The 144179-nt window shown below is 40.1% G+C and overlaps 1 protein-coding gene and 1 pseudogene across 1 annotated transcript; both read left to right on the top strand.

Annotated features, from left to right (window-relative positions):
* Window positions 1–15172: 15172 nt before the first annotated feature.
* LOC126295534 (5S ribosomal RNA) lies at window positions 15173–15290 on the top strand (annotated as a pseudogene).
* A 38887-nt stretch (window positions 15291–54177) lies between these two features.
* LOC126295193 (uncharacterized) lies at window positions 54178–138007 on the top strand. Its single transcript, XM_049987497.1, has 7 exons — window positions 54178–54261; window positions 60884–60946; window positions 78763–78855; window positions 108807–108899; window positions 122050–122087; window positions 134478–134596; window positions 134730–138007. Exons 2-7 carry the CDS (start codon window positions 60905–60907, stop codon window positions 134735–134737), a joined length of 393 nt encoding a protein of 130 aa, XP_049843454.1. The 5' UTR covers window positions 54178–54261; window positions 60884–60904; the 3' UTR covers window positions 134738–138007.
* The last annotated feature ends 6172 nt before the right edge of the window (window positions 138008–144179 follow it).

The following is a 144179-nucleotide window of genomic DNA, read 5'->3' as shown; positions in this document are numbered from 1 at the left end:
TAACCTACTTTTCTGTTCCCAGAATGAGATTCCCACTCCGTAGCGGAGTGTCCTCCGATGTGAAACTTCCTGGCAGATTAAAGCTGTGTGTCGCACCGAGACTCGAACCCGGTACCTTTGCCTTTCGCGGGCAAGCATTCTACCGCCTGAGCTACCCTAGCACGAGTCACGACCACTCCCCTCACAGCTCTACTTTTCTGTTTTAAAACAGATTCAGCATAGTTCGTGTTTACACTGCACGCAATAGCCGATATTCGCATACTAAACAACCAACTTCAAACACAATGTGCCATTTGTGGAAATGGTCAAACTCAAGTAGTAATGTCTACCAACATGGTCACTTGACTAGAATACAAATGAGGCGCTGAGGTCCATAAGGATCTAAAGCACACCGCTGTCGATCCCACACAATTTTAGAGAAACCAGTGGATACAGCTTCTCGTGAATTTTCATAACTATATACAATTTGGGTCTACAACACAGATAGCCGGCCGGAGTAGCCGAGCGGTTCTAGGCGCTACAGTCTGGAACCGCTAGTCCGCTGCGGTCGCAGGTTCGAATCCTGCATCGGGCATGGGTGTTTGTGATGTCCTTAGGTTAGTTAGGTTTAAGTAGTTCTAAGTTCTAGGGGACTGATGACCACAGCAGTTAATCCCATAGTGCCCAGAACCATTTGAACCATTTTTACAACACAGATAAACCTAACTCACCATAACATCAATATATTTTAGAAGTATGAATAAATACTACTATCTCACAATCGACGGTGATGTGCTTTAGGTCCTAATGATACAAGGAAAACTCTCAGTCGCATCCCTCTCACATTTAATGTTAAGAGGGTCTACTGGACAGCCTGTCAAAAACTGAATACAGATCAAGCATGAAAACAGGAAGAAGGTGTACTGAACCGTGAAAACAAAAGCGAAATAGAAACAGTGACCGATCTAGGCTCAAGAAGTGCAACATCGAGCACTGACGAAGAGCCTTAGCGTCGTGGTTAAGCCGAGACTTTGTTGGACTATCAAAGCGAACGAGCCCGTATTCAAAACTCCATAGTGCTAACTTCTTCGTTTTCAAAAAATTATGAACTGCCCCTCCGGTCATTGGCGTGTCTATTCGTTACATTCATATTTATGTCTGTGTCGTGGGGTAACGTCCGTCTGCAACAGCGAGTTGTGGGGAACAGACCTATAATAAAAGTTAATTATACACAACTACTATTTAGCAGCCGAAAGGAAGTAGCTTTGTCGGCCAGTGTGGCCGAGCGGTTCTAGGCGCTTCAGTCTGGACCGCTACGGTCGCAGGTTCGAATCCTGCCCCGGGCATGGATGTGTGTGATGTCCATGGGTTAGTTGGGTATAAGTAGTTCTAAGTTCTAGGGGACTGATGACCTCAGATGTTAAGTCCCGTAGTGCTCAGAGCCATGTGCATGTAAAGTGTCTTTCGAACGGGAACCGCCAATCTATGATGACAAGACAAGTCAACCGAATCCTCCACCGGAAAACACGTCTGGTTTTTCATACGCGACATTATAGACAGTTCATGTGTCGTATGATAGGAATATGTGAAAATTACCGAACAATCAGTTTAATAAGCCACAGCTGCAAAGTACTAACATGCATTCTTTACAGACGAATGGAAAAACTAGTAGAAACCGACCTCGGGGAAGATCAGTATGGATTCCGTAGAAAAACTGGAACACGTGAGGCAATACTGACCCTACGACTTATCTTAGAAGAAAGATTAAGGAAAGGCAAACCTACGTTTCTAGCATTTGTAGACTTAGAGAAAGCTTTTGACAATGTTGACTGGAATACTCTCTTTCAAATTCTAAAGGTGGCAGGGGTAAAATACAGGGAGCGAAAGGCTATTTACAATTTGTACAGAAACCAGATGGCAGTTATAAGAGTCGAGGGACATGAGAGGGAAGCAGTGGTCGGGAAGGGAGTAAGACAGGGTTGTAGCCTCTCCCCGATGTTATTCAATCTGTATATTGAGCTAGCAGTAAAGGAAACAAAAGAAAAATTCGTAGTAGGTATTAAAATCCACGGAGAAGAAATAAAAACTTTGAGGTTCGCCTATGACATTGTAATTCTGTCAGAGACAGGAAAGGACTTGGAAGAGCAGTTGAATGGAACGGACAGTGTCTTGAAAGGATATAAGATGATTAGATTAGATTAGATGGGTAGATCACATAACTAATGAGGAAGTATTGAATAGGATTGGAGAGAAGAGAAGTTTGTGGCACAACTTGACCAGAAGAAGGGATCGGTTGGTAGGACATGTTCTGAAACATCAAGGGATCACTAATTTGGTATTGGAGGGCAGCGTGGAGGGTAAAAATCGTAGAGGGAGACCAAGAGATGAATACACTAAGCAGATTCAGAAGGATGTAGGTTGCAGTAGGTACTGGGAGATGAAGAGGCTTGCACAGGATAGAGTAGCATGGAGAGCTGCATCAAACCAGTCTCAGGACTGAAACCCCAACAACAACAACAACATGACAGGAATCTCTTACCGACGCACTTAACTTGCACGCCTGATGAGTGAGTGAGTGATACATCTCTAGCTGATTCAGGTGTTAGTATCAATGTAAATGTGATCACTCCGAAAGAAATGATGAATACATAACAGTTTGTCGCACAAGCAGCAACAAATGAACGCAGCAGATTCACAATCACATAGTTTACCCTGTGCTCTATCAAAACATATATTTTTAACGTTTTTGAAGTTGCATTCCATTTTGGAAGTTTTGACTCTTGACTTCTTTTGTTGTTACATAGTTCCCACATGTGTATTTGTTGGTTTCATTTCTGTGAAATGTCTATGTGATATCTCGCCTTCTCTCACTGTTCATCACATTTACTTGCGACAGTAACGTATTCTTATTGCATCACTCAAATTCTATAACTAATGTATAGTTTGACAACTGTCAACACTACAGAAAGAGAACAAACATTTCAATGACCGGAAGTATACGTCACAATTTTGCGGGACGAAAAATTCTCACTAGACAGTTTTGAACACAGCTCGCCTGCTTGCAGTCCAACAACGTGATCACTTAAAAATTGTTCAAATGGCTCTAAGGACCATTTGACTTAACATCTGAGGTCATCAGTCCCCTAGACTTAGAACTACTTAAACCTAACTAACCTAAGGATATCACACACATCCATGCCTGAGGCAGGTTTCGAACCTGCGACCGTAGCAGCTATGTGGTTTCAGACTGAAGCGCCTAGAACCACTCGGTCACAGAGGTCGGCCGCTAACGCTTACCCACGACGCCGTTACATTTTCAGGCTGCACTTTGTTGCATTTTTTTGTTCTTGGACCGTTCACAGTTATATTTCGATCTTTTCTGACAGTTCAGCACACCTTCTTCCAGTTTTCATGCTTGATCTGCTGGATCATCTTACCACTAAATGGTTCAAATGGCTCTGAGCACTATGGGACTTAACATCTATGGTCATCAGTCCCCTAGAACTTAGAACTACTTAAACCTAACTAACCTAAGGACAACACACAACACCCAGTCATCACGAGGCCGAGAAAATCCTTGACCCCGCCGGGAATCGAACCCGGCAACCCGGGCTTACCACTAAATCTGAGAGGGTGGAATGGGGAGTTTTGCGTGTCAGCACCTCAAACGGATTGCTGTATGACAAAATACGTTACTTAGTATACTAAAAGTCATTCAGAAACTCACGAAATAGGTTTACTGACACTACAGCTTTAAGATATACTGACGTCCGATCTAATTTTACTATGGTATACAGGGTGGTCCACTGATCGTCACTGGGCCAAATATCTCATGAAATAAGCGTCGAACGAAAAAACTACAAAGAATGAAACTTGTCTAGCTTGAAGGGGGAATCCAGATGGCGCTATAGTTGGCCCGCTAGATGGCACTGCCATAGGAAAAACGGATAACTGCGGTTTTTTTTTAAAAAAAGGAACACCCATTTTTTATTACATATTCGTGTAATACGTAAAGAAATATGAATGGCCGGCCGCGGTGGCCGTGCGGTTCTGGCGCTGCAGTCAGGAAGCGCGGGACTGCTACGGTCGCAGGTTCGAATCCTGCCTAGTTCTAGGGGACTTATGACCTAAGATGTTGAGTCCCATAGTGCTCAGAGCCATTTGAACCATTTTTTTTGAAATATGAATGTTTTAGTTGGAGCACTTTTTTCGCTTTGTGATAGATGGCGCTGTAATAGTCACAAACGTATAAGTGAACAGGATACAAAGATTTCGGATGTGAAGAAACTGCACGCCAGTAGCGCTAAAAAAACAATTTTTAACGCAACTAGTTTGCTATGTCCTCACATCGGCATTCTTCAAAAAAGTTGCCGAAACTGGTGAACAAAAATCAAAATGACGGGAATAGTTTTTGTGGTGGGCGGAAATGTGTGTGGCTAAATGCTGACGTAATCGGCGCTACCAACAGAAACTGCGACGTACCACGCAATTTTCACGCTACAACTGCTTGGTCGCTGGCGTTTGGGGGGAGGGGGGGGGGGGGGGGGGAAGAAACAGGGAACTTCGCGTGAAGTATTCCACACAGATCCGATATGTGGCGAAACCGAACGACGGACCCATCGGACACCTTTTATTGTGCCACTTACATGCAGTTACCATGGTTAGCAATGTGGTTATCACCAAGCGTGAACGTGAACGTGAATCGCTTTCCTTTCAATTCTTGCCCTAAAGGGGATAAGCAGGCTGCCAGCTTGTTGATGCACATAATATCTAATAATAAATCAATACTTAAATACACAGTTCTAAAACCGGCGTATATTTACAATGTGTGTTCTTCTTTTGGCCGCTGCATCGATACTTTTTCCGTAGATTTCTTGATACCTACTTTCGATGTATCGAGGACCGAGTACGACATTGTTTTAAGTATCGATATACAGAGTGTTACAAAAAGGTACGGCCAAACTTTCAGGAAACATTCCTCACACACAAAGGAAGAAAATATGTTATGTGGACATGTGTGTGGAAACGCTTATTTTCCATGTTAGAGCTCATTTTATTACTTCTCTTCAAATCACATTAATCATGGAATGGAAACACACAGCAACAGAATGTACCAGCGTGACTTCAAACACTTTGTCACAGGAAATGTTCAAAATGTCCTCCGTTAGCGAGGATACATGCATCCACCCTCCGTCTCATGGAATACCTGATGCGCTGATGCAGCCCTGGAGAATGGCGTATTGTATCACAGCCGCCACAATACGAGCACGAAGAGTCTCTATATTTGGTACCGGGGTTGCGTAGACGAGAGCTTTCAAATGCCCCCATAAATGAAAGTCAAGATGGTTGAGGTCAGGAGAGCGTGGAGGCCATGGAATTGGTCCACCTCTACCAATCCATCGGTCACCGAATCTGTTATTGTGAAGCGTACGAACACTTCGACTGAAATGTGCACGAGCTCCATCGTGCATGATCCACATGTTTTGTCGTACTTGTAAAGGCCCATGTTTTAGCAGCACAGGTAGAGTATCCCGTATGAAAACATGATAACGTGCTCCATTGAGCGTAGGTGGAAGAACAAACTAAAATGAGCTCTAACATGGAAATTAAGCGTTTCCGGACACATGTTCACATAACATCTTTTCTTTATTTGTGAGTGAGGAATGTTTCCTGAAAATTTGGCCGTACCTTTTTGTATGGGATTTACGATAGTTTTAAAAATAACAGCCCTACGGCATGACTGCCGGAAATATCCAAGATACAGAAGGGTCTAGAAAAATGGAGACACTCTTTAATAGTTAATTTCTTTGGAACAAAATGACGACTGTGCAGTTCTACGCAGTAGCGTAGTCCATTGTTTTCTCAACGGATGTTGGGGCATAGACTTACTAAATAAAAACTAGACCGCGCATTGGCGCTAGTGTCGCGTCCCCACATTGAACGTGATAGAAGCCGCTGTTTGCATGGAAACAGTGCGTAAACATGGTTCGTTCGTGTGCTGCTTTTAATTGTAACAGTATAATGGAAGCAAAGACGAAGACGGAAACAATGTTACATTTCACACGTCAGTCATTTCTGGTTGTTTGTTACCTTCTATTACTGGTATATAGTATTTTCATGGAGAAATAATTCATCATGAACCTTTGTTTTTGTTTAGGTTTCCCCTTACAAACGATTTTCTAAATTGGAAATGGATAGTTGCTACTCGGAGAGAGAACTTCCAACCGAAAGTGAATGATTATTGAAATTTCAAAGAAAGAGAACTGCATAAAGGTATACCACTATGCTGAATAGACTTCTTGTTCTATTAGACTGTCAGTGCATTAGTTTCATTGCAGTTTCGCATCTTCTCACTTTGAAATCTTACGCATGATGCGTCATTCAGTGTGTGGGCAATAATAGAACTTACAGAGTAAAAAAAAAAAAAACGATATATTTTTTTAAACATTTTCCAGCATTGTGGACTGCTATAAATTGAGATTAAGGGATTAGTCTCAAAGGCTTAAGACTCCACAACATGGATATTTTGCTTTAACATGTATGTAAGTATTTTTTTTTGGCAATGATTGCCTATCCTGTTTACGACGTAGGCCTACTTTTCCACCAGCAACCTGTTTACTTCTTATCTCCGAATATTTCTCGCCATTAACTCTGTCAGTTTTTCAGGAACAGCCAAACATAGCACAACTAGAATGTACATCTCCTTTGATCATCAGCTTCTTTTACTTCTGAATTTCATTTTGAAGTTTTCAAAGTATGTACGGCTATACTCATGCTTTGTGATATGCCAATAGTTAGTTCGTTTCATATTCGGTGTACCATTTGCATGATAAATCGTAGTGATGTGGAACGAGTCATTACATACAGGCATAGATTTTTTTATTTTTGTAAATGTGCCACCATGTTGATTTATTAGTTTTTGTTTGTTTTTGAAATGATAGTGATTGCTACCCACCATCATTTACACATTACAGTAACAGATAGTCTTCTGCGGAATAGGAGGAGTTGGAAAAGAGAAACGTTTCGAGTTTATTGATGTCTGTCAGGCACTTTATATATCAATGGGTAAGTGGTCAAAACATTTCGTTGCAGCATTGTGAACTCCCATTTCTGCTACAGACAACCTTAATGTGGCGTAATGAATGTCAGCTTTCCTTCTGGTACTGCAATTAGGTTCAACATTCTTCCTTCTGAAGAGTGTAGATTATTTACAACAAACTTTATGATGGAATAACTGTGCTGTGAAACGGACAGGGTGCTACTCGTATGCCGAGCAGCAGGCAGGCACGATGAAAAGAGTGTTCACGCGTTTTCAGCCAGAGCCTTTTCCACAGAAGAATCAAAGCACACATGCACATTTGTACAATCATACACACGAAACTCGCACACACACATGACCGCTGCCTGCGGCTGTTCTAGCCACAATCTTTTTCTAAAGATGGAGCGAATGAGAACAGTGAATAGCTATCGGTGGGAAGAACTTAGGGCATGAGATGCTGCTTCAACAACCGGCGCGATTACGTAGCCGTGTGTTGTGCGGGGGCGAAACCATCGTTACTGGTGTGTCGGAGCGTTTGCAACATGGAAGGCAATGAAAAACACAGGAAAGAAGAGAAAGAACGGACGCTGAGAAAAGTAAGGGAAATCTAAAGTCAGGCGGCCGCCGTGGCCGAGCGGTTCTAGGCGCTTCAGTCCGAAACCGCGCTGCTGCTACGGTTGCAGGTTCGAATCCTGCCTCGGGCATTGATGTGTGTGATGTCCTTAGGTTAGTTAGGTTTAAGTAGTTCTAAGTCTAGGGGACTGTGACCTCAGATGTTAAGTCTCATAGTGCTTAGAGCCATTTGAACCATTTTTTTTAAAGTCTAAAGTCAAATGACAGAAATAAACCACTACAAAAAAGTAAACAGTGCAACCATAATTCGTGTATACAAAAGAAAATATTGCTTGAACGGCTCCACTTACGAATGAAATGTGATGCCTTTAAACTTTTGACTACGATCGGATTGATTAGTACAGGATGGCACAGGGAAACGGGAAATTTCGAAATAACGTCATTTCCATGAATAAATTCATAAAACTAGCGATTTATTAACGAAAGTGAATGTATTCAGTATGTCTTTACAATAAAAATGTCCAAAAGTGTCTCTTTACTTTTTAAGGATGACATCGGAAAGATGTGCTCCCGTTCGGCGTTCACACTCTAACAGCCTGTTATGAAAACTCTGGAATGCGCGGTGTAGCAAATCTTGGGGAATGGCAGTGATTTCGTTTTCAATGTTCTCCTTCCGTTCGCGGATTGTTGCAGGTCGTGTACGGTACACCTTGCCTTTAAGATATGCCCACAGGAAGAAGTCGCACACACTAAGACCAGGGGATCTCGCAGGCCGTGCAATGTCACCGTTACGTGAAATAATGCGTCTTCCAAACAACTGACGAACTGCTGTCGTCGATTGTCGAGCAGTGTGTGACGTGGCTTCGTCCTGCTGAAACCATATGTTTTCGACGTTAAGATTAAGCTCGTACAGTCTCGGTGTAAAGAATGTTTGAAGCATTTCAACATGTTGTTGTTGTGGCCTTCAGTCCCGAGACTGGTTTGATGCAGCTCTCCATGCTACTCCATGCTACTGTGCAAGGTTCTTCATCTCCCAGTACCTACTGCAGCCTACATCCTTCTGAGTCTGCTTAGTGTATTCATCTATTGGTCTCCCTCTACGATTTTTACCCTCCACGCTGCCCTCCAATACTAAATTGGTGATACCTTGATGCCTCAGACCATGTGCTACCAACCGATCCCTTTTTCTGGTCAAGTTGTGCCACAAACTTCTCTTCTCCCCAATCCTATTCAATACTTCCTCATTAGTTATGTGATCTACCCATCTAATCTTCAGCATTCTTCTGTAGCACCACATTTCGAAAGCTTCTCTTCTCTGCTTGTCCAAACTATTTATCGTCCATGTTTCACTTCCATACATAGCTACACTCCATACAAATACTTTCAGAAAAGACTTCCTGACACTCATTTCAGCATATCGAGCGGATGTTACTGTCACTGCACTACCATCCTCACCTTCAAAAAAATAAGGGCCGATAACACCATGAGATGATACAGCACACCAGATTGTGACTTTGGCGCTGGTGAAACTCACAAGGATTGTCCTGCGCCCAATAACGAAAATTCTGTTTGTTCACGAATCCGTTCACGTGGAAATGGGCTTCGTCTGATATCCAAAAGTTACCAAAGAAATTCGCGTCCTCGTTGATTTTAGCCAATATCTGGCTACTAAACTCCATACGTGACGCTGGGTCTCGTTCGTGTAAGTGTTGCACAATATAGGGACGGAATTCTAATTCGTGCAGTATTCTTTGTAAGCTTCGTCGCTTAATCCCTAGCGAAGATGCATGCTGTCGAACGGAGCGGCGAGGACTTCTCTCGATTGCAGCACTAGCAGCTCTGGGGTACGTACCGTTGGAATTGCACCTGGAGGTTTCTTTTTCAAGGCAGATCCTGTTTCTTCAAAGTTACTCACCCACGTTGTAATCGCATGCACAGATGGGACACGTCCGTGACGTCCGAGCTGGTAATGCTGTCGAAACGTTCTCAGCGCGGCAGTCGCACTGTCACCACTTTTGTAAAACGCTCTCAGAGCTACTGCACGTTCCGCACCAGTCCACTTCTCCACGATTACTGAATGGCAATGCGTTCACATCAGTTGTGCAAAGTTTCGAACATCTGCCGGCGCTGCAGTTCTGCCAACTGTAACGTCCAAAATTTCCCGCAAGCTGCCACTTTTGACGAAACCACTACGTCTCCTCTCTATCAAAGCACCCAGCTCGGTCGAAACTGGGCATGTGTACGCCAGTGACGTCACGAGGACGTATCACCGCAGTGAACCTAATGTTTTGGGCTACTTAAGATGGCGGACGTGGGCTTCAGGTTTGTGACGTAACGACAACAGCCTTCCTTTTTTCACCTCCATGATTTTCCAGCAGATGACGGTGTTTGGAAATGAAAGATTTTACCTACAACAAGGTGGCCCTCCGCCTTACTATCGCGAAGACGTCGGAGCCTACTTGGATGAAGATCTACCGGGATGATAGGTCGAAGAGGAGCAGTTGAGTACCCACCACAGCATCCAGATCTAACACCTCTTGGCTAGTATCTGTGAGAGATCTTGAAAAATGAAGTTTATCGACAGTAGCCAACCGCACTGAACGAGCTACGAGAAACCATGGAAGCGTCCTGGGCGGCTATTACACAGGTAACACTGACAGCTTTCAACAAGATCAATGTGCAGTCCTTTTATAAAAATTATATTAATTTTTTTTAAAATTTGATTGTCTGCCATCCAGCAAACGTACGCTATTTAATTAACGGACGTATATACAACCACATCGGTTGCACAAAAATTTTTTGTCAGTTGACCACGGTTTCGATTGCACAAGGGCAATCTTCATCAGAATAAAAAGTTACATGGGATACCTAAAAAATAACGACATGGATTGAAATAATATACACTTGATAGGATTACTTCCATAAAATATGTACAGACATAATGTACTGACATGCAATCACACCATGGTTTAACACGTCTCAGCAAAAGTACTCTCGTCAAACAGAAATGTCATAGGAATAAAACGAAAATGTAAAAGATAACACGATTGTCAACCAGACAAAATGCTTAGGACCACAGCAGCTACCGTCAGACTAAACGGCTAACACGCCGAGGCAGTCACGAAGTGGATACGAAAACAGATTCGCACCATCCAGCAGAAAGTCATCGAAATACAGACAACGAAAGAGCTAATGAGGCATTGCAAGGACAATTTAAACATTACTGGTAACAGGAACCGGTGTATGAAAGTTACAAGGTAACGTAAGTCTTTTCTACAAAATAAAACATAGTTAAGGTAATATACATAAAAACCATAAGATTGTAAGGGAAAACGATGTTTAGGAGACTACACTGAGGAGAGTATCGCCATTCCGACAATTTTAGTTAGCGGCTCTGTGCTCTGAAAAAAGTTTTTGTTGCGTAATTGCAACTGTTCATTAAGGATGAGGCCATGCTTCAGAGACAGGCGTTTAAAAATTTCCAGGTCCGGCCCCGGTAGCTGAGTGGTCAGCGTGACAGAATGTCAATCCTAAGGTCCCGGGTTCGATTCCCGTATCGGTCGGGCCGTGGTGGCCGTGCGGTTCTGGCGCTGCAGTCCAGAACCGCGGGACTGCTACGGTCGCAGGTTCGAATCCTGCCTCGGGCATGGGTGTGTGTGATATCCTTAGGTTAGTTAGGTTTAGGTAGTTCTCAGTTCTAGGGGACTGATGACCTCAGAAGTTAAGTCCCATAGTGCTCAGAGCCATTTGAACCGGATCGGTCGGAGATTTTCTCCGCTCAGGGACTGGGTGTTGTGTTGTCTTAATCATCATCATTTCATCCCCAACGACGCGCAAGTCGCCGAAGTGGCGTCAAATAGAAAGACTTGCACCAGGCGAATGGTCTACCCGAAGGGAGGCCCTAGCCACACGACATTTCATTTTCAGTAAAACTGCTCCCATGTCCCAATATATATCTATTCATAGGCGCTCATAGCCAGTAAGAGGAGTCGTGAGCTCTCCTGTGAATGACTTTGCAGTATAACATCGCTATAATCAATTGTAAGTATAAGCTCCTTTTTGAGGTCTAAATGGGAGAGGAGGACATGGATAGATAGTGATGCGCTCTTGCACACTGCATCTAGGTACTCAGATTCTTAACTATTATTACTCCCAGAATTTATGCTTTGGGAGAGAAGTTGATATTTGTGACATTTAGGATTAAATATGTAAGGGATACCCGTTATAATGAGCCCAGAAGACAGTCAGGCCCACTTGGTTTTCGGATTGGCTGAAGTTTAACCGTGTATGCTGTGTGCATTTTGAAAGTGCATACATGTCGATATTTAAATACTCCAAAGCTGTTTGCCCACATCTCGTGGTCTTGCGGTAGCGTTCTCGCTTCCCACGCCCGGGTTCCCGGGTTCGATTCCCGGCGGGCTCAGGGATTTTCTCTCCCTCGTGATGGCTGGGTGTTGTGTGATGTCCTTAGGTTAGTTAGGTTTAAGTAGTTCTAAGTTATAGGGTACTGATGACCATAGATGTTAAGTCCCATAGTGCTCAGAGCCATTTGAACCATTGAACCAAAGCTGTTTTGTAGTTTACCAGTTTTGCACTTACAAGCGGAGGCCACGACGTTTGGAGCGCGGATTTACTGCTAACCTCGTACACTCATAAGTACTCCATTAAGACAACAAAATGTGTAAGCAGTAGCGCGTATTTCTCAAGCGTTATTGAGAGAATCGCAAGATAATTTCAGTTGTCAAATATACACCTGTGCGTTGCCATTTTTACCATGAAGCGGCGGCAGTCGGGTGGTTAGCACTCAAGCCCCGTAAACACTGAATCAAGTCCCATTCGTCTGTTTTTTTTTCAACACTGTCATTTTCTTTACCATTTATTTTACAGTTGATATAATGGGGAAAATACGTGTAATCGGATGAATTTTTATTGAATTTACAATGTAATTTGACAGTCTACTGATTTTTATTATCACACTTAATGTAATATTCATAACTATCGACTAGTAAACGACCAAACGCATAAAGTGATACTGAAGATGTATGCTTGTCAGTGATTTGAGAAATGTCTTATACCTGGAAGGAGCCCGAAAAGACTTGTTACCTACAAATTTTGACCGGCACAGACGGGTTTCGAAAGATGTGCAATTAATAGTCGCTCTCGACATTACGAGTACACGTTGCAGGACGGTATTTTTCGTAAAAACATGGAAAATATAAAGTTAAACGGCACCAGCTGCATTGAATGGATGCTATGTTTCCGCATACGCAAGGTTTTTGGACGTTTTCCGTGGAAAAACAAACCTCGTTAACATTTTTTAAAACCTCTCTTTCAGACGATAATTTGGAAGAAAACCGTGTATAACGCAGTATTTCCTTAAAAATCGGAGCTGATAATTGGTTATGCAGTATCGAATGTATTTTAGTAGCGTCTTACAAGAAGTACTTTCTCGTTCTCTTTCGATTAAATATGAACAGTTTAGAAGGCACGGACAAGCGTACATTTTCAGCATCACTTTATGCGTTTGGTCGTTTACTAGCCGATAGGTATGACTATTATCTTATTTGTGGTAATAAAAATTAGTAGACTGGCAAATGACACTGTAAATTTAATAAAAGTTCATCCGATTACACGTATTTCTCCCGTTATACCAATAGTAACATAAATTGTAAAGAAAATGCATGTGTTGAAAATAAAAAAAAAAAACATGTCGAGCGGAACTCGATCCAGCGATCCAACGGCTTGAACGCCAACCACTTTCCTTAAAAAAAAAATAATAATCTTGTTCAATATTGTTTGTTGAAATTGTTCAGGGTGGACGTCCGTCGACAACCGTTCAGTTTTTTCGTTGATCCGTTCGCTCAGTTTTTTTAATAGAAATGGTAGCTAACGCTCTGACTGAACACTCTGACCTATGGTGCCGGCACCACTCAGCTGCAGCCCCTTCATGGAAAAAATGGCCACGCATATATATATATATATATATATATATATATATATATATATATATATATATATATATATATCAGAAATGTTAGGACTATGGTATGAAGATTAGCATCTCCAAAACGAAACTAATGTCAGTGGGGTAGATGTATAAACGGATTGAGTGCCAAATTGGAGGAACAATGTTAGAACAGGTGGACAGTTTCAAGTACTTAGGATGCATATTCTCACAGGATGGCAACATAGTGAAAGAACTGGAAGCGAGGTGGTGCAAAGCTAAAGCAGTGAGCGCTCAGCTACGATCTACTCTCTTCCGCAAGAAGAAAGTCAGTACCAAGACTGTTATCTGTGCACCGTTCAATCTTTCGACCAACTTTGTTGTATGGGAGCGAAAGCTGGGTGGATTCAGGTTACCTTATCAACAAGGTTGAGGTTACGGATATGAAAGTAGCTAGGATGATTGCAGGTACTAGTAGATGGGGACAATGGCAGGAGGGTGTTCACAATGAGGAAATCAAAGAAAAGCTGGGAATGAACTCTATAGATGTAGCAGTCAGGATGAACAGGCTTAGATGGTGGGGTCATGTTACACGCGTGGGAGAAGCAAGGTTACCCAAGAGACTCATGGGTTCAGCAGTAGAGGGTAGGAGGAGTCGGGGCAGACCAAGGAGAAGGTACCTGGATTCGCTTAAGAAAGATTTTGAAGTAATAGGTTTAACATCAGAAGAGGCACCAATGTTAGCACTGAATAGGGGATCATGGAGGAATTTTATAAGGGGGCTATGCTCCAGACTGAACCCTGAAAGGCATAATAAGTCTTAAATGATGATGATGATGATGATGATGTAGACAATGAAAAAGTGAGGTATACTTTTATTTACTGCCCCTAACACTGTCAGGGCATACAAATTAGCTGAATTTCATGACAGTGCACTATAGAGACCTTAGTGCTCAAATGTGATGCTTATTTGCAGTAGTGATTATAAAATTAATTAAGTGAAGACAGCCTTAGAATAACTACTGAAAAAGTGTCACCTCCATTAGATCGCAGAGGTTGGTCGTAGTTTGAATGATAATGTCTTTCTACTTCTACTGAAAAGTACTCATAAGCTGCCACACAGCACAAATGAAGACATCTTCAGCAGATGAAAAGAAATGTAACACAATGTGCTACTTTAAATGAGCGCCTAAGAGTTGTAGGCCATTATTTGAATTTTGAAGAAGTAAGCTTTTGTCGAGTACGTTTTCTTGTGCAACTGCCTTATTCCATAAATATCCACTTCAGGTTTAGGAATCGTGCATTCCAAGTGACGTGGAAACCGGGAGATTGGCTTTTTAATTCCCTAGAAAGACATTTTGGAGGCAGGGCTCTCTCCGTTGATGTCCTTTTCAGTGGGATGCTGCACGCATACAGTTTAGTAGTTTCATCATTCAGTCAACTCACTGTATTATAGCTTCTTAGTATCGCCCAGTGTTTATTCATATGTAATCTTCGTTTCCTGTGAGCTATACGTTGTTCGTAAGCACTAAAATCTCGAATATTCTGTCATAAAATATAAATTTAACTGTCCATTTTCCATCTTACAAGTAAGTTCTACACTTAATTTCAGTTTTCAAAGATCATGTAATTATTGTGGCAACGGCCTTGCCGCAGTGGATACACCGGTTTCCGTCAGATCACCGAAGTTAAGCGCTGTCGGGCGTGGTTCGCACTTGGATGGGTGACCATCCAGGGCGCCATGCGCTGTTGCCATTTTTCGGGGTTGTCTCAGCCTCGTGATGCCAATTGAGGAGCTACTCGACCGAACAGTAGCGGCTCCGGTCAAAGGAAACCATCATAACGACCAGGAGAGCGGTGTGATGACCACACGCCTCTCCTATCCGCATCCTCAGGTGAGGATGACACGACGGTCGGATGGTCTCGATGGGCCACTTGTGGCCTGAGGACAGAGTGCTTGAATATCATTATGAAGATATTTCTTCAATTTTTACATATTTGTGTTTAGTATCCATTTACAATACAAGACTTCATTCTTTTGATGCTGGCAAGAGCAAACGAAGATTCCAGGTGCCTTGAGGGCAACTGCAAGACTGTTTCAGTACACAAATTCACGGTTCATCTCGTTGGCTCCGTTATAGCGTCATTTAATGTTGTTAACTTGTACCTGTTATGGGACCTGAAATGAACATATCGATATTGTACCTAATGGAACGTTTATTTGTGAAATATCATGTGCTGATTCTTTGAATTCGTGTTTGAAACTAAAGGAAGATATAAAAGTGAAAACTCCAATTGTTTCAACAAATGCTAAAAGATTTCCTAACTACTAACATTCGCTCATCTCCAAGAACCTCTGAATCCTATCATCCGATGTAATAGCCCTGAGGTGGTTAGCCAACACTTTTCGTACAAAATGTGAGGGACAGTTTAAAATCAGAAATTTTGACATTGTCTATGTTAAACTGAGTGAAAGTCCAAATCCATACTAGCTGTTTATTGTGTTTTCACTGCATGACGATCGTTTTCATACCATGAAGGTATACCTTCAGGTCATATCTACATACAGAATGAAACTACATAAGTAAAAGCGCTAATAGCCTGTACAACCTACCAAACAAAGTACACAGTAAAGCGATGTACTCACAAAACTAACAGTTCATATGCCACAAATTCCAAGGTACAGGTGCACATAAAAACATGTCACTTCTCAGTAAAACGCTGGATGAAACAGCAGATGGGCATCCGATCCGAACCATACAAGATCAGCAATACAGTCCAAAAAACAGTCAAAAAACTAACCTGGACAGCACATGACAATCTTTATATGATAGGATGAAACCTTTGAGCACAAAACATTGCAGGATGAACGCAACGTAAGTTAAAACACAGCTTTCAGTGTCGGAAGAGTATAAAAGAGGAGGTATCTGCCATTGTCAAAATCCGAGGGTGGAAACAAAGAATTAAAAGACACTCAATCCTTGAGAGTAGTCAACTGTACGTATGTTTAATGTCCATCGTAGTCACCTCATTCCTGCTGGAACCTTCAAACCTAAAAGCACAGAAACTATCTGGATACTATTACATAACAATAAATCAGAATAGTGAATATAATATTTTTCAAAATACTTCACAGTCAACTTCTCTGAGTGGCAGCCTATACCATTCCTAGTGTTCATTATGGGACGTGCCAGGAAGTTATCCTTGTGGAGCTTTAAAGTAGCCCTGATCCACAGTGCCTCCAGTTTCAAAGGTATCAACAACTTTCATTGATGTTGTTATTGTGATCTTCAGTCCAGACACTAGTTTGATGCAGCTCTCCATGCTACTCTATCCTGTGCAAGCTTCTTTATCTCCTAGTACCTACTGCAACCTACATTCTCCTGAATCTCCTTAGTGTATTAATTTCTTGGTCTCCCTCTACAATTTTTTGCCTCCACGCCGCCCTCCAATACTAAATTGAGTATCCCTTGATGATTCAGAACATGCCCTACCAACTGGTCCCTTCTCCTTGTCAAGTTGTGCCACAAACTCCTCTTCTCCCCTATTCTGTTCAATGACTCCTCATTAGTTACGTGATATATCCATCTAATCTTCAGTATTATTCTGTAGCACCACATTTCGAAAGCTTCTATTCTCTTCTTGTCTAAACTATTTATCAACCACGTTTCACTTCCATACCTGGCTACTCTCTATACAAATAATTACAGAAACGACTTCCTGACACCAAAATCTATACTCGATGTTAACAAATTTCTCTTCTTCAGAAACGCTTTCCTTGCCATTGCCAGTCTACATTTTATATCCTCTCTACTTCGACCATCATCAGTTATTTTGCTCCCCAAATACCAAAACTCCTTTACTACTTTAAGTGTCTTATTTCCTAATCTAATTCCCTCAGCATCAACCGACTTAATTGGACTACATTCCATTATCCTCGTTTTGCTCTTGTTGATGTTCATCTTATATCCTTCTTTCAAAGCACTGTCCGTACCGTTCATCTCCTCTTCCAGGTCCTTTGCTGTCTGTGACAGAATTACAATGTCATCGGCGAACCTCAAAGTTTTTATTTCTTGTCCATAGATTTTAATTCCTAACCGAATTTTCTTTTGTTTTCTTTACTGCTTGCTCAATATACAGATTGAATAACGTTGGATTTAGGCTACAACCCTGTGTCACTCCCTTCCCAGCCACTACTTCCCTTTCATGCCCCTCGACTCTTATAACTGCCATCTAGTTTTTGTACAAATTGTAAATAGCTTTTCGTTCGCGATTTTTGATCCCTGATACCTTCAGAATTTGAAAGAGAATTTGAAAGTTGCAGTCATCATTGTCAAAAGCTTTCTCTAAGTCTACGAATGCTAGAAACGCAGGTTTGCCTATCCTTAATCTGTTTTCTAAGATAAGTCGTAGGGCAGTATTGCCTCATGTGTTCCAACATTTCTACGGAATCCAAAATAATCTTCCCAAGGTCGGCTTCTATCAGTTCTTCCATTCGCCTGTAAAGAGCTCGTGTTAGTATTTTGCAGTCGTGGCTTATTAAACTGATAGTTCGATAATTTTCATATCTGTCAACAGCTGCTTTCTTTGGAATTGGAATTATTATGTTCTCCTTGAAGTCTGAGGGTATTTCGCCTGTTTCGTACATCTTGCTCACCAGGCGGTAGAGTTTTGTCAGGGCTGGCTCTCCCAAGGCTATCAGTAGTTCTAGTGCAATGTTGTGTACTCCCAGGGCCTTGTTTCTACTCAGGTCTTTCAGTGCTCTGTCAAACTCTTCACACAGTTTGATATCTTCTATTTTACCTTCATCTACATCCCCTTCCATTTCGATAATATTGTTCTCAACTACATCGCCCTTCTTTAGACTCTCTATATACTCCTTCCACCTTTCTGCTTTCCCTTTTTTTCTTCTAACTGGGTTTCCATCCGAGCTCTTGATATTCATGCAAGTGGTTCTCTTTTCTCCAATGGTCTCTTTAATTTTTCTGTAGGCAGTATCTATCTTACCTTTAATGATATATTCCCTTACACCCTTACATTTGTCCTCTAGCCATCCTTCTTAGCCATTTGGCACTTCCTGTAGATCTGATTTTTGAGATGTTTGTATTCCCTTTTGCCTGTTTCATTTACTGCATTTTTATATTTTCTCCTTTCATCAGTTAAATTCAGTATATCTCCTGTTACCCAAGGATTTCTACTAGCCCTCGTCGTTTTACCTACTTGATCCTCTGCTACCAACAGGATGGAATACTTCATAGTATAGGAAGTCATACAGCATCCCAAAGCATTTACAACCATTGATGGAGGAAATCATCCGCTAGCAATTAGCCGATGTAATCATTGAACACAATGATATCCCTGAGGTGTGAGCATTGTCATCACACTCAAGTATCATCGAATGGTACCAAAAACTATAGATTCTGTTGTGAGTGTGACTACTTAAATGGAAGGACTGTCCCTGATGCGTATTCCATCCATAAAGTAAGGAAACATTCGACAATTTGGCTCAATGTAGACACCTCTCAACCATAGGTTTGAAGAGTGGCTGCCGCCAACCGAAAGTAGTTCGAAAATTTTGTCCAAAAACAGCCTTTTCGTGGGAAAATTACAAGTATCATAGGATGCCATGCCTGGCTGCATCAAACCAGTCAGAAGACTGATGAAAAAACGTATTCCATTTCACCTGAAGAATGCGCTGGCTAAATTCCATAGACTCTTGGATGGAGTGTTACCTAAACTGAAACCTATAAGGAAGTGTGGTCTTCCTTGAAGAGGTAATTACATTTTCCAAGGATATGGAAGAACGCGAGTCAACTAGAGAAAGTTTTGAAAGACTGCAGGTAGCACATCTGACACTGAGTGCTCATAGGTGAGATTTCACTAGAATTAAAGTAATCTATCTCAGCTATTTAATTAATCAGGAAGGAGCAAAACCTGATCCACAGTTAATATCAGCAGTTCGAGACTTTCTAGCAGTGCAAATTATAAAACACGCACAGTCATTCTTAAGTCTCTGCAATTATTATAGAAATTTTTGACGAATTTGGCACAAACATCCAGGCCCTCGAATCGTTTATTGAGAAAGAAAGGAGTCAAATTCGAATGGTCAATAGAGTGTCAAACTGCATTTGAGAAATTAAAACGTGCATTGATATAACTCCTGTGGTCGGTATTCCTTGACTTTGAGCAAGAGTTCGTCCTGTCACGTGAAGTTGAGTCAAATTGTGGATAACAGGGAACTTCCAGTGGCTTATGTGTCAAGGCAGCAGAACAAGGAGAACGTAACTATTCCTCTACAGAGAAAGAAATACTAGTTGTTATTTATGGCTGTATTTACTTTCAGTGTTATTTATACGGACAAACGTTTAAGATAGTAACGGATCATACTTGCCTTAAGTGACTGTTGACACAATGGGTGAAGCCAAGTGGATTCAGTCATAAAGTGGCGCATATACATGGGAAAAAGCACACAAACGCAGACACACCGAGTATGAATGTTGGAGCTCAGCACGCACTAGATGAAAGTCTGTTACAGTGGTAGAAGGCACAAGCAGCTGATGTAGACTGTCAGGCATTTATGTCGCAGCCATAGTTTGAGGCGCCTGAAGGCTTGTTATGCAGAATAAGTACGAAATGCAGAGCACTCGTGGTGGTCCCCGCATCATTTAGGAATGAAGTATTATATCAAAACTAGACATGATTGTCTTATTTGGGAGTTCCGCCATCGTTCATTAAATAAAATATGGCGTTTCAGTCTTCGATCGCTATTCTTTATTTTCAATCAATTACCGGTTTTGGGCTAGCTGCCCATCTTCAGATCTGTTGGGCAAAGTTAATAATGTAATTAACAAGACAGACCCAGTCAGTGATAGAAGTGTCTTGGTTTCCAAAAGAAATTTTGGAACGTATTAAATGCCAACATACCATATGTTGTAGTTACAGAGTAACTTGTCCGTACAGAACACACAGTTCACTGTCATAAGTAAAGCAAACTTCAATCTGTTAAAACATTATATCGCAGTTTTTAAGAGTAACCTGATTGGTAACAGTAAAATTGCCCTCTACCTATAACAATTGTGCATCTGTTATTATTTCACCATATATATTACTGTCGAATATTCTTTTTAATAAAACAATTTTTAAGGTAATAAAATATGAATACTCTTTTCGAGTGGACCGTGAAACGAAAAATTTACATTAATTTAAAATGTCTATATAAAGAAACACAAAATATAATTAAAATGTAGACATTCTTCCGAAAACGTCCGTTTCCTCTTCTTCGTTTTGATTGGTGATGGGGTGGATTTCCCTACGTCAGAACGTATACAACGCCACGCCGAGTCCTTTTCCGCCTTCCCCAATCCACCACGCCGCCAGTGCGCTGAGGGCCGTTCCGCTGCAGCTGTTTCTTACTGGGGCGTGCTGTTGCAGACAAGAGTAAGCCTAAAATAGGTCTTTAAAAATCTCATAATAATTCCTGTGCATAAAACCACTTTGCTCGTTAAGTAGTAGGCCTGGGGTTTTAATTTGATGTGCGTATATTTCAATCTCTTCGAGCATGTTGAGATAGAGACTTTTTGGAGCTTTATGTAGCACCTCCATTTGTTCATTTATATTACTCACTTCATGTCTACTCTCTTTTACATGTTTTCCAAATGCTATTCGATTACTATGACTTCAATGTTCCCTGTATCGAATTTCAAAATTCCGCCCTGTTTGTCCTATATAATAACTGTCACATTCAGCACATTTAACCTTATATACTCCGCAATTATTGTATTTCATTTGTTTTGTCATCTCTGGTTTATGCCTTAGTCTATGTGCCATTTGCCCTTCGTTCTGAAATGCCACTGCGATGTTTTTTGGAAAGCATTTAGCAATTCTTTCCGACACACGCCCTTTATATGTCAGGGTGACAAACTTCTTCTTAACTTTAATTTTCTTAGAATCGCTACTGATGCCCAAGGATTTGTTTTTGATCTTGTTAAACATACGTGTAACATCTTGTGTCCTGTATCCGCTAGCTGCTGCTACTTGCTTAATAATACCTAGTTCTTTCTGTAACTCATCTTCCTTTAGTGGCAATCTGAGGGCTCTGTTGCACATTGCATGGAAGTACGCTCTTTTGTGCTGTGCCGGGTGGTGCGACGTCGCTACTATGATGTTGTCGGAGCAAGTGTCTTTTCTATAGACGCCGAAAACGTGCCTGCCTCCCTCTTTTCTGATGGTCGAATCTAAATAGTTAATCGCCCCATTGTTTTCCATTTCTAGTGTGAATTGAATTTTTGGATGCTGCTAGTTTAAAACTTTAGTCATTTCCACTACGTCTTATTTTTTCCCTTTGAATAATAAAATAGTGTCGTCAACATACCATCTGTAATAAATTAACTTCTCCTTAATTTCTGGAAAAGAGCTAAAAACTTTGTTCTCAAAGTCATTCATAAAAATTTCAGCTAAAATGCCTGATAGACTGTTCCCCATAGCTAAACCTTCATCTTGAATAAAAACTTTATCGTTAAAGATAAAACTATTAAAAATCAATGTGAACTCTAGCATATCTATGAGTTCGACGATTTCACCCATGCTCATTGACTTATTTTTTATCAGGTTTTCCCTTATAATTTGCAAAGTTTCCGGTATTGGTATATTAGTGTATAGGTTCACGACGTCCAATGAGGCTAGGACTGCATCCTCTGGGATTGCAATGTCCTTCCCTTTGTTCGCGAAACACACACTATTTTTTATGTTGTAAACTTGCTCATATTTGTATGCAGATTTTAACTTACAGTACAAAGCCTTATTCAAGACTTCATTGGCGGCTTCCTTCCCTTTGCAAACAACAGGCATTTGTTTGTTCTGCTTGTGCAATTTTATTTGCGCTCTTGCTTCTGGTGTTCTTGGATTCATCTTTACTAATCTAGCTTTTTCATTTGGAGTGAATAAAAATTGTATTGCTTCCAGCCTTGTCTTTAAATCTATCTGAAACTTCTTTGTTAACTCTTTTTTGACTTCTTTAATTCCATTTTCCTGAAAAACTGCATTGTCTTATCTATATATTTCTTTTCGTAAATGACAACTGAGGTATTGCCCTTATCTGACTTAATCATGATTGCGTTGTTAGAATCCAGTTTTAAGTTAATTTCTTTCACTAACCTCATCTCACTACATTTACCATTATGTAAAGTTTTCTGGCATTCAATTGCCTCTTTAGCTTTGATGGCGATACATGTCTCTTGGAATTTAGTTAACTTGGCGTCCCTACATGCTACCTTAACTTCTGCGATCATTCTCTTGATGTCTCCATCTTGCAAGTTTGTTCGCGGATTATGCTCAAGCCCCTTATCCAAAAGCTTCTGCTCTTCATTAGAAAAGACAATATCTGTTAGGTTAACGGTTCTGTCATAAAACTTATGTACATACTGTATTTTATCTGTTTCTCTCTCTGCCTTTGCTATAGCTCTACACAGATTAGTAATTTTCTTATTGTGTCTTTTTATGATTTCGTCCCTATGTACCCAGATTCTTGCTTCAATCTCATATTCAATTTGTCTAAACTGCAGTGGCGACAATAGGTTACCTAACCTCATATGTAAATCGTACGCAAGCTTATTGAGTTTGTCTTTCTCGATGTACCCTGATTTGATCTCTTGTCTTATCCATGACTGTTCTGCTCTCTTCCTAACTTTTGTGGCTGAGATACTGCTGTTATTTATCTTTACCCTTGTGTACTTCGGTACAACACCTAATTGCAAACAGTTCTTATTGAAATGTATTTTTAAATTAGCTTTCACTATATTAAGCTTAGCTTTAAAAAATGTTTTCACCTCTCCCACAGCCTGACTAGGCACAAGTTTATCAAAACTAGACATGATTGTCTTATTTGGGAGTTCCGCGATCGTTCATTAAATAAAATATGGCGTTTCAGTCTTTGATCACTATTCTTTATTTTCAATCAATTACCGGTTTCGGGCTAGCTGCCCATCTTCAGATCTGTTAGACAAAGTTAAAAATGTAATTAAGAAGAGAGATACAGTCAGTGATAGAAATATCTTAGTTTACAAAAAGAAATTTTGGGACGTGTGTTCTGTATGGACAAGTTACTCTGTAACTACAACATATGGTATGTTGGCATTTAATACGTTCCAAAATTTCTTTTTGTAAACTAAGATATTTCTATCACTGACTGTATCTCTCTTATTAATTAGATTTTTAACTTTGTCTAACAGATCTGAAGATGGGCAGCTAGTCCGAAACCGGTAATTGATTGAAAATAATGAATAGCGATTGAAGACTGAAACGCCATATTTTATAAAGTATTATGACAGACACATGACCATCACCATCGTGGTGGACATATGACATCAGACAGGTGTGAAACTGACAAGTTTCGGTGGACCACCAGAAAGCAAGATGTTGAACGGTATGTGAAAGACAGTGTGGCACTTGCACAAAGAGCAGATCTTTCTTACCAGTGTGTTCCATTGCAAAGTTTGTTGGAAGTGTTAAAACCTTTTGAAATGCTTGGTTTGGATACCTGTGGATCATTTAATAGGACAGGTGCAGGAAATAAATATATTATGACAGTTTCCCTGGTTTGTAGCAATGGTAGTGATTCCAGACCAGTGAACAAGCACATTAGGAAACGGACAGTTACCAATTAGATATGAACATTTGGAATTCCCAAGACTATAATTGAAGATCAGTGTACAATTTTTTTGTCAGATCTGTTGAAGCAGCTCTTTTCCCAGCTTAACATCGGAAAACTGTGCACTAGCTCTTTCCATCCATGACAAATGGACATACTAAGAGAGTTCATCACGTACTTTTATAATTTTGAGTCGTTATGTAAATAATCAGCGTGATAATTGGGACATGTGTCTTCAATACGTCTTCTCGGCGTATAATTCTAAAGCACACACAGGTACAGGTCTTTTGCCACGCGAGGTGGTATGTGGGACGAAGATTCCATCTCCTTTCGAGGTTAGGAAACCCAAATTATCTTCTCATGAGGAATCGGTGAACAAGGTCGTGAAACAGTTGAGAGAGATTTGGCAGAAGACCAAATGAACGAAAAGAAAGGCACTTGAACATAAAGTATGGATAGGGAAACTTACTGACAAATTGCTGCTTTATTGAATGGGGAAACTTACTGACAAATTGCTGCTTTATTGAATGGGCCAGTGGGTTTTAGTGACAAATCCTTACACATCAAAGTGCAGAACGAAGAAGTTTTTAACTATCGTAGTCAGAGCAGATATAACTGGTAAATGTGAAGATTCAGCTTCGAACGAAGACATCTGTTATTCGTGCCACCCGAGTCAAATACCTGAGTGGAGCGATAGATGATTTGCTACAGATTCCGTCATTGTAGGGGGTGCAGAATAAAGCGTCTGTGAGGGCAAAGCAGCAGTACTTTAGAATGATCAGGTTTCGTGTACCATGCTGGATACGCTAAGACTGCATGATAGGTAAAGAGTATTTAATTTCTTTTGTCTCCACTTGTAGTTTTGACTTGTTGTTTCTCAAAAACAATAACTTACCACTACATCAAATTCCAGTTCAATGGCTACAAAACTGCTAAAATGTACGTAGAGATAATTGTTGCTTGCTACTTCATTGTATTGTTACTGATCGTCATTCTTCCTTATTTCTAACATTGCTTTTCAGAGACTTCTTAATACTGTTGTATTTCAGGCTGTTACAGAATGAATGCATTATACAGTTGGACTAAGGTTTCTGCTTTGTTTTTATTTCTTGTTTGTTAGTCATTTGTAGATGAACGTAGGAGAAAATTCGAGGACAATTTTTTCGAGCCGGGCAGGAATGTAGGTATATAACAATTATGTGTGATTTAATGTTGTGTGTAATAATTATGTATTATTGTATTATTTATGGTTGTTAAAAGAAGAGATCCGACTGAAAAATACGTTAAGACTTGTTATAGGTTGTGTGAACATTTTAGAGACTTTGATACATTAAGCCACAATATTCAGGAGCAGCCACTATCGAACAAGGAGGCCGATGACCAGCAGAGTTTGCTCAGCAGCAACCAGTGCTTCGACAGATCAACGACCGAGCAGGTGGATAATGCTTCCAAAGAGAACAACAACCAGCACAGATCGCACATCAGCGATCAAAGCTCCAGGAACTTTCACTATACTGAACTCATGTGTGTGTCATAAGTGCGATGCAGAGGAGGAAGACAGGGCAATGCGCAGCAACATCAGCATGGAGGTAAAACAAGGAAAGCCGGCAGGTGTGTCGACATTGGTCACGTTACTGCCCAACGTCAGAAGCAAGGATCAACGACAAAAGAGTCAGTCGCCGACCTAGAAACTTTGTAACATTGCCAAAAAAAAAAGCTGGCTGTGGTGGTCAAGCGGTTCTAGGCGCGCAGTGCGGAACCGTGCGACTGCTACGGTCGCAGGTTCGAATCCTGCCTCGGGCATGGATGTGTGTGATGTCCTTAGGTTAGTTAGGTTTCAGTAGTTCTAAGTTCTAGGGGACTGATGACCACAGATGTTAAGTCCCATAGTGCTCAGAGCCATTTGAACCATTGGCAAAAACACCAAAAACACGTCATACTTTGCTGCAATGCCTTAGCAGCTACACTGCTCGACAGAGGAACATCTTGGTACCGCACCAACAGGTCAACATAGAAGATGCCATCCCAGATATTACCAGAAAGAAGTTCGCATGGTACTTACCCAGGTGAGGGCGAAGGGACTGCGGCCTCATCAAATGGGTCAACTGTGAACCTAGAGGCTGATGATCGGTGCCAGAAGACGTTGACCCTGTGGGTCGCTGGTTCGATTCTGGGATGGTCAGCAGTCACTGGGATCTGCATGGTACGACCCCCTGCCGCTCTGCTGCCGCTGGGAATTGAGCGAGTTAAAACACGTTGCATAACTCTGTTTTTTTAAGGGTCTTATGTCTCAATAAATGACTGATAGCGGAACCGTCAATGTTTCACTCACACCTCACCTACTGAGCCAAGGCGAGAGCCTATCCACCGTCCAGAAAGTGTCACTTTCCACTCCCGTCGTCCCTGACAAAATAATGACCTTTGCTCTCCTCTGTCACAGACCCTCAATATCTAGTGTCAAAAAACCCCGACCTGTTGCAGTAGTAAGGTCACGTAGTTAAGCATGCATGACCAGTCACTCATAATAAAAGGTGATAATAGTTCACTGTATGTACGAATATAATAGTTGTCAGATGTTCATTACAACTGCTTATGTGTCATGAAGAAAAAAGGCTGGAAGGCACCACAGGCAGAGTATGTTTGTGAGAGATCCATTTGTCTGAAGGAATCAGCGTTTTATCTGAGCACAGAACTGTAAATACCGCAGTCAGCTGTCTAGTACATTCTACTCAAAAGTCGGCATGTAAAGGGACATTGGAAGATGATCTGCCACGGATAGCATACGTCTAGCGTGACAGCCATCTGAGAGAACTAGCAGACACATTATCTGCGCTCAGAAGGAGAGGGCAGTTCTAAACCCCTGCGAATTATGCGTACACAAATTCAGAGACGTGCACCAGATGGCAACAACTTGCACATGCTCAGAAGGGAATACTCTGAGTATTAGTAGTCCTATGCTTTCTGTTTGTTGTTGTTTATGGTCTGCTGTTGTTGACATATGTGGCCAGCAGGTAGAGTGCATTTAAAATTAGTTGTGACCTTAGATATTTGGATAACTGGAGGAGAACGTGACGTCCTTACCCAGTGTCCAGGTAGCACCAATGGCGAGCCAGCTTGCCCTACCACGCCGCCAGCGGTTCGGCTGATAAAGCGTCCCTGTCGCCACACCGTGAATAAACAGTACTACTTCATGTCACGCATTAGGTATGTCAATGTTCTTCAGCTCTCCTTCTACAGCCTTATTTCCTAGCGTTGAAGTTTTCTGTAGTCGTGAGGTGCTGTGAACAAGTGTTTAGTGTTGAAACTCCGTTAATAACAATAATGGAGCATTTCTGAACACGAGACTTGAAGTAAAAGTATCACCAAGAACGCATTCACTGGCTGGGAAGATAAAGTTCTGCTTCAAAACATTCCTCTGAACTCGACAATAGTAATGGATGAAACGCCACACCGCTCTGTTGTGATGCATAAAGCTGCAAACAATGCAATAGAGACGAGTGGATATTTTCCTCTGGTACAAAGAACTGTTGCCTGAGATAAAGCTGAACAAAGCATGTATAAGGCGAAGTTAGTGTAAGTTGTAGTGCTCTACACGCCAAAACCTCACACTATCAGGTCGACGAACTGGCTAATGGTAAAGGGAGTAGTTTAATCAGACATCCTTCTTATTATGCGCATGTAAATCCGACAGAGAATATGGGCTTAAGTGAAAAGTAATGTGCGGCAAAAAGCAACAAGAAATTTATGTTGACTGAGATTGAAATACGGACAAAAGAACCCACTGCAGATTGCACACGACAGGATTTGTTCTTGAGATGTCAGCCATACCGAGAAGATAGTTGAGAAGACACTGATTCATAAATAATTGTGATGAGTTTGTTGCCATGTTTAAATATGCTTCTCTTGTCAAAACACAGCAGAGTTTAGAAATATTCATCGCACTAACGTTCTAATATAGTCCAGTAGCGGCGTAAAAAAAAAAAAAAAAAAAAAAAAAAAAAAAAAAAAAACTCTTTGCTTGCAAAAATTGAGGTAGAACATTATTTATAGTGTGAATGCCTGGATTTCAATCAAGACTAATCCGTTTGCATCATGTAATCATGTGACCTTAACCAATGTGCAGTTCCAAACATGTACGCTTGGGGTCCTCCTGCGTAGGCCTACGACTACATCTCAGGTACATAATGTAATATGGGCTTTAAACCATGCCAGTTGCTGTTGTTACAAGCGATGACTTCAAACGACTACTAGTGGAAGACAGTTTTTGACAATGTTGGTTTTCAATGACGAAGGCACGTTTCGTGTGTCTGGAAATCTGAAACATCATATTGCATGTTTGGCGCACAGTCAATCCACATGAGATTACAGAACAAATGTTCGTTCACCTAACGTTAACGTCTTTTGTGCCATGTCCTCTTCAAAACTATACAGACTACTTTCCTTCCTGGAGAAAACTGTGACTGGTTTCGTGTACCTACACACACTACAGCAATGCCTTATGCCACAAGTACAGCAAGCAAGTTGAGACTTCAGTTTGCAACTAGACGATGCTCTGCCTTACTTTCTTTCAGACATTTATGTTATCTCAATGCCGAACCGCCTCAGTGTGGAAATGCACATGCTTCCCATCGTACCCTCTTCATCAGTAGCCTCCACAATCGTCTGACTTGACTTCATGTGATTTCTTCTTATGGGGTTAAGTCAAAGATCACTGCATTCCTGCTTCAGTTGCCACTTAATTTGGAAGAGTTGAAAGGAAGGACTAATATGGTCGCTGACAATGTAATTGGTAATATACAGACGAACTATCTTGAGCAAATTTAGAAGCACTAGAGAACATAAAATAGAAAATCTAGTTTCCAGTTCAGCAGGGTGAGAAATGCACTGAACTAATCCTGAGACTCACATAAAAACCATGAGAAACCACTTAAAAGAAATGTATTGGGGTTGCATTCTACACAGTGTCAAAAATTTCTCTGTGTTTCTATCTGATAGTAAATACATAGCAGACTATGTGTCTATCTGACACTGAAAAATTTCACATGAGTACTAGTCATGAGCAGCATGACTCTAGTAAATGGTATACCCGAGAACTCGACAACTGTAGGGTACTGCTAATTATTTTGAGCAGCCGAACTAATATGAAGAGACTAACACATTTTTATTCTTCCATTTTTCTATAGTGCATTTGTGGAGAAAGACGTATTGCTCTGAGTGCCCAAGTGAACTAGTTGTGACATGTTTACCACAAGCAGCCAGAGATGTTACACAGCACTATGAATTTCGAGTCAAAAGGTCCCAACATGTCCTTCACTCTTAACGTAAATGTAAACAATGGCATAAATGTGCACTTTTGCTGTACATTTTGAATTTTAACAACTGACAAGCACCAGAAGAGTGCTGTGTAGACATGACAAGTTCCACAAGGCGCATTTTAGCTGTGTATGTTTTTATTTGTTACAAATCTATTTCTAATGATCTTTTTGACAAACCTGTGTGGAACATGCAATCCGATCTCCGCTAAAATGTTAATATCATATGAGTGACAAAAGCACAATGGAACATGATGTAGAACCAGACACGTTTTTCAAGATCTGAAGGTGACAATTTTAGCTGTTGAAACTGGTCAATTAAAAAAGCAGTTTAGATAGTAAACTTACCGCTAGTCTATTTCTTTAAAGTACATAGTGATCGCTGATTCTCATTTCTCATTAGGAGAAACTTCAGAGAAACTATGTGCTAGTTTAAGCATAGGGCTGGTTGCTGAAATATGGGGCGAAATATCACAAAGGTGCCATCAGAAAACAAACTTTCTGAACAAACAAAACAAAACTTTTTTCCCCTTTCTGGATGTGTATTTACGTAGAAATCAGTAACTCGCTGTATTGCCTTTTCAGTGTATGGAAATTTTTGAAAGTGGAGTCTTTTTAATTGACATAAGCAAATTAGAATAAAAACTTATTGATGAACTTTGTCACACACTTTCTTTTACCAGTATAAAGCTTACAGTAGGCGCTCAAATTAACAAGACACATAGACTCAGAGAGGAACAAAGCACAAACTGAGTGTGGTTTTAGCTTCTGGATTCCTTTTTGGATTTTATTCCTAAACTAATTTGTATTAAAAACGTGAAAAGGAACAGTTAAATAATCGTAAAATGCACTTTGGACATTTCTTTAACGGAATTACTCCCTTCCAACATTCTAATGTGTTCTGTTATTGTTAGCCATTTTTTAAAGACGATATTTAAGCTTCATTTGTCTTCTTATTTTTGTCCTGAGGATCGCAGTTCCATGTGACTTTTCAATATAAATGTGTACATCACTTGTAACAATGATTACCAAAGGCCGTATTTTGAATCTACATCTACATCTACATGACTACTCTGCAATTCACATTTAAGTGCTTGGCAGAGGGTTCATCTAACCACAATCATACTATCTCTCTACCATTCCACTCCCTAACAGCACGCGGGAAAAACGAACACCTAAACCTTTGTGTTCGAGCTCTGATTTCTCGTATTTTATTTTAATGATCATTCCTACCTATGTAGGTTGGGCTCAACAAAATATTTTCGCATTCGGAAGAGAAAGTTGATGACTGAAATTTAGTAAAAAGATCTCGCCGCGACGAAAAACGTCTTTGCTGTAATGACTTCCATCCCAATTCGCGTATCATATCTGCCACTCTCTCTCCCCTATTACATGATAATACAAAACGAGCTGCCCTTTTTTGCACCCTTTCGATGTCCTCCGTCAATCCCACCTGGTAAGGATCCCACACCGCGCAGCAATATTCTAACAGAGGACGAACGACTGTAGTGTAAGCTGTCTCTTTAGTGGACTTGTTGCATCTTCTAAGTGTCCTGCCAATGAAACGCAACCTTTGGCTCGCCTTCCCCACAATATTATCTATGTGGTCTTTCCAACTGAAGTTGTTCGTAATTTTAACACCCAGGTACTTAGTTGAATTGACAGCCTTGAGAACTGTACTATTTATCGAGTAATCGAATTCCAACGGATTTCTTTTGGAACTGATGTGGATCATCTCACACTTTTCGTTATTTAGCGTCAACTGCCACCTGACACACCATACAGCAATCTTTTCTAAATCGCTTTGCAACTGATACTGGTCTTCAGATGACCTTACTAGAAGGTAAATTACAGCATCATCTGCTAACAACCTAAGAGAACTGCTCAGATTGTCACCCAGGTCATTTATATAGATCAGGAACAGTAGAGGTCCCAGGACGCTTCCCTGGGAAACACCTGATATCACTTCAGTTTTACTCGATTTGCCGTCTATTACTACGAACTGCGACCTTCCTGACAGGAAATCATGAATCCAGCCGCACAACTGAGACAATACCCCATAGGCCCGCAGCTTGATTAGAAGTCTTTTGTGAGGAACGGTGTCAAAAGCTTTCAGGAAATCTAGAAATACGGAATCAACTTGAGATCCCCTGTCGATAGCGGCCATTACTTCGTGTGAATAAAGACTAGCTGAGTTGCACAAGAGCTATGTTTTCTGAAACCATGCTGATTACGTATCAATAGATCGTTCCCTTCGAGGTGATTCACAATGTTTGAATACAGTATATGCTCCAAAACCCTACTGCAAACCGACGTCAATGACATAGGTTTGTAGTTAGATGGATTACTCCTACTACCCTTCTTAAACACTGGTGCGACCTGCACAATTTTCCAATCTGAAGGTACAGATCTGTCGGTGAGCGAGCGGTTGTATATGAATGCTAAGTAGGGAGCTATAGTATCAGCGTAATCTGAAAGGAACCTAATCGGTATACAATCTGGACCTGAAGACTTGCCCGTATCAAGCGATTTGAGTTGCTTCGCAACCCCTAAGGTATCTACTTCTAAGAAACTCATGCTGTTAATCGCTTCCTGAAGCAAAATTAAATCAATCCAACAATAATAATATTTACCAGCAGATCAAACTATACACAGTTTCTGTTGTGCCACTTGCTGTGGCATCACTTTGGTTGCAAGTCACTCCTGCACCCCACACCAGTTAAATAAGATCAAATATTAGAGCTACTCTGTAACGAATTTGGCATTATACTGCATGCGAGTGCACTTAGAGACAATGTAATACGATATATTTGTGTTGCTAAATGCTGCACTGAATCTCACTAACATCGTTGATTTCCTTTATAAAAAGTTGTGCTTATTCTGAAGTTAGACTGTCACCAGAAACCTCCTTACTTACTTCCTCAAATCCACTAGGTCAGTGTCTAACACTTTGTACTCTGTAACGGAGACACAGGGCACCTGTGTAAACTCATATTTAAACCATCACCACCTGGTGGCGGGTGCGCCACAGAGAACTGCACAAGCCTCTTTGTCGAAACAGTAAGGTCACTGACCAACAATCAGGGTATACATTAAAACAAGAAGCGCACTTCCATGCAAGCATATTTACATAAACATGGCGATACAAAACTTCCTAGATGGCAATACTATGCAGCATTGAGGGATAGTGTAGTCAGGTGCGAGAATGGAGCATGTAAGAGCTATGAAAAGCAGTGACGAATTAGGCTTGACATCACAAGGAAAACAACATTTGCAATTGGAGTGGGAAGTATTGAGAGTATTGTAGCTGTCAACCCTGGAATCTGAATATACTGCCAGTATTATATTCATTTTCACCATTTGTAGAATTGAGTGAGCTGATGTGAAACTACATATCACCTAATCCAATAACACTTGCTTACTCAAACAGAAATCTTAACTGTGCATCATATAATGGGAACATCATATACTTTGACAATGTAAATTAACAATGATTTCCTAACCACTTCAATGGCAAAACGTTTTATTACTAGCAACCCTACAGGTAGAATGTTAATATTTGATTTCTGTTAAAATACACACTTTATAGTCACAGTCAGGGCACATGCAGTTTGGAATAAAAACATGCATGATGGTATCAAAGATGCTTGGTACTCACCACTAATGAAATCAAGCGCCACACCTTTTTTTTGGCTTTAAGTACAGTAACATTATTATTGTGATCAAACTTTCACAACTACCTGTCTGCATTTCAAAGAATTTGTAGGATCCTTTTCTAAATGTAAATAAAATTAACTAACATTTCTTTTAAGTAGGCTATAATATAACTCATTTACAACTATTCAGTTGCTACATAATTTTTAGAAATCAATAATTATGGGTTACAGTGCGAGTACCAGACACACCACTTCCTGCCGCTGTAGCACAACTAACAGTACTAAAACTGATACTTTTTGTAGAGATCTTTTATATGGTGTAGCATTGCAACTGCATGTTATCCTCATACACAGGTATAAACATCAAAGCTACTAATACTGCATAGTAGATTCAGAAGCACTGGAACCATAAGGACAATTGCTCGATTTGCTTTTGACACCAGTCAGTGTGGCTGGAGGCAAGTTGTGCCAAATAGTTAAAACGACTTTATCTTTTATGGCATGGCTAAAACTAGTGTCACTTGAGTGATGACACAGAAAACTAGGTGCTTCCACACACAACTTTGGTGATACCACTCAGTTGGTAGCCAAGTGGCGCCACTTATTTGTGGAAACTCAGCTTAACCCTAGCATTACCAACGTATTTTTTGTTACATGTAATACCAATGGGGGGGGGCCTCAAAGGCCCATAAAGAATACCAGAATTTATTTTATCATAAATCAAGTTTATTTACTTCTGATACCTCTAATAACAATTCAAAATGCTTAGACATTGTTTTTGTATACTGGATAATAAAAGATGTTATTATAATAGGAATAAAATGAACAAATCACGAGATTCAGTTTATATATTTTTTGGAGTAATGTTTCAAAATAGTGTTTTCTTATAAAAACGACTTTTTTAACTAGATACACTACATGAAGCAGACAAAATTTACTGTCTCATTCTGCAACGCATTTTTCACACAACACTGTCTTCCTGCAGTGTTTCCCACAGACGTGTTTGTGGCACTGAGAGCAGGTAACAGTTGACTTTCCCAGCTTGTTGTACTTGATCTTTTTAGATGCAGCTTCTTGGCAGCATAGGTGGCACCGTCCACGTGTTCCTGGTTCTGCTGTTGAGGATGATGGTTCTACAGAGCAGCTGAGCTTCCATTGTGTGATGCTTTCCATTGCCATTATTACTGGCTTCTGAAGTCCATACAAATTTTGTGCCCGTTTATCTACTTGAAATCTTATTAGTTCGAGACCTAAGTTAGTGATAAAAACCCTTCTGCGGTTTAGCAAATTCTTTTTCCAATTCGGAAAGTTGAGGAGGAAGAGTGAATATGCATTTATTGCTGCTATGCCAATGAGTGTGTAGAAGAGGGACAAAGGCCATCTTCTTGCTCCTCTCTTTGTGCTGTAGTGTCTTGCCATCTGGTCTATGGTGTCCATGCCTCCCTTTGTAGAATTATAAAAAAGATTTATGTTAGTCTTTTTTGAGTCTTCATTCAACACCCCTTCTGAGTGATAAGTTGAAAGCATCAACAGCAGTCGCTTTGGCTTCTCGCGGACTAGTGTTGATGCAAGAGTAACTGGTGGCCTCTGTGTCTGAGGGTCAGTATAAGCAAAGATGGAAGAGTGTAAACTGCGGCCAGTTGTAGTCTTCAGCTCTTCAGGTATGTATCGTCTGTTAGACTGTAGGATGCCAACAAGTGTGAGGTGAAAATCATTCCATAGAGTCTCAGCAAGCTCCACTGAAGTATAGTACCGATCTGTGGTAACATTACGGCCTGATTTTTCAATAGGTTTTATTAGTCTCTTTACAATTTCCATCGGTCCATTTGAATGCTGTGTATTTCCTGACTTGCCTGTATAGATGTCCATGCTCATCACATATCTAGTCTCAGAATCAGACAGCATTCGAATTAGAATGCCGTATTTTCCAGTTTTTTCTTTTAGAAACACCTTGAATGGACAGCGACCATGGAACAAAGACAACATCTCATCCACTGTTGCATGTTTTTTCTTTTAGAAACACCTTGAATGGACAGCGACCATGGAACAAAGACAACATCTCATCCACTGTTGTATGTAGACCAGGAATGAAATACAATGGAAGTGAAGAATTGAAGCTTTCAAAAATTTCCCTCATTGGAGCAAACTTGTCAGTCTGGCGACGAATTTCTCTTGTGTTCTTATCATCAAACCTCAATATTTTAGTCAATTCGAAAAATCGGGTCCGACTCATTGATCCATAGTACCCTTGTCGCCTCTGAAGCAAAGACCATAAATCTTGGACAGGTATCTTATTGTCATGATTTGAACCCATGATTAGCAAGAGTCCTATATAACAAAATAACTCATCTTCATCTGTGTGCTGAATACCTAGTCGAGAAGCCTCTTCATTTGAGTGTAGTTTTATTAGATTCATAATTTTAGGTGTAAAAAAGAGCTCTATAGCTTCTTTCGGAGACGCAATTCTTCCTTGTTGTCCTAGCCCCATTCTTTCTCGCACTATATTTTGTACAGAACGCCGATATTGTCGAGATGGCTTCGTAATATACTCTCGTCCACTTTTTGCAATGAATTTATCACATTCCGTATCATTATCATCTGGTGGATTGGCTTCAACCTCATCTTCATTCCCAGACGATGAATCAGTTCTAATTTCTTCCACATCATCATCCACTTTACTTTCCTCTAAATCTGATTCGTTCAAAACTTCTTCTAGCACTCTTTCAATGGAACTATCACGTAAACGTTGTCTACTCATGTTGCTGGTTCAACAGTAGCAGAAACACTGAAAATAACAATGGTCCGCTTCATAATAATATGTCTGAAGGCAACAATGCCAAAATTCGTTTCATGGTAAGAATTTGAAACGAAAGACTCAACCTCGTAAATCTTTCCTTGCTATTACCAACGGGTGGGCTTCTAAGGCCCACAGATAAATAAATCAAGTAAATGAATTTTAATTACATTTTTATTCCGAAATTCTGTAATGACTCAATAGTACATTCAATAACGAACAACTACCTTTGCTTTCAAGTTCATATATCAAAGCGTGTGGATACAACATAGAAAAACTGAGTCAGTGGGCCTACGAGGCCCCCCCGTTGGTAATGCTGAGGTTATTAGCACTGTTCATACAGGACACCACAATTTCTGCACAGTTACTCAGTTTTCTATATCATGTTAGCATCAACTGAAATGATTCAGGCAGGTATTATGTAGTACTACAGAGCCTGGCATTCGAACTGAATCAAGAATTAATTACACACACATCTTTAAGAGAATTGTGATTCAAACATGAAAAATTGTTTTATAAATCATTTGTGAATAACAAAACTTAAAGCACTTCTTAAATCATGTATTGAGCTCCATTCATAGATCAGGAATACAAATTATGGATGCAGGTGATGGAAACTGGCATGTAAGCACTACAGTGTCCGGAAAATTAGAGTTTTAGGGTTCTTATATGAGATTCTGGATGCTGTTTACAGAGGTAGCAATCATAATAAAATTTCTATTCATGAACCACTTTCGGATAACATGAACAAATGTTGTGTACTTGTAGAGCTGCATATTGGACACTATTTAAAAATCCAATATTCATACTAAAGATGAATTATCAGCATGAGTGAAACTACAAATGACACTTCGATATTTGACATGTGGCATTTACCTGTCAAGTCTCCAATATTTATATCATGTCCTCAAATGCAAATTTTTAAGTTCCAGCATGTTTGTTGGATGCTGTTTACTATGACCAGAAGACTCATCTGACAGCTAATATTTTTTTCACCCTTGCACTTAATGTAAGTTAAAAAAGATAAAACATTAATGGAACTCTGTAATAAATTTTGGAGTTAAGCTTTGTTCAGGTGCACTATAATATAATTGAACATTGGATATCCATGATCCTTTATTAAAAGCTAGAGTCAAGTTGAAAGTATATTGCCGGCAGTAATCTTCCTTACTTCCATTCTGAAATTCACTGGATAGATGCTCAAATTAATGTCGCCAGTACTATGATTTGAATACACTGCCAATATGTCATTAAATTTCAACATTTGTAGCGTTCAGTAATCTGCTGTGAAACTACAAATCGCCTTCCACTACTGAATGACACATGCTTACACATAACCAGATCCTACCCATGTGTCATATAGCAGAGATATACACTCCTGGAAATTGAAATAAGAACACCGTGAATTCATTGTCCCAGGAAGGGGAAACTTTATTGACTCATTCCTGGGGTCAGATACATCACATTATCACACTGACAGAACCACAGGCACATAGACACAGGCAACAGAGCATGCACAATGTCGGCACTAGTACAGTGTATATCCACCTTTTGCAGCAATGCAGGCTGCTATTCTCCCATGGAGACGATCGTAGAGATGCTGGATGTAGTCCTGTGGAACGGCTTGCCATGCCATTTTCACCTGGCGCCTCAATTGGACCAGTGTTCGTGCTGGACGTGCAGACCGCGTGAGACGACGCTTCATCCAGTCCCAAACATGCTCAATGGGGGACAGATCCAGAGATCTTGCTGGCCAGGGTAGTTGACTTACACCTTCTAGAGCACGTTGGGTGGCACGGGATACATGCGGACGTGCATTGTCCTGTTGGAACAGCACGTTCCATTGCCGGTCTAGGAATGGTAGAACGATGGGTTCGAGGACGGTTTGGATGTACCGTGCACTATTCAGTGTCCCCTCGACGATCACCAGAGGTGTACGGCCAGTGTAGGAGATCGCTCCCCACACCATGATGCCGGGTGTAGGCCCTGTGTGCCTCGGTAGTATGCAGTCCTGATTGTGGCGCTCACCTGCACGGCGCCAAACACATATACGACCATCATTGGCACCAAGGCAGAAGCGACTCTCATCGCTGAAGACGACACGTCTCCATTCGTCCCTCCATTCACGCCTGTCGCGACACCACTGGAGGCGGGCTGCACGATGTTGGGGCGTGAGCGGAAGACGGCCTAACGGTGTGCGGGACCGTAGCCCAGCTTCATGGAGACGGTTGCGAATGGTCTTCGCCGATACCCCAGGAGCAACAGTGTCCCTAATTTGCTGGGAAATGGCGGTGCGGTCCCCTACGACCTGCGTAGGATCCTACGGTCTTGGCGTGCATCCTTGCGTCGCTGCTGTCCGGTCCCAGGTCGACAAGCACGTGCACCTTCCGCCGACCACTAGCGACAACATCGATGTACTGTGGAGAGCTCACGCCCCACGTGTTGAGCAATTCGGCGGTATGTCCACCCGGCCTCCCGCATGCCCACTATACGCCCTCACTCAAAGTACGTCAACTGCACATACGATTCACGTCCACGCTGTCGCGACATGCTACCAGTGTTAAAGACTGCTATGGAGCTCCGTATGCCACGGCAAACTGGCTGACACTGATGGCGGCGGCGCACAAATGCTGCGCAGCTAGCGCCATTCGACGGCCAACACCGCGGTTCCTGGTGTGTCCGCTGTGCCGTGCGTGTGATCATTGCTTGTACAGCCCTCTCGCAGTGTCCGGAGCAAGTATGGTGGGTCTGACACACCGGTGTCAATGTGTTCTTTTTTCCATTTCCAGGAGTGTATTACATTTCCACCACATAAATTAAGCATTTGTGATCATATCTGCAATCTCAAAAACTTTACCTATGAACAAATTCGAAAGTAGGAAGTTAATAAGTACTCCTACTGAATAATTTGATTAAAACACACACAGATCACTTGTAAGAATTGCTTGGTACTCACCTTGTACTCAGTCTACAGAATGATGCCACACTTAATGTCTTCTTGTTGTCACCACCAGGGTAATAACAGTATTTTTACCCAACTTCGCAAATTATCACAATGTATTTTAAAGAAAATACAGAATGTTTTCTAACACAAAAAACAAACAAACAAACACCATCGAAACAGGCCTTGAAGGTTCAATAGTACTGACTGGCCACTGTGTCATTCTCAATCTTTAGCCATCATCAGATGCGGATATGGAGGGGCACATGGTGAGCACACCACTCTCCTGGCCATTGCCAATTTCCGTGAGAGGTTTTTGTAAACACACATAAAACACAGGGACTGCAGATAGGTGGCACTAGGTGAGAATGTTGCTCGTCCGGGAGGAGTAAGGAAATATTTCGTGCAGCTGTTCTAAACACTGTGTTCCGGTGGCGCAGTGGTGTGCGTAACTGTCTAAGAAGTATAAGTTTTTCATGTAGGTCCAAACATTTTCAGAATTCAATCTTCTTGTGTGCCAGATAAAACTGTACACACATCGCTCTTCTAACATTTTAACAGTTTGTTGTGTTCATTGATTTAGACATAGCGAATAATTATTATTTTAGCTTTTGGGACAAATAAAAAACAACTTTTGGCAATAATGCAATTACTTACATCTATATCTATGCTCTGTAAGCCAACCAGAAGTCAATGACAGAGGGTATGTCAAAATACCAGTTATTAGTGTTCCTTACCATTACATTCCCATGGAACATGGGAAGCATGACTGTTTGAACGCCTCTGTATGTGCTGTAATTATTCTAATCTTGCCCTCACAATACCTATGTGAGTGATGCAAAAGGGGTTAGAATATATTCGTAGATTCATGATTCAAAGTCGGTTCTTGAACCTTTTGGTAGTAGCCATTCTCAAGATAGTTTATGTCTATCTTCAGAATCTGCAGTTCAGCTTCTTGAGCATCTCTGTGAAACTCTCACAAAGGTCATACAAACCTGTGACCATTCATGCTGCCCTTCTCTGTATACTTTCAATATCCCCTGTTAGTCCTATCTAGTACAGGTCTCACACACTTGAACAATATACTAGAACCAATCACATGACTGATTTGTAAGCAATTTACTTTTTAGACTGATTACACTTCCCTGGTATTCTACCAATAAACTGGAGTCTACCCCCTACTTTACCCACAACTCAGCCTGAGTGATCATTCCACCTCATATCCCTACAAAGTGTTATACCCAGGTATTTGTATGAGCTGGCGAATTCTAACTGTGACTCATTGATATTATAGTCATAGCATACTACGTTGTTTCGTTTTGAAGTGCACAGTTTACATTTCTGATCATTTAAACCACATTGTCAGTTATTGCATCCGTTTGAAATCTTGAAATCTTATCACGTTCTGACTGAATATTTACACAGCTTCTTTCAGAAAGTACTTCATTATGGACGACTGCATCATTTGCAAAATGTCTGAAATTACTGTTAATATTGTTTGCTAGGTCATTAATATACAACATCAGCAGCAAGGGTCCTAACACACTTCCCTGGGGCACACCTGAAGTTATTACTACATCTAACGACGACTCTCCATCCAAAATAGCATGCTGCATCCTCCCTACCAAAAATTCCTCAATCCAGTCACAAAACTCAGTTAATACTGCACGTGAATGTACTTTTGATAACAAGCACACTTGTGGTATTGTGTCAAATGCTTTTTCTAAAATCAACAAATAGTGCATCTACCTGACTGTCTTGATCCAAAGACTTTAGTATGTCATGTGAGAAAAGAGTGAGTTAAGTTTCACATGATTGATATTTTCGGAATCCATGCTGGTTGGTATGGAGGGGGTAATTCTGTTCGAGATACCTCATCATGTTTGAGCTTAGAATATGTTCTATGATCCTACAACAAATCCATGTAAAGGATATTGGACTGTAATTTTGTGGATCACTTCTACTACCCTCTTATAGATGGGTGCAACCTGTACTTTCTTCCAACTACTACGCACCATTTTTTGCTTGAGGCAGCTGCAACAGATTATAGTTAGAAGAGCGGCTAACTCAGCTGTAAATTCGGTATAGAATCTGACAGGAATTCCAGTGGACCCTGGAGCTTTATTTTAGTATAACGATTTCAACTGCTTATCAATACCACTGACACTAATACTTATTTCCTTCATTTTCCCTCAGTTCTCCTATAATGGAGTTCTTTGTAATGGAAAATCTGAAAACAGATTTCAGCATTTCAGCTTTTGCTTTGCTACCTTCACTTTCAGTTCCTGTTTCATTCACTAGGGACTGGACACTAACTTTTGTGCAACTAACGGCCTTTACATACAATCAGAATTGCTATGGGTTTTGTGAAATATCATTTCACAACAGTCCTTGACAATTCCTGTCAATCAGTACATGTAATCTGCCTGGTCTCAGTTTAGCTGTGTTTATTCCTTCACAACTCCACAGTCACATCATCAGTATTCGACATGGGCAGCTGATAGAACATTTGACAATAGTCTACTATGACAGTCATTGAAAGCCTCATGCATTGATCTCTTGACAGACAAATGCGTTTTATTCAGCAATTCTCTATCTACAGTTCTATGATTTGTTTTTCATCTATTATGCAGTCGTCTCTGTTTCTTTAGCAGTTTCTTTACAGTTACCATATACCAATATACCATGGAGGGCCCCTCCTATTATGAACTGTTCTACTGAGTACATATCTATCCAGTGCATGGTCAACTATTCTTTTAAAGTTGAGCCAGAGTTCCTCTGTATGCCATTACCTTGTGCTTAAACTTTCAGTTCCTCATTGAGATATGACACTACTGACTTTTTACCTAGTTCACTGAACATATATATCTTTATAATTGTTTCAGTTATTCTTTGAACTCTGTTAATCATTGTTGCCACAACTGTATCTTGGTCACTAATGCCAGCTTGAGGTGGACATCCTCAAAGGCGTCAGGTCTATTTGTTGCCATTAGATCCAATATATTTGCATCATGGGTGAAGTTCCTAACTATCTGTTCTAAGTAGTTTTCAGAGAAGGCAATTTAGTAATGTTTCACAGGATGTCTTACCACACCCATCACTAATAAAACTGCAACTTTCCCAATTTATTGTTGGATTACTAAAGTTCCAACAAAGATTACAGTATGATTTGGAAACTCATTCAAACATTCTCACGTGCAGTTTCAATTGCTATTATGGCGGATTTGAGATTTTTGTCTACTGCAACGAATACACCACCTCAATTTCCCATCAGCCTATCGTTTCGATGTACACTTAAATTTTCCCCAGGAATCTCACTGCCATTAGTTTCAGGCTCAACCATCTATAATTTTAAGCAAACTTAATGTCTAAATTTCTGTATTTTTAATGATGGTTTTTGTACTTCGAGAAAAAGATCGTAATAGTGTTGCTGCCAACACATTTTGAAACGTTTTTGGTACTCCAGAACACACATCACACATAAGACAAATTTACGACATGGAAACCAAATTACAGCGATGGTACTTTGAAATTCAGTCAAAAGGACATAGACAAATGACACTATTCAGTGGTGGGAATGGTAAATGGAGTCAGAAAGTCGAATGGAGTTGAACTTTTTGTCAAAAGATAAGTGTTGCATAACTTGTGTGATGTAACTGAAAACTGTGTGTTTACACCTACAGTCACTTCTGTATGCCATCATCTGGGGTGTTGTATTATTTGCGCATGTGAACAGTGCTTAAATCGTGAACGATGATTTACTATGAACGATTTTATGCACAACACTATTAACTTTAGAAACCTCTCAGGCATGTACATTTGTTCATGTTGGTATGCTCCGAAGTTAGAGATGAGAGATTCTTTAAATGCTAAAATTGTATAAAGCACTGCTTCCCTTGAATTTCTTTAAAATCTGGTCAATGGTTCCTAATAAAGTATTAAGCTGACATATCATACATTCCACATTACATCTGCAGGAGATGAGAGTCTCTGTTGTCATTAGTAATATTATTTTTATAAGTTAGTAAGTACAGTATATATTTTTCGTAATATTGTTTTAGTTAGAGCTTCGTTATATTGCGATTGGGCGATTAATGTTCTTTTATTTGTATCCATAAATACTGTAAATTACTTATAGATTTTAAAACCATATTTGCAACTATTAAAAATTAAAAAAAATTAGTTTCCCATATGACTTTCATGAACAAGTGAGGTGGCACAGTTGTTAGCGCACTGAATCTGCATTCTGGAAGACGTCCACCCCTCCTGATTAAGTTTTCGGTGACTTCCCTAAATCACTTCAGACAAATGACAGGACGGTTACTTTGAAAGGGCACAGCCGACTTCCTTCCCCAACCTTCCCTAATCGAATGGGACTGATGCTCTCACTGTTTGGTCCCCTCCCCTATATCAACCAACCAACGACTTTCATTTTTCTTTCTAGCAGATGTGCAGCCACAGTCTAACATAACAGTCGCTGCACTCACTGCTGTAAAAGTTGTTGCCATTTGACAGATGGAGCTACACTAGCGCTCCAAGCGGCGAGAAAGGAGAACGCCAAACGCGTCGTAAGCATAATGTTTGTTTTGCGTCCATTTCCAAAGTAATTTACGAAATATTTGAGTTATTTTCTTGCAAGGGTTTGTGTAGTATCAGATGGCACATATGTTTCTAAAAATGATTCTAAACTAAGCACAAGTATGGACAAAAACCATGAATTGAGTGGCAAGCTGCAACATTTGTGGCGTTGGATAGAACTGCAGCTTACCACGTTGATATCCAAAGAATATAAACACACAGAATCACACGTAAGACCCACAGACATGTACCTCTACATGCAAAAGCTCATTTATCGTTCTGTGGGCCTACTGTGTTTGTCATTGTCGCCTGTTGCCACAAGTACGACCTTCATATTTATATTATTATAAGTGGGACAAGCAACTGCCAAATAGTGGAAGAAATGTGTTGAGAACATTATATTGAGCTGATTACATTACATTTCACGCAAAACCAAATATTTGAATAATTTTCAAATAATCTGTCGGTGAACAAAGTGCTAACAAAATAATGTCATCACACAAAGGAAGGAAGGAAAATTAAGTGACAAACAACAGAAGTGAATGAAATACTTACCAAGCATTACGCTTTTGCAAGACACGAATAACTGCACTTAATCTAACCACTTCATCATCAAAGCAGGACTGTGTTGACGGTTCACATGAATCTGGCACTGATACATGGAGAGTTGAACTGGCTGTTTCTGTGTCATACGACTGTTTTACAGCTTTAAATGGATTGTCGAATCTTTGTGGCAGTTTCCACTCCATCGTCATTTGAGGTGGTTTATTTGGGATGTCAAACAGTGTGGGTACTGCATTCCACACGAGTTTATTACTGCCTGCGTTCATGAACTGGTTTTGTTAGAAATGTAGCGACAAAACCTAATATTATTATACAGGTAAACTGGGTCTTTTTTCAAAAGGTCCTCTCGTCCGCTATTAACTAGCCATTTTCTTCTCCTAAAACAAAACATTAATCATTACACACATGTTGTTTTGCAAGTGAATCCTGACGATACAGTTTAGTAACATGATGGTATATACATCCCAGGATTCTTAGGAAACCTAAACAAGACAGCTGTGGTGTCTTCTTCCTGTTGTTGCTGCAATTTATTGCGCTACAAACGCTCCCTCTTGTAAAAACCACAGTAGAAATCAAAATAAACAACCACTAGACAATCTTCCAGACGAAAACAGCGAATGGCGATCCAATGTTTGTCTGAAGAGTAAAAACAATATGGCGCTGATGGAGGAAGATGAACTTTACAAGCTATCTTATCAGTGATAATTGAAGAGAACCTAGCTCTGGCCAAAGAAAACGAACAACTGAAGAAGGAATACCCAGCAATTAATCAGGAACTCATTAAACAAATTTCCCAAGAAGAGGTTAGTGTCGTGTACACAGAACCAAGCAATCAATGTAGGCCATTAGATCGCCTACAAAGACAACAGCAGGCTGTTCTTGTCACAAAACGCGGTAGAGTCACCCTTGGAAAACAGATTTAGTGTTCTTGCAACAGAAAAAAACATTAAAGAAGACTCACAAGTCAATGTGCTTAACACAAGTAAGGTTAAGGAAAGTGAAGTGAGTAATAGGTGTAGCAACAATATTACATCAACTGTCAATAGAAGTGATGTGAATAATGGGCTCAGTAAAAATATTACGTTAACTGTCAATAGAAGTAATGAAACTGTCAATAGAAGTGAAGTGAATAATGGGTGCAGTAAAAATATTACGTCAACTGTCAGTAGAAGTAATGAAACTGAAAACCACAAGAAAGCAAGCTGCAATTGCAGACCTAGGCCTGTGAAAATACATTTATGTGCAGACAGTCAAAGAAGGACTGTTGATGGTCGAAGTAGAGAGGATATAAAATGTAGACTGGCAATGGCAAGGAAAGCGTTTCTGAAGAAGAGAAATTTGTTAACATGTATCAGGAAGTCGTTTCTGAAAGTATTTGTTTGGAGTGTAGCCATGTATGGAAGTGAAACATGGACGATTACTAGTTTGGACAAGAAGAGAATAGAAGCTTTCGAAATGTGGTGCTACAGAAGAATACTGAAGATAAGGTGGATAGATCACGTAACTAATGAGGAGGTATTGAATAGGATTGGGGAGAAGAGAAGTTTGTGGCACAACTTGACTAGAAGAAGGGATCGGTTGGTAGGACATGTTTTGAGGCATCAAGGGATCACAAATTTAGCATTGGAGGGCAGTGTGGAGGGTAAAAATCGTAGAGGGAGACCGAGAGATGAGTACACTAAGCAGATTCAGAAGGATGTAGGTTGCAGTAGGTACTGGGAGATGAAGCAGCTTGCACAGGATAGAGTAGCATGGAGAGCTGCATCAAACCAGTCTCAGGACTGAAGACAACAACAACACAACAGTAGGTTCTCCACCAGCAGAAGCCATGGAACTGGCAGTTTTTCTGGCTGGATCAAATGACGTAGCGAGAAATGAAGGATAAGACTTCTTGTTCTCATTAAAGAAGAAACTGCAGGAACTACAAAATTCAAAATGCCTCATCTTTTCAATACCATTTCGGCATGATCTTCCATCCTGGTCTTGTGTGAATGTTGAAGTGACAAGAGTAAATGAGGAAATGAAGAAAATTTGTAAATACTTTAAAAATGTCTGTTTTGGAAACATAACTAATTTAGGTACAAGATTTCACACTGTTCATGGTCTCCATCTGAATCAACTCGGATAGAAGTATGTGAGTAATGAAATCATAAAACTAGTCAATGAGTTAGGCACAACAAAAATCGAGAGCTCTAAGTCAATACCACTTAGATTTAAGGAAAACTCTTTTTTAGAGATAGCAAAGAAGGGCTGAGTTTAACAGCTTTGCCCAGATTCACACTGGATGACCAGATTAAAGATAAGAATAATATAATAAATGTCTGTAACACTAGAGAGAAATATAACAGTAATGATGAATGCCCTATTAACAAAAATCACTCACCAACTTTGTCTTTCAAGATAGGTTATCTCAATATTGAAAGTAAAAGTGGAAAACATATAATTTTAAACGAATTTGCGAACGAGAACTTATTTGATGCATTATGCTTAAGTGAGCACTGGTGTAAAGGAAATGAAATATCTTTTCATGTACTAGATGATTTCCACTTAGCAAACAGTTTTAGCAGAGAGCAGCATATTCATGGGGGTGTATCAATTTACATTAAGAAGGGATTAATAAATTGTAGTAATGAACTAGATCTAGGATTACTGTGCAGTGAGATACATTTTGAAGCCACAGGCGTATATCTGGATCATTTAATAATTGCTATTGTATCTCTTTATAGATTACCAGATGAAAGTTCATTAATATTTTTAGAAAAAACTTGAGACTTTACTAAATTTCTTTCTTAGTCCTCAGTGGAAGAAATATAGTATTGTGATTGGTGGTGACATCAATGCCGCATTTGATGTAAACAAAGATGTGCACACGGTATGAATTTTCATTTTTACGTACTGCAAACCCACAAGACAGTCCGCTTGTCTCGACAACATACTTACAAATGTCAACAGAGAGTTACTGTCTTCAGATGTAGCTGTCTTCGATTTTTCGGACCATGACTCCGTTTGGGTAAAAATAGCTGCAGATCGAGTATAAGGAGTTTAAAGAACTATATTAGTCATCACAAGACCAATACTGCAAGAAAAATTGTCTAACTTCATGGTCTCACTCAGTAATTATGACTGGTCACATCAGTTTAACAATAATGCTCAGGGCTCTGCCAATGCATTGTTTGATAGATTTTTTCATTATTTTTTAAATATATTCGAGACCAACTGCCCTCAATACAAATGTAAAGTTAACCCTAAAAGTAACAGTAATAGACATAGGGATAAGAATCCATGGTATACCGCTCAAGTAGCCAATATGAAAAGAAGGTTGTTGTTGTACAGAGATTCTTACAGACTTCAGAAAACTGATATGGCTGAACAAAGGTACATAAGAGCACAAAAGGAATATAAATATGCTTTAAATGAGGCTGTAAAACAACATAACCTAGTCAGCATTGAGTCATCAAAAAATAAATGCAGAAAAGCATGTTGTTCTTGTTGTGGTCTTCAGTTCTGAGACTGTTTCGATGCAACTCTCCATGCTACTCTATCCTATGCAAGCTTCTTCATCTCCCAGTAACTACTGCAACCTATGTCCTTCTGAATCTGCTTAGTGTATTCATCTCTTGGTCCCCCTCTATGATTTTTACCCTCCACGCTGCCCTCCAATGCTAAATTTGTGATCCCTTGATACCTCAAAACATGTCCTACCAACCGGTCCCTTCTTTTTGTCAAGTTTTACCACAAACTCCTCTTCTCCCCAATTCTATTCAATACCTTCTCATTAATTATGTGATTTACCCATTTAATCTTCAGCATTCTTCTGTAGCACCACATTTCGAAAGCTTCTATTCTCTTCTTGTCTAAACTATTCATCGTCCATGTTTCACTTCCATACATGGCTACACTCCATACAAATACTTGCAGAAACGACTTCCTGACGTTTAAGTCTAACTCGATGTTAACAAATTTCTATTCTTCAGAAATGATTTGCTTGTCATTGCTAGTCTGCATTTTTATCCTCTCTACTTCGACCATCATCACTTATTTTACTTCCCCAGGGAAGCGTCCTGGGACCTCTACTGTTCCTGATCTATATAAATGACCTGGGTGACAATCTGAACAGTTCTCTTAGACTGTTCGCAGATGATGCTGTAATTTACCATCTAGTAAGGTCATCCGAAGACCAGTATCAGTTGCAAAGCGATTTAGAAAAGATTGCTGTATGGTGTGTCAAGTGTCAGTTGACGCTAAATAACGAAAAGTGTGAGATGATCCAGATGAGTTCCAAGAGAAATCCGTTGGAATTCGATTACTCGATAAATAGTACAATTCTCAAGGCTGTCAATTCAACTAAGTACCTGGGTGTTAAAATTACGAACAACTTTAGTTGGAAGGACCACATAGATAATATTGTCGGGAAGGCGAGCCAAAGGTTGCGTTTCATTGGCAGGACACTTAGAAGATGCAACAAGTCCACTAAAGTGACAGCTTACACTACACTCGTTCGTCCTCTGTTAGAATATTGCTGCGCGGTGTGGGATCCTTACCAGGTGGGATTGACGGAGGACATCGAAAGGGTGCAAAAAAGGGCAGCTTGTTTTGTATTATCACGTTATAGGGGAGAGAGTGTGGCAGATATGATACACGAATTGGGATGGAAGTCATTACAGCATAGACGTTTTTCGTCGCGGCGAGACCTTTTTACGAAATTTCAGTCACCAACTCTCTCTTCCGAATGCGAAAATATTTTGTTGAGCCCAACCTACATAGGTAGGAATGATCATCAAAATAAAATAAGAGAAATCAGAGCTCGAACAGAAAGGTTTAGGTGTTCGTTTTTCCCGTGTGCTATTAGGGAGTGGAATGGTAGAGAGATAGTATGATTGTGGTTAGATGAACCCTCTGCCAAGCACTTAAATGTGAATTGCAGAGTAGTCATGTAGTAGAAATAGGAAAAACCTTTACTACTTTAAGTGTCTCATTTCCTAATCTAATTCCCTCAGCACCACCCGATTTACTTCACATACATTCCATTATCCTCGTTTTGCTTCTGTTGATATTCCTCCTTTCAAGACACTGTCCATTCTCTGCTCTTCGAAGTCCTTTGCTGTCTCTGACAGAATTACTATATCATCAGCGAACCTCCAAGTTTTTATTTCTTCTCCATGAATTTTAATACCTACTCCGAATTTTTCTTTTGTTTCCTTTACTGCTTGCTCAATATACAGATTAAATAGCATCGGGGAAAGGCTACAACCCTGTCTCACTCCCTTACCAACCACTGCTTCCCTCGACTCTTATAACTGCCATGTGGTTTCTGTACAAATTGTAAATTGCCTTTCGCTCCCTGTATTGTACCCCTGCCACCTTCAGAATTTGAAAGAGAGTATTCCAGTTAACATTGTCAAAAGCTTTCTCCAAGTCTACAAATGCTAGAAACGTAGGTTTGCCTTTTCTTAATCTTTCTTCTAAGATAAGTCATAAGTTTAGTATGGCGTCACGTGTTCCAACGTTTCTATGGAATCCAAACTGATCTTTCCCAAGGTCTGCTTCTACCAGTTTTTCCATTCGTCTGTAAAGAATTCACGTTGTATTTTGCAGCTGTGACTTATTAAACTGATAGTTCGGTAATTTTCACATCTGTCAACACCTGCTTTCTTTGGGATTGGAATTATTATATTCTTCTTGAAGTCTGAGGGTATTTCGCCTGTCTCATACATCTTGCTCACCAGACGGTAGAGTTTTGTCAGAACTGGCTCTCCCAAGGCTGTCAGTAGCTCTAATGGAATGTTGTCTACTCCGGGGGCCTTGTTTCGACTCAGGTCTTTCAGTGCTCTGTCAAACTCTTCATGCAGTATCTTATCTCCCATTTCGTGTTCATCTACATCCTCTTCCATTTCCATAATATTGTCCTCTAGTACATCGCTCTTGTATAGACCCTCTATATACTCCTTCCACCTTTCTGGTTTCCCTTCTTTGCTTAGAACTGGGTTTCCATCTGAGCTCTTGATATTCATACAAGTCGTTCTCTTCTCTCCAAATGTCTCTTTAATTTTCCTGTAGGCATTATCCATATTTCCCCTAGTGAGATAAGCCTCTACATCCTTACATTTCTCCTCTAGCCATCCCTGCTTAGCCATTTTGCTCATTTTTGAGACGTTTGTATTCCTTTTTGCCTGCTTCATTTACTGCATTTTTATATTTTCTCCTTTCATCAATTAAATTCAATATTTCTTCTGTTACCCAAGGATTTCTATTAGCCCTCGTCTTTTTACCTACTTGATCCTCTGCTGCCTTCACTACTTCATCCCTCAGAGCTACCCATTCTTCTTCTACTGTATTTCTTTCCCCCATTCCTGTCAATTGTTCCCTCATTCTCTCCCTGAAACTCTAAACAACCTCTGGGTTAGTCAGTTTATCCAGGTCATTCTCGTTAAATTAGCTCCTTTTTGTAGTTTCTTCAGTTTTAATCTACCGTTCATAACCAATAGATTGTGGTCAGAGTCCACATCTGCCCCTGGAAATGTCTTACAATTTAAGACCTGGTTCCTAAATCTCTGTCTTACCATTATATAATCTATCTGGTACCTTTTAGTATCTCCAGGATTCTTCCATGTATACAGCCTTCTTTTATGATTCTTGAACCAAGTGTTAGCTATGATTAAGTTATGCTCTGTCGAAAATTCTACCAGACGGCTTCCTCTTTCATTTCTTCCCCCCCAATCCATATTCACCTACTATGTTTCCTTCTCTCCCTTTTCCTACTGACGTATTCCAGTCACCCATGACTATTAAATTTTAGTCTCCCTTCACTATCTGAATAGTTTCTTTTATCTCGTCATACATTTTATCAATTTCTTCATCATCTGCAGAGCTAGTTGGCATATAAACTTGTACTACTGTAGTAAGTGTAGGCTTTGTGTCTATCTTGGCCACAATAATGCGTTCACTATGCTGTTTGTAGTAGCTTACACGCACTCCTATTTTTTATTCATTATTAAACCTACTCCTGAATTACCCCTATTTGATTTTGTATTTATAACCCTGTATTCACGTGACCAAAAGTCTTGTTCCTCTTGCCATCGAACTTCTCTAATTCCCACTATATTTAACTTTAACCCATCCATTTCCCTTTTTAAATTTTCTATCCTACCTGCCCTATTAAGGGATTGACATTCCACGCTACGATCTGCAGAACGCCAGTTTTCTTTCTCCTGATAATACGTCCTCTTGAGTAGTCCCCGTCCATAGATCCAAATGGGGGACTATTTTACCTCCAGAATATTTTACCCAAGAGGACGCCATCATTATTTAATCATACAGTAAAGCTGCATGCCCTCGGGAAAAATTACAGCTGTAGTTTCCCCTTGCTTTCAGCCGTTCGCAGTACCAGTACAGCAAGGCCGTTTTGGTTAATGTTACAAGGCCAGATCAGTGAATCGACCAGACTGTTGCCCCTGCAACTACTGAAAAGGCTGCTGCCCTTCTTCAGGAACCACACATTTGTCTGGCATCTCAACAGATACCCCTCCATTGTGGTTGCACCTACAGTACGGCTATCTGTATCGCTGAGGCACGCAAGCCTCCCCACCAATGGCAAGGTCCATGGTTCATAGGAGGAGGGGGGGCAGGGCAGAAAAGCATGAGCTATAATAAATTCAGTGGCCAAAAGCAAGCAGAAAGTTGAGGTAGTAATTTCAGAAGATGGATTTAATAACTACTGTATAAAATCTCTTAACCAAATTAGGGAAAGCATTGTGAGGTCACAAGAGTCTGTTGCTGATCTCATTAAACACCATAATGTAGACAACACCCTGAACGATAAATTCCTTTTAACAGAGGTCATACCAGATGTTGTTTTAACTCTTGTAAATAATTTTAGACCCTCTGATAGTGAAGATATATATGGTATTTCTTGTAATATGTTAAAAAGGTTATATTCTCTTACTAAATGTATAAATAGATGTCCAATTGAAGGAGTATTCCCAGAAGTATTAAAATTATCTAGGGTTCGGCCCATTTACAAGAAAGGAGACAAAAATTGCCCACCTAGCTATCGCCCAATTTCCCTGACACCTATTTTATCTAAAGTTTTGGAATCCATCATGAACTCCCAGTTGTGTGATTATCTGACATGTAATAACATTATTAGTGCGGTACAATTTGGCTTTAGGAAGGACAAATCCACAGTCCATGCCATTGACTCCCTGATTAAAAAAAGTGCTTAATGCTTATGAAGAAAAAAATTTTGGTCAGGCTACCTTTTGTGATCTTAGCAAAGCCTTCGATTCTGTGGAGCATATTTCTCTCCTCAGCAAACTAGTTTATTACGGAATCACAAACAGTGAAGTTGACAACATTTTTGAATCTTTCCTCAGCAACCGTAGACAAATTGTTTGTATTGGTAAACAGAGATCACAGCTAGCTGAAGTTAAGTGCGGTGTGCCACAAGGCTCAGTATTAGGACCTCTGCTATTTATCCTAATGACAAACGATCTACCATCCTACATAAATACTCACTCCATTCTCTGTGCAGATGATACCACTTCTTTCAATATTAGCTCAGACATTGATATGCTCCAAACTGTGGCAAACAACACAATATCACAGGCATCAATCTGGTTCTGAGCTAATGGGTTCCTGCTTAATGAGAGTAAAACTCAAATATTGTATTTAGCTTGAGAGATCCGCCAGTAGAAGACTTCAAGAATAGTGTTAAGTTCTTAGGTATTGTTATAGATAGTAAATTGACTTGGGAGCCACATATTAAATACATTAGTGCAAGGCTGTCTAGAGTGGTGTATTTGTTAAGGAATTAAAAAAACCATGTACCTTCGACCTATGTGAGATCAGCCTACTTTACTTTTTTCAAAGTACTATATCTTATGGGCTTTTAATATGGGGAATAGCTCACACATTCAGGACATTTTGGTACTTCAGAAGAAAGTAATTCGAATTATCACAAACAGTGATAAACTGGCCCACTGCAAACTACTGTTTATCAACTTAAAAATATTAACTGTTATAAACATGTATATTTACACTGCCCTACTGCATATAAAGAGCAACTTATCAGAATACCAGCGTAGAAGAGATGTACACTCTCATGGAACCAGAAATAGTAGCAATCTTGACATACCTTACTACAGATTATCCAAGTCATTGAACAGCTACAAAGTGGTGCGTATGAAGATGTTTAATAATTTGCAACTAGAATGGGTAGAGGCTCCATTTGATTTAGTTAAAGACAAATTGTTCAGTTGGTTAGTTGCAAATCCATACTACTCACTTCAGGAATTTTACGACTGTAAAATATCATAGTGGTCCCGTTTTTAAGAGTGCAGCATAATTTCTTTAACTGATTCAGTTATGATGCAATGTTTTCATATTATTTCATTTTAAATATTGTATTTTAAGTAAAACCTATGTAACATATTGATCTTTAACCCATGTATATATGCTGTATAACTTGTATATATGTAACTTGACATTGTCAATTGCTGTAATAGCTAAACGACAATAAAATTTCATTCATTCATTCATTCATATTCGCACTCACGATCGCGCCGAACTCACAGTTTAAGTTACTGGCCGTTTGGGGCGCTGTTGGCGAGGTAGGCAACAAAATCGAGGCGAAGTGTCGCAACTGTTATGTTACCCAGGTAGCTCTGATTCTAAGGAGGTTATTATGATCTCCGGGGTATTTCCTTTCTTCCGCATTGATTGACTTTGACCACAGTGGCAGTCTGTACTGGGCAGCTGAGTGGTTCCCAATTTCCCATAATTCATTTGTACGGAATTACGTTGCATTTTCCGTGTAATAAATAATTAGATGGTAGAGACACGAAATTAAGGAAAGACGCATATTGAGTCTGGAACGAAGTCAATACTTATTTTTATTAACACGGCTGGACTAGCTCGAATGAAGCAGTTTGCAAATACCTTGTAATGACGATGTGATAAGTGTTTGTTCAACTATTATATTAATTTAATTTCATTTATTGGGCACATTTGAACCATAAGTTTGTTCCACATTTAATTGTCTGTGATTGCATAATTTTTTGCATCTCTGGGTATGGTTTGAAATAGCCTTAGAATTTCATTAGCAATTATTTCAGGTTATATGTATCAGAACCAAGCACTTATTTTCAGTGAGCGTTTCCACATTGCGAACAGGAGGTGATTAGTGCACAATTATGTACCCATGCTGTTGGTCAGCTAAGAAAAATACCAGATCTACGTGTACGTATGTCATGTGTTTGCTGTTTTCGTCGTGCCCGATAAAATTACTAAATGTGTCCTGTGATTTAGCAACAGAACCGGCTTAATTTTTGATGTGTCGTCGGAAATTGGCGGAAAAGTTTCTGTATTCTGTGGTAGTTACAGAAAGTTAAGGTCAATGTGAAATACTTTGTGACTGACGAAAATAGGCACCAAATGAAGTTCGCACAGCCGCTGCATTAGTATTGTTATATTGACTTGCGTTGTGCACGCGATGATAGTTAACAATATTTGTGAAGGGATGACCAGGAACAATGAGAGCTTACAGTAATCTGATGTGTAGCTCGTCCAGGTTGTAGAGCGAACAGTTGTATTGTCGACTCGTCCGAATACATTTGCCCATGTTAGTACTGACAGCGATTGGTTATGCTGAGATGAAGAATGCTGTAGAGGGAATTCATTGTGTTGCGTTTTGCATGGGTTATCCGTGAGCCTGTCTGCTCCATAGTTACGTAAATCAATTGTTAACTGCTGTTTATTGTGGCGTTAGCAGCCAGTAGCCACTAAGTAATTTTATGCTTCGAGATTTAGTTTGGTGTTTTAATGTCTAGATTTGTTTCTTTTTTAGAAATTTGTATTACAAATGGGTATGATGAAGTAATATATGAGTAGGGCTTTGCTTGCTAGAGTGTATATGATATGGCTACTACTGTAGATCACTGGTATGGCTTTCTGGATGACTTGTTTAGATGCTATATTTGTGGTCAGTTTTTAAGTTGACGAAAGTTGCTTTCTCAGACAAGAGGGAGAGTGGTTTTATTGCAAAGACAAAATTGGGCAGTCTGTTTGTCATGGTGCCTGGTGGAGAAATCTAAATTTCTGACCTACAATATTGTTTTCTTGGTGTATTTTTTTGCTATTGCTCAATTAATTGGTTTTGTACCTTCAAAGTTCTTGTTAGAAATCTTCCTGTTCTTGATTTTAGTTTTGTTGATAGGTATATTCAGAATTTATTAAATATAGAGAAGTGGTAGGGGGACCAAGAGCTGTTGAGGACCTTAAATACTACTAAATGAAAGTGTAGTTGGTAGTAGAATTTAGAACCCTAAAAAGGAAATGTTGGTAATTCATATAGTAAAAGAATAAAGGAGTGTTACGGTTTTAACTATGAAATGTTTGCAATGCATTATAACCAGTAGATCTTCACATTACCACTCTAAATATTTGGTATCATATAAAGTACTTGAATGTTAATATCATCACAGAATTAAACTGTGTAATGTGGTCTCAAATATGACATTTGTAACACAAAAAATATTCCTATGGATTTGGTGCTCATAAGACAGAATGAAGGTCACTGTTAGCATCTGGCAAATTAAAATATGCTACAGTTAATGATTGAACACAATTTTTGATTCAGTTTATCTGAAATTAGCAGGATTTTGAAGTTTTCAGTGTGTGGCTATCAATATTTTGTGGAAAATTCTTTCATCATTAAGCTTGCTTTGAAAATGTATCCTCCATTTCTTCCTCTTTCCTCATCACCTTAGCCAGCTTCATCCTGACCCACAACTTCTTCACTTTTGAAGGCCAGACATATGAACAATTAAAGGGAACAACCATGGGTACTAGGATGGCCCCCTCGTATGCCAACCTATTTATGGGTCACTTAGAGGAAGCCTTCTTGGTTACCCAAACCTGCCAACCCAAAGTCTGGTACAGATTTATTGATGACATCTTCATGATCTGGACTCACAGTGAAGAACAACTCCAGAATTTCCTCTCCAACCTCAACTCCTTTGGTTCCATCAGATTCACCTGGTCCTACTCCAAATCCCATGCCACTTTCCTTGACGTTGACCTCCATCTGTCCAATGGCCAGCTTCACACATCCGTCCACATCAGACCCACCAACAAGCAACAGTACCTCCATTATGACAGCTGCCACCCATTCCATATCAAACGATCCCTTCCCTACAGCCTAGGCCTTCGTGGCAAACGTATCTACTCCAGTCCTGAATCCCTGGACCATTACACCAACAATCTGAAAACAGCTTTCGCATCCCGCAACTACCCTCCCGACTTGGTAAAGAAGCAGATAACCAGAGCCACTTCCTCATCCCCTCAAACCCAGAACCTCTCACAGAAGAACCCCAAAAGTGCCCCGCTTGTGACAGGATACTACCTGGGACTGGATCAGACTCTGAATGTGGCTCTCCAGCAGGGATACGTTCCTAAAATCCTGCCCCGAAATGAGATCCATCCTTTATGAAATCCTACCCACTCCACCAAGAGTGTCTTTCTGCCGTCCACCTAACCTTCGTAACCTCTTGGTTCATCCCTATGAAATCCCAAAACCACTTCCCTACCCTCTGACTCCTACCCTTGCAACTGCCCCTGGTGTAAAACCTGTCCTATGCACCCTCCCACCACCACCTACTCCAGTCCTCTAACCCGGAAGGTGTACACGATCAAAGGCAGAGCCACGTGTGAAAGCACCCATGTGATTTACCAACTGACCTGCCTACACTGTGATGCTTTCTATGTGGGAATGACCAGCAACAAACTGTCCATTTGCATGAATGGACACAGGCAGACAGTGTTTGTTGGTAATGAGGATCACCCTGTGGCTAAACATGCCTTGGTTCACAGCCAGCACATCTTGGCACAGTGTTACACCGTCCGGGTTATCTGGATACTTCCCACCAACACCAAGCTATCCGAACTCCGGAGATGGGAACTTGCCCTTCAATATATCCTCTCTTCTCGTTATCCACCAGGCCTCAATCTCCGCTAATTTCAAGTTGCCGCCACTCATACCTCACCTGTCATTCAACATCATCTTTGCCTCTGCACTTCTGCCTCGACTTACATCTCTGCCCATAGTCTTTGCCTTTAAATATGTCTGTGTGTGTGTGTGTGTGTGTGTGTGTGTGTGTGTGTGTGTGTGTGTGTGTGTGTGTGTGAGGGCGCGCGCGCGCGTGTATATACCTATCCTTTTTGCCCCCCTACGGTAAGTCTTTCTGCTCCCGGGATTGGAATGACTCCTTACCCTCTCCCTTAAAACCCGCATCCTTTCGTCTTTCCCTCTCCTTCCCTCTTTCCTGAAGAAGCAACCTTTGGTTGCGAAAGCTCGAAATTTTGTGCGTGTGTGTTTGTGTGTTATTTTATTGTGCCTGTCTACCGGCGCTTTCCCGCTTGGTAAGTCTTGGAATCTTTGTTTTAATCTCTCTCTCTCTCTCTCTCTCTCTCTCTCTCTCTCTCTCTCTCTCTCTCTCTCTCTCTCTCTCTCTCATATATATATATGACATGACTGCATCTAAGGGGAGCAGAAATCTGTTGAAATGAGTGGTGGGGTAAAGAGGCAGGTTGGGGTGGGGGTGCTGTGGCGACTGTGGGATTGTGGAAGGACATGGTGGGGGACAGGATAGGGCTGCTAGGTGCAGTGTAGGGAGGCTGCACAAGGGGCCAGTGGTGAGTAGTGGGATAGGTGTGTGCAGTGCTGGAATGGGAGAAGGGTAGGGAATAGGTGGAGTGGAGTATACATACTAGTGTAGGTTGAGGTTGGGGGGTTTGGAAATGAATGATATGTTGTAGAAAGAATTTTCATTAGCATAATTTGGAATGGTGGTGGTGGTGGTGGTGGTGGTGGTGGTGGTGGTGGTGGTGGTGGTGTGTGTGTGTGCGCGCGCGTGTGCGCGCTCCCAAAGATGGAATCTTTGTTCTTATGGGCTAACACCTTCAGCCTGTTACCTGCAACCTACCCTACCACAAAAGATACAATCATTTCCTTCACTGAATCTGAACAGTTAGTTTTCCTTTACCACTTGGCATCCTGCTCATCGTTGTCAATGCTATCATCCTCTGTGCTTACATTCCCAACACCCATGGCCTTCTGTTACTGAACATTACTTTTCCCGCTGTGTGGCTGCCTCCAAATCGACAGCCCCTTCCTGGTCACCATGACCAGCTACAGCATCACCCATAATTACATCTCCTTTGAAGTCATCACCGATGAACTAATCTGCAGTACATCAAAGGACATTTGTATGGCTCCATATTATGCCCAATTTATTCATAGTATGCCAAGAGGATTCCTTTCTAACCATACAGAATCGAAAAACCTTCACCACATCAAGATTTATTGATGACATCTTTGTGATCTTATTGGTTTGTTTATTGAACCTGATCTGATTAGGGCCCTCAGGTCCTCTATTAAATTGGACCATAGTTTCACATATACAGTGTTCCCAAAGATGGAATCTTTGCTCTTATGGGCTAACACATATTTTCCTGAAGATAAGTTTAAATATGACAAATACTATTAAAATGATTTGGGTGTCTGGAAGTAGCAGTGTGAGTAAATAATACTACGAACTAAAAGTTAATACTGACAGTACTTGTACCACTGCAGTTCCTGCCATAGTTGTGCTGGTAGCAGTGGTGATGAAAGAATTTGTAGGTGTGAGGTAGATTTTTGTGGTATATGGAGTTATGGGGAAAGGAAATTTAAGGAGACTCCACCAGCTAAGAATATTGGGAAAATAGGTGGTTTGAAGGAATATACCAAAAGTCTCACTGTGGCCTGCACAGCGTAAAATTTCCCTTTGAACCATTGCCATAAACCGATCCCCCGTGCGTTGTCTTGCCCGTCACCGTACCGTCTCCCACATATCCACTGTCTGGCCACAAATGAGCACTCCCCTTGCAGGGCTGGAGCAACTGAATCACATTATTTGCCAGGATTTACACTACCTCTCATGTCCTGAAATCGGGAATAATCTCTCCACCGTTCCCACAATGCTATTTTGTCACCAATTGAACTGACAAAACGTCCTTGGCCTCCACTACTCCAGCCCTGCTCCCAGCCTCTTGCCTCATCTATCAGACTTACATGCAGGACATGCATGTTCGCTCCAGCTGAAATCTCCATCACAAAGGCAAAAGCAACCATGTGATTGGCAACTACCAGCCTGAAACCACTGTGCTGTTTTCTACATAGCCGTGGCAACTAACAAGATCTGTCTGCATGAGTTACCACTGCCAATATGTGGCCAAGAGAGCTGGACCACCCACTTCCTGAAAGTGCCTCCCAACATGATGTTCTTCACTTCAATGACTGCTTCACAGCCAGCACCATCCGGATTCTACCTTCTAATGCAACGTACTGTTTCCTGTAACCCCTCTGGACTCAACTTTTGCTAGTCCATGTCCTCTACCCATATCCCCTTCCCTGCTATCACCACACACACACACACACACACACACACACACACACACACACACCTTCTATCCTGCCAGTGAACTTACTCCTTTTTCCCTTCTCAATTTCTCTCCTCACCTTCCCCTCCCACATTACAGCTTCCCATTACTTAATTTAGCAACCCATACTTTGTCTGCCACATCCTTACATGCTCTCTCAGGGAACACAGTATCTCCCCCCCCCCCTCCTCCACCCCCTCCCCCCACCCATACCCTGCTATCACTCTCTCCTCCTGCCCCATTCCGCCTCATACCCCACCACCCACCCTAACAGATTGTTGCTTATGCCAAAAGCAAGTGCAGTCATGTCCCAGTGCCTGGAGACAGTGGCTATGTGTGTGTGAGTTGTGTTCCCTTGAATGTTTTCTGTGGTTCAGGAGGAGGACTTTGTCCAGAAGCTCAATGGCATTTTTAGCACTTTCATTGTATCTGTCTGTGAGTCACTATAGAAAGTAAATGTGCCAAATTTCACATTGATGGGAAACTGAACTGGAAAAATGTACTAACCAAATCTGCAAAAAATGTTCTTAAGAATATTCTACCTCATGTGTAAACTGAGAGGAGTGTTTAGTTGTAATACTCTGTATGTCATATTTTGGTCCCTTTGTCAGATGTGTGTTCATTCCCCTCATACCAGTAACATAAGAGTGATATGCCGGGCTGAACATGTAGTGCTGTCTCTATTTGTTTACTAGACTTAGAATACTAATAGTTTTGTATATCTCTGACTGTCTGCATCAGGAAGAGTGGTAAAGAATGAGTTGTCAGAAAGCAGTTTACAAACAAGATACCATAAGTAATGCAGGCATCCACATCCCAAGGCATAGGCTATTAACAACAAGAAACTCTCACAAAGTGAATAGCCTCAAAAGTTTTATTTATTATTCTCTCCATGCTTCACCCATGTACTTAAAATTTCAAATTAAAACTGTGTGATTGGCTGATAGAAAATCCATGTTACAATTAGAGTTGTATGATGTGGGTGTTGTTGATTTTAATATTAAAGATTCTAGTTGTACCCAGTGATTTCACTCCACTACTGTTATTTTCATATGATAAAGCACATTTTATGTAAAATAGTTAATAAGTAAATAAAGATTATGGGACTATAAAATATGACTTGAAAATAGCAGCATAGGAAAATGATGAAGTGCAAGATACTAATAAATTTTCAGGTATGTTGTAACTGATCTTTCATATAGCTTTTAGATCACTATCAATGAAATGCACCTTACTGTCACTGAGAAGGTCACTCTTTGAAAATGAGTCCTTTAATCTTTAGAAGTACCATAGACGTAATATATGTGATACTTTTGTGTAATATATGTAGAATAGCCTTCTTACAAGAACTCCTTGCAGATTGTTTTACTGTTTACTGCAGGTACAGTTGTATACATCCACCATGAAAGTAGAAGAAGAGTTGGATGAGCATGTGAATCAAGAGGTAATTCTAGAATTTGAGTGACTGAAATTAAGTGGTGTTATGTTATAGGTCAGTTTTGGTGAATATAATGTAGATTGCCTTGATGCAGTTGTCCATGCTAATATATCCTCCATAAACCTCTTAATCTCTGAAAGACTATCACCACCTACGTACATTTGAACTTGCTTCTTGTCTTCATACCAAAGTCTCCCTCTATAGTTTTTACCCTCACATATCCCTCCATCACCATCTTGACTATTCCTTGAAGCCTCAGGAAGTGTGCTTACTAACAGGTCCCTTGTTTTAGTGAAATTGGTCTGTATGTTTTTCTTTCATTTGTTGTTTAGGCTTCAGCATTCTTCTGTAGCACATTTCAAATACTTCCATTGTCATCTTGTGTGAATTTCCTATCATTTATGTTTCACTTCCATACAAGGCTGCACTGCAAATACCTTCAGAAAAGACTTCCTAACACTTAAATTTATATTAGATGTGAACAGTCCTCATTTTCAGGCACACGTTCCTTGGTATTGCTAGTCTGCACTTTATTTCTTCCTTAGTTTGATCATTGTCAGTTATTTTGATGACAAAAAAAATTGTGTACTACTTTGTCTCATTTTCTAGTCTGAACTCAACATTGTCTGATTTATTTCAGCTAGATTCCATTGCTATTATTATCTTTTTTTCAAGATAGTAACCAGTTTTACTCTTCCAGTTTTTCTCCCCCACTCATCCCTTCACTGACAATTTCAAAATGCCTGTTTTGTTTGATAGATTTGTCATTGGGAAAAACGCAGTTTGTTTTCCTTTCCAAATTTCTTCTCGATTTCCTTCATGGATAGCTATCACCCAATCAGCCTCACCAATGTTCTTTGTAAGTTGTACATATGGTGTGTTGACTGGGTTGAGTCCTGGAGTCATGTGACTTAATACCTCCATGTCAGGGTGGCTTCCGCCAAGGTCACTCTGCCACTGATAATCTTGTGTCCCTCGGGTCTGCCATCTGAACACCCTTTTCCAGACACCAACACTTGGTTGCCATCTTTGTCAATTTACGAAATAGTGTATGACATAACCTGGCAACATCATATCCTTGTCACATTATATGAGTCGGGTCTCAGAGGCTCACTCCAGATTTTTATCCAAAATTTCCTTTCGCTTCATACTTTCTGTATCCATGTTGGTGCCTCCCATAGTTCCCCATATTCAGGAGAAGGGGGCCCCGCAGGGCTATGTATTGAGTGTCTGTATTTTTAGTGGCCAGTAATGGTCTAGCAGCAGCTGTAGGGCCATCTGTCTCACCTTCTCTGTATGCAAATTACTTCTGCATTCTGTACTGCTTCAGCAGTACTGGTGTTGCTGAGGGGCGACTTTGGGGAGCCATCCACAAGGCGCAGCCATGGGCTCTAGCCCACGGTTTCCAGTTTTCGGCCCCAAAGTCGTGTGTTATGCACTTCTGTCAGCGTCATACCATTCATCCAGAACCAGAAGTTGACCTTAATGACGATCCACTCACTGTAGTAGAGACATATTGATACTTAGGATTGGTTTTCGATGTCCGACTGACTTGGCTTCCTCACCTTCGTCAGCTTAAGCGGAAGTACTGTCAGTACCTCGGTGCCGTCCGCTGCCTGAGCAACACCAATTGGGGTGCAGATTACTCTACGATGCTGCAGCTCTAGGCAGCCCTTGTTCAATTTCACCTTGACTATGGGAGTGTGGTTTATGGTTCGGCAGCACCCTCAGTGTTGGATTTACTCGACCCAGTGCACCACTGTGGCATACACCTAGGGACAGGAGATTTTAGGACGAGTCCGGTGATCAGCGCCCTTGTGGAGGCTGGAGTCCCTCCATTGCAAGTTAGGTGTGCACAGCTGCTGTCCAGTTACATGGCACACATCCGTAGTTCTCCTGCGCATCCAAATCACTGTCTCTTTTTCCCACTCATGGCGGTTCATCTCCTGCATTGGCAAGGCTTCCAATTGCAATTTGTGTCCGATCCCTGCCTTCCAAACAGAAGTCCTTGCCTTTACCATCTATACTTGAGATACATTCACGTACACCTCCATGGGGTACACCTAGGCTGCGATTTCACCTGGGCATTTCACATGACCCAAAGGACTGAGTTAACCCAACAGCTCTCCATTGCCACTTCCTCTCGATTCTTGACATGTACTGAGGCCACATAGTGGTTTACACCAATGGCTCAATGGCTCAATGGCTGATGGTAACGTCGGCTTTGTGTATGTCCATGGAGGATATATTGAACAGCATTCCTTGCCCAATGGATGCAATGTTTTCACTGCCAAGCTGGTGGCTATATCTCATGCTCTTGAGCACATCCGTTCATGCCCTGGGGAGTCGTTTCTCCTGTGTACTGACTCCTTCAGCAGCCTACAAGCTAGTGATTAGTGCTACTCTAGTCATGCTTTGGTCGTGACCATCCAGGAGTCCATCTATGCGCATGAATGGTCTGGTGGTTAAGTGGTGTTTGTGTGGACCCCAGGTCACGTCAGAATTCCAGGCAACGAACTTGCCAACAGGCTGACCAAACAGGCTACATGGAAACCACTTACAGAGATGGGCTTCTCTGCAACTGACTTGTGTGCAGTACTATGCCGTAGTGGTTTGCGGCTTAGGGAGACAAAATGGCATAACATGAGCATGCACAACAAACTGTACAATTAAGGAGACTACGAATGTGTCCTCCATGTGTACCTCGCGCAGGGACTGTGTGGTTCTCTACCGGCTCCACATTGGCCACACTTCGGTGACACATGGCTACATCTTGCACTGTGACGACTCACTTCATTGTGCTCCTTTGGCTGCCCTGTGATGGACTCTTCAGCTATCGGACTCATTGCCATTAATTTTATCTGACAATGTCTCTTTGACTAATTTAGTTTTACGTTTTATACATGACGGTGGGTTTTACCATTCTGTATAAATTTTAGCACATGTCCTTTGTCCCTTTGTGTTCTCTGCCCTAATGCTTTTGGGTGGACGTTTAATGTGTTACAGAGTGGCTGGATATTCCATTTTATTCTCTTGGATGGCCAGTTGTTGTTGTTGTTGTTGTTGTTGTTGTTGTGGTCTTCAGTCCTGAGACTGGTTTGATGCAGCTCTCCATGCTACTCTATCCTGTGCAAGCTCCTTCATCTCCCAGTACCTACTGCAACCTACATCCTTCTGAATCTGCTTAGTGTATTCATCTCTTGGTCTCCCTCTACGATTTTTACCCTCCACGCTGCCCTCCAATACTAAATTGGTGATCCCTTGATGCCTCAGAACATGTCCTACCAACCGATCCCTTCTTTTGGTCAAGTTGTGCCACAAACTTCTCTTCTCCACAATCCTATTCAACACTTCCTCATTAGTTATGTGATCTACCCATCTAATCTTCAGCATTCTTCTGTAGCACCACATTTAGAAAGCTTCTATTCTCTTCTTGTCCAAAAGATTTATCGTCCACGTTTCACTACCATACATGGCTACACTCCATACAAATACTTTCAGAAATGACTTCCTGACACTTAAATCTATACTCCATGTTAACAAATTTCTCTTCTTCAGAAACACTTTCCTTGCCATTGCCAGTCTACATTTTATATCCTCTCTACTTTGACCATCATCAGTTATTTTGCTCCCCAAATAGCAAAACTCCTTTACTATTTTAAGTGTCTCATTCCTTAATCTAATTCCCTCAGCATCACCTGACTTAATTCGACTACATTCCATTATCCTCGTTTTGCTTATCTGTGTTTTTTTCTCTGTTTTGTCCAGAGTAGAATTGGTTGTACTGTCGTTCTTCTGGTTCTGCCTTTCTCCTGTTATTGTGCTTTACACGTCCTTTCCTTTCTTCTTTCCCTCATCTAATTATTTTACTATGAACAAGGGACCGATGACCTCGCAGTTTGATTCCTCCTCCCTCCCTCCCCTCCTCTTTTAAATCAACCAATCCTAGATTTCCTTCATGTCTTCCTCGTACAGGTTGCATATCAGATGAAGGCTACATGCCTGTCTCATTTCCTACTCAACTAATGCTTCCCTTTCATGTCTTCACTCCTACAACTGGAGTCTGGTTTCTGTGAAAGTTGTAAATGAACTTTTGCTTCCTATGTATTTATTCTGCTGCTGTCTAAATTCCAAAGAGTGCAGTCAAGTCCACATTCTCAAAAGCATTTCAGTAGGTCTGCAAAAGCTGTAAACACAATTTCGTCATTCTTCAACCCGTCTTCTATGGTAAGCCATAGGATCAGTATTGCCTCATGTTTTTTTCTGGTACCCAAAGTGATCTTCTGTAAGGTAAACCCTCTAAAAGTTTTTCTGTTCTTGCAAGCATGACATATTAATCTGATGGTTTGATAATATTCATACCTGTCAACACCTTTCTTCGTATTTTAATTATTACATTCTGGTTGAAGTATGACTGTACATCAGCTGTCTCATATCTTGCACAAAAGTGGAATAATTTTTGTCATGGATGGCTTTCCCAAGTATTTCAGTAATTCTGAGGAAATGTATTCAACTCCAAGGGCCTTGTTACCAATTCACTATGTGCTGTATCAAATTCTGTTCATATTATCATATATCCAACCTTGTCTACACCTACTTTCTTTCCCCTTTCTAAAGCTAGTTTGCCTTCCAACCACTCTTGTTTAGCCATATTGCATGTTCAGTCAACATCATTTCATAAATGTCTGTAGTCCCTTTTGCCTGGTTAAATAGCTACATGTTTGTATTTCCTCTTCTGATCAGTCAGATTCAGTATCTCATGAGTTGCCAAGGTATTCCTACCAGGTCTCACTTTCTACCGTAGGTTTCCTGCTGCCTTTACTGTTTAATCTCAAACCTGTCTTTTCATCATATAATGTATTCTTTTCCTCTGTTTGTCACTTGTTGCATAATGCTCATTTTGAAACTATCAATGAGTTTTGGTTCCTTAATTTTGCAGATCCCACCTGCTTAAACTCTTTCACCATTTCTTCCGTGTTATTCTGCAGTTAATAAAAACAACTCTAGCCAAGAGTCCACATATATCACTGGAAATGTTTTCAAAACCAGGTTCAAAACTAGAAGTCTTTGTTTTTGCCATAACATAATCTGTTTGAAACCTTTTGGTGCCTCCATGTTATTCCACATACAGAAACTTCTTTCATGACTCTTGAAACAAGTGTTTGCAATGTCTAATTTATGCAACATGCAAAATGCTATCAGGTGGCTTCCTCCTGTGTTCTTTCTGCCATTATATGTTCTCTTACTATTTTGCTTAGTCTTCCTGTTCTTACTATTGAATTTTATTGCCTTCCAAAATCAGTTTTCATTTTCCTTAGCTATTGAACAATTTTTTCTCATGAAACTTTTTTAATTTTGTTCTGCTGGTCTAGTTGCCATACAAATTCAGCTATGTCAATTCGTTGACATTGCTGTTCATAATAGCTTACTCATGTTCCTATTTTCTTATTCATTAGTGTGCCTCTACCTACATGACCCCTATTTGATTTTTTGTTGTTGTTGTTGATAACCCTGTACTGACATGACCAGAAGACCTGTCCTTTCTGCCACTGCACTGACTACAACCTATCCATTTTTCCTTTTAAACTCTCTAACCTTCCTTCCCTGTTGTTGTTGTCTTCAGTCCAGAGAATGGTTTGGTGCAGCTCTCCATGCTACCCTATCCTGTGCAAGTTTCTTCATCTCCCAGTACCTACTGCAACCTACAACCTTCTGAATCTGCTTAGTGTATTCATCTCTTGGTCCCCCTCCACGATTTTTTACCCTCCATGCTGCCCTCCAATACTAAACTGGTGATCCCTTGATGCCTCAGAACATGTCCTACCAACTTATCCCTTCTTCTAGTCAAGTTGTGCAACAAATTCATCTACTCCCAAATTCTATTTAGTACCTCCTCATTAGTTACGTGATCTATCTAATCTTCAGCATTCTTCTGTGGCACCACATTCAAAAGCCTCTATTCTCTTCTTGTCTAAACTATTTATTGTCTATGTTTCACTTCCATATTGTGGCTACACTCATACAAACACTTTCAGAAAAGACTTCCTGGCACTAAAATGTATACCCGATGTTAACAAATTTCTCTTCTTCAGAAACACTTTCCTTGCCATTGCCAGTCTACATTTAATATCCTCTCTACTTCGACCATCATTTATTTTGTTCCCCAAATACAAAAACTCGTCTACTAATATAGGGGCCTCATTTTCTCATGTAATTCCCTCAGTATCACCTGATTTGATTTGACTACATTCCATTATCCTCATTTTGGTTTTGTTGATCATCTTATATCTTGCTTTGAAGACACTGTCCATTCCCTTCAACTGTTCTTCCAGGTCCTTTGCTGTCTCTGACAGAATTACAATGTCATTGGGAAACCTCAAAAAATTTATTTCATCTCCATGGATTTTAATCCCTACTCCGAATTTTTCTGTTTCCGTTACTGCTTGCTCAGTGTATGGATTGAATAACATCAGGGATAGGCTACAGCTCTGCCTCACTCACTTCCCAACCACTGTTTCCCTTTCATGCCCCCGACTCGTATAACTGCCATCTGGTTTCTGTATAAATTGTAAATAGCCTTTGGTTCCTGGTTTTTGATCCCTACTACCATCAGAATTTGAGAGAGAGTATTCCAGTCAACATTGTCAAAAGTTTTCTCTAAGTCTACAAATGTTAGAAATGTAGGTTTGCCTTTCCCTAATCTTCCAAGATAAGTCGTAGAGTCAGTATTGCCTCATGTGTTCCAACATTTCCATGGAATCCAAACTGACTTGCTCCAAGATTGGCTTTACCAGTTTTTCCATTTGTCTGTAACGAATTTGTGTTAGTATTTTGCAGCTGTAATGTATTAAACTGACAATTCACTAATTTCCACATCTGTAGACACCTTCTTTCTTTGGGATTGGAACTATTACTTTATTCTTAGGGTATTTTGCCCGTCTCACACATCTTGCTCACCAGATGTTAGTTTGGTCAGAGCTGGCTCTCCCAAGGCTATCAGTAGTTCTAATGGAATGTTGCCTACACATGGAGCCTAATTCCAACTCATGTTTTTCAGTGCTTTGTCAAACTCGTCACGCAGTATCATTTCTCCCATTTCATCTTCATCTACATCCTCTTCCGTTTCCATAATGTTGCCTTCTGTAAATAACTCTTGTATAGACCCTCCATATACTTCTTTCACCTTTCTGCTGTCTCTTCTTTGCATAGAACTGGTTTTTCATCTGAGCTCTTGATTTTCATCCTAGTGGTTCTCTTTTCTCCAAAGGTCTTTTTAATTTTCCGGTAGTCAACATCTATCTAATCAATAGTGATATATGCCTATCCTACAAATATCTAATACTCCACACTCCGACATATAGACTGCTTGTCTTGTTTTTCCTGATAACATCCTCCTGAATAGTCTCTGCCTGGAGATCCAAACGGGGGACTATTTTACCTCCGGAATGTTTTGCGTAAGATAATTCTGTACAGTAGAGATGCATGCTGTCAAGAAGAAAAACAAATACAGCTACAGATTCCCTTTGCTTTCAGCCATTTGCAGTATTGGCACATGAAGTTGGTTAATGCTACAAGACCAGGTAAATTAATCATCCAGACCATTGCTCTTGCAGCTACTGAAAAGGCTTCAGCCCCTCTTGAGGAACTGTGGGTTAGCTTGATTTCTCCACAAATAATACTTATTTGTGTTTGCTCCTAACATACTGTTGACATGCAAACTACCCTCCCTTGGCAATGTCCATGGTTCATTCGGGATGGGGGCTGTACACTATATTGTTTAATGTACTGTCTTTTAGGAGGAGAAATAGTTTTATCATGTATATTTGTAGAATTACTTACCTGTCTACAAGAACATAAATAGCAATTCTGGGAGACTGTATTGTTACACATACAAAGCAACACATGAAAACTGTTGCTATGTCTCAGACTTGAGGCAGTAAATCCTAGTTTGCAGGATCATTTACTGTAACAATTACTCTAACAAAGCATGCCTCCAGGGCTGCCAAGGGGACCTCACTTGTGTGTCCTCATAGATTTTCATCTTACGTTCAGGATTTGAAGGTTTAGTGACCTGCCAGTTATTTTGTAAAGCAATATGACACAGTTCTCCATAAAAGTAGAAACAAGAAATGCATTTGGTGATTGGATGACTTCTGAGTGATGGTAATAATAAAAAAAAAATGTAGTTGTCTGTAGCTGAGTGTACAGAATAATAGTATAATAATAATTTATACATTTAAAACGAATGGCAATGTTAAATCTTGCTAAATCATACTTTTTAATAAAGTTACTTTTAATCAAAAATTACATAAAAATGCAAGAATTGTTAACAAATTTTTGTACAAAAATGGAAAGTATCAAATAGAAAATAAAGAAATTTTGCATAAATGTATCAAAATTGTTGTTTCAATGTGTTGAGTAATGAAAAAAGCTGTAATCTTTACTAAACAATTACAATTCAATATTTGTTAAATTTGTAATTTTTTAGTAGACATTGAATTTTTTTAAAGAGTAATAGAAGTTGCAACTAGGAGATTCGAATCAGCAACTGTCTCATTACTGCGCTTTTATGCTACACTCTCACCTACCAGCAACTGTGTTAATAAATAGGAAATATTTTGTAGTTGACAGCACTTTTGACATTCCAGCTATAAACTCCATATACTATAAATCTGAAGGAAATCAAAGATGATCATCCGTAAGATCCTCTTTTTCAGTCAGTTTCTTCTTGTCACAGTGATGTGTCTGTAATGGTTAAGGTGATAGCCCATAAAATGCAAGAAATCTGTTGTTACATAGATTTTCTAATGTTACACATTCGTTAGATCACTGTGTGAGTGTTTCTGATTAGCTGAAATCATCTGGTATTTGAAATTGTATTGGCTGACTGCATTGCAGCAGCACTATGAGTGAATAGAGCAATCAATTTTACTTGATCAGTGATTTTAGAATCCTTGTAGAGGAACTGTTTTCTTTCCAAAACCATAATATAGGAGCACAAAATTATCTGCTGTTTAGGTCTTTAGCTCCACACATGTTTCCAGTGTCTCTTCTTACAAACTGAAATGACCTATGCATTTTTCTATTCCCATGAAAAGCCATTGTTCCATAAGGTAACACTTCCATTGCCAGAGGTGGTTCTGCAACATCCACATTTTTTTATTTAATTTGATGGCTACCCCCTCAGGTCTAGTGGTCTACTGTGTAGAATAAGTTTGGCTTTTCCTTCTCCCTCCTGTCCCCACCTTAGTCCATTACGTATCTGTCATTTGAGCATCCATGCTGTAGTAAAGTGTGAAATGCATTGTTATGTTCTTTAGTGGAGAAACTTTCTAAGGTAGAGAATTGTAATTGTCTTCCATTATTGTCTTCTGTTTTGTTACAATGTGCAGCCGGCTGTGGTGGCCGATTGGTTCTCGGTGCTACGGTCGCAGGTTCGAATCGTGCCCTGGGCATGGATGTGTGTGATGTCCTTAGGTTGGTTAGTAGTTCTAAATTATAGTGGACTGATCACCTCAGAAGTAAAGTCCCATAGTGCTCAGAGCCATTTTTTTAGTATGTGCACATTGTCAACTAGCATTTGTAAAGTTGTCTTTGATCCATTTTCTAACATTTTTGTTCAAAAAGTTCTGGGTTTTTCTTTTTCAATTAATTTTTTGAAAAATATAATCTTGCTTATAAATTAATGGAAACTTCTTATATAAGTTGTCTTGATGGTTCAGCTTTTGATTGGCAGTGGAGGTTCAGGGGATTTAGCTTCATTTGAATGTACTATACAGATCTCTGCTGCCATAAAACTATGTAATATTGTTGTTAAACAGTTGCAGGTGTTGTTCCTCAACGTTCCACATAGTTAGGTGTATTCGTTGTTATGTAGTTTCTGATCACTTTACGAGGTTTGTTAGGCAGAAGTGTATTCCCATCTTTCAAAACTTGTTTTCAACAGTAGTAATCTGTGATGCTTTAGTAGTCCAGAGCTTAGGTTCCAATCTCTGTATTTAGGGAGTTGATTATTTTGGGCATGTCTGTTGCTAACAGAATAAATATTTTCATGTTGTGTGGGTTTTCTAAACAGTTACACAGGTTAATTTTGGGAAAACATGTTTTGTAGATTTTCACAGGAATTCTCACAGCTGTGCTAATGTCACAGGACATGATTTTGAGATGAATAAGTTCAAGTTGTCCTCCGGAAATTTAGATCTAAATTTTCCATGGATTCCCTAAATCTCTTCAAGGAAATTGATGGACAGCTCCTGATAAAAGGGCATGGCTCATGATGTGTGTATTTGCACAACCTCATATCATATTGTACCTTATTGATATAATTGTCCTCCACATCTTTCCCCCAGTTTGAATGCTTGAATATCCAATTATGTAGTTGACCGGTATATATATAATCTCCAGTCACTGTGATATGATAGAGGAATCTGTATACAATATTTGCCAGACTACTTCTTAAACATTAATCTACTATGATGGGTGGTTGTTGGAACTCAAATAGTTTTATTCAGACTTCACATTTGACACTTTAAAAATTATTTTTTTCTCAGATTTGATATTTACCTGCATGTAGATTATTTCAAATGTCAGTAACATGCAATGAGATAAATCTGCATTTATCTCATTGCATGTTTATGATTTTTCATGATGATAAATGTATTACTGCCAGTGATCTGTGTTACATCTTTCTGGTGTGTCCTCTGTATGGAATATCAGATTTTGTAGCTAATTATTTATAGTTTTGTGCCCAGTGTTATGTGTACAATGTTAGTTGATGAAACTCTGGATCTTGTCTTGAATACTTACACACTTCTAAAAGTAAGAGGATCGATTGTTGAATGGGTAAGCGTGAGGCTACAACTTCAAGTGTTTTGGGTTCAGTCCCAAGCATCACCTGTCACTTTTTCACAAATGGAAATTTGGCTATGTGGAAGATGACAATTTCCATTCCAGTGTGAAGCTTTAGGCCCTCATGTAACTTACTGTGTCAGTTAGTTCAGAAGTTGAAGGAAGGCAATGGCATACCATATCCAGTAAGACAATGCCTAGTTGAGCACTAAGGTGTTAATAACTACCTCTAGGTTAATGAAAGCTTTACTTTTACTTTGTGTTTGCATTAGTTTTTGGCATTTGACGTGTATTTTCCTCAGTACCAAAATTAGGTGACCCACCCTTGAATATGCATTTATTGTCTATAATTATAACTATTAATAACATGGTTAGTGGATGGTTTTCTAACTTAAATGCATTCTGCATATAATCGTGTACTTGTTTAGGTTCTTCTTGCCACAGTGCCCTCATGGGCTTTACGGGGGTACCCTATCATCATCCACTGAATAACATGTTGTTGTTGTTGTCTTCCGTCCTGAGACTGGTTTGATGCAGCTCTCCATGCTACTCTATCCTGTGCAAGCTTCTTCATCTCCCAGTACCTACTGCAACCTACATCCTTCTGAATCTGCTTAGTGTATTCATCTCTTGGTCTCCCTCTACGATTTTTACCCTTCACGCTGCCCTCCAATGCTATATTTGTGATCCCTTGATGCCTCAGGGCATGTCCTACCAATTGATCCCTTCTTCTAGTCAAGTTGTGCCACAAACTTCTCTTCTCCCCAATCCTATTCAATACCTCCTCATTAGTTACGTGATCTACCCATCTAATCTTCAGCATTCTTCTGTAGCACCACATTTCGAAAGCTTCTATTCTCTTCTTGTCCAAACTAATTATCGTCCATGTTTCACTTCCATACATGGCTACACTCCAAACAAATACTTTCAGAAACGACTTCCTGACACTTAAATCTATACTGGATGTTAACAAATTTCTCTTCTTCAGGAACGCTTTTCTTGCCATTGCCAGTCTACATTTTATATCCTCTCTACTTCGACCATCATCAGTTATTTTACTTCCTAAATAGCAAAACTCCTTTACTACTTTAAGTGTCTCATTTCCTAATCTAATTCCCTCAGCATCACCCGATTTAATTTGACTACATTCCATTATCCTCGTTTTGCTTTTGTTGATGTTCATCTTATATCCTCTTTTCAAGACACTTTCCATTCCGTTCAACTGCTCTTCCAAGTCCTTTGCTGTCTCTGACAGAATTAAAACGTCATCAGCGAACCTCAAAGTTTTTACTTCTTCTCCATGAATTTTAATACCTACTCCAAATTTTTCTTTTGTTTCCTTTACTGCTTGCTCAATATACAGATTGAATAACATCGGGGAGAGGCTGCAACCCTGTCTCACTCCTTTCCCAACCACTGCTTCCCTTTCATGTCCCTCGACTCTTATAACTGCCATCTGGTTTCTGTACAAATTGTAAATAGCCTTTCGCTCCCTGTATTTTACCCCTGCCAACTTTAGAATTGGAAAGAGAGTATTCCAGTCAACATTGTCAAAAGCTTTCTCTAAGTCTACAAATGCTAGAAATGTAGGTTTGCCTTTTCTTAATCTTTTTTCTAAGATAAGTCGTAAGGTCAGTATTGCCTCACGTGTTCCAACATTTCTACGGAATCCAAACTGATCCTCCCCGAGGTCCGTATCTACCAGTTTTTCCATTCGTCTGTAAAGAATTCGCGTTAGTATTTTGCAGCTGTGACTTATTAAACTGATAGTTCGGTAATTTTCACATCTGTCAGCGCCTGCTTTCTTTGGGATTGGAATTATTATATTCTTCTTGAAGTCTGAGGGTGTTTCACCTGTCTCATACATCTTGCTCACCAGCTGGTAGAGTTCTGTCATGACTGGCTCTCCCAAGGCTGTCAGTAGTTCTAATGGAATGTTGTCTACTCCGGGGGCCTTGTTTCGACTCAGGTCTTTCAGTGCTCTGTCAAACTCTTCACGCAGTATCTTACCTCCCATTTCGTCTTCATCTACATCCTCTTCCATTTCCATAGTATTGTCCTCAAGTACATCGCCCTTGTATAAACCTTCTATATACTCCTTCCACCTTTCTGCCTTCCCTTCTTTGCTTAGAACTGGGCTGCCATCTGAGCTCTTGATATTCATACACGTGGTTCTCTTCTCTCCAAAGGTCTCTTTAATTTTCCTGTAGGCAGTATCTATCTTACCCCTAGTGAGATAAGCTTCTACATCCTTACATTTGTCCTCTAGCCATCCCTGCTTAGCCATTTTGCACTTCCTGTCGATCTCATTTTTGAGACGTTTGTATTCCTTTTTCCCTGCTTCATTTACTGCATTTTTATATTTTCTCCTTTCATCAATTAAATTCAATATTTCTTCTGTTACCCAAGGATTTCTAGCCGCCCTCGTCTTTTTACATACTTTATCCTCTGCTGCCTTCACTACTTCATCCCTCAGAGCTACCCATTCTTCTTCTACTGTGTTTCTTTCCCCCATTGCTGTCAATTGTTCCCTTATGCTCTCCTTGAAACTCTGTACAACGTCTGGTACTTTCAGCTTATCCAGATCCCATGTCCTTAAATTCCCACCTTTTTGCAGTTTCTTCAGTTTTAACCTACAGGTCATAACCAATAGATTGTGGTCAGAGTCCACATCTGCCCCTGGAAATGTCCTACAATTTAAAACCTGATTCCTAAATCTCTGTCTTACCATTATATAATCTATCTGATACCTTTTAGTATCTCCAGGATTCTTCCATGTATACAACCTTCTTTTATGATTCTTGAACCAAGTGTTAGCTATGATTAAGTTATGCTCTGTGCAAAATTCTACCAGACGGCTTCCTCTTTCATTTCTTAGCCCCAATCCATAATCACCTACTATATTTCCTTCTCTCCCTTTTCCTACTGACGAATTCCAGTCACCCATGACTATTAAATTTTCGTCTCCCTTCACTACCTGAATAATTTCTTTTATCTCATCATACATTTCATCAATTTCTTCATCATCTGCAGAGCTAGTTGGCATATAAACTTGTACTACTGTAGTAGGCATTGGCTTTGTGTCTATCTTGGCCACAATAATGCGTTCACTATGCTGTTTGTAGTAGCTTATCCGCACTCCTATTTTTTTTATTCATTATTAAATCTACTCCTGCATTACCCCTATTTGATTTTGTATTTATAACCCTGTAGTCACCTGACCAAAAGTCTTGTTCCTCCTGCCACCGAACTTCACTAATTCCCACTATATCCAACTTTAACCTATCCATTTCCCTTTTTAAATTTTCTAAACTACCTGCCCGATTAAGGGATCTGACATTCCACGGCTCCGATCCGTAGAACGCCAGTTTTTTTTGTCCTGATAACGACGTCCTCCTGAGTAGTCCCCGCCTGGAGATCCGAATGGGGGACTATTTTACCTCCGGAATATTTTACCCAAGAGGACGTCATCATCATTTAATCATACAGTAAAGCTGCATGTCCTCGGGAAAAATTACGGCTGTAGTTTCCCCTTGCTTTCAGCCGTTCGCAGTACCAGCACAGCAAGGCCGTTTTGGTTAATGTTGCAAGGCCAGATCAGTCAATCATCCAGACTGTTGCCCCTGCAACTACTGAAAAGGCTGCTGCCCCTCTTCAGGAACCACACGTTTGTCTGGCCTCTCAACAGATACCCCTCCGTTGTGGTTGCACCTACGGTACGGCCATCTGTATCGCTGAGGCACGCAAGCCTCCCCACCAACGGCAAGGTCCATGGTTCATGAATAACATAGGTCACAAAATAGGCAGCTGAGTTTATCATAAAATCAAAAAACGTACTTATTGGAGCCTTCAACTTGGCACAGATAGGGGAGGGGGTGTGAGAGAGAGAGAGAGAGAGAGAGAGAGAGAGAGAGAGAGAGAGAGAGAGAGAGAGAATGTTCCAACTTAGTGAAACCGAAGGCATCATAAATAATGATTGGGACAGCAATATAATCATTGTTTTCTGTAAAGTAAAGAAGTGTAGCTTGTGAGTGGAGTTCCACAAAATGGACATGGAATTTTGCTGTGCAACAAAATTGGTTTATGGGAAGAGATTTGCTGATTAGCCAAACATACTCGCAGGAACATAATTTAGTTGCAGATGATAATCTACCAGTACATAGAAAATATAGAGGATCATACATAACCCAGAAATGTAGAAAAATTAGGTAATGATGAAAAGACGTAAATTTTTTTGAGATCTAATTTTGTTAGGATCATTATTACTGGAAACATGTAGCTGAATAAAAGTACCAACTGATGAAGGCAGAAAAATGCTGAAACATTTATCGGCATTTATAAAAAAGTTATTTGCATAACTGGTGGAACAGAAATTCCAGCAATTGTAGCATATATTACCCAAACCCGCCATTGGAACATCAGTCTACACCACATCTCAGATGGAACCTTGGCAAACACACTATGTTGACATGCTTCTAATGCCCTGTACATTTATACTCAGTACATTATTTTGTTTCTCTAATCTTGTTACATAAATAACTTACAGTTTACAAGTATCATTTGTTGGAAAGATGATGTAGGGATAAGCATCAATTCTCCATAGTGGTACCAATCATCACATTTCTTCATAATATTGTGTATCACCAAAGAAGGCTGCTGTTTACTTGAGTCTGTCACTGTTGTGACTTTGGATTTCCCAGTGATGAGCAACCTCTCAAAGTGCTTGGCTGGATGCTGCAGGAGGTATTCTTCTGGCCTGACAGGTGAAGCGAGTTGTGTTGGTTTGTGTGTCCAATCAACAATGCTTAGCAGATCACGCCTCTTAATAATGCAAACAGGGATAACATTGCAGCCAGTACCCTCCCTTCCCTTTTGGCTGAAAACAAACCAGCAAGGTCAAGCACACTGGAAAGCTCATGGGTCTCTGGCATCTCGACTGGAACCAGGGGCTCATGTTCTTAGTCATTGCCTTGGGCACCTGGTAAGTGCAGGTAATGGAGATCTGTGCATGTTACTTGGAAATGGCTTTAATGTGCCTCCATTAATAACATAGTTCCTCAAGCCAACAACTCCTGTGGACAGGTTTATTAGCTAAACTTTACAAATGATGGTCCACATACTGCACTTGTTTATGGTAAAAAGTAGATATTTGTAACATGTCTCTGGATCAGTTTGGTGACAGCCAGTGACAGGATGTTACATTGTCGACAATGCACAGCTGTTAAGCAGTTAAGTCATGCTGTTAACATAAAAAAAATCATTTTGTGGATGGCCTTTGCTTCACAGCGTGCCTTTGACACATGTTGATGATCCCATTAATGTTACATAATCATATGTGTGTATATAGAATACGTGTGGAACTTTGATTATGAAATTTTATTAATAATTTTATCTGGTATACACACCTTCGTTTTGTGAGTGGTATTGTGTGGATAGCCCTGTCTTCATGTTCTTTTCGCTGCTTGCAAGAGGTTCTTGTATTGGGGCGTAGAGCAGTGTTTCACTGCCTCTCTTCAAATGTTATTAAGTTTTCTCTCAGAGATGGAATCTGTGTTGTGACAGACTGATATACAGCTTACTCTGAGGTTTAGATTAGGCTGGTAACAGACAGTTTTCTTTTTGATTATTTCTTGGTTTTGTCCAGACTCCTGCAGGATACAAATAATTATCAGAAACAAAAGACAAAAAAAGCCAAAAACCAAGTGTTGCATTATGTGTTACATGTTTTTTTTTGTTTGGCCCCTGAAAGCAGGGTTTTTCTCTAAAAAATTAGTTTGATCCCACTCTAGCACCTGATATGTTGAGGTAGTTGTTAGATTAAATGTTTGTCTTGTCATCAAATCAAAAATATTATGACATTGGCTACACAGATCAGCTTACCAGCCATCATAACTTCCCATTACTGCCAGCAACAGGTGTTACCATTATAAATTTCAGGGTTAGAGGGGGGGATGGCCCATCAAAACGTTTTACCAACTTATCTTGAATTGTCATATTTTCCTCCAGGGTTGCAAGTGCATAACTTCATTTCTTGTCTGAGGTGTTTCTTAACTTTACAAATAAAAAGTACTTTGCGAAGAACTTATTTGGCTTTCATGCACAAAAGAGAAAGTGAGCTGCATTGAACAAGCTTGCTGAATCAGTGTTTCCACATTCATACTTGGCAAAAACAAAGCGCCCTCTTCAAACTTGTAGCTGTCAAGGCATCTACATCGTGCCATGACTCACCTCACACTGCTGTCGACACTAGTTTTCTTTATTGTGGTGGTTTGTGACATTATTCCGTGGTGTCAAATGACCCCTATGTCCTAATTATAATGTCTCATATGAATCAAATTAAGTTTTGTATAATTTAAAGTTATGCTGACAGACAATTGTAATGGATACATTCATGTGTCTAAATGACATTCGGAGTCCCTCAGTGCCATGTGGCAATGCTGATGACTGACCATCCCCAGCAAAAATGCCTCAAATCAGTTTCAGTGGTGGCACACTATTTAAGTGTTCAAAAGAGCAAAAAATGGGTTGACAGTGGTATTGATAAACAGGAGAAAATTGTCATGATATTTTACATGGTGTGTGTAATTTTTGTCTTGAAATGAAATGGCATTGCATTAGTGCAATTTTCTTTCTGGACCATCTACCAACAATAACATGTCTCTCTTGCAAAATGAGGTAAATTTTAGTTAAGGAAAATAGTGTGTGTGTGTGTGTGTGTGTGTGTGTGTGTGTGTGTGTGTGTGTGTGTGTGTGTCATAGCAGCTACTTGATAAGGATGAAATAATTTCTTTTATTTGGTTGATATCTCTGATGTGTGTACCTCCAAATTAAACAGAGTGTAATACACTTTCTTGTTACCTAAGGCCAGTAAGTGAATACATATGACCAATAGCTTTTTAGCCCCATATGATGTGTTACCACTACTCAAACACAATGGATGGGAGCTTTGAATATGTCATTCTTTCTGTTTTCAGTTTCTTGAAGATCCACTAAAGATTGTAATTCCTAGTATTCATATAAAGCAAGACACAGAACTGAAACAGGATTTGGATGGCCCTGAGCATGATGTAAGTTTTCACATCAGTGATGCATTGTGCATGAAGTACAGTATGAATATCATGAAATGCAATGGCTGCAGTAAATTTCAGTGATCATAAATGAAGAAACATGAAAACCTAAGATATTAGTACTTCTCCAGAATTTATATAGAATTTAAATTGACTGTAGGTATGTTGTTCTGTTGTGTGTAATGCCATTTAAATGAATCTTGTAGTAAACAAGTTTATTCACTGTAACCTATGGTAATTTTATTGTACTTGTAAATAATGAATGCCTCAAATCTGTACTTGGAATAAAAGGACCAAAGAAGACTCTTCCTTGCAGCAGCTGTCAATTTATTTGTCTGTCACAGTTCTGTAATAGGAAAGGTGTAAGAGGTAACAGTCAACCATAAACAGTAAGTTATCAGATAAGTATTGTATTTGTCATACTATTTCTTTTTGTTGAAGTATTTAAAGAAAAACAGCGTACAATATTGGAATTGTGTTTTTGCTCTTTGTAAAGACAATGGGTTTATCCAATATGCATGGCATAAATTTACAGTGTAATGGAACACTGCTTATCCCAAACAGCTAGCAAAGAGAGTACATGGTGGTAGCAAGAATTTTTGTAAATAGCATTAAACTTAGTACACTATTGTGATGATGAAATGAGTATGGAATTTCACAGACTATCAGAAAGTGCTCTTCCATTTTCTTTTCAGCTGAATGTAAAATTGTCTCCATATTTCTGAAATTTAACTTTGAAATGTCCTTGTACCACAGATGTTTTTATTACAAAAAGCAGAAAGGAAGTACTGTGCCAAGAAACTAACACAGAAGCAGAATGAGATCTACCTTACATTGAAAGAAAAATACAAGGGTAACACAGGGGATCTGAATAAATATCTGATGAAAGATTCTGATCTGCCAGAAAAGTTAGGAAAATCAAGCCTTGCTCTTTCATCAGATATTTGTTCAGATTCCCTGTGTTACCCTTGTATTTTTCTTCCAATCTACGGTAGATCTGATTCTGCTTCTATGTTAGTTTCTTGGCACAGTACTTCCTTTATACTTTTGCCATAAAAACATCTTGGATTTCAGCGGTACAATGACACTACAAAGTAAAATTTCAGAAATATGGAGACACAAATAATTTTACATCCAGCTGAAAAGAAAATGGAAGAGTGTTTTGTTGCTAGTCTGTGAAATTACATTTTCATTTGATTAGCACCATAGTGTACTAAATTTAATGCTATTTACAAAAAATTTCAACACTTCTTAGATATATATGTTTTGTAACAGTATCCAGCTGTGTGGACTAAAATCAGTTGTGGTGAGTATTGGAATTTTTACTGGGTAGACTTGATTGGAAAATGAAAAAGAACTGAAATATTTAAGATGTGGGATTGGAGAATTCTGCTGAAAATTAGGTGAACTTAAAAGTAATATGGAATCCTCAGCAGCGGTATTACTGAGTTCCCTAACTGCAGACAGTTAACCTTTTTTTATTTTTCATCACTGTTTTACAACATAATCTTTTATTTGGGTCCATATCAATTCTGTCGGGTTGAAGTGGCAGTGACAAGTTGTCATCCTATTTATTTATAACTGTATGTTTCTGTCAACCTGTTGATTTTTGTATATGGGCACCTGTGGTTTATGGGGATATATTGGATTTATATGCTCCATCTTTTTTCATTACACTTTTGGAAGTTGAAGCCAATGATTTCCTCTTTTTATTTTGGTGTGATAAGTTTCTTGTCAACAGCAGTACATTTGGGAACACTATCAAGAACAGATGATGATGTAGGCAGATTATGCACAAACCATTCCTCTCAACTGATTTTGTATAGCAATGCCTTGGACAAGCATGATATTGATATATCCACTGAATAACATTTGATGAAGTTGCTATTAATGTTGTTAAGCACTGCACAGTCGACAACAAATAACAGTAATGGCAGGTAAACTTTCAATCCTATAACTGTATGAAATGAGTGCAAACAGAACCTCATAGTGAAAGGAATGATTCCTTAGGACAGCCAGCTGCCTAACACTGCTGTGCAGTGCAAGTGGGAAGTATTTTGGGAGTGTGGTGAAGGTCTATCCCTTGGGATAGATTGAATGTGTGACCTGCAGTCTTTGCATGACTGACCACACTATTTCATTTCTAGCTGTCAGTCATAAAGTAATTCTTAAGAATTAAGTTACATTAACCTGTTACTTTGTAGAACCAAGTCCTTGAGTGTCATACAGGCAGGAAATTCAAAATAAATGTTGGAGGCTGAAAATCTTGGACGTGATCATGGGTCCAGTGCAAGACACTATTGATGATTTGATTGGAGGAGAAACCAAAGGTTGCCAGAACAAGAATACATTGTCCAGAAATATGTGTCAAATGTGTGAACTCATTTGAGCAAAAGCTGTGAGTGTGAGACAAAGTTAACTTGATAAATGCGGGCAACAATAGGCAGGTGAAGGCTGAAGATGAGTGATAAAAGGTGCATGGATAACAAAAAGCACAAAACTGTAACTCGAGGCAAACTGTTAGGTCACCAGATGATGGTTAGGTTCAGTAAGTGCTGTGCTGTGACGTATCCCCCCCCCCCCCCCCCCCCCCCGGCAGGTTCGAGGGTAAGAATAAGCCCGCGGTATTACTGCCTGTCGTAAGAGGCGACTAAAAGGAGTCACAAACTTTCTGGCTTTATGTGATGGTCCCCTGTTGGGTTTGACCACCATCTCTCAATTTTTCCGAAGAGCGAGCCGATTCGGGAAGTGTGCCTTACTTGGTGCATTGTGTCCATCTTGAGTTGAGATCTATCGCCAGCTTATTTGTTGTTGCATTGCAGTCCTGCCTGCTCTCCATCTATTGGCCATGGATGTGTTTGTGCGTCAGTTTCCACCATGCAATGTGCAGTGCCCCTTTCTGCACTAACGGTGACCATGGACTATATGTCACCTAAAATCCAGCACAATAGCCAATCTGTTGTGGTGGGGCTGCCATGTACCCTGTTGGTTGTAGCCCTCTGACCACACAGGGATCGCTCTGCTGATGCCTGCGCCGTTTACTCCCCATGTATGCCAAGAAGTAGATGCCCATCTCCCTGGGGCATCAGGACTCCCGGCAATGGCCATCCTGCCAGGTGGCTCTTGCCGTGGCTGGGTGGCGCCCGTGGGGAGGGCCCTTGGTCGGAGTAGGTGGCATCAGGGTGGATGACTCGCAATGAAGTGTGGTACATCGTCTCTTGCTGGTGGCCAGCTGCCAGCACTCTCTAAGCGTTCTCGGGCTCAATTTAATGCTCAGAAGTACGATCCGGAAATGTTCCCCTCCCTGGCCACTCCGTGGGAGGAACGTAAGTCTCAGGATTGCAGTAGCAGTTATTTGCCCCGATTCCTAGTTTGTATGAGAGCTGATGGGGAGTCTTTCCTCTCCACAGAGCCTCAGTTCTTTGTCGAGCATTTAGAGGACAAGTTTGAGGATGTGGAGGGCTTGTTCAAAATGCGCTCTGGGTCAGTCCTGATTCAAACGGCATCCTCTGCCCAGTCATGATGGTTACTTGCCTGTGACAAGTTGGGGGATGTTGCCATTACGATCACGCCCCATAAGAGTTGAAATATGGTCCAGGGAGTTATTTACCATAAGGACCTCCTTTTGCACATTTCGTGTGGCATGTTCATTGGGGTCCGAAGGAAAGTCAGATTGCTACCGGTGGCTTCATCTTGGCCTACGAGGTTGATACATTGCCGGAAAAGGTCAAGGTGGTGGTCTACCAATGTGACCTCAAGCCCTATATCTCTCCCCCGATGCGGTGCTCCAAGTGCTGGAAGTTCGGCCATATGTCTTCCCGCTGCAATTCCAGCCTCACATGTCGAGATTGCGGACGCCCATCACATCCCAATAGTCCATGTGCCCTGGCTCCCATCTGTGTCAATTGCAGGGAGCACCATTCCCCTTGCTCGCCAGACTGCAGAATCTTCCAGAAAGAACGCAAAATCATGGAATATAAGATCCTGGACCGACTGACCTATACTGAGGCCAAAAGGAAATATGACAGGCTACATCCTATGAGAGCGACATCTTCTTACGCCGCTGCTACAACTACTGTGCCAGCCACATCCGTTTCGAGACTTCCAGCCGGCTCGATGAGCAGTACGACTCCTCCTGCCCCCTTGCCCGTGGGGGAGCTGCACCACCTACCTCAGGAGCAACACCATCCCACCCATCGGGGATGTCTGTCCCCACTTCTAAGACGGAGAAGTGTTCAACTTCTTCGGCTTCTCACGCTTGCAAGGGGTCCATTTGGGTCACTCCCTTCCCAGGCTTCCACCAGCGGGTAGGCTGACGACCGACAGTGGCGTAAGTGCCCACAATCAGCTGGTCGTAGGGCTTCGCGATCCTCCTCTGTCCCGGAGACCGAATTGGCGAAGCCCTCCCAGCCAGTGAAACCCAAGGAGCAGTGTGAGAAATCCAAAAAGAGCTCTAAGCCCATGGAACTCGTGGTGGCACCCACCCCACCGCAACCTTCCAGCTCTGTGTCTGAGGACGAGGTGGAGATTCTGGCGTCTGCTGAGGACCTCTATCTCGCCGGTCCCTCAGCCACCATGGATAGCACTGGCACAGGTGCTCAATTGGAGGCAGCAGGTGACCCAGCGGCGTAATCTGCCTTCCCAGTCCCATCCCGCCATTCTCAGACGTGGACCATATCATCCTCCAGTGGAACTGCAGCGGTTTCTTCCACCATCTAGCTGAGCTCCGACAACTTATCAGCCTTCACCCTTTCTTCTGCATTGCTCTTCAGGGAACTTGGTTTCCAGCACGTGGAACCCCCACCCTCCATGGCTATCGGGGTTATTATAAGAATCAGGCAGCTTATGAAAGGGTGTCTGGTGGCGTCTGCATCTATGTCCTTAACTCACTTCACAGCGAGTCTGTCCCTCTATGAACAGCTGCAGTCTTTACCTTCCACCGGCTGGTGATGTCACGCAGCGTGTCCTGGCTGCGCTGATAGCCCAATTGCCGCCACCATTTTTGTTACTGGGCGACTTCATCGCCCATAACCCTCTGTGGGGTGGGTCAGTGGCAACAGGTCGAGGTGCCACTGTTGAACATTTATTGGCACAGCTCGATCTTTCGATTTTAAATGATGGTGCCTTCACACACTTCAGTGTGGCGCATGGCACATACTATGCCATTGACCTTTCGATCTGCAGCCCTAGCCTCTTACTGTCTGTCCAATGGAGTGTGCATGACGACCTGTGTGGTAGTGACCACTTTCCGATCTTTCTGTCACTGCCACGGTGTCACTCTTCTGGGCGCCCCCGCAGATGGGCTATGAATAGGGCTGACTGGGATGTGTTCTACTCTATTGCCGCTATTGAGCCTCTCTCTAATGACGACATTGATTCGGTGGTTCACTCAGTCACCACCAGCATCGTTACTGCCGCAGAATCTGCCATTCCCCATTCTTCTGGATCCCCTCGGCGGAAGACTGTGCCTTGGTGGTCGCCTGAGTTCGCTGAAGTGATTAAAGATCGCCGGCGGGCGCTCCAGCGTCACAAGAGACATCTTTCCATAGAACACCTCATCGCCTTCAAACAACTGCGTGCGCGGGCCCGCCGCCTTATCTGCAAACGCAAGCAGGAGTGCGGGGAGTGGTATGTTTCCACCATGGGCCTCCATGTCTCTCCATCGCAGGTCTGGACCAAGATTCGACGCCTCTATAGCTATCCAACCCCTGTCAGCATCCCAGCGCTCTCACTGGGTGGAGCAGTTTGTACTGACTCCGACGTCATTGCAAACCGCTTGGCAGAGCATTTTGCTCCGAGTTCCGCTTCTGCGAATTACCCCCTGGCCTTCCGCTCCATTAAAGAGCGGATGGAACGTTGGAGCCTTTCATTTCGCACCGACCATCCAGAATCCTACAATGTTCCATTCAGTGAGTAGGAATTTTGCAGTGCCCTAGCCACTTGTCCTGATACCGCTTCTGGGCCAGATCAAATCCACTATCAGATGCTGAAACGCCTTTCAGTGGACTGCCAGCGATGGCTCCTCAACCTTTAAAACCATCTGTGGGTCGAGGGTGAGTTGTTATCCCCATCCTGAAACCTGGCAAGAACCCTTTGGAAGTAGATAGCTACCATCCCATTAGCCTAACCAACGTTCTTTGCAAGTTTCTTGAACGGATGGTGAGCCAGCGCTTGAATTGGGTACTGGAGTCTCGGGGCCTTGTGGCCCCGTCTCAGGGTGGGTTCCTTTAAGGCCGCTCCACTGCAGACAATCTGGTGAGCCTCGAGTTGGCCATTTGTACTGCCCTTGCCCGCCGTCAGCACCTGGTCGCTGTCTTCTTAGACTTGCGGAAGGCGTACGATATGACATGGCATCATCACATCCTTTCTACACTTCATGGATGGGGTCTTTGCGGTCCACTGCTGATTTTCATCCGAAATTTTCTGTTGCATCGAACCTTCCGCATGCAAGTCGCAGCCTCACATAGTTCCTCCAGAGTTCAGGAGAATGGGGTGCCACAGGGATCGGACCACGCCCAATAAACTCCGTGCCATAAAGGAGACGATGACTGTGTGGCGGTCATCCATGTGAGCCAACAGCAGGGACTCAGTCGTTCTCTGTTGGCTCCGCATTGGGCACGCCTGACTGACACACAGTTATTTACTGTGTCATGAGGACCCACCTCTTTGTCGTTGTGGGGCAGCCTTGATGGTGGTCCATATTCTGTTGGAGTGCGCCCTTTTAACTGTGCTCAGGCAGACGTTTGCGCTGCCTGATACGCTCCCTGCCCTTTTAACTGACGACTCTGCCATAGCGGACTTAGTTTTGCATTTTATTCGGGCAGGGGGCTTTTATTGCTTAATGTAAGTGTGTGTCTTTTTGTGTTCATTCTGGCCTATGGCCTACGATTTTAGTCTGATTTTTTTAATGTGTTTCTCGGTGATTGGCTTTTCCTGTTTTGTTTCTATGGTCAGCCAACCACTGTCACATTCTGTGTGATTTTAGTTCGTCTTGTCTGGTCTTTGTCTGAGTTTCTCTTGTTCCGTGTCACCTGTCATCTATTCTGTTGATCGCTTTTATCCTCTGTGGTGGTTTTTAGTATTTGGAAAAAGGGACCGATGACCGTAACAGTCTGGTCCCTTTAATCCCACAAACCAACCAACCTGTGACGTATGCAGTGTAGGAGAGAGCTGTTAGTGTCTCTGCAAAGAGCACAGTGAAATGTACCACAAGGTGGAATCATGGGAATGTGGATTAGAAAAGCTGATCAGCAAATTGTCTTTGTATGTGCAGATTTGCACAAGCTGTATTAATTCAAATATTCTTTGTTTTCATTTTCTTGAAGATCTGTTGAGAGTATCTTGTCACAGTGATTGTATCAGTGAGGATCCCAGACTAAATTTGGGATGGGATGATCTTGATAATATTGCAAGCATTCACATCTCTAATATTGCATGTAGAACGAGAAATTTCAATGGTTAATTGAAATAGATAGAGATTGTGAATTTTCTAGAGATCAGCAGTATATTAGTAACCACTTGAGTACACGGCATTGCCAGGTTAGATATTTATTCCAATCTGTTAGTCCATCTCCTCCTCCTCCCAAAATCATTCCGTCTCCTCCTCCTCCCACAATCATTACATCTCGTCATCCTCCTCCTCCCACAATCATTTCATCTCCTCCTCCTCCTCCTCCTCCTCCTACAATCATTACATCTCCTCCACCTTCTCCTCCTCCTCCTCCTGCTCCTCCTCCTCCTCCTCCTCCTCCTCCCACAATCATTACATCTCCTTGCCCACTCTCTCTGTCTGTCTCAACCCCCCCCCCCCCCTTTCTCTCTGCCCCTCAGCTCCTCAAGGTGTGCAGTCTGCCTATGAGCTACCTTACAGGCAGATTGATGTTCTGGCTAATTAAAATGTCATGTAGCCATAGGATTTCAAGTGCCACCTCCAAAAATAAGGTAATGTATTAGCCAGCAATGTGAACCACATACCTGGCAGTAGTAGGAATAAACTATTTCTAATGATTAGACATAGCCATGTTCCAGTTAAAGTTGTACTGAATGCTGTGGGATGATGGACACTTGATGTTAACAAAATTAGATTTTTTTGTTGATGAGAAAGAAATGACATTGCAGAGGCAAAGTGTGACTGAATACACAAAGCAAATTTTAAATGTGCAATTTTTCTGGATGCAAGTTATGGCAAGAAGTATGCAATACTGAGATGAATGGAATTGGATTATCTACACCAAAGGAAGATGATACAATATGATATGATTGATATACAATACGAATGCCTGGGAAACGTGATAAATGTGTTGTATGGCAGAAATTTTGAGAGATTATGAACAATCAAAAAAAAAAAAAAAAAACCAAACGTTGCTAGAGGTTCACAGCTTATGTTCAAGAGAAATGAACTTAGGAGCTAGCAATCAGCCTGAGAAGGGGTAGGAGAACAGACTGATGCTGATGTCACATGAAGTGCTGGGTACCTCACCCAAAAACCATTTGTCATGGTGGCATTTGTTCCACACATATCAACAAATTTAAATCTATTGAAGAGATCGCACCTTGTGAAGTAGCACAGACTAGGTTTGTGGTTTTGATCCTACTACACAATTTTTCTTCTCTTTTCCTCTATACCTCCTGTACTGTCACACTGGATGACAGTTACTAATCTTCAGTGCATGTTGTGATAGGAAAATCAGTAAGATACTCTTTGTTGCCCCTTACCGTTCCATGGACAGCTTGCCAAAGGTGAATTTAATTTTCAATAAATTTAAGAAACAACTTACGCAAGGGATATTCTGCATCATTTGTCTTTAATTAATTTTACAGCCCTTAACCAGTATCAAATTTAAAATTCAACTTTCTTCACCCTTACTTTCAGTCCTATATGACAACATGCTGTCATCTGCAAAAATTTAAAAGTATGAAAGTAACATCAAACCTATGACCTATGGAGCTCCATTGTGACACTACAGACTAACAGTGTGAGCAGGTTTACTGTTAAGAGAGCTGGCTGCTTAAGATACATTACCATCCATTCTTCTCCAATCCCAATATGATCCATGTCCTCTACTTCTGAGGAAAATTGTTCCCTGAATGAAATTTGTTTTTGCACTGTACCTGTGTGAACAAATTATCATGCATGAACGAGGCAACACAATTTTCATAAAGACAATTACAATATATTTTTATGAAAATATGAGGTCTATTACTGAAGTGGCAAGTGGCCTATTTTGACAAAGTGTGCATTCATGTATATTTTTCTATAATTAAGTTCTGCCAGAGTGATATCATCTAAAGAACATTGCCAAACAGTAGTGCCTCTCTACATTTATTGTGTTGTGCAGTGATTGACATTCAGATGTGCAGGGTGTTGCATGCTTTTCTTATTATGGGCACCACAGTTTCCACTTTCATGTCCACACTCTTCAGTTTCTAAAGCATAAACGTGGCAGTACTGTGGAATAGTCCCTGACAGAACTAGATGTCTCTCTTCTCAAGGTACAAGTGCTGTAGACACAATACCTGAGCAGTCGGTTGCAGACAAGTGAGTACAGGCAATGAACATAGGATGACAGTATTTGCAAAATGCAGTGCAACTGTGGCTGTGATAGTTCTGCAGTCTGGTGCAGGCAAATAAGAATTGAATACGGCAGCACACAGTAAGTGGACCAAACATTGAATATAAGATAACAGTTATTGGAAGATGTGTTGTCTGTTGGAGATTACGCAAGATTTTGGGGTTCTGACATAAGATGCTTTTAGGGCAGATATTCATTATCACAGAGAATGCTTCCTCACGCAGAAATAACTATAAAGGTGACCTTAAGTGTTAGATGAAGAAATGGGACCTAGAAGAGGAGTATATGGGGTGATAAACATACCACTGTGGGTCAGATGATCACCAGTCAGAATGTGAAGGCAGCAGGGCCTATTGCTACCAGAATAGAATGGAGACATTTGCAATGCATAAGACTTGGCATCTAACCACATCCAATGTCTACCCATGATTCTCAGAACACTCAGCATGTAAGAAGATAACCATTTTGTAAAATTTGTAATAAAAAGTTAATCTTGTTGGTGTTCGAAGTAAAATAATTGCCTTTTCGATATTGTGTTGCAGCCATCTGGTGCATGTACATACCCATGATTAATCTTCATTCTATTTGTACATCTGTATCTGTACTCTATGCTACACGTGAGGGCAAGCTTTTACCACCACCTCCTCAAAGAAAGTTAGTTACCTAATTAATTTTCACTTTGTTTGAGGGTACATGTCTGCCTTGCTGGTTGTTGTTGTTGTTGTTGTTGTTGTTGTAGTCTTCAGTCCTGAGACTGGTTTGATGCAGCTCTCCAAGATTCCCTATCCTGTGCAAACTTCTTCATCGCCCAGTGCTTACTGCAACCTACATCCTTCTGTATCTGTTTAGTGTATTCATCTCTTGGTCTCCCTCTATGATTTTTACCCTCCACGCTGCCCTCCAGTACTAAATTGGTGATCCCTTGATGCCTCAGAACATGTCTTACCAACTGATCCCTTCTTCTAGTCAAGTTGTGCCACAAACTTATCTTCATCCCAATCCTATTCAATACTTCCTCATTAGTTATGTGATCTATCCATCTAATCTTCAGCATTCTTCTGTAGCACCACATTTCGAAAGCTTCTATTCTCTTCTTGTCCAAACTAGCTATCATCCACGTTTCACTTCCATACATGGCTACACTCCATACAAATACTTTCAGAAATGACTTCCTGACACTTCAATCTATACTCGATGTTAACAAATTTCTATTCTTCAGAAACGCTTCCTTTGCCATTGCTAGTCTACATTTTATTTCCTCTCTACTTAGACCATCATCATTTATTTTGTTCCCCAAATAGCAAAACTCCTTTACTACTTTGTCTCATGTCACAATCTAATTCCCTCAGCATCATCCGACTTAATTAGACTACATCCCATTATCCTCGTTTTGCTTTTGTTGATGTTTATTTTATATCCTCCTTTTAAGACACTATCCATTCCGTTCAACTGCTCTATTAAGTCCTTTGTGGTCTCTGACAAAATCACAATGTCATCGGCGAACCTCAAAGTTTTTATTTCTTCTCCATGGATTTTAATACCTACTCCGAATTTTTCGTTTGTTTCCTTTACTGCTTGCTCAATATACAGATTGAATAACATCGGGGAGAGGCTAAAACCCTGTCTCACTCCCTTCCCAACCACTGCTCCCCTTTCATGCCCCTTGACTCTTATAACTGCCATCTGGTTTCTGTACAAATTGTAAATAGCCTTTCGCTCCCTGTATTTTAACCCTGCCACCCTTAGAATTTGGAAGAGAGTATTCCAGTCAACATTGTCAAAAGCTTTCTCTAAGTCTACAAATGCTAGAAACGTAGGTTTGCCTTTCCTTAACCTTTCTTCTAAGATAAGTCGTAGGGTCAGTATTGCCTCACATGTCCCAACATTTCTATGGAATCCAAACTGATCTTCCCTGAGGTCGGCTTCTACCAGTTTTTCCATTCGTCAGTAAAGAATTTGCGTTAGTATTTTGCATCCGTGACTTGTTAAACTGATTGTTCGGTAATTTTCACATGTCAGCACCTGCTTCCTTTGGAATTAGAAATATTATATTCTTCTTGAAGTCTGAGTGTATTTCGCCTGTCTCATACATCTTGCTCACCAGATGGTAGAGATCTGTTAGGCCTGGCTCTCCCAAGGCTGTCAGTAGTTCTAATGGAATGTTGTCTACTCCCAGGGCCTTGTTTCGACTCTATCAAACTCTTCACGCAGTATCATATCTCCCACTTCATCTTCATCCACATCATTTACCATTTCCATAATATTGTCTTAAGTACATTGCCCTTGTATAGACCCTCTATATACTCCTTCCGCCTTTCTGCTTTCCCTTCTTTGCTTAGAACAGTGTTTCCATCTGGGCTCTTGATATTCATACAAGTGGTTCTCTTTTCTCCAAAGGTCTCTTTAATTTTTCTGTAGGCAGTATCTATCTTACTCCTAGTGAGATAAGCCTCTACATCTTTACAATTGTCCTCTAGCCATCCCTGCTTAGCTATTTTGCACTTCCTGTCGATCTCATTTTTGAGACGTTTGTGTTCCTTTTTGCCTGCTTCATTTACTGCATTTTTATATTTTCTACATTCATCAATTAAATTCAATATTTCTTTTGTTATCCAAGGATTTGTACTAGCCCTCGTCTTTTTACCTACTTGATCCTCTGCTGCCTTCACTGTTTCACCTCTCAAAGGTACCCATTCCTCTTCTACTGTATTTCTTTCCCCCATTCCTGTCAATTGTTCCCTTATGCTCTCCCTGAAACTCTGTACAACCTCTGGCTTAGTCAGTTTATCCAGGTCCCATCTCCTTAAATGCCCACCTTTTTGCAGTTTCTTCAGTTTTAATCTACAGTTCATAACCAATAGATTGTGGTCAGAGTCCACATCTGCCCCTGGAAGTGTCTTACAATTTAAAACCTGGTTTCTAAATATCTGTCTTACCATTATATAATCTATCTGAAACCTGTCAGTATCTCCAGGCTTCTTTCATGTATACAACCTTCTTTTATGATTCTTGAACCAAGTGTTAGCTATGATTAAGTTGTGCTCTCTGCAAAATTCTACCAGGCGGCTTCCTTTTTCATTTCTAAGCCCCTACATTTCCTTCTCTCCCTTTTCCTACTACCAAATTCCGGTCACCCATGACTATTCAATTTTCATCTCCCTTCACTATCTGAATAATTTCTTTTATTTCATCATACATTTCTTCAATTTCTTCGTCATGTGCAGAGCTAGTTGGCATATAAACTTGTACTACTGTAGGAGGTGTGGGCTTTGTGTCTATCTTGGCCACAATAATGCGTTCACTATGCTGTTTGTAGTAGCTTACCTGCACTCCTATTTTTTTTTATTCATTATTAAACCAACTCATGCATTACCCTTATTTGATTTTGTATTTATAACCCTGTATTCGCCTGACCAAAAGTCTTGTTCCTCCCGCCACCGAACTTCACTAATTCCCACTATATCTAGTTTTAACCTATCCATTTTCCTTCTTAAATTTTCTAACATACCTGCTCAATTAAGGGATCTGACATTCCATGCTCCGATCCATAGAAAGCCAGTTTTCTTTCTTCTGATAACAACGTCCCGCCTTGCTGGTATACATTTTAATTCCTGCATCACAGTGGGTTGATTTATGACGAAAAAAGAAAAATGATGAAAAGATTTAATGTGGAGTAATTCACTTTTGGCGGTGGCAGGAACGGTTGAGCTATGTCAAACTTATTCAGATGACTGACTTCGCTGTGTGGATTGGCTCCAGTAGTGGCATGCTATGGTACTGTGGTGGGAGATATCTGTGTGTACTACACCAGCAAAGCCCCAGGGTGCTTGCCACTTTGGCGTATTTATGCTTCACTACTGCAGGGCCCCAACCTCTGCAGCATCTTTTCCCTTTGGTGCTGCATGTCTATCTTCTTGGTATTCTATTTCCACTCCCTTGGGGAACATGTCTGGTGTGCTTAATTGGTTCCCGGGAATTACACCAGATAATATTGTAGAAACCGCACAATACTTCAGCGAGACAAGTGCCCACCATCTTCAGGTGCTACTGTCACGTCACTGAGAAGCTCGCCAATGTATATGCTGGCTTTCTAGAACAGCGCAGGCGCCAGCGGGGCATAACGCCATCTAAGACCAATCGAAGACAGAGTCGAAAACCTGAGCTCTCTGCTGGAGAAACGGGTCGCGGTCTGTGGATGTACGGCGCGGGAAAAAGCGGCCGGGAGCGACGGACCCCATTCGCACGCGAGAGGTGTTGGCACGCGATTTAAGCATCTGCGCTAAGGCTTCCCATCTGGGTTGACTCGGTGCGGTTGCTAATCTGCGGCTGATGGTTCCTTAGTGCTGCCAAGGCTGGCTCCGAGGCTTTGGTCAGGTAAAATCGCGCGCCAACACGTCGCGCGCCGCGAACAGGGTCTGTCGCTCCCGGCTGCATTTTCCCGCACCGCGACCTGTTTCTCCAGCAGAGGTCCCTGGTTTTTGACACTGTCTACAATTGGTCTTCGATGATGTTATGACCCGCTGGCACCTGCGCTGTTCTAGAAAGCCAGCATATACATTGGCGAGCTTCTGAGCGACGCGACAGTAACACCTGGAGATAGTGGCCAGTTGTCTCGCTGAAATATTGTGCGGTTTCTACAATATTATCTGGCGTAATTCCCGGGAACCTATCAAGCAGATGCAGCGCTAGGAAAGCCTCAAACAGCACAAGTCTGGGGTGTTTCTGGTAATGTTCCGCATTACCTGTAGATGACATAAAACAGTCTCACAGTTTTTTGTTCCGTTTTCCCTTCTTCATTCACTTTCTTCTATCCTCCTTCCACTTTGGCGTTAGAGGCTCTTCTTGTTCCTTTTCCTCCCTGTGCACTCCTGAATGCCGGCCCATGTGTGTGAATGGGTAACACGTAATTCCCAGCCCTGGGTCAACTGATAGGGTTCGCAAGTACAAGCCAAGCCCAGGAAGGGGTGACTGCCTGTGCCGCTACCTTCCCAAACAGCCAGTAGGTCTCTCTATCAGATGTTCGAGAGGTGTGGACTTTCACTTAAGTCGAGTGTGCCCCCTTGTGAAGGGGCCTCCAGTTGGAAGCGGCCCGTCATTGGAGATGGTGGCATTCATGGGGATTTCCTCGCAATGAGCCTATCATCTTCACAATCAATGTCTACATCCTTTTTCTCACCTTTAATAGTGGCCCTTCTGTCCAAGATCAAAGCAGGCTATGAAGTTATCACAGTCCAACCATATATTCTGAACCCGATGTGCTGCTACCAGTGTCACCATTTCAACCACATACTGTCATGTCGACACCTGGCCAAATGTGTAACCTGTGGTGGAATGCGCTTAAGGGCACTGGTCCGCTGCCTCCTCCCCACTGTATCACCAGCAATGGCCACCATGTCACCTCCTCTTGAGATTGTCCCATGTATCTCGATGAGTAGGCTGTCCAGGAGATCCAGTTAAAGGAAAAAGTTCCTTAACCGTTCGCTCGAAAGTTATTGGCTAATCGCAAACCCTGCATTCTACTGTCTGGAACTTACCGTACTGTTCTTGCTACATCTTGGTCCATGAAGGACATGGCCACACAGACATGAGACCTCAAATTCGACTCTGAGGTTGTGAAATCGTCCAGTGTCATGATAGCATCGCCATTCCCTCCAGCTATGCAACAGGGTGAAGTCACCAGCTACACAACCTGCAGGCTGGATATGGCAGGAGGAATATTCCCATGAAGATTTCCTATGTCCCTCCAGCCAACTGCCACTAGTCTTTCTCCGCTAACCAGAAAGGTCCAAATAAGTCCAACAAAGGCACAGTCTTCTCCTTCGCCAACTCAAAGATCCTCTTTGACAGTGTCGCCACATGATACCATCACCTGGCCTGCCTGCATATTGCACCACCAAGCATTTCTCTGCTTTTGGTTCCACAGGCCGGCAGCACAACAAAGCCAACACTTTTGTAGACTAGATGGAACAGTATCCTTCTGGCTCTGTGCCCTGTAGCAGTGAGTCTTCACAGGATGGCACCTGGCACCCTCTGAGGAGACATCCCTTCATCATTTTCTTATCATGACTCCTCCAATGGATGTTTATGGCCTTCAGTCCAACAAAGAGGATTTACGGCTGCTTTTAGAATTGCCACATGCACTTGTACTCTGCCCTCAGGAAACAAAATTGTGTCCGCATGACCACATTGAGCTTTTGCATTTCTCCCTGGTTCGTTTTGACCTTCTCCCTGAGGTCAGCATTCCATCTCATGGGGAGTCATACTGCCCATAAGGGACGACGTTCATAGTAAACTCATCTCCCTGACTACCTATCTTAAAGTTGTTTCAGTTCACCTTTTCCTTCTTCATTTGACCTTCTCTCTTTGTACCACTTGTATCCCTCCACTCTCCGATGTCACCAATGCAGATTTCCTCCAGGTTATTGAGCCGCTACCTCACCCATTTCTGCTGTTCAGTGACTTTAATGCATACCATACTCTTCTCTTCTCAAAATCGAGAGTGGTACAGTGCCAGCTTTACTATGAGGCAGCTAGTTTATGCTCTCACTTCATGCGGATCCTCTGCTCCAGGGCCAGATGCTGTTAACATTCAGATGTTGCAGCACCCTTCTCTTGCAGGCAAGCACTTTCTGCTTAATGTGTACAACTGCATCTGGGCAGAGAGAACGTTTCTGAGACCCTGGCATGAAGCCACTATCATACCCATACCTAAACCTCACCAGCTGTATTTGCAAGGAGGTGGAATGTATGATTCATGCACAGCTGGTATCATGGCTAGAGTGTGGCAATTTGTTTGCCACTGTACAGTATGGATTTCGAGCACGCTGTTCTGCATTTGACCATCTAGTTACTTCGTCCAACCACATCATGAATGGTTTTCTGTGGAAATCCCAAATTCCATGAGGAATTTTTAAAAGACAGAGTTTTTAAGGTATTTGTGGGTTCTGCCTTGTCGGACACCTTTGTCCAGGAAAATGATGTGCCTCATGGTTCCGTCCTGAGCATCATCCCCTTTGCTATCGCCATGAACCCTATAATAGCCTGTGTCTCACCAGGCACTTCCAGCTCCATTTCTGTTGACGATTTTACCATCTATCAGTTCTCCATGGACCTGTCTCATTGAGTGGCATCTTCAGCTATGTCTTGAATGTCTTTTCTCATGGAACATCAAGAGTGGCTTTCATTTTCCACTGACAGAACTGTTTGTATGAATTTGTAGCGTGCAGTTGGTTTCTTCCAGTGTCTTTATATCTTGGCCATGTTGCTCTTCTGTTCATTCAAACTATGAAATTACTGGGCTCTTGCTTGATAGGAAATGTCGTCCTTCCATGTGTCTTACCTGCAGCTAACTGTACACGGTTCCTCAATGTCCTAAAAGGTACTTCCTGGGGCACAGATCATGCCACCTTCCTTGGTCTGTACCAGTCTCTTGTCCGTTCAAAATTAGACTACAGGTGTTTTGTTTATGCATCTGCATATCCATCACTCTTACACCCTTTCAATACTACCTACCAGTGTGGCATCCATTCGGCAACTGGCGCATTTTACACTAGGCTGGTTGAGTGTGTGTATGCAGAAATTGCCTAACTACTGCTGTCCTGCTGCTGTGGCTTTCTTGTCAGCAGATATGCATGCCATTTGTTTGCCATGCCTGGCCACCCCTCCTGTGCCGCCTCCCCTGATTGCCAGTATGGGGCATCCTCCTCTTCTCTGTTGCCTCCCGGAGTTTGCTTTTGGCGTCTGCTCTGGCAGATCATGCTACCTGCAACTTTCCCAGTGGGTGTGAACCCTTCACCATCTTGGCTCCCTGTGGTGGCCCATGTTCGCCTTGGCCTCCCTTCACTTCCTAGGGACACTACTCCAGCCTTCCTCTGTTGCCTTCAGTTGCATGGCTTTCATGTGGAATGTCATGATAGTACTTTTGTGTTTACTGATGGTTCTCGGACTGACTGTGGTGTAGGTGTGCCTTAATCATTGGTGATGTTTTTCAGTATAGACTTCCAGCATGCTGTTCAGTAGCTACAGCAGAGCTCCTCGCTCTGTATCAAGCACTGGAGTACATCCAGTGACACAGCCTTTTTGTCATCTGCTCACTCTCTGTGCTCTTCAAAGCCTCTGTGCACTATACATCACCCATCCCTTAATGCAGTGGGTTCAGGAAAACTGTCAGTTGCCACTGTGATGTTTAATTGGGTTCCTGGTCACGTCAGTCTGACAGGAAATGGGGCTGCTGATGCTGCTGCCAAGGCTGCAGTCCTCCTGCCTCAGACCACTAGTTCTTATTCTTATATTCCCTCTGATGATCTCTGTGTTGCCACCTGTTGGGAGGTAGTGTCACTTCAGGTTCTCCCTTCATGGGAATAAGCATTGGCTTGGGCAACCTCCTCTCAACCCTCCCTCCGCAAGGAGGTGATTTTAACTATGTTGCATATTGGGCACTGCCATTATAGCCATTGCCATTTGTTAAGTGGCACTTCCCACCACTTTGTGCACATTGTGCCCAACTTTTAAGTGTCCACCATTTCCCGAAGGAATGCCCCCTTTTAATCATTTACATACCCACTTAGGTTTGCAGTCTGAGTTATTGGCCATTTTTTTCTTAGTGAATGGCGCACGGCTTGTTGACTGCATTTTATTTTTTATCCATCATAGTGATATGGCAAAGGCCACGTAAATTTTATTTCTGGACCTTTGTTTCTCTATGGTGTATTTTGTAGACCTTTCTCCATGTCCCTGTTTTTAGCTGTCATCTCTTCCATTGATTGGGAGTGATGTGTGGTCATTTTTATTTCCTCTCTGTTTCTCCATGTTTGACAGTTTTGACATGGGTGCATATGACACTAGTTGTTTTTGCGCACTGAAACAAAAAAACACCAGCAAATGTGCCTGTAAACAACCAAAAATTCACAACTTTATATTTTGAGCTACTGATTAAAAATATGTGTGGACTACAGTTACAAGCAACTTTAATTATAACCACAATATGGAAAAGTTGGGAAAAGGCAAACGGAAGATAACATTTCATTGGCAGAGCTTTAGGAGGAGCAACATATGTTGAGGACTGCCTACACTGCCCTCATGATGGGAAAGCTCAAAGAAGGGCAGGAAGCTTTGTATTATCACAAAGCATGGGAAATGGTCATGATATGTGAGCTGGGTGACAATCGAAACAAAGATTTTATTTGTAGCATGATCTTTTCATGACATTCCAATCACCAACTTCCTCTTCCATATTCCAAAGTATTTTTTACTCCTACATGCAAAGAGAGAAATGACCCTCATGATAAAATAAGAGAATACAAAGCTTGAACAGAAATATTGTGTTCATTTTTCCTCCACATTCCTTTTTGGGAATAGAAGTGTAGAGAAATGTTCTGAAAGTGATTCCATGACCTTTCACTAATTGCAGAGGCATCATGTAGATGCAGATTTAGACGTAGAAGCACTTGACCTACTTGCTTGCTGCATTGTTGGTCAAGGACTAGTTGCTAGCATCTCCATTATGCTGTCTCATTGTTCACATAAACCGGTGTCATTCATGCTGCTATTCATAGTATATGTTCAGTATCTCCTGGTAGTCCTGTTTGATAAGTGTTGCATGCTTCAGCTTTGTACTGGAATTTGTTGTAAGAGTTTGTAAGCAATCTCCTTCTCCGGCCCAGTGTTGTCCCTGTAATCTGCCACTGAACTGGTGTCTGCCATTGGCTTACCTATAGTCTCATTGATACTGTAGTAGTGGGATCCTACATTTTTGTGAAATGTAAAATTTTACATTCTGAAGATGCCCATCTTAGCACTACAAAATCTGGTCAAGATGTGACTACTTGTGCAGCACTTTTCTGGTATAGATTGACAAAAATGTAAACTATGTTCTATTTTTAATAGATAAGGACCTGCAAGCAACAAAGAAATTAGAAATTACTAGATTTTTATTGAATGATTAAACTGTGGCGCACTGATTTACCATTGGTGTGTTTTTTTCTGCCTCAACACAGCATAACATAAACATGTGAACTAAATGGGGACAGCCTTGTGTTGCTCTGGGATAAGAAAATGTTTTGTACCCACAGCAAGTGCAGATTTAATGTTCTGAACAAAATGAATTTGTAAGTCCTTCCATTTTTCCTTGCATGTGCACAAAATTATGAGCTTACTCCTAGTCACAGAAAAAATGAGTGAATTATATCATAAACAGCTTGTAGGCTTATGTTTAGCTAAAGATTTAAATCAATCAACCACACCATTATGAAGGAATGCTATTCTGGAACAATAATTACATAGAGATTTCATAGTCAGCAGTTGAGCACTGGATAAAAACATTCTGTCCCATCAAGATTAAAACATGAATGGTAGCTCTTTTGTTATTTTGTAACAAATGGAACCTTGAATATGCTTAAAAATTAGACCATTTATTTAAAAAAAAATAGGGGCAAACATTTAAGCAAAAATAATTTTTATCCACATGTTAAGCAAAGGAAGGACAGTAAGTAGATGTGCATTTAAAATGTAATCATAAATATTCAGTATATAAAATTGGTTCACTTGTCTTCACAGAAAACCCACATGATCTCCTGTAAGTCAGGAACTGCAGTCACTGGCAATTGTATGGCAAGTCATGTGGAAATGGCTACAGATGGACAGGTTACTCTTCATTATTGACACCATGTCTCAGTAAAGAATTACCTCCATTGGTATAAAGAATGGAAAACACCATCTGGATGGCTACTTTTTCAAAATTACTGATCACATGTTTTGATTTGATCAGCGGATCATTTTCAGATCTAAATTAGGCAAAGGGAAAATGAGGCATAGCAACATAAGTTAAGAGTGTGACACTACCAATAATACAAACAACAGTATGCCAAATAACATTAATACTTCATATACTCATTCATTTCTAGTGCTGCATGGTGTAGTTAAATAGAAGTGACAACAATGAACATAAAACTATGAAAACAGTACAGAGCATGCAAGGGGAAATGTTGCATAGTCAGGTGTGACATCTGTACTCATCAATGCCCAGAATATTAATACAGTGTCAAGAAGATTCTTATGAAGAGAAAGTATGTTAAAAGTATGTGTGCAATGGACTACATGATTCTTCTTTTTGTCCTTCTACCATCATGTTTTAAGTGATATCACCTGTGCTGGTCAACATGTTCTAGCAATCTCTTCTGTGGTTGTCACCTCTTTCTTGTCCCTTGTGGTTTGTAATCAAGAATTAGTTTGGAAGTTGCCTTCAGGCATTCTATCTACATGTTCCCACCATCTGTTTTTATTTCTTGTGCACTGAATCAACTTGCAGTTCATTCCTAATGTCTTCATTTCTGAAACTATCTTCCCTGCTTCAGAGAGCTGTCTGTCATTGATTTGTTGGCTTCTGAATGTAACATGAAAATCCCCACTAATAAGACAAGTGAAAATCATCCACCAGATCAAAAATTGTTATAAATAGTGTGATTCTGGAAGAGGTAACTCACTTTGTGTCACAGTTGTTGCATAAGTTGAGATTTTTGCAATGATATTGATAACAAGATCATGAAAGTTGAAACAATGTGTCTTCCATGATAAAAGTGAAACCACACATGTGAGAAACACTATTACTGTAAATTGTATGTTTTTGTTAACGTTTATGTTTTTTGTGAGACAGAAATGGTACTTTTAACACACACATCAGATTTGTATTGTTCTGATGCTTTATTTCTTAAAACACAACTGGAAGAACTTGTCATTTGTAGAATAAGGGAGTCTTACTCGAAACTCTGATTTAAGTGGGAAACAGAATCTGGTTATAAAAAAGGTTATGTTTTAGAAAATAATTATACTACATTTTGATCAATGAGTTGCAAGATATTAGAGGGGAAACAGAATGGCCTCAGAGATTTACCACATACCACAGCAATTTGTGTGACAAATGAGACACCAATGTGTTTAACCAGGCCACAGTCTGCACCAACCACCATCTTTCCAAGGCCAGCTGACATGAAAAAACATTGTTGTCAGGAGGAGTGAGCCACTGGGGATTGTATGTTCACTGGAGAACGTTGTCATAAATAAAAATTAGTGGTGTGGGAAAACTCTTTCTTTTGGAAGTATAAATTTGCTGCTCTTCAAGCAATCAAGATATCACTTGTCGTTAACTACAAAAAATCACCATGTTGTTATTGTCAATATGTGTGATTTTATGTTTGTTTGTTGACAAATGTCTACCTAGTGCAGTTTTACTTTGTGTAATACTATGTTTTATGTTTTTACCACCAGTGACAAACTACACCTGGCTGCAACAAGTATCAATAATTTCATGTTTTAATGTCATTTTCAACACCATTCCCAGCATTATAGTGGTACACTCACAGAATTTTTTGTATTGTTGCATCTCATTCTTCCACACACCAACCTAGACTTGAAGATGATCTGCTATTCAAACCAAAACTAGCTATTAATTAATTAACAGTGGTGATCCAGATAATGTTTTTCATTGATTAAAACAGCAGTTGAGATTGCAATAACATTTGTTACCAGTTTCAGATTATGTTAAAACCATCCTCAAATTCTTTAGGCCCCCTATGGGTGGTGCTGTGCACAATTGTGGCATTGTGAAGAACTGAACAGCTGCCAGCACCAGCCATAGGGGAGCCTTAAAAAAAGTCTGAAGACAGCTTTAACATAAGCCGAAACAGGTAATACTAAACAAATGTTAATGTGATGTTGACTATTATTTTGATCAAAGCTAGCACCAGATGTCTGTGCTCCATAGACAATGCTGCCTAAATGTGTTTTTCATTCATTAGGTGAGTTATTAACAGAAACCTAACTGGTGGCACAATGTGTGGTGACTCCTGAGTGGGTCAATGCCAATGCATGTCAAGTGATTCTCTTTTGAATAGTCCCAGCTGCAGACCCCTTGAGAGAGTTTTGAGGGTGTTACAAACCAACTTAGCTTCAATCCTGCTAGCCGAGGTTAAAAGCTAACAAATGTGATGCTTCTAGTTGTTATTTGGTAGAGCACCCAAGTCTTGACATGTATCTACAACTACATATATACTCCTCGAGCCAACATACAGTGCATGATGTCACCACTGATCATTACCATTGTGCCCCACTCCAAACTGGAGTTGTGGAGAATTGACTGGCTATGTGCTTCCATAGGACACCTGACCTTTTTTATCCTGTTTTCTTAAGCCGTATGAGATGTATGTTGATGGAAATGTCTCATTCTGTAGTCCATTGCAAAATCTGTTTCCCATCTAGAATAATTCCTTCCAAAATTTCTCCTGATACGCTCACAGTTTCACACTGGATTCCTTCCCCTCCTTGGCAGCCATATCCCCTAATATTGGAACTCCCAACTACCAGTAAATCCACAGACCTTGTGGGCTGAGAGGCTTGCTCTGGAACATGAGTGACTTCATCTGGCTCACGGACTTTGTCAGGATCAAATAGCACCCAGAACCTGTTTGTCATACGATCTGGGGTGGCCCTCTGAATGGCCCCTTATAAAGTCAACATCTAGTCTCCCACAGTAATGCCTATTGACAACAGCCTCAAGCTGTGTGACTGAAGCCAACACCACCTGTAGCTGTTTGGTAAGAGTCACCAACTTGGCTCACATCGGAACAGAGCAATCAGTCCCTATTCATACCAAAGATGGAAAACTGTATACTACACAGTTTTTAGAATGCTAGACTATGCCTAGTAAGTACTTAGACTTGGAAGAAATTATAACATAAACTGTAACGACACAGATAATTGAAAATAAGTCACCGCTGTCTCAGGCTTGTAAATACAATATGTAAAAAAAAGATATACTCACCTTATCTGCAGCAGCACATAAGGTGTGCACTCTGATGGCCCAGCCAACACTGACCAAATCAAAGCAAAGCAAAAACAAAAATGCCAATATGATACAGGGACCAATAAAAGTGTCAATACAGGTACTCCACACTACACTGTGGGATGGACAATTATCATTACACAACCATGTGCCACATGGTCAGTTACAGTGAACATCAACTCCATCTGGATAGGACTCCTACCTGTTCCAGGTGCTGCACCAAGTTCACTTATGTTTTAGAATTTCACTATCATCTCCTTTTAAACATTTTAATGACATTGGTCCTCTCCTCAGACTTTACTCTGTCAATGCAGCACTGTCATTCTTGCTCTTCACAGAAACTAGTTTTACTAAGAGCCCATGGTCTCAATAGATAGCAATACTGTTCATTCATGTTACAGCTTGTCAAATGACAGCATGGATGTCATAGTGTCAGACAAACAGTGTACTGTGTCAAATTTTGCACTTGGTGGCCAAAGTCAAAACTGATTTTTTTCCAGTGTAGACCAGTTCCCAATTAATGCAACTACCAAGTTTCGCTTTGATATGATAATTAAAGTCAACATTGAACCTGTGTGAGTAGCTGATCTTTAATTACAATCATCTGGTGCTAAAGCCCCATATTTATAGCTCCCATATGTGTCTTGAGGTCAAGATTAGATTTATTACAGCTTTCATGAAGGCATTTAAAGTCATTTCTCCTGTGCTCCACATGTGAATAGGCTAGGGAAAAAGCCAACGGGATGTTACCTCTGCCAGGCATTTCTCAGGGGTTTGCAGAGCTAAGATGTGAATGTAGACAGCCCTCTCTGATTTATATAGTACTATAAGTACCAATTCATTATTTTTACCATGAAGTGCCACCGATACCTGTAGATTGAAACCTGTATAATAAACATTCTTCATACTTAGTATCAAATCTCATCGTTGATTTCTCTAACAATCCTTGTGGGAAAAAATAATTTTTTTATATCTTCTGTTTTTTCTCAATGCTTAATCTAACATTATTGATTAGCATTATCAGTAATTACATTACATTGCTACACTTCTTGCCAAAAAAGATGTTTAACTTTGGTTGGTTTCCGTTCATCCAATATGTATGGTTGTGTAGCTGTCTTGGCACATTCTTCATTCCTATATCAAAACATTGCTTTATTTTCTCCCTTTTATGTAAACTGATGTTTAGTGATAGTGGTAAATGGCATTCTGATTTAACAATAGGTAATGTAGTTATCATAATTTTGGTGACAGTTATAAACTCATTCATATGGAATATAACCATGCCTGTATGTATTGTACTAAATACTGGCCAATTTTTAATACATACAGTAATTGACCATCCATCAACAGTATGTTTTGACATGGATAGATAAGAATACCATTTCAGTCAATAAATTTCTTCAAAGAAAATAATGTTATGTATTTCAGACTGGTAGCCTCCAAATCCAGCCTAGGAACAGAACAGTGTGTAGCAGTTTCTTTACTTTATGACCCAGCATACAAGTGCAGTAGCTCAGCAAACATTTCAGTCATTGCTTTATATTGGTTCTCCAAAGACCTACAATCTATTAAAACTCATATAGTGACAGATGTCTCAGGTTTAGATAATAATGTAATTACCCATTTATTATTTTTATCATTATAATTCCCCCCGAAAACCTGTTGCTTTGAACCTAATGCAATGAAAATTCTTCACACTTCTAATGCAATGCAGTCATTGATTCCTCTAACAATCCTTGATCATAAAATGCTTTATTTCTATCCTATCTTATTTCCTCAATGTATAAATTAATGGTAGTGATGTATACCATCATCTTTTGTAATAAAAAAAGACTGTCAAGGAGTTTGTAATCATTCAGTTGGCAGTAAATATCTGTGTGCTGATTGTTGCCATGAAGTCTGCAGAAAGTGGCAGTTGACCCTGAACGATAGAAAGTGAGGTCCCCCACACCAGAACTGTAAAACTCCTACATTTTGGTTACATGATAATTCGTACAAATTTAATGATTGTATTTTCAAAAAAGTGCCCAGGGAGCACAATTAAAAAACTTTAACATAAAAAAATGTTGTGGGGAAGACGAAGTGAGTTTTATTGGCAATACACTTAGAAGGTGCAACAAATCTAGTAGACTATCTACACTATGCTTGTCTGCTGTCTTATGGAGTATTGCTGTACAGTATGGGATCCTTACCAGATAGGATTAATGGAGGGGACTGAGTGTGTTCAGATGAGGACAGCTTGTTTTGTATTATTGCAAAATACGGGAGAGAGTGTAAAGTGTATGGTAAGAGTTTGGGTGGCAAACAGAACAAAGGCATTTTTCTTTATATAGAGATCTTTTCTCAAAATTTCAATCACCAACTTTTTCCTCTGAATGCCAAAATACTTTTGACACCCACCTACATCAGGAGAAATGATGATAAAATGAGAGGAATTGGGGCACACACAAAGGGAATTGTTGACTAATGTGCCCATATGATCTCAGCACTGCTCTGTCCATCCATGCACTTGTAGTCTCAAGGGGCAAAATTGGTCTTTGATCTGTGTCCCTTAACTGTTATTGAGACATGCCACTACTCTGAAGGGAGAGAGAGAGAGAGAGAGAGAGAGAGAGAGAGAGAGAGAGAGAGTGTGTGTGTGTGTGTGTGTGTGTGTGTCAGATAGTTCATCCTACTGTACAAGTAATTTGCTTCTTCAATTCCATTCACATACTGGGTGCAGGAAAATGACTGAGGAAATGACTCTGCGCATGCTGTAATTAGTCAAGTCTTGTCCTTATGCTCCTTGGTGAAGTGATATGCAATGAAGCGTAGTGCATTTTGAGATTCATCACTTACAGCTGGTTCTTATATCTGTGTAAATAGGCTTTCATAGGATAGTTTGCATCTACAAGCCTCGGTGTTCCAGTTTCTTAGCATGTCTGTGACACTGTCACATGGGTGAAACAAACTTGTGAACATTTGTGCTGCTCATCTTGGTATACATTGAGTATTCTGTGATAATCATATGTGGTACAGGTACCACACACCTGAGCAGGCTTGTAGGATGGCTTGTACAAATGTTTTGTAAGGAGCCTCATTTGTGGACTGGTTGCATTTTCCCAATATTTTACCAGTGAGCCAGTCTGTTATATAAGTGCAGTTTCACATTTCTGAACATTTACAGCAAGTTGACACTCTGCACCACTTTTTATCCTTGCCAAGATGTGACTGACTATTCATGCAGCTTTTTCAGGTATAGGGTGACAAAATATATACAACATTATGAATGACCTGCAAGTAACACATTCAAATTCCTGGCTTTCATACAGTAACTAAACTCTGTCATTGTGATCCAATACAGGTGACTTTTTCTGCCTTAACACAGCACAATATGAACATGAGACCTACAGAGGAATGTATTTGATACCTTATGAGATAGGAAAATGTTGATTTGTTTTATACGAACAGGAAGCTTGTGTAGCTTTCATGCTCTGAACAAGAAGATTTCTTAACTACCCCAGTTTTTATCTTTTTTTTGCATTTGGATGAAAACATGAGCTCAGTCCTAGGGATTATAAAAGGAAAAAAGTCAGTGAATTACACCATCAACAAAAAGTTATTTTATAATGGAGCATTACTTTTAGCACAGTGAGATGATTAATTAATGTGAGAGAGGGAGAAACACTTGGTTATTTGAAAAGAATTTTTAACCACAGGTTAATGAGAGGAAGAACAATGGTATGTGTTTGGAATGGCATAAAAAGTATTTGATATTGGAAAACTTTTCACTTCTAACAAAAATCCCACATGATCTTTTGGAAGTGAGAAACTTCAGTCACTGGGACCTGGTTGCAGATCAACCAGATACGTTCTTCATAATTGTTTGCTCCTCATGAAAGCATTATGATCATTGGTATAATGAATGGAAACCACCATCTGAATAACTATTTTCTGTAATAAAGATGGTAAGTTTTCATAGGATTGGCAGATCAGCCCCGTATAACAATTGGTAAAGGGAAAATGAGAGAAGGCAATGCAAATAGTACGTGAGTGCAACACTATAAAATAGTGGTAATGTTACAAAAAATAACATTCAAACATGGACTCATTCTTATCCAGTGCTGTAAGCTGCAGATTGTCAGTAATGGTAAAAATTTACAGAAAACTATTTAAAAAGAAAAGAGAATGCAATATATGGACTGAAAAGGTTAGTGACAGAGAAAGAAATTGTGAAAACAGTATGGAGTTCTGTAAATTACAGTATATGCTATGGAATGCTGTGTTCATTTGGCTAATGACCAGTGGGCTCTTTAGTTTTATAGCCCAGTCAGTAAAGACCAAATAAGTTCAATTAGGTGAAAAAGCGTGTAGCCACAAGTTTTTGCACAGTGCTAAGAGGGTGTCCTGATCAATGTACTAGAAATCCTGACTGGTAAAATGTGTCTCTTGGGATGGGGGAGTGATGTTTAAAGGTCAATTTTTACATTTTATTTTGAATAACTCAAAAACTGCAGTGTCTACTGAAAATATTTTCCAGTAGAAAATCACTCATTGAAATAAAAAAAAAGTAATTTTTAATCTATGACTAATAGTTTCCACATTTAAGGAAATAGAAAAAGCAGATTATTAAAAATATTGTTTGAACTACACAAAATTAATTTATCTTTAAATGAATGGGTAAAAACAAATTTGTGTTCCATATCTAAGTGCAGTGCAACCATATTAAGGGATAAATTATGTTGTGTCAGTGCAACAGGATGAAGGGGGAGATATGGGGAGTAGAAGCAAAGGAAAGATAGGTTGCTAAATTATGTTCATGCTCTTCCTTCCTTCCTTCACAAGTCTGCAAACAAGATAAAACTAGTGGTTCCCCATTCTATCTATCCCACTTTGTCACAAGAAGCAACCAAAGGCTGTCTCGCAAAGTTGTTACAACTGTCCACAATGTGCCTATGAAGAGCTCAATACCACAGTCTGTAGACATGCCTGGAGGCTGTTTATTTCCCACAGAGTGCTGATATCAGTTACTAATGACATTAACACAAGAAACACTGAATCTCTGAAAATCTCTGCATAAAGTTCTATCCTGTTAGAGGGGAAATTGTTTGTGTCACCCTGTATGGCAGTTGTAGCCTTGTTCTGGGAAATGGAAATTCCCTCACCATGATTGATGCTTGCTTTTCAGTTTACACACACACACACACACACACACACACACACACACACACACACACAAAAGCAGACATATTTAAAGGCAAAGAGTTTGGGCAGAGATGTCAGTCGAGGTGGAAGTGCAGAGGCAAAGATGATGATGAATGACAGGTGAGGTATAGTGGCGACAACTTGAAATTAGCTGAGATTGAGGCTTGGTGGATAACGAGAAGAGTTGATATATTGAAGGGCAAGTTCCCATCTCTGGAGTTTGGATAGGTTGGTGTTGGTGGGAAGTATCCAGATAACCCGGGCGGTGCAACACTGTGCCAAGATATGCTGGCCGTGCACTAAGGCATGTTTAGCCACAGGGTGATCCTCATTACCAACAAACACTGTCTGCCTGTGTCCATTCATGCGAATGGACAGTTTGTTGCTGGTCATTCCCACATAGAAAGCGTCACAGTGTAGGCAGGTCAGTTGGTAAATCACGTGGGTGCTTTCACATGTGGCTCTGCCTTTGATCGTGTACACCTTCCGGGTTACAGGACTGGAGTAGGTGGTGGTGGGAGGGTGCATAGGACAGGTTTTACACCGGGGGGTGGTTACAAGGGCAGGAGTCAGAGGGTAGGGAAGGTGGTTTGGGGATTTCATAGGGATGAACCAAGAGGTTACGAAGGTTAGGTGGACGGCGGAAAGACACTCTTGTTGGAGTGGGGAGGATTTCATGAAGGATGGATCTCATTTCGAGGCAGGATTTTAGGAAACTATTACTCATCAACACCACTTTATAATCGCGGCCTTCAACTCCTAAACACTCACTCACAATTCCATAAACAAACACTTAAAATAATTCGAGGCAGAAGCAACAAAAGCCATTGGATTACATGTCAACTTGTCTCAAGTGACGGTGCTACTCTTACTTCATGGGCTGTCCACCTTTCTTATCCTACTATGTTAATGCACAGGGGGTAAGCACACTTTATCTTCTTCTCGCTATGGGCAAACTGTGAGTTTACCAGGTGTTGTGTGATGTCCTTAGGTTATTTAAGTTTAAGTAGTTCTAAGTTCTAGGGGACTGATGACCATAGATGTTAAGTCCCATAGTGCTCAGAGCCATTTTTTTTTTTTTTTTGTGAGTTTACCAAATGAAGGCTAAGGGTCAGTAAGCACCATGAAGTACACCATGTACATGTAATATTAGTGCAGTATGGCACAGTGTGAAATTGTGTTGATCTGTGTTGGCTGAATAGCTGCTCAATAAACTACATTTTAAAATTTTTTTGCGCCTAAAAAATACAAATCTCTGATAAGTTGTATGATATTTATCAAAAAAGAAATACTGAGAACCATGTCATAAGTACAGCAGGGTATAAACAGTTTTAACTGAGAGATTTTTCTCCTCCTTTCAGTTTCTTGGAGATCACTTGGGGATCTCTCGTCCAAGTGATTTTATCAAGGAGGATCCTGAACTAAATTTGGATGTGGATGGAACTGAGAATACTGTAAGCACTCACATATCTGATTTATTGCATGTGGTGTGAAAAAAGTATTTGTTTAGTTGCTTGATGTAAATTATGAATTACTATGGGAGAGGTGCAGATTGTAAGTTTTCTGGAACTAAGTGCAATTACTAATTTTCCACTGCTCTTGTACTATTCCACCTGATATGGATTATCAAGTTATTTGCTTATTGTTCAGAATGGAATCTAAATAGCATTTGTAACAATATGTTTAATCATATTTTCAGTGACCCTTCTGGGTGATAAACATGTTGTATAAGTTTAAACCTGGCTAGTGCAGATCATTTTAAAAAGATTCCTCCTTTCAATAACTTATGATCAATGGAATGTGGACGAATACATTGCACATGACCATCTGTTCAGTGGATCATTGATGAAAGTGAGTTTGCGCAAAAAATTTTTCAAATGTGCCAGAGGTATGAAATGTGACGATATTTGTATGTGATAGATCACCCATGATACATTGATCTTAAAATATTCATAATATGGCTTCCTCAATGGTATATATACACAAAGAAGCTGTAACTTACCAAACGAAACCGTTGGTATGTTGATAGAGACAATAAAATGCAAAGAGTTTGGGCAGAGATGTCAGTCGAGGCAGAAGTACAGAGGCAAAGATGTTGTTGAATGACAGGTGAGGTATGAGTGGCGGCAACTTGAAATTAGCGGAGGTTGAGGCCTGGTGGGTAATGGGAAGAGAGAATATATTGAAGGGCAATTTCCCATCTCCAGAGTTCTGATAGGTTGGAGTCAGTGGGAAGTACCCAGATAACCCGGACGGTGTAACACTGTGCCAAGATGTGCTGGCCGTGCACCAAGGCATGTTTAGCCGCAGGGTGATCCTCGTTACCAACAAACACTGTCTGCCTGTGTCCGTTCATGTGAACAGACAGTTTTTTGCTGGTCATTCCCACATAGAATGCTACACAGTGTAGACATGTCAGTTGCTAAATCATGTGGGTGCTTTCACAAGTGGCTCTGCCTTTGATCGTGTACAATTTCCGGGTTACAGGACTGGAGTAGGTGGTGGTGGGAGGGTGCATGGGACAGGTCTTACACCAGGGGCGGTTACAAAGGTAGGAGCCAGAGGGTAGGGAAGGTGGTTTGGGGATTTCATAGGAATGAACCAAGAGGTTACGAAGGATAGGTGGACGGCGGAAAGACACTCTTGGTGGGGTGGGGAGGATTTCATGAAGAATGGATCTCATTTCAGGGCAGGATTTGAGGAAGTTGTATCCCTGCTGGAGAGCCACATTCAGAGTTTGATGAAGTCCCAGAAAGTATCCTGTCACAAGTGGGGCACTTTTGGGGTTCTTCTGTGGGAGGTTCTGGGTTTGAGGGGATGAGCAAATGGCTCTAGCTGTTTGCTTCTGTACCAGGTCGAGAGGGTAGTTGCGGGATGTGAAAGCTGTTTTCAGGTTATTCGTGTAACGGTTCAGGGATTCAGGACTGGAGCAGATTCGTTTGGCACGAGGATCTAAGCTGTAGGGCTGAAGGTGAGGCCTTTCGATAGGACAGAGGTTTTGGATTGGGAGAGAGGTTTGGAGGAAAGGTTAACTACTGAATTGGGGTGTTGGGTTTCCAGATTGTGTTGAATAGTATTTTGAGGTTTTAGGGGGAGTGGAACTGGATTTGGGAGATTGAGAAGGTGGGAGAGACTGGGTCTGTGTGCAATGAGAGGAGGTTGAGGTTTGTTGGAAACATTGTGGAGGGTGAATTGCTTTTCCGGAGGTGGGAAACCAGGAGATTGGATAGCTTTTTGAGGTGGAGGGTGGCGTGCTGTTCTAATTTTCGGTTGGCCTGTAGGAGTATGCTCTGAACAGCTGGTGTGGGTGTGGGAGAGCAAAGATTGAGGACTTTGATTTGGGATAGGAGTTGACGGGTGTGTTCATTGGCTGAGTTGATGTGTAGGTGAAGGATTAGGTGGGTGAGGGATATGGATTTTTCAGTTTGGAACTGGTATAGAGACTGATGGAAAGATCGTTTACAGCCAGAGATGGGAACTTTAAGTGTGAAGCATTTGGGGGTAATGCCAAATGTCAGACAAGCCTGAGTAAATAAAATGTGGGAACATAATGTGGCTAGGGCGGAGGCATGTTTGCGGAGGGAATGTAAATAAAACTGAATGGGGTCATTGTGGGGGATCTTGTGAGGGTGACATGGTATTAGAATGTGGTAACAGAGGCTGAAATGAAAATAAAAATAAATAATACATGGGGAGAGATAAAGGTGAACTAGAAAGCAACTAGAGATCTGATGTGAAGAAAGTGAAAAAGTGTTGATTAAAGCTATGTTGATTCTGTGGTGAACTTAGATTGGTAAACAACGATGTGCACAAAGGTTAGGTGGTTGTGTTGTCTCCAAAACACGTTAAAGGGTGGAGACATTCGGAAAAATTTCGAAAAAACTGCGTGTAAATGTATAAGAAGGAGTGGTTTTGTGGTGCAGATTATGAAAATGAGGCTAACAATTGTCTGACGAAGAAATGTTGTTGTTGTTGTTGTGGTCTTAAGTCCTGAGACTGATTTGATGCAGCTCTCCATGTTACTCTATCCTGTGCAACCTTCTTCATCTCCCAGTACCTACTGCAACCTAAATCCTTCTTAATCTGCTTAGAGTATTCACCTCTTGGTCTCCCTCTACGATTTTTACCCTTCACGCTGCCCTCCAATGCTATATTTGTGATCCCTTGATGCCTCAGGGCATGTCCTACCAACTGATCCCTTCTTCTAGTCAAGTTGTGCCACAAACTTCTCTTCTCCCCAATCCTAGTTAATATCTCCTCATTACTTATGTGATCTACTCATCTAATCTTCAACATTCTTCTGTAACACCACATTTCGAAAGCTTCTATTCTCTTCTTGTCCAAACTATTTATTGTCCATGTTTCACTTCCATACATGGCTACACTCCATACAAATACTTTCAGAAACGACTTCCTGACACTTCAATATATACTCGATGTTAACAAATTTCTATTCTTCAGAAACGCTTCCCTTGCCATTGCTAGTCTACATTTTATGTCCTCTCTACTTAGACCATCATCATTTATTTTGTTCCCCAAATAGCAAAACTCCTTTACTACTTTGTCTCATGTCATAAACTAATTCCCTCAGCATCACCCGACTTAATTAGACTACATTCCATGATCCTCGTTTTGCTTTTGTTGATGTTCATCTTATATCCTCCTTTCAAGACACTGTCCATTCCGTTCAACTGATCTTCCAAGTCCTTTGCTGTTTCTGACAGAATTACAATGTCATCGGCGAACCTCAAAGTTTTTATTTCTTCTCCATGGATTTTAATACCTACTCTGAATTTTTCTTTTGTTTCCTTTACTGCTTGCTCAATATACAGATTGAATAATATTGGGGAGAGGCTACAACCCTGTCTCACTCCCTTTCCAACCACTGCTTCCCTTTCATGTCCCTCAACTCTTATAACTGCTATCTGCTTTCTGTACAAATTGTAAATAGCCTTTCGCTCCCTGTATTGTACCCTTGCCACCTTTAGAATTTGAAAGAGAGTATCCCAGTCAACATTGTCAAAAGCTTTATCTAAATCTACAAATGCTAAAAACGTAGGTTTGCTTTTTCTTAATCTTTCTTTTAAGATAAGTCGTAAGATCAGTATTGCCTCACGTGTTCCAACATTTCTACGGAATCCAAACTGATCAAACGAAGAAATAGTGACGTTAAAACCTGTTGGAAGCGGCTATAAAATAATCGGTTATGAGGGAGAAACGGAAATGGAAATAAAGCATAAGTTGTTAGAACTAGCCGAAATGGTTGTTTAATCGGTGAAAGGTACTGGGAACGGTGGATTTTATAGCGACAGTAGTGTTGAAAGCGGAATTTTTTTTTGTTTATGGTTTGGAAGTAAGTCATGTATTATTGAGTATATATAGGCAGGATAAAACTGTATGGTAGATTACGGTAAAAAGGGGAATGTGAATACAAAGTGAAACTACTTGCACAAACAAAAAGAGAAAGTAAGATGACAGAAAAGATTTAGAAATGCAACAGTGACAATAACAAACGTAATTGTTGGGTTCAAAATAATGATATGATATATAATACAGGGAAACATGCCACTTGGGAAAAACAAAGAAGCTGTAACTTACCAAATGAAAGCGTTGATATATTGATAGATACAATAAAAGCAATAAAATTGTATTTATATATTTGTCAGTCACAGAACAACTGTTGGACCTCTGCAGATAAATCCATGTATTACCTCACCATTGAAGTCATAGCAGATGGAAACGATCGTCTTCCTGACTCTACAGCTTTGTTAAAGTCTGCTTGTGTGAAGCATAAAATTTAACCCAGTAAACTAAAATGTTGTGGTGTTAATTTTGTCCACCTTGCGCATGAGAAAGTAGATGGTTAGATTCATAAACGTCTTGCAGGAATAAAACCTAACTAATATTGTGAAATATAAGATAGAGGACTGAAAAAACCTAAATCTGAAGACATACTATGCAAGACACTGTATGGTGCATGGTGGTGGGTATGTTCCACCACTATTAGTCTTTCCTTCCCCTTTCCACTTGCATATAGAGTGAGGGAAAAGCAACTGTCTGTTGCGTCAAAGGACCCTCGGGCACATTGATGTCTGGTGATTATGCAAGCATACCAGTCAAGGAATAAAATTTATCACGCTAGGGACAGTGCATATGGTATATTTAAAAAAAAAAAGGTGTGCATCTGGCGGAGCTGGTTCCTGCCTCGCATTTTCTCTTCCCAAATTAAGCAGTTGTTTGTTAGGCTTAATTTTATTGCATATGCATGGCATAGTAATAGTTTTCTATGGTGCACAGACATAGTAGTTTTTGTATGTGGTATCAGTTTGGAGAATGTGCTCAAAATTGAAATCAATTCACTTAGTAAATGTGTTCCTTTACTGTCACTGCTCTGATATTTTACCACATTACATAAGTTCACAGTAAGAGGTAGATCCGCACCTTGCAATGTCAGCTTAGTAGTTGACATTGTGCTTCATAAAATTTTCCATTAGCAAACATGCATATGCATCATTTCCATGTTGCAGCTTTCAGGTTACTGTGCGGAAAATTAATCTGGAATGCATAAATTTTAATTTCATTTTGTCCATTATCCTTGCAATCCACAGTGCAACAGAAACATAATTGATCTCCTCCCATTGTTATGTCAAAATATTCTCTCACTCTTCCAGAATGTTACAATAACTAAATCCAATTAAATGTTTTCAATTTCAATACACACAAATGTGATTTCAAAATTAACAAAAGACGTTAGGAAAAAGAAACAGGACACAGAGAAAATTAAAACCCAGTTTGTCTCTCACAGTTACAGAAGACACACAAGGTGTGATGCATTATATTATAGACATATATTAGTATACAAATCAAATATATAAAGTTTCGTTATGTTTCCTTTACAATGCACACTGATCAACATCTATATCAAGCCTCAAATGCCAGTTCCCCTAATTTTCTCAACATTGACTCTGGAAAAGAAACTCATCTTCCCTCCAAGGACTCCTGTTTGAGTTCCTGAACCACATCCATAATACGGGATGTACATATAGTCTTGGAACACATTCAATTACTTATTGTACCGACATCATACGTATGTCATTTTGAAGAGAAACACTGAACGTTTTTTTCCCTCATGTATACCACCACAGTGTAGTTTGGTAATTTGCCAATTGTGAGCACTAGTCACAAACATGGCAAGTTCAAGTCTGGAGTGAGCTTTCTGTGTGTTGGAGTTCAACAAAAACAAGTGTGCTACAGCTGTTCAATGGATGTTTGGATCCAAGTACAGTAAGAAGCCACCAACGAGGAATTCCATTGACTACTGGCACAACAAATTTGTTACGATAAGCTGCTTGTGCCTGGCAAAGAGAAGCAGACAGTATGAGAGACATTCATAAGGAGTCCAATGAAATCGGTGTGTCGTGCATCTTGTGAACTCAAAATGGTTCCAATGATTGTGTGGATAGTCCTACGACAGAAGCTGTCTATGAATACGGGAAGCAACTGCCACAGTCGATGATGCCATACTGGGACAGATATGGCAAGAATTCAATTACTGTGTTGACATCTGCCAGGTTACTCATGGTTCGCACATCGAATGTTTGTAAAAAAAAAACTTTCAGAGTTTCTCTTCAAAATGCAATATTTATGAAATGTGTCCAATGTTTAGTTCCTGTGCAATAAATAATTGAGTGTTCTTGGGCTGTATTTACCCCCTGTATTTGTGTGCCAATCAAACTTAATAGTAGAAAATCTAAAAGCATGCCCCTGAATTGCTTCAATGTCTTCCTTTAATCTGACCTGGTGGATCTCACACTGTCGAGCAGTACTCCAGATGCATATGCTCCAAGAAAAAATTTGGGAAAACAGGAATTCAAAAGAGAATATATGAAAATGGTGAGACAAATCTGGGAAATTGAGTTTAAAATCACCACCACACAACTCCATAAAACTGCAAACAAGCTACAAAAATGTAAATTTCTTAACTCCACTTTGGATGTGTTTCAAATAGACCAAGTTGTTATAGCTAATAAGGATACAAAAATACTCAGTGTAATAACAAGAAAGGAACTTTTTAGTCATTTCACCATCTCGTACATATAAAGATTAGATTTAAATCTGTCAGGAAAGAAACACTAATGAATAAAACACTCATCATTAATCCTTTAACACCCATAATGCTAGTAAAAAATTGTTCAACAAATTGTTGACTCATATACTTTGAGTTGTAAGAAACTTGCAGTCATACAGAAAACCATTATGAGATTATGCTAACCTCAAAGAAAGAGAGAACACAGGCAGTGGAACATTGCCTGTGGTCAGGGGTGAGTAGATGCTGGGGAACAAGCATTGACAACTTTCAATAGCAACAAACCTCGGAAAATGGCAGGAATTCTTAAAAGTATAGAAAAGGATATCCAAGGCTATAAAAAAAAAAGAGTGTACACTGGGCAAAGATACTGAAGAAAACTTGATTAACAACAACACCAGAAACTTTTACAAAATCTTTCGAGAGAATTTAAAAGGTATTGGCCACCTACAGTGTGCTTCTGCCTACCTGATGGGTCACTTGAACCAACATAAAAATAACAGTAATTTTAGCCAATTATTTTCACTCATTTCTCAACTGTGTGCCTCTGAAATAACAACTAGATTTTGTAGGCAAAAAACTTCTGATTAAAAATCATCCGTTGAGAAACTGAAGGAAGTAATCAGCACTTTGGGAAACAAGTCATCTGCTGAAGACAGAATCTCATAACAGAAGTACGAATATATGGATACTGTGCAACAGTAATCTCACACAAGCAACTCACAGAATTATATTAAACAATTGTGAAACAGAAAAAAATTTCTGAAGAGAGGAAATGTGCATTAATTCATCCTCCCCTTAAAAAAATGAAATAACATGAGTCTGGATAATTACAGAGGATTTCATTGCATACTGTTATGTCCTAAATTATCTCAAAAGCTCTGTGAAGTCAACTGTATGAACAAGTAGACTCATTAATAGGAGAGTATAAGGCACGATTTTGCAAAGGGAAATCTTGTGTGGATTAGTTAGAGGAACAAAACACAATTTTGCAAAGATGAGGACATGTAAATACTGTGGTAACTTCTGTCAAGTGTCGGAAAGGCTTGTGATTTGATAGAAAAAACTTGATTTTAAAAACTTGAGGGATTCAAAATTGACAGGAAAACAATGATAGTTATTCAGCAGACATTAATGCGTACAACCCCAAAAGTTAAATACATGGGAGAAATTGCAGAAGCATTTCAAATGCACAACAGTGTGCAGCCAGAGATTCGTGTTCCCCCTCCAATTTAAAATAATTGTGCAAAAAATTATGAAGACATAGGGGACGGAGATAGGGGATTTGAACTTGAGATTAAAAAAAACGAGAATCAACATGAGGTGCTCTTCTTTGGTAGACAATCACTATTCTAAGAAACTGTAGAGAAGCCAAACTTGTTCTGGAGAAGCTTCATAAAATGTCACAGAAAGCTGGTCTACAAATCACCTAGGAGAAAACTCAGTAATGACAGGAAGCCTACAGACAATCTGTCCATTTTAACTGTCACAAGATACACACATTCAATATCCAGGAGAGATCATCCAAGCAGCAAGAGTAATGTACTTTATTTATCCTGGTCTGATAACGGCCATCAGGTTCTATTTTGCATCTGGCCAGGGTTTCACACATACAGTACCTTGTTTACATCTGAATTACCTAAGAAACAACAATTTTAAGATGGCAAATTGTATTAAAATGATTTAAGTGTCTGAAGTGGCAATGTGAGTAAGTAATACTGACTTTGAACTGGTAAAGTTCATACTGGCAGTACTAATAGTACTACAGCTGGTGGTGGTGGTAATAATGACGACAATAATAGTGGCATGTACAATTAAGGATTTATAAATGTACAAGATAATTTTCTGATATAGTGAGATCTGCGGAAAGACAATTTAAGAAGTCTTCACCAGCTAAGAATTCTGGGAAAAGAGAAGATCTGGGTGGAGCATAATTATATGCTCATATATCAGTTCAAGAGTTCAAAGAGCAAATTAAAAGGAGCCAAACCTGGCTACTTCAGGATATTTGTAGAGGACACACGTTCGTCACTTTCTGGTAATGGATGTAATCTCTATGAATATATTCCTCTTGTTTATCTTCTTCATTGTTTGATGTGTGTAGCACATTATGTGATAAATCAGAGCATATTTATGCCCCTACTCCACCCAGCTGTTGGTTACATCTGTTGTGTCTTAGAAAGATGTAGTCGTCTCAATTTACTGAACTTGTTGTCACACTTAGTTTGAGGAATGTCTCTGGCAGAAGTATTAGATGTATATTCAGGTCTCGAAATATGACAGAATTTGTCATGATGAGGTGGCAGAGATTGGACATTTGCATGTGAGGTATGTAGTTTAGTGCATTTGGTTGCAAGGCTCATGAAGATGGTAGATGCTGGTGAGGGTGGAAGAACAAAGGATACCAAAGTGCACTGTGGGAGTACGGTTCCTTGAAGTGAAAGTGGGAGATACCTCCAGGAGGAGTGAGGTTTTGAGGCCAAGGCCAGCAGATTTTTCACTGGTCATTGAATGGCCAACTGGAGACAGGAGGAGAAAGATCCTGAACAGAGCTAGAATAATCTGTGCACAACAATACTGAAAGCTAGGTAAACAGACTAAAAGCAGAGTGTTCTATTATTGGTTCTAATGATACGTAACCACAGTGAAAATGATGATAAACTGTTAAATAAAAGTAAAAGTAAGACTGTAAATATCATCTGAATCAGAGCCGTGTGGGGATAGTGAAGTAAAAGAAAAGTAATGAATTGTATTTGGTATTGGAGGTGTGAGAATTGAACAGAAAATTTGTACTAAAAGTAATACCAGACAAACAGATAATAATAAGATAGAAACTGTTTTAAGTCAAATATTAGTAAAATAAATTGTTTCTTTAGAAAATAAAGACATGAAAGTAAACACACAAAATTAGTCAGCAAGAACTGACATATTTTTTAGCTTGTAAAATTCAGACATTCCAGTTGATCTGCATTTCAGACTGATCGTTCCTATTTTAGGTCTTCACCATCGTCCTGCCATCATTTGTCCACAAGTTTTGTAACTGAAATCTTGAAATCGTACTGTTCAAAATCTTTAGTCTTTCAGAAGTGAGATGCTCACTTATTGTCACACTTCAGGAGTTTCTTTCTCAAAAGCATGTCAGCTCATGTGGAGTCATCGTAATAAAAAAATTAGTTTTTGTCAATGCAAAGCTACTACTGGAATAACTCTTTGCTGCAGAAGGTACTGTGATTCATGGTCAAACAAAACTGACTGGTTGATAACCAGGAAAGAAAATTCTCAGGAAAATATTTGGTCCAGTTTTCTGTGAATGAATTTGGATAAAGAAGCCCTTTAGAGATATCTATAGATAGACAGAAAAAATTAGACACCTTTAGATAAAGAAGGATAAAATTCTGTGGGTTTATCAGAGGATGAACAGCAACAGGCTCGCAGGCAGATTGCGGTAGCAAACACTTGAAAAAAATTCAAAATGGATCATGGGTCCAGATAAGATACTAAAGAAGTGCGACTCCCACAAGATAACATAATCAATCGAAAAAGTCTAGAAAGACCATGAAACCTACTCTTAAACAACAACACATGGAAAACAGAAATGGAAATAAATGTTTGGAAGACCACAAGGGACCACAGAGGACATATGTAGAGAAATTGGGAAGAATGTAGGAATAAGAAGAATATTTTAAATTTAGACACTCTCTCATTGATGTGTGGCTGTGTTAGATGACATAGGTGCTTGCCATATAGTGTTTTTCTTTTTCCAATTTACTTTCTTCATGTCATCAACAGATACGAAGAAAGTAAATTGGAAAAAGAAAACACTACATGGCAAGCACCCGTATCATCCAACACAGTAACACATCGATCAAGACGCATCCAACACATGGGTAAGGAAAGGCAATATATACAGTGAGATGGAAGGATTCATGATTGCAATACAGGTTCAAACAATAAACACCAGATATTACAGCAAGCATATTATTAAAGATCCCAATACCACAAGAGATAAATGCAGATTCATCTTATTTCACAAGGCTATCCTGGACATGAATAAAGATGTAAATGTAGAATAAATTTATGCTTAGATTTACCACTATAAAACTTTTATTTCCAAAAGAGCCATCAAATTTATCAGTAGTACATATTCTATATACATGCAAGTATAATGGGGTACTTTTCAGCATTTGGTTTAGGTTCATTTACCTTTTATGAAAGTTAAATATTCCCTCCAATGGACATGCAAGAAACATTGAGGCAATAGACTTGTCCCATACTTGTTGAAGCACATTTGGAGTTACTGTGCTCAAAGTTGTTTCTTTAGTTATCCCTAAGTTGCTGTATGGGAAGGCAAATAGATGGAGTCTTCGACAAATACTGACAAAACATTTACATACTGCGAGATCAGACAAAATTCAAGGTCAGCAGCTGAATGTGAGATGTGTATGCCCCTTATGGCTGATACATCATTAAGGCAGCTTACTGTTGGGAAGTGCTCTTTCTATGATAATACATGAATCTTTGTCATCTATATGCCTATAAAATAACAGCACTCCATGTAATAATCCCTATTGCTTTCATGTCATGTTGTACTCCTTAATTTACTGTGGGAATGAAACTGATTTGGCATTTAACGACTTTGATGTTCAATGCAGTGAGCTAGCTCAAGGGAATGGCATAATATTCAAACTGCAGTAGTGAAAAAAAAAAACATTCTATAGCAATTCAGAAATAAATTTGGGGTTCTTTTCTTTTCCTGCTCCATCAATAAAATCTGATTATTTTTTACATTTTTCTCTTTTACTTCACCTAACTCTATGTGCATGACAGGTGAAAGATGTTTCAGGACACTTTTATTTTTGAAGTATCAAGTAGGAAATTTGTTTTCAAATGAATCAATGTTTTTATAGTTAATTACAGAGCTAAAAACGAAGTGTTGAAATGAAGTGTTCATTTCTACTTAAAATTTTCTTCAATAACTTTTCCAGTTACATAGCGTCTCTGTTAATACTTCACTACTGGCCATTAAAATTGCTACACCAAGAAGAAATGCAGATAATAAATGGGTATTCAATGGACAAATATATGATACTAGAACTGACATGTGATTACATTTTCACGCAATTTGGGTGCATAGATCCTGAGAAATCAGTACCCAGAACAACCACCTCCAGTCATAATAACGGCATTGATACGCCTGGGCATTGAGTCAAACAGAGCTTGGATGGCATGTACAGATACAGCTGCCCATGCAGCTTCAAAGCAATACCACAGTTCATCAAGAGTACTGATTGGCGTATTGTGATGAGCCAGCTGCTCGGCCACCATTGACCAGACGTTTTCAAGTGTTGAGAGATCTGGAGAGAGTGCTGGCCAGAGCAGCAGTTGAACATTTTCTGTATCCAGAAAGGCCTGTACAGGACCTGCAACCTGCCGTTCTGCATTATCCTGCTGAAATGTAGGGCTTCACAGGGATTGAATGAAGGGTAGAACCACGGTAGTAACACATCTGAAACGTAACGTCCACTGTTCAAAGTGCCGTCAATGCGAACAAGAGGTGACAGATGTTTAAGCAATGGCACCCCATATCATCACTCTGAGTGATATGCCAGTATGGCGATGACGAATACATGCTTCCAATGTGCATTCACTGGAATGTCGCCAAACACAGATGTGACCTCATGATGCTGTAAACAGAACCTGGATTCATCCGAAAAATGACGTTTTGCCATTCGTGCACCCAGGTTTGTCATTGAGTACACCATCGCCGGCGCTCCTGTCTATGGTGCAGCAACAAGGGTAACCACAGCCATGGTCTCAGAGCTGATAGGCCATGCTGCTGCAAACATCGCCAAACTGTTCGTTCAGATGGTTGTTGTCTTGCAAACTTCCCCATCTGTTGACTCAGGGATCGAGATGTGGCTGCACGATCAGTTAAAGCCATGTGTATAAGATGCCTGTCATCTCAACTGCTAGTGATACAAGGCTGTTGGGATCCAGCACGGCATTCCGTATTACCCTCCTGAAACCGCCGATTCTATATTCTGCTAACAGTAATTGGATCTCGACCAATGCAAGCCGCAATGTCGCGATACGGTAAACCGCAATCGCGATAGGCTACAATCCGACCTTTATCAAAGTCAGAAATGTGGTGGTATGCATTACTCCTCCTTACACAAGGCATCACAACAATGTTTCACTAAGAAACGCTGGCCAACTGCTGTTTGTGTATGAGAAATCGGTTGGAAACTTTCCTCATGGCAGTATGTTGTAGGTGTCGCCACAAGCACCAACCTTTTGTGAATTTTCAGAAAAACTAATTATTTGCATATCACAGCATCTTCTTCCTGTCAGTTAAATTTCAAATCTGTAACACTTCTTCTTCATGGTGTAGCAATTTTAATGGCATGTAGTGTATTTCTAAGTATTGTTTGGAATAATGAGGAGTTAATGGGTTTAATACAAATTTATTTATTGTTTCATCAGTTTTAAAACACCAGTAATTCTTTGTAATATTTCAGGTGGCTGCCTCGATAAGAAATGCATCTGATAATGTAAGGTACGTTTTTATTATTCATTGCACAATTCTTTGAGCAGTAGAAAGTTTGAGTTACTCTATGTGAAAGTAAAATACACAATAACCTCTAGGGACCAAAATACCAGAAGTTATTTTTAAAAAGTTATGTTTTTGGAGTTCTGTTTTTTCTACATATTAACTATTTATAGTATATACATACAGTATACATTATATACATAATACAGCAATATTATGCAGATTATCAGAGAAACCAGTAACCTGAAAAATTATACACTCAGATAATTTTCTAATGGCACAAATCTAGTGTATTGTGCTGTCACAGACAGGGACAAAAATGCCTGAAAAATTGTACTTGCAGATAATTTTCTAATGGCAAACATTCAGTATATTGTACTGTCACAGGAAGAAAAAAAAATGTCTGCTTACTTCATGGCCAACTATGAAAGCATCTGTAAAACTACTCGTAATGATCAGTTTTGATGTTGCAGCTAAACTTTCTAAAGTGTCCAAGGCATTTAACACTTCATGGTTGGTAGGCAAAATGGTCTTCTCCTCATATTCTTCTGATGCATTTTGCACCTCAGACACTAATGTTTGTACCTCAGTTTTACGACTAACTGCAGGATTTGAAATGTCTTGCAAAATATTCCATTTTTAGGTAAAGTAATATTGTTATCATCTAACATTCCAACAGAATATCTCCAGGCATTTCTAAAACAGTTCTGTATGTGTTGTGATGAAACTGATTCCTAGCTTGTATTGGATCCAGTACAGTCAAAATTGGTGTTTCCATCTCATTTTCAGCGATGCAGATTGCCCAAGTGGCTTGTGATACAATGTCTTCATAGCAACAGTAATGCCTTGATTCAAAGGCTGAAGGCAGCGTAATGTATTTGGAGGTAAAAGGTGAACCTTCAAATTAGTTAATATTAAAACAAAAGAAGCCATTTATGATTATCTGTCAATCCAAGCTTTCCAATAATGAGGGTAGACACAAGGTAAAGCATCAATTTCATGTTCTTAAAACATATCTATTTCTCAGCTTTACTGATCACCCAAGAATGTTGTTTATCTATGTCATGTGAACTACAGACAAGTACAACAGTTAAACATTGTTTACTGCTGGCCACACATTGGCACATGTCACCTTTTATTTTGTGGGTTTGCTTGGCAGAAGTTGTAAAGAAATCCTAGTTTTGTCTGCATTGTAGGCATAAGACACTGCAACCTTTTCTCTTACTTGGTCAAATTCATGCAACCAGTACTTGCCCCTTCTTCATCAACTTTATTCATTTCACTGCCAGTCACTGAGCATGAAATTAGGCCTCTGTTTTGAAACTTATACAGCCAACAAGCAAAATAACTGAAGTCTACTTTGAATGTCTAAATTTTTTTCAGTTTCATTTATTGTTGACTGAATTAAAGTTCCACTTACAGGTACATTGGAAGTACGCATATAGCTGAACCACTACAAAAGTAAAAGTTCAGCGTCTTCATACATAGCCCTCTGGAGTCATTTCGATTTGCACCTGGAACCCAGTGCAGCAGAATTAAGAAGTTTCCATTTAAGTAGTGTGGATAACATAGATTTTCTGAGTCTACACTTTCTGCCAGTTATGCTATTTTTCAATACACCATGGTCTGCTTCCTGCAGAATTTTTAGTTTCAGTTGCTGATCTGTGTTTTTTCCATTATAATTGTCCAGGCTGTTATGCCATGGTCAGTTGATGAATTCTGTGTCAATTCCTGTTTCATCCCCGTCTGCAGAGAACATCTTTATGAGAGTCTGTTGCTCAATGGAAGGTCCAACACACCCACTGGCTCGCTACTGACTGATTATGTTTATGATCTATGTTTTTTGCTTCCTATTGCCCTGACTACCCTGTTACTGCTTGGAACTTAATGTTACTTATACTGGTTCTATTTCAAGAATATAAAAAGCGCATCTCAACATAGAATTGCACTTGTTGATCAGTTTTTCATACTTTTGGTGTCACAATTGTTGATAGTGATTGTTGACCAATGTTATGCACAAAGTTCAGCCAGAGAAACATTAGGGAAAAAAAGAAAAAAACATTGACAATTCAGGTTAAATTAAAAATGTAATGATGCAAAGGACTAAAAAAACAGCTCATAATTCATGCTGACTGAAATTTGTTTAACCAGTAAAACTTGAAATATACATGATAGTTCATTATTATCAATAAGTAAAAATATTACAAAGCAGTATGGTTAGTAACATATTTCATAAAACAGCTGGTTTGTGTTTCTGTTCCTTAATAAAAAGTGTACTTCTTTTATACAAAAATGAAAACTAAATTTCAGGTGAAATGTCAGCTAACTACTCTAATTGAATGTGACACGGAAGTCACAGAAATTCAACATAGCGGGTGGAACATTTATACTTAACACCTGCTTTGTTTAACCTTTAAATCAAAAAGTGGAAGGGCTGACCCAGTAAAGTGAACATTTCAATTTGAATGTGCTTATTAACTACCAAAACCAATATCACCTAAAAACTGACAGAGGCCACTCAGGCAAGATTATTTACAAAACACTCATTACATAAAATCATAAGCAAGTTAATAAATGATTAGCCAACGATCTACCATAAACTTTGAGGAATGCCACTATGGCCGAATTTGACCATAACTTTAACAAAACAACTATAGTAAAGACATGTTATTCAAGACCCTTTCAATTCCAATACTTTAACATTAGATGTAAAATAACAGTGGACACACAGCCTCAATTTTAACATTAATACTTTGACACACACTCCTGGAAATTGAAATAAGAACACCGTGAATTCATTGTCCCAGGAAGGGGAAACTTTATTGGCACATTCCTGGGGTCAGATACATCACATGATCACACTGACAGAACCACAGGCACATAGACACAGACAACAGAGCATGCACAATGTCGGCACTAGTACAGTGTATCTCCACCTTTCGCAGCAATGCAGGCTGCTATTCTCCCATGGAGACGATCGTAGAGATGCTGGATGTAGTCCTGTGGAACGGCTTGCCATGCCATTTCCACCTGGCACCTCAGTGGGACCAGCGTTCGTGCTGGATGTGCAGACCGCGTGAGACGACGCTTCATCCAGTGCTCAATGGGGGACAGATCCGGAGATCTTGCTGGCCAGGGTAGTTGACTTACACCTTCTAGAGCACGTTGGGTGGCACGGGATACATGTGGACGTGCATTGTCCGGTTGGAACAGCAAGATCCCTTGCCGGTCTAGGGATGGTAGAACGATGGGTTCGATGACGGTTTGGATGTACCGTGCACTATTCAGTGTCCCCTCGACGATCACCAGAGGTGTACGGCCAGTGTAGGAGATCGCTCCCCACACCATGATGCCGGTTGTTGGCCCTGTGTGCCTCAGTCGTATGCAGTCCTGATTGTGGCGCTCACCTGCACGGCGCCAAACACGCATACGACCATCTTTGGCACCAAGGCAGAAGTGACTCTCATCGCTGAAGACGACACGTCTCCATTCGTCCCTCCATTCACGCCTGTCGCGACACCACTGGAGGCGGGCTGCACGATGTTGGGGCGTGAGCGGAAGACGGCCTAACGGTGTGTGGGACCGTAGCCCAGCTTCATGGAGACGGTTGCGAATGGTCCTCGCCGATACCCCAGGAGCAACAGTGTCCCTAATTTGCTGGGAAGTGGCGGTGCGGTCCCCTACGGCACTGCGTAGGATCCTACGGTCTTGGCGTGCATCTGTGCGTCGCTGCGTTCTGGTCCCAGGTCGACGGGCTCGTGCACCTTCAGCTGCCCACTGGCGACAACATCGATGTACTGTGGAGACCTCACACCCGACGTGTTGAGCAATTCGGTGGTACGTACACCCGGCCTCCCGCATGCCCATTAAACGCCCTCACTCAAAATCCGTCAACTGCACATACAGTTCACGTCCACGCTGTCGTGGCATGCTACCAGTGTTAAAGACTGCGATGGAGCTCCGTATGCCACGGCAAACCGGCTGACACTGACGGCGGCGGTGCAGAAATGCTGTGCAGCTAGCGCCATTCGACGGCCAACACCTCGGTTCCTGGTGTGTCCGCTGTGCCGTGCGTGTGATCATTGCTTGTACAGCCCTCTCGCAGTGTCCGGAACAAGTATGGTGGGTCTGACACACCGGTGTCAATGTGTTCTTTTTTCCATTTCCAGGAGTGTATTTATTAAAACATAAATTGGCCAATCTTGCTTCTACTCGTGCATTACCCCTATTTCAATTTGTGTTCATAACTCTGCACTCACATGACCATAAATGTTGTTGTTCCTCCCGCTGCACCACACCAATTCCCACCATATCAAACTTTCATTTCATGTTCTCTGACACAGCTAGTCAATCAAGGGACTTAACGCTCTGCAGTCTGACTTGTAGGCATGTTGTTTTTTTCCTCTGATGATATCTGTCAGAGTAGCCCCCTCCCAGAGATCTTATTGGGAAACTGTAATATTAGTGGAATATTTTATCCGATTTGGATGTCATATCATTACACTATACAGTAGAGCTGCATGTGTTTACAAATTATAACAGGGGTAATTCCCCTTGCTTTCAGCTGTTCACAGTACTAACATAGCAAGTCCATATTGGCTAATGGTACAAGACCAGATCATACATATAATAATCTAAACCATTTAGCATCTACATCTACATAGATACTCTGCAACCCACCATTCAGTATGGTGCCTGCTGGTACCTTAGGAAAAACCTGCCTTCCATATTCATTAACCACATCCCTAGATATCCTTCCATTGCAGTTTTATGTACTGTATGTCTGTCCATTTCATTAAGGCATGCAAATCACTGCACTTTGGCAAGATAAATACACCATGTAGTCAAAAGTATCCAGACTCCCCAAGAAACATAGTGTTGTTGATGATGATGATGATGTTGTCTTCAGTCCACAGATGGTCTGAAGTAGCTCTCCATGCTACTCTATCCTGTGCAAGCTTCATCATCTCTCTATACCTACTGCAACCTACATCCTTCTGAATCTGTTTAGTGTATTCATCTGTTGATCTCCCTCTACAATTTTTACCCTCCATACTGCCCTACAATACTGAATTGGTGATGCCTTGATGCCTCAGATTATGCCCTATCAACTGATCCCTTCTTCTAGTCAAGTTGTGCCACAAATTTCTCTTCTCCCTAATTCTATTCAATGCCTCCTCATGAGTTATGTGATCTACCCATCTAATCTTCAGCATTCATGTGTAGCACCACATTTCGAAAGCTGTTATTCTCTTCTTATCTAAACTATTTTTGTCCACATTTCACTTCTATACATCGCTACACTCCATACAAATACTTTCAGATATGACTTCCTGACACTTAAATTTATACTCGATGTTAACAAATTTCTCTTCTTCAGAAATGCTTTCCTTACCATTGACAGTCTACATTTTATATCCTCTCTACTTTGAACATCATCAGTTATTTTGCTCCCCAAATAGTAAAACTCATTTACTACTTTAAGCATCTCGTTTCCTAGTCTAATTCCTGCAGCATCATCCAATTTAATTCGACTACATTCCATTATCCTTGTTTTGCTTTTGTTGATGTTCATCTTATATCTTCCTTTCAAGACACTGTCCATTCCGTGCAGCTGCTCTTCCAGGTCCTTTGCTGTCTCTGACAGAATTACAATGTCATCAGCGAACCTCAAAGTTCTATTTTTCTTCTCCATGGATTTTAATTCCTAACCGAATTTTCTTTTGTTTCCTTTACTGCTTGCTCAATATACAGATTGAATAACATCAGGGATAGGCTACAACCCTTCCCAACCACTGCTTCCCTTTCATGTCCCTCGGCTCTTATAACTGCCATCTGGTTTCTGTACAAATTGCAAATAGCCTTTTGCTCCCTGTATTTTACCCCTGCTACCTTTAGAATTTGAAAGAGAGTATTCCAGTCAACCTTGTCAAAAGTTTTCTCTGAGTCTACAAATGCTAGAAACATAGGTTTGCCTGTCCTTACTCTATTTTCTAAAATAAGTCGTAAGGTCAGTATTGCCTCCTGTGTTCCAGTATTTCTACAGAATCAAAACTCATCTTCCCCAAGGTCAGCTGGTATCAGTTTTTCCATTTGTCTGTAAAGAATTCGCATTAGTATTTTGCAGCTATTGCTTGTTCTACTGATATTTCAGTAATTTTCACATGTTCCTTTGGGATTGGAATTATTATATTCTTCTTATTATGTTCTTATTATATTCTTCTTACATTCTTCTTCTAATTCTTATTTTATTCTTCTTATTATATTCTTCTTGAAGTCTGAGGGTATTTCGCCTGTCTCGTGCATCTTGCTGACTAGATGGTAGAGTTTTGTTAGGCCTGGATCTCCCAAGGCTGTCAGTAGTTCTAATGGAATGTTGTCAACTCCCGGGATCTTGTTTCGACGTAGGTCTTTCAGTGCTCTGTGAAACTCTTCACACAGTATCATATCTCCTATTTCATCTTCATCTGCAGTCTCTTCCATTTCTACAATATAGTCTTGTATAGACCCTCTATATACTCCTTCCAGCTTTCTGCTTTTCCTTCTTTGCTTGGGACTGGGTATCCATCTGAGCTCTTGATATTTATGCTAGTGGTTCTCTTTTCTACCAAGGTCTTTTTAATTTTCCTGTAGGCAGTATCTATCTTACCCCTAGTGAGATAAGCCTCTACATCCTTACATTTGCCCTGTAGCCCTCCCTGCTTATCCATTTTGCACTTCCTGTCGCTCTCATTTTTGAGACATTTTTATTCTTTTTTGCCTGCTTCATTTACTGCATTTTTGTATTTTCTCCTTTCATCAATTAAATTCAATATCTCTTCTGTTACCCAAGGATATCTACTAGCCCTTGTCTTTTTACCGACTTGATCCTCTGCTGCCTTCACTATTTCATCTCTCAAGGCTACCCATTCTTCTTCTACTGTATTTCTTTCCCCCATTCTTGTCAGTCGTTCACTAATGCTCTCTCTGAAGCTCTCTACAACCTCTGGTTCTTTCAGTTTGTCCAGCTCCCATCTTCTCGAATTCCCACCTTTTTGCGGTTCCTTCAGTTTTAGTCTACTGTTCATAACCAATAGATTGTGGTCAGAGTCCACATCTGCCCAGTCTACAACCTGGTTACTGAATCTCTGTCTTACCATTATATAATCAATTTCATATTAGGTACATTGTGTTGCCACCTACCGCCAGGTACTTAATACCAGTGACCTCAGTAGTAATTAGACATCGTGAGAGGGCATAATGGGGTGCTCTGCAGAACTCAGGCTTCCAACGTGGTCAGGTGATTGGGTGTCACTTTGTCATACATCTGTATGTGAGATTTCCACACTCTTCAACATCCTTAGATCCACTGTTCCGACTGTGGTAGTTAAGTGGAAACGTGAAGTGATACATACAGCGTAAAAACTTAGAGGCTGACCTTGTCTGATGACTGACAGAGACTGCTGGCAATTGAAGAGGGTTGTAATATGTAATATGTAATAGGTAGACATCCATCCAGACCATCAAACAGGAATTCAAAACTGTATCAGGATCCACTGTAAGTACTATGACAGTTAGGTGGGAGGGGAGAAAACTAGCATTTCATGACTGAGCTTGTGCTCATAAGCCACACACAAAGCTGGTAAATGCCAAACAATGTCTCATTTGTTGTAAGGAGTGTAAGCATTGGACAGTTGTTGTTTTAAGCACCTTCTTGTTTGCCACTGTTGAAGATCAATTCAGGGATGGTGATTGCATCTGTAACACGATCGAGCACCTTTCATAATGCACAGCCTGTGGCAGAGTGGTTACATGACAATAACATCCCTGTAATGGACAGGCCTGCACCGAATACTGACCTGAATCCTATAGAACACCTTTGGAGTTTTTTGGAACACCGACTTCATGCCAGGTCTCACTGACCAACATAGGTACCTCTCCTCATTGTAGCACTCTGTGAAGAATGGGCTGCTATTCCCCAAGAAACCTTCCAGCACCTGATTGAATGTATGCCTGTGAAATTGGAAGCTGTCATCAAGGCTAAGGGTGGGCCAACACTATACTGAATTCCAGCATTACCGATGGAGGGTGCCACAAACCTGTTGCATTTTAAGCTGTGTGTCTGTATACTTCTGATCAGATAGTGTACTTCATGTGGGAAATGGGTACCACACAACTGAAACATGTGAAGTAAATTACCTATTATGAAAAGTCACAAAATTATGAAAACATGACATTGTGCCATAGAGATTCTGATAGAGTTTTTAAATGCACATTTACATAGATTCTCACAACAGACTTTAGTATGTCATTGGTTCTCATAAGTTATTTTTTGGAAGTTACACAACAATTAAGAATGGCTGGAAGAAATAAGGCAGGACAAAGTTAAGGAAAATTGAGTAACTAAAATGGTAAGCCACAAATAACAGACATAAAATGTTAAATTCAAGTTCATAAGGGTTGACAGCATGTGGTACTGCTCATGTAATCAGCCATGAGATGATGCTGTAAGTCCCTAATATTACGAACTTTGCTGTGGGATTTTAAAGGACAAGAACGCTATGAGAAATACCAGAAAGCTGCACATGAATCAGGAACATAGTGTTGCAACAATTGTATCAGAAAGCTGCACATGAATCAGGAACATAGTGTTGCAACAATTGTATCAGCTTGAGCCATGACTATCCAGCATTAAATAAGGATATTTACTTTGCCATTCAGTTTTGTTATGAGAAGGTTATTCCAATGAGACATCTTAGTATATTCATTCTTGGAGCTTTCACTAGCAAAGTCTTTAAGAACACATTTCATGGTGGTTTAAGGGCTGCAGCAGGAGATAGGGGTGTTACTAACTGTTCTACTCTATCCCGACAGAATAAGACAGAAAATACTTGAAACCTAAAGCCATCACCATAATCGCTGGGGAAAAAACATACAGGAAATAACAACTGTCAATTTAATGTGACTTGAAGCTTTTAGAGCATCAGGCACAACTACCTCGTACCATGAATCACAAGTGGACTCAGTCCACTAGATGTAAACATAGATGGTTTCATGGTGGAACCACCAAGTTCCACAGGAAAAACCCACAAATTGTCACCTCCCTACTCCCTTGTATTAACAAAACAAAAGCTTATCTTTGGTTTAATTACTCTTATACTGCAATGGAACATTCATGGTTTGATAGCACATGTAGAGCAACTGAAACATTTTATTTGTAGAAGATCACTGCATTTCACTCGAGTCACTTCGTATGTCTTTAAGTACTCCCATGCTGTCAGGGCACAGTATCTGACTGGTTGCCGCTGGGGTAAGTACTGCTGGGTGGACAACCTGTGTTGATGGTTGTGTGTGAGGTATAAGTGAGGATAAGTGAGGAATTAGATCAAACACTAGCTGTATGAATACTTACAGCAGATACACAACAATAGCAATAGATTTTTTGCAAGAAGCATTGCTAATATTGTCCTAAAATTTCGACAGCCAGTTCGTTTGTAGGAGACATTAATGTCAGTAAGGTGCAGGGGTAATGCCATTATCTCCAGGTGGGTCCTGAATACAAGTGGTAGAATTTACTTCAGCACAGTTATTTAATTTCTCACAACTAATCTCTAATCCTGCTTCATTATAGTTGTAACCTCCATATATGGGCATGTCAAAAGGTGGTCATTTTGGTGGGTACCACATAGAGCAAACAGAAAATTGTTTTTCCATCTGGTGATTTTCAAAATTGCTTACTTCTTCCCAGACTGTGATTATTGCAAGGTAAATTCACGACACTGTTGGTGCACTTGTCCTGTTGTGTTAGTGAGTGTCAACCCACAGTAGTCACCTTACTCAAAGCTTGGTGATAATTCCAATATTGCTCATCTCCAGACCACGCCTGTACAGTGAATATTTAGCCCAGAACAGCTGTCTACAACGTTTGTTTTGTCAGCTGGTTCAAGAAAAATGAGTTGCAACCAGGAGGATTTATTATTGTTGTGATAGTCCATAAAACAGCTATATCAGGCAGAGAGAAATCTAAAACACCAGAGGGGAGACAGGGTGATAGCTCAGACAGTGCAAATGTAGTGCCTCAAAGAACCTACATATCACTTTTTGTTTTCAAGTAGTGCTACATAACAACCTAACTAATAGCAACCTTTCAGCTTTATATGAGAAAGCTGATTTGCCTCTTATACTGAACGCAGGGAAAATGATACATTGCACAATAATTACTGTAATGTAGCCCTCACTAACTGTAAACCAAATTAGTAGGAAAGTTCGATCAGCATGTAGCATATCCCATCTGTAGAATCCAAGAAACTATGTACTCACATCTAGCCTACATTGGAAGGCTATTGCTCCACCCTGAGCATGTGGATGGCTGGAATACACTGCCTTTCCCTAATCTGATAATATGTTGGAACAGTGTGTAATTGTGGCTGTGTCCTCCTCATATGTGTGTTTATACTGCTGTTTGTCGAAAATCAGCACCTGTCATCTGTAGATGTGAAAGTGGGGGGTGTTTTCATCCACTTTCATTATGGGTACACCAGGCATCTACCACTACAATCTGGCCTATGTGGAAGCATACTATGGGATATAATATTCTACATTAACTTAGTGTCTGGAGATGTTAGAAAGTAGCCCGTTTTATTGTGAGTTTCTCTTAAACAACCATTTCTGACATATGGCATTAGTGACAGTGTATAACTGTTACATGCAATGTAGGGATTAACTGCAAAGATTCTGCTTAATCACATAGAAAATAACTTTCAATCTAGTCTGATTAAAACTACTTGATAGTTGATATGTGTCACTTGCCACTGCAGTGTTGCTGCATCCACTGCCAGCTACTGTTCAGTTATAGGCAACACACAAACACTGAGGGTAACTTCACAAATACTGTTAATATGAAATGCACAGCATGACAGAAATGGGAGATGTTCTGTTCAAAGCTGATTATAAGTGAGCTATGACTAAACTAAGGTAGATGACAGGTTTTGTGGCCTTGAGTTTGAACTCATGTCCTAACCTTACCATAACTGTGTGATAATCACAATATCCCAGGAAACAGTGACCAACAATCTGCAGCACAATTTAGATCATGATCATTTTGTTGAGAGGTTTTAAGGCTAACCTCTATGAGCAAACACAAGACAGAAAAATTTCCTAATATGTTTGTTTGTGTAGCTATATTCTGCAGCCAAATTTCACTTGTTGACGAAAGCAAAATGTAATTTCCTACTGTCATTGGTTACATGAAACTATGTATCCACTGAAAAGCAAAACAGTCAAAAGTAACAATCAGGATGGAATAAGAATAATAGAATACAAGTATGTGCATGCTCCTACACATCCACAGCCATATCCACACTCAAATGAACTCATTGGAAAGCTCAAAGATGTCCATTTCCATTCCAATGGAATGGGGTAGCTGCAGGTGGAATGATTGGACCCAGATGTCACATGGATAGACTATGCCACTACTGACATTAATTGTTCTCAGAAGACTATGGTACGCTGTACTGTGCTTGATTTGCGCTGACATCACCTGTGATATGTGTGTTTGATTCAGCCAAGGATGTTTTTGAATTCCTGGCAACCAAATGTTGAGTTGTAAAGATATTTTTGAATGGGTGGCTGTAACTGCATTGGCATTCTTCCTTCCAGACAGTATGTCAATTAGAAAGAGCTACACATAAGCTGTGCTGCTAACAACACACATTTGATGTTGAAACAATTTGTGTGTCATTCACATTTGTTCATCAGTCTCAAAGTTTATGTATGTGTTTCTTTACTGATCTGACATTATTTCCTATATTTGTACAGTTGTCCACCTGGTTGATGGCCATAGTACCTAGAATCAAATAAAAGAACCATTTGCTTTGTGAAATAAATTGATCATTTGTGGTTTTAAGAATTTCTAACCAAAACTGAAAGTGTTCTCCAAAACAAAGAAAAATAGCCACTTGGAAAGAGTGTTTTATTTTACAATAATTGATTATTCTTTTTTTTGCTTCCCTATATGTTTGAGTGGAAACTCTTATGTCCAAAACTGGAGGATATTATATCTAATAAATGTAATATTTTGGTGTAAAAGTTTGCAGAACAGATTTTTAGAATATTGAGACTTTTTAATAACAGTACTAACTAGAAAATTTGGAAATGTAGTCAACACTGAATGAGATTGGTCGTTACTGTTTTTTCTGTGATCATTTGCTTCATAACAACGTTTCATCTTAACAAAATTATATCATCCTGGTAGAATCTAATGACAATTTTAAATCACTTACATTTACTGATTAAGTTATCTGTGATGTCCATAAATTTTTATCTCTCAGTTTAAAGTTCATGATTTTGTGGATGTTGAAATTTTGTTCTTGTGTATCTTGTAAATTGACATTTAACACATTTTTCCTCATTCCTCAGTTTCATTCATAGTGCTGGTGAGACCTGTGACATTTCGTCTCAAGAAACATTGAATGAAGGAGTAGTCGACAACGAGCTGGAGATAGATGCAGAGAAGTCAATAGATTTCACTATGTTTGGTAACTATACTGAAATACTGACTTCACAAGAAGATAGCTTATTCAGAACGAGATTCAGTTGTAGCATTAGGGAAAAGGAATTTCAGAAGTTTAACTGTAGTTTCTGCCTAAAAAGCTTCCCTTCAAAATACAGGCTCATAAATCATGTCTTCATCCACATTGATGGTGGGCAGGCACCTGCATGTGTGTGCAAGTCATGTGGTGAGGTATTGCCTACTGTTGACTGCTTGAAAAAACATTTGGGAATGAGTGAGGGTGACCAAGCATTATTGGCTGCCAACAGTGACAAACTTGACTGCTGTGATGACTATGAGAACATCCCCTCAGAGAGTGTACAAGAAGGAATCATGGAACAGAATGAGAAGCAGTCTTCAGACAAGGAAACTAGGAAAACTTTCAAGAAATCCATTAATGACATACGTAATACTCTTACTGTGACACAGCCTGGAGAAAAATCTGAAAGATGTAATGATTATGGAGTTTTATCTAGAAGTGATCATGTAAATGTCAACACTGTTCTAAGTGCAAAGAGACATTACAAATGTGATGTTTGTGGTAAATTGTTTACTCTGTTAGGTAATCTTAAGAGACACAAATTAATACACACTGGGGATAAGCCCCACAAATGCAGTGTTTGTGGAAAATCTTTTACTCAATCGGGCGATCTGAAGAGACATGAATTAATACACACTGGACACAGACCACACAAATGTGTTACTTGTGGCAAATCTTTTAATGTATTGGGTAATCTGAAGACTCATGTATTAATACACACTGGACAGAGGCCACACAAATGTGATACTTGTGGCAAATCTTTTAAGGCACTGTATCATCTCAAGACCCATTTGTTGATACACACTGGAAAGAGACCCTACAAATGTAGTCTTTGTGAAAAATCGTTTACTCAATGGAGCAGTCTGTACAGACATAAATTAATACACCCTGGACAGAGACCACACAAATGCAATGTTTGTGACAAATCTTTTTCACAACTGAGTCATCTAAAGACACACATTTTAATACACGCAGGAAAGGGACCCCATAAATGTGATACTTGTGGCTAATATTTTTCTCGCTGGGGTAATCTCAAGACACAAACTTTAGTACAAAAATGTAGTGTTTGTGGAAAATCATTTACTGATATGGGTACTGTAAAGAAACATAGATAATACACATGGGACAGACGCCGCACAGATGTGTTACCTGTGGCAAATCTTTTAATTTACTGGGTAACCTCAAGACCGCATGTTAATACACAGCAGAAAGAGACCCAACAAATGTAATTCTTTTGGAAAACCGTCTGATCACTCGAGCAATCTCAAGGCAATAATTAGTACACATTGAAGAAAGATCTTTGTGGGGAAATATTTTACAGACATTGATCATCGTAAGAAGCATGCAATAACACACACTGAGAAGAGACTACTCACAGTATTGTTGAGGTTACACGTGTTGAAAGAAGACCACACATGTGTTATGATACTTGTTTGCATGTGCTAGAGAGGGTCACAAAAATGACAAATTGACTTCTGCAGCTTCACATTTCAAGAAGATGCATACTAAATACTACATATGAATCTCACTATTGCGATTTTGTTTTGTGATAAATGCTCCATGCTTTAATGAAAACTGTCTACCAGAAATTTGTACATTGAGATATGTTTCAATCGCTTGAGTAGAAGTTCCATCCAGTAATCAGGACCCCATATGCTTCAAGAGAATGGAACAGTATGTTGCAAATTATTTGAAAGGTACTGCAATTTCAAGATTCATGGAGCTGTATGCACTAGCCAGGCGACAGCAAAAATGTGTTCATTACACATTCGTCACTGTGGCTATTTATCTCAACAATGGAGAATGATACAAAAATCTCATGGTTATGCAAACACTTTACTGAGGTATTCCTCCTTAATATTAATGCTGTGTGTGTGTAATTAATAATTTGCATATATGTGAAATTTCTTGTGCTAGTTCTCCATTAGCAAGTAACTGATAGTGGCAAGTATGCAGTGATAAGCCAGAAATTATCATGTGCCTAGTAGCATTTTGATCCACCTTCAGAATGCAATACAACAGAGCTCCTGCATGGTATGGTCTCATTAGTTTTTTTGTTAGTTTTCCAATATACATTAGACTATATATTTCTACACATAGTTCACACAGTTCCCATAAATTACAGATTATTGGTTTGTTGCTGTGTAGATAGTGTGCAATACCAACCAAATTTGTTTCATCTTGATGTAATGAGGTGAAGTGGGTGGGCAAGACAACAGTGTCAGCAATCATGCTTCTCAAACCATTGTTGTGCGATTCTGGCCTTGGGACTTGGACAGTTATCCTACTGCAAGATGATTCTACTGTCAGGGAAGTGATGCAGAGGTTGCAATAATGTTTGTGTTGTTCACAGTTGTCATTGTGCTGTCAATTATGGCCAGCTGTGTCTTAGCATTTCATATGAGTATCCCATATAGCAAGACATTCCCTCCATCTTCCTGCACCTGCTGTGTGGTGCATGTTTCGAACAACCATTCATCTGGATGATGGCATATCTGGGCACAACCATTGACCTGGTCCATCAAGAAATATCAATTCTGCCAACATGTGACATCTTTATAGGTATGGACTCAAATTTCAATTGTCCCATTTCCACTGTTGTTGTAACTGACAATGTTGTTAGATCAACATGCTAATACAAAGCTGTTATATAACTTTGCGGCCTCATGTTCAGCAATGTCTGCTGAATTGCTTGAGACTGCTCAAGCATTATTTCTTGTCTTCACAGATTGGCATCTATCCTGGTTTACAGATCAATGGGAGCATCTGAGCAGCCAATCAGATTCACTGCTTGTGAGATGCACTTACCCAGGCACCAAGTGAAACAGTCTGCTCTTTGGCAAAGTTATTTATGTCAGTTGTTTTTCACATACTGCAGCTAGAATTTTCACCCTTTCATTTTGGGTTTTATGGTTTCATTACTGTGTGATACACCCACAATGCCACTGGGTAGCATATGGCCCTCATAGGCAAGTGGGTATAATGATTTGGATCAACAGTGTATCTTCATGCAAAAGGGTCATTTGGTAAATTCTGTAGTAATTGAAATTTTCATGCTTTGTTAAATTTTATACAAATACACTACAGTCAGTTTAAGAGCTATATTTCTTGTGAAATATTTTTGTGTATTACAAAGCCCTGTACATAGTTCTGAGTCAATGAAGAATAGTTCTATGCATCAAATCTTTTAATTATGTGTCTGTTTTTAATTATAATGTAACTGCTGCATGAACATATGTGGGAAAACTATGTCATCATGTAGTGTCAGATTATAATTCCAGTTGTGTGTATAAAACACAAGGACAATTGAAAGAGCTGAAAGTGTGATTATTAGAATATGAATTTAATCCAGATGCATAATTTTTATTGTAATAAGTAAATTTATCAAATTCACTTTCTTTTTAATTGCTTTGTTTCCATTTTATTGCTTTTTAGTTGTCTTCTTTCATCCACTTTAAACATGATTTCATAGTGTGTATTTTCCTTAATTTCTCTGAATAAATGTGAGGTTTTCAGTAATCTTTACTAATGCCTTGTCTTGTATTTCATAATATTTGTTTTTGGTCAGTTTTTTTTATTTCCTACCTATTTCTTATCGGTGTAAGGTATTTGAGTTCTTATGTTTTGTCATACTTGTAATAACTTGGTTCTATTTAAGTGGTAGACATTTTTGGGTTTTGCAACACTTCAGCTGTGTGGCTTTGTACTGAGATGCGAATACATGTCTTGACTGTTCTTGCAACATAATACTGTGCCGCTATCTGATCTGTAATACTGCAGTGGCTTTTAAACATATAGGTAGTGCTGATCTATTTAGAGTAAGTGGATTCCCATTCTTCATGCACACTTGATATTAAATTTTGGTTGTGACTTGGAATGAAACTGCATGGGTTTTAAATTGTGTCAGTCTCTGTATAGTACTGTTTTTACACTATTCTGTCCACCTATTTAGTTGGATATTTCTGCTTCAGTTCCTGTTAGTATTGTGCTTTTTGTGGATGTTCTACTTTAAATACAACAAAAAATATTTTCTTCTCTCAGTAATGCCTGCTGAGACAAAAATTATTACTATTATTCAAGTAAGAACAGAGGCTTGAATTCACAAACTTACAATACTGCTTCTCACATGAAGCTTGAATTCTGGCTCGTAACTGTTCTATTTTAATAGTCTCATCTCTGAAAATGAGACTCAGATGATTCTGAACAGAAATTAAGTAAAGTAACCCACAGTAACATATTAAAAACGGATTTCAAATGACAGAAGGAATGGAAATTATTGACAATATTGCTTTGTCAAAATAAAGTGACATTAATTGTTGTAGTGTAGTATTTATACAGGGTGATTCAAAAAGAATACCACAACTTTAAAAATGTGTATTTAATGAAAGAAACATAATATAACCTTCTGTTATACATAATTACAAAGAGTATTTAAAAAGGTTTTTTTTCACTCAAAAACAAGTTCAGAAATGTTTAATATGGCCTCCCCCAGACACTCGAGCAATATCAGCCCGATACTCCAACTCGTTCCACACTCTCTGTAGCATATCAGGCATAACAGTTTGGATAGCTGCTGTTATTTCTCGTTTCAAATCATCAATGGTGGCTGGGAGAGGTGGCTGAAACACCATATCCTTGACATGCCCCCATAAGAAAAAATCGCAGGGGGTAAGATCAGGGCTTCTTGGAGGCCAGTGGTGAAGTGCTCTGTCACGGGCTGCCTGGTGGCGTGGCGCTCCATCGTGCTGAAATATGAATTGTTGTGCTTCTTGTTCGAGTTGAGGGAACAGCCAATTCTCTAACATCTCCAGATACTGTAGTCCAGTTACAGTAGCACCTTCGAAGAAAAGGGACCAAAAACTTTATTGGCTGAAATGGCAGAGAAAACGTTCACCTTAGGCGAGTCACATTCATACCGAGTTGTTTCCCGCGGATTCTCAGTGCCCCATATACAGACATTGTGACGGTTGACTTTCCCGTTAGTGTGGAAAGTTACTTCATCACTAAATACAAGCTTTGAAACGAAAGATTCCCCTGTTTCCATTTGAGCAAGGATAAAATCACAGAAATCGATTCTTTTAATCTTATCAGCTGCAGACAGTGCTTGAACCAATTTCAGACGATAAGGTTTCATAACTAACCTTTTTCGTAGGACTCTCCATGCAGTTGATTGCGGAATTTGCAGCTCTCTGCTAGCTCTGCGAGTCGATTTTCCTAGGCTGCGAACAAATGCTTGCTGGATGCGTGCTACATTTTTATCACTCATTCTCGGCCGTCCAGAACTTTTCCCTTTGCACAAACACCCATTCTCTGTAAACTGTTTATACCAACGTTTGATACACCACCTATCAGGAGGTTTAACACCATACTTGGTTCGAAATGCACGCTGAACAACTGCCGTCGATTCACTTCTGCCATACTCAATAACACAAAAAGCTTTCTGTTGAGCGGTCGCCATCTTAGCATCAACTAACGCTGACGCCTAGTCAAAAGCAACTCAAGCAAACAAATGTACAACTAAATGAAACTTTATAGCTCCCTTAATTCGCCGACAGATAGTGCTCAGCTCTGCAGAGTTTTAAATTCCTAAAGTTGTGGTATTCTTTTTGGATCACCCTGTATAATAAGACCAGAACAAATGTTATTATTAGTTACTGGTTACTACTGCCATCATCATATGATGTTCTTGACCACATTTAGATGTTTTCTGCTGAACTACATCTGGGAAATGCCATAAAGGCTGTAATGACTATTTTCACATTATCAACACTGCACTACAAGCTAATGTGGGCGACACTTGCCAGCCAAAATGTTCTCAGAAAAATCATTTAGAGACGATAACTGTTGCCATTTCTGTTTTGTGAATGAGCTCAGCAATGCCTTACACTCCTGTCCAAAAAGATTCTTTTAAAACCTGTATTTGTAGACATCTGTCAAAAGACTAATGTTACTGTTCACTTGAGTCCTAACTAAATCGTAAATCAAGAAAGTGATTTTAAATATTGTCATTTGCAGAACTGCAATACTTTTTCGTCTGAAATTACTTGAGTGAATGAAGTTTGTTGGAAGATGATACAGGTTTCATTTAAAGCTAAAAAAACAACTATTCACGAAAGTATGAAATTGTGAAAATTGTTTCCACATTCATGCTATCACTTGGATTCTATGTCTAAGTATTTCTGCTGTTAAAATTTTTTATGCCTTCAGTTTAATTTGGCTACATTTACTAAGGGTGAGTTAACTTGTGTGCCACATAGGACTGCAGGGGTAACTAACTCATATAATTATGCCCATAGATTTGTACAAGTTAGAGCTATACCATTGCACATGGACATAGTTTAATATCTTTGGTTACAGCCCATGGCACATGAGAGATCTATGCCATTCAGATAATGTTTCGTAAAGAACAGATCAAGATACACCAGTATCCCCCTGTAGCGGTTCCATTAGTTAAGTTTATTTAATGACATTCATATCAGTTGCTTGTCAACAAACATTGATATAAAGCATGGTATGGGGCATTTGAGTATTTATGTTACTACAAATAATTACGATCTCTTCATAGTTATAGCTTCGTCGAGTAACAATAACTTTGAAAGAAAAATCTATAATATTAGGTTTTAATGTCCAGTGAAAAAAGGATTATTCATATGTTAGTGGAGGAAACATGACAACAGAAGTCTTTCAGTACAGTGATGTTAACAACAAAATAAATCCAAGACTGCATCCTTTTTGTGGTTAACTAGATGGAATGCAACAATGTGCACAACCTACTTATTATAAACTCAGTTGATATTCCTTCTGACAAGAACAAGGAAAATAAGGATATGGTGGAGAATAGTAGCACTCTGCGTATGAAAATTTAGCAAACACTAAAAGGATGATGGATAGCACCAGCTATAAGTGTTGTGCCAAAACAAAAAGAAAAAAGAGTGTGAAACCCTAGCATGAAATCTTACCAGCATCATTCATGGGAATATAGGAACTGGTGCAGTGCAGTACAGCAAGTGGATTGTGGGTAAGATAGAGTTGATGGTTGGGTGAGGGGCAGTTGAGAGTCATAATTACAGTCAGAGAAGTCTGCAGTTATTTCAGAGATAGTTTATATTGGGCCCTCCACGAAAGATGAAGTTGCCAGTCTTGATAGAAACAGGGATGGTTTGCCTGCTCTGTAGCAAAGATAAAACATTAGTGAGGCTGTTGTAGATGGCATAAACCATCTCCGCTTTAGTACAAGTAAATAAAGAAAGACTCGCAAGCATATCAGACTAAATTAATTCTCCGGTACGAGCATGTGCACCTAGTTACAATTGAGCACACAAGGTGGAATCTTAACGAAAAAAGGAAAGACAAAAATTATTAATATCTAAGGATCCTTGTTTAGACTGGCACACAGAGTTGTATATTCTCCACCTTTCATCCTTTTGAATATACCATGGATGTAGGTGAAGGGATGTTTTTAGGGTCCTAAAATTACAGGGCAATAGAGTTTGTTGAGATCAGAGTTTGGTTTATCTTACAATAACGTAAATAAAAAAAATCTGTCCATAACAAAAGGGTTTCTGGCCGTTAGAAGAGCCAGGGTAGTAGTTGTGGCATTCCAGATCTGGCAGAACTGTTGAAGTGACATGTTGAACAGAAATATTTGAAACACTTGGACAATCGTAAAGGAGTCTTTGGAAGTAATAATAATGATAATAATAAAAATAATAATAATACATGTGGAGGCTTGGGAAAAGAATAGGCCTTCGGTATGTTCTGCCAGTCGTAAAAGGCGACGAAAAGAACAAACCACTAATAGGGCTAACCCCCCTTTTAATGTGATTAGTTGGTTCTGGACAGAACTAATGAAGCCTCGGACAAGCGCTGTCATGGTCGAGGACGACACTCGAACCCTATGCCCGTCCACAATGGTAACGACACTGCTAACCACACGGAAAAGGATTTAAATCCAAGTACAGGTACTTTGCTAGACATGCTTCCTGCAACCACTCTAGAAGGAAAACAAAGACAGAGGATGAGATGGTCAGATGAAGTTAACTGACACCTCATGTTCTATTATTACCAAGCAACAAACTTAGGAACAAACACAACTGGATACAGATCACAAGTATACACATTTATTACCAGATACCCAGAATTAAAATTTTTAACAGAATGACTAGCTGATCAGATTCGTGTAATAATAAAAAATAACAGGATACCCCAGTCAGAATTAGAAAACATCAAACAACAAGTACAACAAATACTGGAACAAAGTAATGTGCAGGAAGAAGAAGAAGAAGAAGAAGAAGAAGAAGAAGAAGAAGAAGATACAGTAACGGACTCAAACATCCCAGAGCAAACAAACAAAGAACAACATACATCAATAAAACAATCGGAGGAAAACGAAATCTTAAGACAGCCACCAGAACAAGCACAAATAGAACACGAAGAGACACAAATGTTAGATATAGAAGAAAAATTTCAGTTGACATATATAGAATACAAAGACACAAATACAGACATTACACCATTCTTGTATAGACCACCAAATAACCCGCAAGTCGAAACAACTACTATCAACGAAATCATACACAACAAAATAAATGAAAATACAACTATGGAAGAGTTACAACTACTGGTTTATATAGGAGCACTCACTACACTAAATATACACACTAGGCAGAGATCAGAACCAACCAACACACAGAAGAAACCCACAAAACCAGCATGGCAACACAGGCTACAGATCAGAATAGAAAAACTGAGAAAAGACATTGGCCCGCTAATAAAATTTATAAGAAATGAAATATCAGACAAAAAACGAAAAATTTTAGGTAAAATCTGACAACAAGAAGCGATAGAGCAATTAGATGAAAAGAAGCAGAAATTACAAGCATTGGCCAAACGACTTAGAAGATAAAAAAAAAGTGAAAATAGAAGGAAACAAAACCAAACATTCAACACAAACCAAAAGAAATTTTACCTGACAATAGATAACACACACATTAAAATAGACAATCCACCAAACGTAACAGACATGGAACACTTCTGGAGCAACATATGGTCAAAACTGGTACAACATAAGACATGCACGGTGGATACAAACAGAAACAGGCACATACAAGATGATATCACAAATGCCTGTAGTAATAATTTTGCAACATGAAGTCACCAGAGCAATTAATTCTACGCCAATTGGAAAGCCCCTGGAAAAGATAAAATAGCTGATTTCTGGCTAAAGAAGTTCACCTCAATACATTCACATCTAACTAAATTATTTAACAGTTACATTGCAGACCCATACACATTCCCTGATACACTTGCACATGGAATAACTTATCTGAAACATAAAGATCAAGCAGACACAGCAAACACAGCAAAATATCGCCCCAAAACATGCCTACCAACAACATACAAAATATTCACTTCAGTCATTACACAGAAATTAATGACACATACAACACAGAACAAAATTATAAATGAAGAACAAAAAGGCTGTTGCAAAGGAGCATGAGGATGTAAAGAGCAACTGATAATAGATGCA

The sequence above is a fragment of the Schistocerca gregaria genome, chromosome 11 (assembly GCF_023897955.1).
Source record: "Schistocerca gregaria isolate iqSchGreg1 chromosome 11, iqSchGreg1.2, whole genome shotgun sequence".
NCBI lineage: Eukaryota > Metazoa > Arthropoda > Insecta > Orthoptera > Acrididae > Schistocerca > Schistocerca gregaria.
The sequence above is the reverse complement of the archived record's forward strand: the minus strand, read 5'-3'. Positions and strand labels throughout refer to the sequence as shown.

Bases quoted from the DNA above. Each gene is read 5' to 3' on its own strand.
- LOC126295193 (XM_049987497.1), top strand. From the start codon at position 60,905: ATGAAAGTAGAAGAAGAGTTGGATGAGCATGTGAATCAAGAG. The intron at 60,947-78,762 runs GTAATTCTAGAA...TTCTGTTTTCAG, and splicing joins ATGAGCATGTGAATCAAGAG to TTTCTTGAAGATCCACTAAA. The intron at 78,856-108,806 runs GTAAGTTTTCAC...TCCTCCTTTCAG, and splicing joins TGGATGGCCCTGAGCATGAT to TTTCTTGGAGATCACTTGGG.